General features: G+C 43.5%; 2 protein-coding genes and 1 long non-coding RNA gene across 3 annotated transcripts; all 3 read right to left on the bottom strand.

The window, feature by feature from the left end:
• Positions 1-1,193: 1,193 nt before the first annotated feature.
• On the bottom strand, positions 1,194-72,693 carry Actn2 (actinin alpha 2). The gene is made up of 21 exons (XM_027409451.2): positions 72,568-72,693; positions 44,602-44,716; positions 43,284-43,403; positions 42,390-42,476; positions 38,908-38,995; positions 37,358-37,436; positions 34,073-34,154; positions 27,792-27,877; positions 25,697-25,789; positions 22,981-23,211; positions 22,033-22,180; positions 19,869-20,019; positions 13,848-13,956; positions 12,196-12,336; positions 10,919-11,101; positions 9,767-9,901; positions 8,707-8,886; positions 7,115-7,261; positions 4,563-4,628; positions 2,818-2,976; positions 1,194-1,411 (listed from the first exon to the last, which is right to left on the bottom strand). Exons 1-21 carry the CDS (start codon positions 72,691-72,693, stop codon positions 1,253-1,255), a joined length of 2,685 nt encoding a protein of 894 aa, XP_027265252.1. The 3' UTR covers positions 1,194-1,252.
• A 12,115-nt stretch (positions 72,694-84,808) lies between these two features.
• On the bottom strand, positions 84,809-85,330 carry LOC100763697 (40S ribosomal protein S24-like). Its single transcript, XM_035441500.1, has one exon. It carries the CDS (start codon positions 85,313-85,315, stop codon positions 84,923-84,925), a length of 393 nt encoding a protein of 130 aa, XP_035297391.1. The 5' UTR covers positions 85,316-85,330; the 3' UTR covers positions 84,809-84,922.
• A 16,165-nt stretch (positions 85,331-101,495) lies between these two features.
• Positions 101,496-106,233, bottom strand: LOC118238470. Its single transcript, XR_004768899.1, has 3 exons — positions 106,041-106,233; positions 103,924-104,149; positions 101,496-101,780 (listed from the first exon to the last, which is right to left on the bottom strand). It is a non-coding gene; the product is annotated as an uncharacterized LOC118238470 (long non-coding RNA).
• Between the last annotated feature and the right edge of the window lie 11,992 nt (positions 106,234-118,225).

Below are 118,225 nucleotides of genomic sequence, written 5' to 3' on the forward strand. Positions count from 1 at the left end.
GCTAGAATCCCAAGGATAACCACATAAACATAAAAGTTATGAAGATTTATTTTAAACATCAAACCTTCACCAGACCTTCAGAGTACCAATTTGTGATTGCTTCCCTGGTCACGAATCCTGAATGTTTTGGTTTTCACACTTTCATTCACTTCTATACCTAGAGCACCCTGTTTTCATAGTATTTAAGTGATCTGGTTCACTTAAAGAAACAAACCTACCTACCCTTTCAGTTCATTTAGCTAAAAATTCAGAGAGAAACTCACAGGTAAAGTACCACTACATCACACAGCACTGAAACTGCTTCTGCCTGACGTAGGGTGGGAAGAGTAGGCTGCAAGGAGTATGTTGTGGGATATTTGTAATATATATATTTACTGTGTGAATATATATTTCTATATTGGTTTAATAAATAGCTGAGTGGCTGATAGCTAGGCAGGAGGTATAGGTAGGACTTCTGGGCAGAGAGAGGAAGTTGGAGGAGATAATTGAGGCACAGGAGAGATGCCAATGTGATATGGAGAGAATCGGACATACAGAATGAAAGAAAGGTAAAAAACCATGGTAAAATATAGATTAATAGAAATGGGTTAATTTAAGTTATAAGAGCTAGTCAGGAGCAAACCTAAGTTATAGGCTGAGCTTTCACAATTAATAGTAAGTCTCCATGTCATTATATGGGAGCTGGCTGGCAGAACAGAGAAAGATTCATTACAGAGAACCGTGTGAGCATAAGCATGATCATATATGTACAGGTGCACGTATGCATATGTTTGTGGAAGTCAGAGAAAACTTGTGGTTCTCTCCTTCCTCTGCTTGGGATCCAGGGATCCAACTCAGGTTGTTAAGACTTTGGGGCAAGTGTCTTTCCCTGCTAGGCCATCTTTTTCATATTTTAAATATAGATTCTAAGGATCAGACTCAGATTTTTATGCCTACACAGCAAGCACTTTAGAGACTGACCTTTCTTCTTAGCCCCTCCCTCACTCCAATCTCTCCTTTGTTGTTATTTGTTTTTGAGGCAGGGTCTCACTGTGTATCCCTGGCTGGCCTGAAACCGGCTAGGTAGATCAGGCCTGTCCTTGAACTCACAGAGATCTACCTGCCTCTGCCTCCCAAGTGCAGGGAGTAAAGCCGTGTGCCCCCACATCCAGATCACCACACCTCTTAATAAAATTTGTCAAGGTTTCCAGGAAACAACCTATACTTCAGCCTTTATTTCATTCTGATAGGGTCAGGGATTACAGAAACAGCATCACAGGTCGCTTTCTCCATAGAGGGCAGAGGAGAAGGCAGTGTAATCCAGGGCACCAGGAACACTGCCTGGGCCTGAGTACGGGGGCATTCTCTTGATGCAGTACTGGGCCTGATCTGGGGGCAGCTCTCGGCGAAGCTCCTCAGCCAAGATGTAGGGCTGGAAAAAAACACACAACGGGTGCAAATTAAATGCAGAAAACACCAGAATATAAGGCATCTTAATATTTACACAGTTTTTACATTGGCAAGGCTTACAGGTAGGTATTTACTACCCACTGTGTCAATTAATGAACAAAAGCTGTTTTATATGGGGTGAGTCTACAAGATGGCCAGCAGGAAATTCAGTGTGCTTCTTAAAAACACGTGGAGAATTACTGCCAATATTTCTCAAATTGAGTCAAATGTGAGTGATAAAGGTTCTGATCTAAATTCCCCACCTCACACGCAGAGTTGGTTTATATCATACTCTGAAAAGAAGACAGGAGGGAGTCATTTGATTCACACAACTGGCGTTTTTAGAAAAATAGAGACCCTCTCATGATCTGTCTGTTTAAAATGTGGGAAATGTTGCTGCTGGAAACAAACAAACAAACAAAACTTCTCTTAAAGAAAAAGTAAGATTACTCTCAGCCTTAGCGCCACCTTCCTTGAAACTCCTGTACCATGACAGTGAAGAAGAGGAAGAAGTGAATGCCAGGCTCAAGAGAAGAAAGATGAGCCAGCTCATGCACCCACAAAGGCTGAAAGTGCAGAAGTGAGGGATGCTGAAGACCGGGACTCTGGTACTGGTTGTTAGACACTGTGCTACTGTCGGTGTAAGTCTCAATGGACCTGGAACATCACCATCCTCTCGCAAAGACCATCTGAGAGACTTGACTTCCTTCATTACAACCAAAAGAGTCCTGCTGGCCCTCCGCCTTAGACCTATGGCATTCTAGATTAGTCCTGTTCTAACTTGTGGCCAAGTATAACTTGTGTACAATAAACCATCCTTTTCACCGTCTCAGTAAGATTGACATCTGAGGACACAGCTTTTAAAAGCATACACACATGGAAACTCTCCTTTGAGAACCCCTCACCCACCCATGTTCTGGGATGAACTTTACTCTTTCTCTGAACTTAAGTCTTACTATAAACCCCTGCCTAATTTATATTAGAAATGTACAGCTGGCGAACTGGCTCCAAGGGTAAAGGCTGCAGAAGGCTGATTGTCCTTAGAATTCATGTACAGGTGGAGGAGAACTGATCACACACACACACACACACACACACACACACAAATCTTTTTTTAAAAAACTATGTATCTATAATTATGGCATTCCTATGGTGAGATGGGAGGTGGAGACAGAAGGATCCTTGAAAACTTGCAGCAAGCTAGCCTTGCATATGAAGCAGTGAACAGGAGAGACTACATCTCAAACAAGGAGAGGGCAAGGCTGACATCTGAGGCTGTCCTCAGACCTCCACTCATGCCAAGCCCATATCTGTGTATACCTATTGCCCCCAGATACCCAAAGACAATTTTAAAAGTTTGAAAACAAAGGAAAAGTTATCTAAGCGGACCTTATCAGAAGCCAGGATTCGGAAGGAGGCGATGACCTGCTCTGCGGTGTCGGTATCTGCTGTCTCTCTAGTCATGAAGTCAATGAAGGACTGGAAGGTGACAGTGCCTTGTCCGTTGGGGTCAACCAGGGTCATAATTCGGGCAAATTCAGCTTCTCCCTAAGGCAAGGTGGCACAGAGACAGTGAGTGCCTCGGTGTTTGAAAACTTAAATGATTTAAATAATTCTCCACATGATTCTCTTCCCTCTCTAGAAAGGGCTTCCCTGGTGGGTGACATAGGTTCATTTCCATCAGTTTTTTGTTGTTGTTGTTTTTTTGTTTTTTTGAGAAATAGTGATCTACATATAAGCAGGGTGCATACCTGTAGTTCTGGCATTTAGGAAGTTGAGTTGAGGCAGAAGGATGGCAAGCTTGAGACCATCCTGGAGTACACAGTAAGTTCCAAGCTGTCATCACCTGGGCTACACAAGAGGGTTTCTCTGTGGCTTTGGAGGCTGTCCTGGAACTAGCTCTTGTAGACCAGGATGGTCTCGAACTCACAGTGATTCACCTGCCTCTGCTTCCCAAGTGCTGGAATTAAAGGTGTCCGCCACCACCGCCCGGCTCATTCCATCAGTTTTAAAAGTTGCTATAGCATTGAGCCAGAAGCCCCTGCACATCAGAAGTTTGTCCATTCTGTAGCCCATGTTGCCCTTCTGAGTTACATACACATAACTAGGAATAGTAATTCAGCCAGAGTTGGAAAGTGGAATTATTAAGTAAAATGGTGCTTGTTCCTTAGTTTAAATTATGGGAGGAATCAAAGTAGGTCGTGTTTAAAATACTCATTAGAGACAGGAGTACAGCTAGTGTCAGAACTTTGACTGGTGTGTTCCCAGCACTGCCAAAAAAAAAAAAAAAGTGCTCTACATATAAGCAGGGTGCATACCTGTAGTTCTGGCATTTAGGAAGTTGAGGCAGAAGGATGGCAAGCTTGAGACCATCCTGGAGTACACAGCAAGTTTCAAACTGTCATCACCTGGACTACACAACAAGATACCCCAAGTGCTGGGACTATAGGCATATGTCACCCACCTGGTTTTCTGGCTTCTTTTACAAATTTATATATTTAGTTTATTCTCGAAGTGTTGGGAATTTAACCCCCAGGTTAGAGGTAGAGGCAGAAGGATCTCAGCAAGTTCAAGGCCATCCTGGGCTATCTAACAAGATACTGTTTCAAAATAGATATAAATAAGTAGCTCCTCAAAGAATAATTGAGTATATTATGATTGTCACAGATCACAGCAAGTATGTTCTTCTTAGCTGATGCCTGGAACTCAAAGAGATCTGCTTGCCTTTGGCCCCCAAGAGGTGGGATTAAAGGCATACACCATCCTGCCCAGCCCTTAAGAACCTCTCTTCTAACTTACAAATATTAAAGGAAAACACACTTTAAAACTTAGGGCACTGGATGCCATTAAACACTTTAAGTGGTTTCAGTGAAGTATGCAATTATATTAATAAAGCTTTTAAAAATCACCAGGAAAACCCACATCCTTGATGTTTCACCATAAGGAAACCTTGCTGGTTACTAAATAAACATGAATCTTTAACTCTGTAGCATTATTTTTATAGGTATATCTTCAAAAACCATTGTCCTGTGATATGAAAATGAACCAATTCGGAAGTTATAACATTATTTATTTCCCACGATCTAGACTCGATAAGATATCAGACCTTGATAGAATTTCAGCTAGTGTCTTACCAAGTCATAGCCCATGGAAATGAGGCAGGCTCTGAAATCCTCATGATCCATCAGGCCGTTCTTCCTCTGTGCAAATGCAAAGAACAGAGAGAGGGCAGTTAAGGATGAGATGAGCAGCTCTGCTTGACCCAGCACCCAGTGAGCAAGATGGTAGGGAAAGGGTGACCTGCGGCTCAGCCAAGAGCAGAGGTCACCCCTGACTTACTGGAGGACAAAGCCACCAGTACAAGAACACTATAAAATAGCTCTTTAGCAGGGAATAGGAGACTAGGCTGTAACTCAGTGGAAGAGCGCTTGCCTAGCACACATGAGGTCCCAGGTTTGATCCTCAGCACTGCAGAATAAAAGGACAGGAAAGGAAAAGGGGACAGGTGCTCGAAAGACCAATTAAAAATGAAGAAAACCTGCAATAAAGGCAGCAAAAGGAGCCAGTCAGGAGCTCACCACTGCCACCTATAGATAGCAGCACATCCTGCAAACATTTCTAGAGCTGAAACTGGAAACTTAGGGCTCAACCAGTCTTGGGACCTAGTGTCCAGATACAGTGCTGGGAATGGAACCTAGGGCCAGGTATAGTGTCTCACCTTCTCCCCCAAAGAAGCAGGTATGCAAAATCCTGGGTGGTTTGGAAAATGTTCCTTCGTACATGCCTCAGGGTTGTGAGGGGGAAAGCTAACATTCAAACACCAATATGACTTTATTGGTAATTCCGTTGATTTTGTTCACTCAGGAAATGACCAGTTTGGAAAGCTACTGGTAGAAGTTCTGTCTTCTGTGGCTGGAACCTGTGTCAGCTCTCAGACCTGTGTGTCTACCCTCCCCAGGTCAGCCACTCTGCAGTTCTCTGCTCCTCCCTGCCTTATCACTCTTCTGCCCACTTCCCTTGGTGCCCTGCTCTGGCTCTTGCACCTGCTTTAGAGCATTAACTCTGGAGGTGGGAACCTGTCTCTCTTTCTCTGGTCCCTTGCTGGAGAAGATCATTATGCGCAGACTCACTGGCTTTGTTCCTAAACTGGCCTCCCACTGCTAGGGTAGGAGGGTGGGCACATGAGCACTCCTTCTCTCTTGCCCTCAGGGTTTGGAATGACTAAGTTACTTATCACTTTCCCCTCTCACACAACCTTCCATTCAGATCTTGCCATTGAGCTCTGCAGACTTCTGCTCTACTTCAGACCTTCACTCCAACACACCACACAGACACACACACACACACACACACACACACTCCCATCTGGCATCTTGATGAGCTCTGGTCATGCCACTCCTGTCCTCTAGAACATTGAGCAATTCAGATGTCCACTGGGGAAGCTCTGCATCCACACCCTCCATGGCCCCACCATCCTATTGGACTGTTTTCTCTTTTTCTCTTCTCTTTTTATATTTCTTGAGACAGGGTCTTACTATGTAGCCCTGGCTGTGCTGTAACTTACTATGTAGACCAGGCTGGCCTGGAATTCAGAGATCATCCTGCCTCTATTCTCTCATGCTGAGATTCAAGAAGGTGTGTCCTATCTTGCTGTCTAGTGAGAACATGAAGTAATCTAAACATCTTATCTCTTACCCCAACACACCCCAGAAAACTTTGTTTCTTCCTTTCCAATGTTTAATGTAAATAAACCTTTTCTACATTAAAGAAATTATATTTATTTAGTTACTAAATGTCTATGTTTGTGTGCTTGAGTGTACCACATGTATGCATGGGCCCTCAAAGGCAGAAGCCTGAGTTACAGGTGCTTGTGAGCCACTATGTGAGTGCTAGGAACTGAATCCAGGTCCTCTGCAAGAACAGGAGACCTTCACCACCAAGCCATGTCTCCAGCCCAAGCAGATGCTTTCACTAAGAATAACTAAGTTTTAGCCGGACGTTGGTGGCGCACACCTTTAATCCCAGCACTCGGGAGGCAGAGGCAGGTGGATCTCGGTGAGTTCGAGACCAGCCTGGTCTACAAGAGCTAGTTCCAGGACAGCCTCCAAAGCCACAGAGAAACCCTGTCTCGAAAAACCAAAAAAAAAAAAAAAAAAAAAAAAGCTAAGTTTTGATATTAACTATAGTGTCCCAATTTGTGGGAAACAAAGCAAGCTACACTGTTGTTTTGGTTCATTTGTTTGTTTTATCTTTTTTTTTTCTTTCTCCCAAGCTGAGAACTGAACCCACGGCCTTGTGCTTGCTATGTAAGCACTCTACCACTGAACTAAATCCCCAACCCCAGGAAACAAAGCAAAAGCCTCATTGCAAAGTCAGCTGGCATGGCATCAGGACTTAGCACTGTTTGTTTGATAGCTAGTTCCCTTAGTATCACTCAGTTTCCTTGTGCATTTTTTTGAGCAGCAAGCCTTGAAGCAACTAGCCAGGCACAATGGCACACTCCTGCCACCATCTCAGTACTTGGGAAGTGGAGGCAGGAGGACCAGGAGTTCAAGGTTATCCTCATCTAGAGAGAGAGCTCAAAGCCAGCCTTGGATACATGAGACTTAAAGGACTCAAAGTGACAGTATGCATGTCATTCCAGATGTAACTAACTGCCTCTCAAACAACTAGAGATAGAGCATACCCTGTCGAAGTGGTTGAAGGAGGCTCTGAACTCATTCATCTGCTCCTGGGTGATGCCCTTTGCATCTCTTGTCAGGATCTGGGTCTCCACCTCATTGATGGTTCTGGCGATGGTTGTCAGCAGCAACTCCCATCCAACGCGGATATGCTGCCAAGGAGAAGAAGCAACAATCAGCTAGGTTGTTACAAAAGGAGGAGACTCAAATGAGCAGGAAGTAAGCAGGGCTTGGTATATGTTGAATATACTTATTTTTATTATTAATTATTCAGTGTAGGTGAGGGTGCATGTGCAGAGATCATGGGAAAATTTGGAGTCAGCTCGCTCCTTCCACCTTTACATGGGTTCCTGGACTTAACTCAGATTGTCAGGCTTTATGGCAAATGCCTTTACCTGCTGAGCCATCTCACCAGTCTGACTTTCCTATACCTAAAAAAAATATTTCCACTGTTTCAATTTTTGCAAGATTCTGTAGTATGGGAAATGTTTAGAAGTGAGACCAGAGTTCTACAAATGACGATCTACAAAGTGGCCCTTTGCATATTAATACATATTTATTTATAGTACAATATTTGGAAGTAGGGGTTAAAGCTAGAACCTTGCACGTGCTAGGCAAGTGCTCTACAAGTAAATTGTAGCTCCAGCCCACACTTTGTAGATTAAATATTCAACATATGGTCTATTTGTCACTAAAGACATCTTCCCACTAACCAAATAGGTAGATGGGTGCTGGGTTATATCCAATGGCTCCAGGAAGATCAAACTGAACCAGACTGGCAGAAATGGGGACAGTCTTGGTTTTATATGCTAATTTTTAAATAACTAATAAAAATGGGCATGGTAGCACATGCCAGTAATCACAGCATATAGGATGTGGAGGCAGCAGATCAGAAGTTCAAGGTAATTCTCAGTTACATAGTCAGATCCAGGAGCATTTGGGGAATACAAGACCATGTCTCACAAACAGTAGCAACAACAACAACAACAACAACAAAACCTAACCAAAAAACAATGGGAAGAAATGAGGACAATTTAAATTCTGATAACCTTGACAAAGAAGTGTAATGACTTCACTGTGGCAATAATAATAAGGTTGACTTTTTTTTTTTTTTTTCAAGACAGGGTTTCTCTGGGTAACGGCTATGGCTGTTCTGGAACTTTTGCTGTAGACCAGATTGGCCTTGAACTCAGAGATCTGCCTGCCTCTGCCTCCCTAGTGCTGGGATTAAAGGTCTGTCTGTCCCTTTCTGAATGGAGGCAGGGGGGGGTGGAAGGGGAGGGGGGTAGATGGGAAGTGGTGGGGAGGTCAGGAGAAGAGGAGGGAGGGGAAACTGTGGTTGGTATATAAAATAAATGAAAAAAGTGTATTTAAATAAAATAAAATTTTTAAAAAGAAAGAAACAAAAATAGTAAGGTTGACAATTAACGATTGTTTGGTGCTTGTAGCAGTTCACAGTGCTTTTCCAAACACTCTAAGCAGAAAGACTTCAGTATCTCTAGTGTTCACACACACAGGATTTACCAGAAACAGAGAGGGAGATGTGTATGAAGAAACAAGCTGAGGAGGTGTCAAGGCGGGTGTCTGCCCTTCATACCTCCATGGTGTAGTTGGTGTGCTTGTTGTCAAAGACCAGGGCCTCCTGGATGAGCTGGTGGTCACCCTCCAGCTTGTCGATGTTGTTCTTGTAGTTGATGATGTTGTGCTCATACTGCTTCAGCTGGTTCATCTGGTCCTCCAGGGCCCCTGTGATCTGAATGGAGCTTCGTGCGATCTCCTATGTGTGGGGTATGAGGAGCACTCAGTGAGTGAGGCAGTCTCCCGGGGGGGGGGGGGCGGCAAGTAGGAGACAAGTAGCAGAAATCAAGGGGGCACTCTTGGTGGTGGGGGGTGGGGGTGAGGGTGGGGGAGACAGGGAGTGGGCCTCTGGCTTTGCGCCAGTGACCATATACACCAAGGCACTGGATCTTCCCAGACAGATTGGTGACAAGACCACAGGATGAAATAAGGTGGAGTTCGTGTCTGTCTAGAGAATGGGGAAAGAAAGGCAACCACCACGATCCAAAGCAGGGACAAGGAAAACCCTACTGGCCTTGGAAGGGTAGAGACATGTCCTGAGCACAGCTATTCTGCCCTGGTGCCGGGGGCACTATGACTGACAGACACTAGCAGAGCTGTCAGACATATATCAGACCACTGGGGAGAATTTCTTATAGTTTTAGGTGTTTCTACCTCTAAAACTTAACATTTTATCCCAAAGGGGAAACAGAAAATGTCTCCTAGCTATTGTTGAGAAGTTATAAAATGAAGCCAGACCCTCAGAGCCATTCCAACGCCATTGTTCCTTGAATGTTCTAGAAACACAAAGTATGTGTGAGTCTTCACCTGCCCTCTTAGGGATGGCCGGTTTAAAAATCTAGCTCCTGGTGAGACTAAACCTGAGAAAGGGCTTTGTCACTGATGACAGATGGCAGCAGGAATGGCCCCCTCTTTCAGTATGACTCTCCCTACAATCTAACCTCTCCAGCAGGCCTTGGCATGGAGACAGAAAGGTCACAGATAATGTGGGGCAGACAGAAAACAAGGCAGGGATGTGCTGTTCTGAAGCTCAGTACCAATTCCAGATTCCAGAAGGCCCCAGGAAGGGAGCCACCTACCTCCATCTTGTTCTGGATCCAGGGCCCAATGGCATTGGCCTGGGCAGCAAACTGGCGCCGCAGGCGCTCATTAGCATGTTGGCGAGCCAGTTCCTCCTGCAGGGACTGATCCCGGACGGGCACCAGCTGCTTCACCTGTCAGAGCCCAAGGACAGCAGGGTGAGAGGCCAGCTCTGGTCTCATGGAATGACCACAGGATGAACTCACCATCAGATATTAGAACACTAGGGTTTGCCGAGGGAGGATGGGGCAAGAGGGAAGAAGAGGAAAAGAGGCTTAGGGTACAGAGGGGAAAGAAGTCCCTGCTCAACGGACTTGCTCTGACTGTCACACCAAGGGACTACTGAAAGAAGAGCTTAGTCAAGGGTATTTAAGAGTCTGTCCAAGGACAAGGGCCGGTCCTCTATTAGGTGTTCTCTCCCTGCAGCATCAAGCCCATGGGGGCTGGGACCACAGTACAGAACCATAAACTTGAATGTGGGGAAGACTGACATTTTTATTTTCACTTTCCCTGATTGAAAGTTAGCATTTCCTTTATCTATGAGAGTGGGTGCACACAGGATTCTGTAAAACCGGTGATGGTGACTGCCACAACAGTGTGTGTGCATGTGCAAGTGAGTATGTGAGCATGCATGCACGTATTCCATATATAGACATGCCACAGCACACATGTGCGAGTCAGAGGACATTATGGTGTAGGTTCTCTCCTACCTTTAAGTGGGTTCTAGGGATTGGGTCCCCAGGCTTGCACAGCAAATGCCTTTACCCACTGAGCCATCTCAGGCCAGGGTTTTAAAATGTTTCCCTGACAGTATTAATATCACAACCAACATTGACCTTGCCAAAATTTATAGTATTTTCTTTAAGGAAAATAACTTCTTTCTTTCCCTACAAATCACAGAAGTTGTTAAATAACAGGACAACTTAACACATCTATAAAACCTGGAAGAAAGGAAGGAAGGGAAGGAGGGAGGGAGGGAGGAAGGAAGGAAGGAAGGGAGGTCAGTCTGAGGGTGATGCTCAGTTAGGTCTTCCTTCTTTCCCAACCTTTCTCACATCACACAGGCCATCTATGGCCAGCTGTCCAGGTAATCCTCCCTCACCCCACCCCTGGCCCCACCCTCAGCCCACCCCCAGCCCGCAGCTGCCCACCTTGTCCCACTTGTTGCGCAGCTCGTCCATGGTGACAGTACTGTAGGGGTTGCTGGAGCTAATCCGGATGCTATAGCTCTGGATCACCTTCTCCACCTCATTCTGGATGGCCAGGATGGATTGCCGCTCCCCATCAGCCTCCGGCAGTGTAGCCTTGAACTGCTCATGTGCTGTGATCAGACTCTATGCCAGGGAACAGTACAGAGAGCCAATCTGAAGGGAGTGCCAACTGTATATTTACTTGTTTTTAGGCAAGGTCTCATGTAGCCAGACTGGCTTTGACTTGCTATGCAGTCATGTAGGACCCTGAACTCCTGGATCTCCTCGACTCTCAGCTTCTGGGATTACAGGCATGTACCACCACACCCAGACTTTTTTGTTTTGTTTTTTGAGATAGGGTTTCTCTGTATTGCTTTGGAGGTTGTCCTGGAACTCGCTCTGTAGACCAGGCTGGCCTCGAACTCACAGAGATCCACCTTATTTATAGACTTAATTGAGTGCTTTGAAGAAATATAAAAGTAAGACACTTGGTTCAGGTTGGCAGGAACCGCTTTGAAGGTTCTTTTGTATGTGTGCATATGTGGGCGTGCTCATATGTGGTTACACATATGTTTGTGTGCTCATGGGAACCAGAGGTCAACATCAAGTGTCTTCCTCAATCTGTTACCTTATTATTTTCCTTTTTGGTTCTTTTTATTTTGTTTTGGTTTTCGAGGAGGGTTTCTCTATGTAGCCCTGGCTGTCCTGGAACTTCTTCTGCAGACCAGACTGGCTTTGAATTCAGAGATCTGCCTGCGTCTGCATCCCGAGTGCTGGGATTAAAGGTGCACCACTATTGTTCGACTTTTATTTTCCATTTTTACAGATTATTTTACGTATGTTTGAGTGTGAACATGGGTTCATGCATGATGTAGAATGTATATGGAAGTCAGAGGACACTTGTGGGAGTCAGTTCTTTCCTTCCACCATGCAAATTCTGCTGATTGTTTCAGACTGTCAGGACTGGAGGCAAGTGCCTTTGCCAACTGAGCTATCTTACCAGCCCAGAACCTAGGTAATACGTAATAATACATATTAAGGCACATACATACACATATACATGTGACATGAAAACAGAAGAGGGACTATTTGAGCAAAGGAAAGAGACTAGCAGAAGTGGGGATGGGGGGGTAATGCAGAATAAAGACCTGGGGACAGGAAATACTTGTAACAAAACACATCACTTTATACAACAAATCCACACTAATTGAAAGAGTACTGAGTTCGAATCCCCTCACCTGGATCTCCTCAATGCTGTGGACAATAAACATGTCCTGCAGATCCTCCATGGCGCCCTCCATCCAGTTGTTGAAGGGTGCAGCTCTCTTGGCAAACTCCAGGTGCAACTGGTCAATTGTTTCTAGCAATTTCTCAGTTCTCTGAAGATTAAACAGAAGCAAGTGTTATTGTGGATTAAATACATTTCCTAGAGCCCTGAGGTATGCAAACATATGTAAATATGTATCTAGATCAATGAAGTATATCCTGATGTTTATTCTAGCTGCTGCTGGAATGATGGGATGGCAAGCCCTGACAGTCTCTGAGAGGCCTTCTCTGTTTAGTTTTGGTGCTGGGGACTGAACCCATAGCCTTGGCTATGCTGGGCAAGAGCTCCACCACTGAGTTTATTCCCTGGGAGCCTAGTGAGTTAAAGAAGAATTTAGTACCATCCAGAGCAGCTTCACATTTAAAGTATCTTGAAGCACTCCCCCTTGAAAATTCACAGATATACAACTTCTGTCAGCTAAAGCAATTATTTATTTATTTATTGAAATTAAGCTTGCTTAAATTTCTCTCTCTTTCTCTCTCTCTCTCTCTCTCTCTCTCTCTCTCTCTCTATCCCTTCCTTTCTTTGTCCTTCCTTCCTTTCTTTCTTTCTTTCTTTCTTTCTTTCTTTCTTTCTTTCTTTCTTTCTTTCTGTGTTCGTTTTTGTTTTGTTTTTTGAGACACGGTCCCATTTTGTAGCTTTGGCTGTCCTGGAACTCACTATGGAGACCAGGCTGGTTTTGAACTCTTCGGGATCTGCCTGTCTCTGCCTCCTGAGTGCACATTGAAGGCTTGTGCCACTATATCCATCTTTACCTTGAACTTTCTATACAGCTAAGAGTAACCTTGGACTCTGATTCTTCTACATCTACCTCCTGAGTTTTGATTAGTCACTGATGACCAGGACACAGTTTTATGGGATGCTGGGAAGTGAACCCAGGCCCTTGTGTGTACAAAGCAAGCACTTTACCAAATGAGCTACATCCCCTGGCTTATTTTCCAGCATTTTTTCCTTCCTGATCTGTTGCCAATTTCCCGAAACACATCTCAAGATGGGCCTGATATCCTGAGTAGGTTGTTGGCACAGCAGAAGTTTGGTGAAGTGGAGAGATGGTTCAGTGCTTAAGAGCTCATACTGCTATTCCAGAGGACCTGAGTTTAAATCCTGGCACTCACATGATGGCTCACAACCATCTGTAACGACTAGTCCAGGAGATATGATGCCCTCTTATGGTCTTTAAAGGTGCCAGGCATGCATGTAGGTAAAATGCTCATGCACAGATATTAAAAAATGATATATAAGTCTTTAAAAACTTTCACAAGAACTTTGGGAAGTTTGGAGTGCTTGCTACTTAACAAACAAGGCTTCGACCATAATCCCCCCCTCAAACATTTTAAAATTGAAAAGTATGTTTTGCTGCTGACTTGATACATCCCAGCACAAAGCTACCAGCCTCCCTTGGTCCTCAGACTCCCATTTTCCACATTCTTCTTAGGACTCCATTTACTGGATAAGTTAGTTTGTCTCCACAGGAGTCCATGGAGAAACACAATTAACACCATGAATTTCATTATGGAGCCTCTAGTAGGAGTTTGCAAGTGAACAGAGCTTCAAGCTTTTCACCTCCAAGGCCTCCCTCCTCTTCTGGGTGAGCGTCCCCAGTCTGTCCCACTGGTCACAAATTTTCTGGCACCGATCATTGACATTCACAGCATCATGATAGTCCAGTTCACTATGAAAAGCAAGAAATAAAGATTAATGATGTGAAGAAAATGGTACGAGTTGGAAATAAACAGGGAAGGGGTGTGTGTGTGTGTGTGTGTGTGTGTGTGTGTGTGTGTGTGTGTGTGTGTACACCTATGGAGGCCAGAAGAGGGTGATGGATCCCCTGGAGCTGGGGTTATAGGCAGTTGTGAGCTGCCAGACATGGGTTCTGGGTACTGAACTTGTGTCCTCTGCAAGCACTCAGCCACTGAGTCATCTCTCCAGCCCCTGGGCCAGGCTTTTGAACATGGGTTCTGTGTGATCAAACTGAGGTCCTCATGCTTACACAGCATGCACTTCACTGACAGTCATCTCCCATTGTCTTACCCCACCCCCACACCTTTAAAAAACACCTAATAGAAAACTGGTAAGGAGGATCAACTGCTAAAGGCACCTGCTACCAAGGTTGACAATCTGACTTTAATGCCTGTGCTGTCCCCTGATCTCCACAAATATGCTACTCTAATTACTACTTGACACAGACAAGGGAATCCCTGGGGCTCACTGGGCAGCTGGCATAGCTGAATCATGTAAACCCTTTGCCTGTTACAAAATCCTATGAAAACATCTGAGACTGACTTCTCCACATCACTCCCAGGGAACCCCTACTCCCACCCCCACCCCACATACACGTATGCAAAATACAAATGTAATAGAAAACTGGTAGGGAATTTTGGGGTTTTGTGAACTGCCCCTGTTGGAAGTATTATCACTTGGAACAAATTGTAAGAAATACTAAAAAATCATGCTAGTCAACAGTTTTTAAAACAGACAATACTGTCTTCTTAATGCCTCTGGCTAGATTTCTTTTCTTGTGTCCTCTCTGAGGCCTCCAGAGAGCATGATTCTTAAGTGGAAACTACAAGGAAAGCCAACTATCTGACCCAGGTCGGTCCAGAAAACCAGCTGCAGCCACGGTAACTGGAACTTTAAAATGAGTCACAGGGAAGGAGGAGGTGTCTGCTTGCAGGGTTGTGTGTCCTTGGCACCTCTAGAAGGGCACTCAGCCTGCTGCCAATTGAGTAACCAGTTGGGGAGGGTGTGGTGACACCACTGAGCACAGAGAGACTGTCCATTTAGGGACAATGACTCTTTGGACTGTTGGATGCCTCCAACATGGTAGAAAGAACAAAACAAAACAAAAAGCTTTCGTGAAAGTTAACCTCATCTCAGGGGTAAACTTCTGAGTCCTGCATAAAACCCACCATCCTATTAGGATAAGAAGAGAACAGGAACAGTGGAGATCAGATGTATATGCAGGAGGCTTTTTTAAAAACAGCCTGAAAAGAGGGCGGCTCCCCTGTAAACCACTCCCCTGAGGCTCCAGTTTGTTCCTTTGCTTATTCAACATTGAGTTAAGGCTCTAAAAATTTTTATTGCATATTTATTCATTGATAAATAAATGTGTAGGTGTACATACACACATGACACAGCAAGTGCATGGAGGTCAGGGGCCAACTTGCAAGTGACAGTTCTCTCCTTGTGCCTTGTGGGTCCTGGGGAATTCAACTCAGGTCATCAGGACTGGCCGCAAGCACTTTTACCTCTCTCTCAGTTCATGTTTATTGATTTTACTGTTTGTGTTGCTAAACGGAGGAAATGCATATAATTGTTATCTGAGTGTTCTTCCAGAACATTCTAGTGGACAGAAGCTCCCTGTCATTTCATTAAAGCTTGTCCAGTTCTTAAGAGCAACCACCAGCTATCTAAAAACACACACTTTGTGTGACCAAGTTTGACTAAGATTCTTGTGTCGACAGGCGTTGGTGGCACACGCCTTTGATCCCAGCATTCGGGAGGCAGAGGCAGGCAGATCTCTTTGAGTTCAAGGCCACCCTGGTTTCCAGAGTGAGTGCCAGGATAGGCTCTAAAGCTTCACAGAGAAACCCTGTCTTGAAAAGCCAAAAAAAAAAAAAAAAAAAAATTAAAAAAAAGATTCTCGTGTCTACTTTGGTTATAAACCAAAAGATGAATCTAGCAAATGCCCCGAGCAGCTCTAAAACAGAAAGGCAGTAGAAGGATCGCTAGAGAGTAAACATTAAAGAGATAAGTCTTTCCCAGAAGTTTCTGAATATTTCAATCTGAAATGTCCCTTATGGTTTCATGTTTTGAACGCTTAGTCCCTCCTGGCTAGTCCATGAATTTGAAGAAGGTGGAGTCTGGTGGCATGAGTGAGTCACCAAGGGTGGGCCGTCAAAGGTCATACTCATCTCTGGCTCCACTCCAGATGTGCTGGCTAGTTTCATGTCAACTTGATGAGAGCTAGAGTAATCTGAGAGGTGGTGGGATGGGTGGCTGGGGGACAACCTAATTGAATAAATGGCTCCATTAGACTGGCCTGTGGGCAAGCTTGGAGAGCATTTTCCCAATCAGTAATTGTCCCGCGCGCTCTGTATTTCTCGCCAGCAAGAAATACACGCAGGACACTCGGATCCTTCTGCAGACAAGCTTTAATGCATCTTGAGAGTGAAAGAGCATAAGCTTCCCAGAGCGGAGACTGAGCGGAGACACTAAACCAAGAAAACCATCCCTTATAAAGGCTGGCCAGCCGCCTGGGACGTGTTACCCTATGAATGGCTTCAGCTCCTCAGGCCAAAATGAGCCACGGGATAGGCAGAGATCAAAGGAATGGAAATTACCCAGCGCCTGTGAAGTAATTTACATCTTGGTGTCTTCAGGCACCTATTATTGTAATGGATAATGCAGGAACCGGCTTCCTACATATCCCCCTTTTTTTATTAATTAATGAAAAGGCTTTATATTATTACAAGCAAATAGGTCACCCATATGTTGAGGGATAGAGGTAGAGGTTGTACCTTCCCAAAATCAAACATTAAGACTGTGTACGGGAGTCGCGACTAGGCTGTTAGCTTGACCCGAAGCACTCTCGACCTGTCCTCTGCCGTTTTTTTGGGAAAGGGAGTCTCAGGGCAGGTAACCCTTATGCAGGTCAACATACCTCCCAGAGAAGCCTGTATAATAGGCAACTCTGTGCGATGCCTTTGCTCAGCATCCCTCATTGGGCTGCCCAGACCAGACACTCTACCCTGTGCAATGAGCCTAGGCTCCGGGTGTGCAAGAGCTGTTTGGCCGGCGGCCTATTGCTTAAGCATAGTTAGCCAAAATATAAGCACTTGGGCGATCTCTTGGTTTGAGCCCTGGAGCTTACATGCCAGCCAAGATCAAAGGAATAAAAATTACCCAGCGCCTGTGAAGTAATTTACATCTTGGTGTCTTCAGGCACCTATTATTGTAATGGATAATGCAGGAACCGGCTTCCTACAAGTAATTGATGTGGGAGGGCCAGGCCCATTGTGACTGGCTGTTCTGGGGTACATAAAAAATGAGGGGCTGGAGAGATGGCTCACTGGTCAAGAGCACTTGCTGCTCTTACAAAGGACCTGGGTTCGAATCCCAGAATCCATATGGTGGTTTTATAACCATTCCTAACTCCAGTTTCCAGGGGTCTAATGCCCTCTTCTAACCTTCATGGTCACCAAGCATGCAAGTAGTACACATACATATACACAGACTAAATGCTCAAACATAAAATGAAAGATAAATCTAATAAAAAGAATTTTTTTTTAAAAAAAGAAAGAAAACAAATTGAGCAGGCCAGGAAGAGCAGGACAGTAAGCAGCACTCCCTCATGGTCTCTGCACCCATTCCTGTCTCCAGGTTCCTGCCCTGTTTGAATTTCTGCCCTGATTTTGCTTCATGATGGCCTATGATTTCAAGACATGTTATCAGGACATGTAAGCTGTTTTCTTTCCAACTTGTTTTTTGTTTTTAATTTATTGTATATACAGTGTTCTATCTGCATGTATGCCTGCATGCCAGAAGAGGTTGTGATCCATAACAGATCCCATTACAGATGGTTGTGAGCCACTATGTGGATGCTGGGAATTGAACTCGGGACTTCAGTGCTCTTAACCTCTGAGCCATCTCTCCAGCCCCTTCCAAGTTGCTTTTGGACCTGATGTTTCATCACAGCAATAGAAATCCTAAAACACTAGATCTCCCTGTTTCCTGGTCTTCTCTGTCATGATTGACTGAAATCCTTATGAAACTGTGAGCAAAAATAAACTTTTTTCCTTCAAGTTGTTTCTGTCAGGCATTTTGGCAACATAAATGAAAAAGTAACTAAGCAGTCTGGGGAGATGACCCCCCAAGTAAGTCTGACAACCCAAGTTGAATCCACAGAACCCACATAAAAAGCTTAATGGCACATGCCTGCAATCCCAGAACTCTTATAGCATAATGGGCGGGCCAGACAGGAGAAAAATTAGAAGCCTGAAGTACACAGCACAGCAGCAGAAACAAGAAAGCCCCTACCTCAGCAAGGTGAGCAGCAAGAACCCCCCCCCATCTACACACACACACACACACACACACACACACACACACACACATTCTCAGACTGCTATTTTTAAAAATTATTATTAAGAGAGAGTATCTCAGCACTCATAATATAGAGGCAGAGGGATCTCTGTGAGTTTGAGGCCAGCCTGGTCTACACAGAAAGTTCAGGACGGCTGGACTACATAGAGAGACCCTGTCTCAGAAAGAGTGAATACTGCAACAACTTTCTGCTAAATCACAATGGAAGCACCAATGCTGCCCCTCTGAGATTATTTCTAAGATCTCCCTATTTTCCCTGATTCTTATACAATGGCTCCATGTGCACCTGCATGTGGGGAGTTAGGGCTCATAATGACTGTTTTTATGTACTTTTGAGAACTGCATAAAGTCTCTGACTTATTTTTAGGATGGGCAGGAAGGAAAAGCATGTCATTAACAGTCAGATGAGCACAGCCTAAACCTCATGCCTGGTTTCACCTCAGCTGTGTGGAGCAAACAGCACCAAAGATGCCAGCAATAACAGTCATAACAATATAAGGTTATTGCTTAAAGTTTACGGGCAACACTTAAGACTGCTTCAATTACTCACGGGAGCCATTACAGTACACTAAATAATTTGAGCCCTTTTCAAGCCCTCATTTTATTGCTGAGTGGCTGTTAATTAGCAAAGAGCCAACATTCAAGAAGCATAAAACCATGATGGAAGGTACAGATATAATGTGAGGCTGAAAAAGACTAAGGATTTATAGGGGCCAACCTGAGATGTGGTGTATTATGAAGCCCTACCTGTTAATTAAAGAGTTCATGCTCTTCAAAAGTGAGGAACCAGGGAGCCACGTACTGAAGTACATTTTAATTACTTTGCTTTTATTGTGAAATAAGAGGCAATAAAAACTCTGTAGATGTGGAGCCAGAGAGATGGTTCAGCTTTGGTTACTCTTGCAGAGGACCTGGGTTCATTACCCAGAACCCAGAGTCTCACAACCATCTGAACTCCAGTTGCAGGGGATCTGACACCCTCTTCTGCCCTCCGTATACACTGTACACATTCCAGGAATCACAGGTGTAAAGTAGAGACAGAAAACATCTGTGCAATGATTGGTTGCAGCACCATGACACCTGTCCCCACAGAACAAAACTCAAAAAAGTGAGGCAGCCTGCTTCTTCATGGCTGAGGTAGTGATTTCTCTTTGGCCTTTCTCACTGCATGAGCCATGGTTCCTGCCTCCTGACCCAGTGTGAGCCAGGCTGCTAGGCCATGGCCTCCACACTGACATCTCATTTCTTTGAAAGCTGAATAACTAATGTGGAGTCAGGTGTGGGGAATGGGAAGACCCAAGGACCCTGGCATGTCACAGTCAGCCTGGACCTGTTTTAACATTTCTAGATACCAAAATCATCATCACTGGGGCCCCCAGCCTGACCCTTTGAACTTAGCGGGGAAGAGTGCCGGCTCTCTGGAGACCCTGCATAGTGCCCATAGCCCACTATGCCTTCACCCAGGGTACCAGCACATACTTAAGCTCCTGTGCAATGGCAGCGATCTGTTCAACACGGTCCTGGTGTGCAGCCAGGTCACTCTCGAAGGCCTCATGCTTCCGAAGGAGGGCCCGAACTTCCGTCAGGGATGCTGACTCATAATCCTTCTGAAGCAAGATCTGTTCTTTGCCTGCAAAGGGAACAGCAAGAAGTGTGAAGCCAGGTATGTTATACCAACTACTCTGGAGGCTGAGGCAGCAGGATTGCAAGTTCAGGGCCAGCCTGGGCAACTCTGTAAGACTTTATCTCAAAATAAAAGAGAAAGAAGACTGTAGCTCAGTGGCGGGGGGGGTATGGGTGGGGATGGGGGGAGGCTTGCCTAGGGTTTGCAAAGGTCATGAATTCAAGTTCCAGCATTGCCTAAATAAATTAATCAGTTAATTTAAGCATGAAAACCCAAAGTCACACAGCAGCTTCCTCACACCAGAATGTGCTAAGAGAATACTGAGATTTCAAGGAAGGATAGGGACCGGCATGCAAGCAACAGCCAGCCCCTCACAGGGGAGGTGCCCAGCAAAAAAGTTGATAGTGGGAGAAGCATGCATTTCACAAAGTATATACCACATCATTCTAAGTCACAATTATCTTATTTCCCACCATGACACGCAGTTCAGTTGGGAATTATTCCCACCCATGAGCCACATGGGATAGCTGAGTAAAATCCCCTGTTAGCTGGGCATGGTGGTACATAGCTGTAATCCAGCACCCAGGAGGCTGAGACAAGAGCACTGTGAATTCAAGTTGAGTATAAGAGACATACTGTCTCAAAAAAAATGGCTGCCAGTGGGTTTTTATTGCCCCAGGCTTTGTATTTAAAAGTTATATTCTGGGGTGAAATGTGGCCACTTTGCCTGTTCTAATTCTAAACATTAGAAATTTTCTTCTTGGAATCTCCACTAATTCCTCCATAAGAATTTCTTTATTATTGTTTGTTTGGACAAGGGGTCTCTAGTGCAGGTTGGCCTTGATTTCAGTATTTAGCCAAGGATGACCTTGAACTTTTGATCTTTTTGCCTCTACATCCTTGATGCTGGGATTATAGGCATGTACCACCATGCCCAATTTGTGTGTTACTGGGGATCAAGCCCAGAGCTTTTTTGATGTGTGCTAAGCCAGAATCCCACCAACTGAGGCATATTTCCAGCCCTCTCTAGAAGTATTTCTTAAATCTAGATACTGCTATGACCTACAACAACTTAATTCCATAAAGCTGGAAATGGAAAGCAAATGTCCACATGTCAAACAAAGACACCATTGCAGTTAAGAAGTGTTAGACACCGACTGAAATATTTATCATATGAATTCACTGATGCTTCATGGAAGCCTTACAAGGGAAACAGTTTCAGTATATCCATTTTTTTGTTGTTTGTTTTTAAATTTATTTATTTATTTAGGTTTTCAAAACAGGGTTTCTCTGTGTGTAGCTTTGGTTGTCCTAGAACTCACTCTGTAGCCCGGACTGACCTCAGATTCAGAGATCTACCTGCCTCTGCCTCCCGAGTGCTGGGACTAAAGGCATGCGCCACCAACTCCCAGCTCATTTTTCTTCTTAATTATGTGTTCAGGCATGTATGTGTTTCTGTGTGGGTGTGTGCCTGTAAGTGCAGGAAAGGTCACCAGATGCCCTACAGCTGGAGTGACAAGAGTTATGAGCTCCCTCATGTGGGTGCCGCAGGAGAAGAGCACAGCTGTAATTGCTAAACCATCTCTCCAATCCCCTGGTTGTCATTTTGAAACAAGACCTCATTCTAGAGCCCTGTCTAGCTTTGAACTCAGTGTGTAGTCCAGGCTGAGCTGGAACTCTCGAGGATCCTGACTCAGTCTCCTAAGTGCTGGAATTATAGGAATACACACCACCAAGTCTAGCAAAACTCAGATGTTTTACATTTACTTATTTATATGTATGGTGTGTGTGTGTGTGTGCGTGTGTGTGTGTGTGTGTGTGTGTGTGTGTGTGTGTGTGTGTGTATATGTGTGTGTGTAGGGGTATGCATATACATGCCACTGTGTATATGGAGGATGGTGGACAATTGCAGGAATTTGTTCTAACCCAGGGTGTCAGGCTTGGCAGCAAGCCTCTATCCACTGAGCCATCTCACTGGCCCAACACTAAGATGCTGTAACTGGTTTCTCGTGCCCTTACCATAAGCCCATGTCTCATGCGTGGAAGCCTTCTGCCTGAACTTCTCAGCCAGGTGCTCCAAGCGCTCCAGTCTCCGAATCTCATTCAACAGCCACTCCTCATAGCCCTTCTCAGCCTGTTCCAACCTCTGCCAGGCACCAGCAATGTCCTGAGGAATGGAAAACATTTGAGGCCACAGGCATCACATGTGGGCTTCTAGGGCTCCCACGAATCCACCTACATGTGTCTGACAGTGGTGTCCCTGGTTTCATCTTTCCTTGCCTCTTCTGCACAACTGACTATCCCACTGGTTTGGTCCAAGTATCTAAATCACCACAGTGGCCTTTTAAATTAGCACAGCTATACCTAGTAGCCACACAGACATTCCTCCAGATGTGAACCAAGTCCCACAGGGTGGAGAGGGTAGGTGGTCACAGCTGGAAGGGGAGTGCACAGGGAAGAGCTAGACGATGTAAATTATAGAGAAACCTAGGCAGGGGCAAGGCCACAAGTCTGAGAGGAGGGAAAGAGGCAGAGCCTTTGCTGAAAGCTTGTTGGATGCCATCTCATGACACCAAGAACTGCATCATGGAAGGAAGCAGAGTATCAGTAATGAAAGCCAGGTTTGGTGGCATACATTGATAATACCAACTACTCAGGAGGCCAAGGCAGGAGGGATGCAAGTTTGAGTTCAGCCTGGGCAACTTAATGAGTTCAAGGTCAGCCTGGCAACTTAGTAAGACCATTTCTCAAAAGAATAATATGAAAAGGGCTGGGGAGGCAGTTGAGTGGTGGTATGTTTGCCTCATATGTGCAAAGGGTTGGGGTCCAGCCCCAGTAATCTCTCAACCCACAAAAATTGAGTGGTCACGGGGTCATTCATCATTACATTCACTAACAGTCACACTCAGGAAGTAAAGGCTTCCTCAGTAGATCAAGGGCAATGCGGGACGGACTGCAGCCACTCACCGACACCATCTTGCCCTCAGAGGGCATGAAAGCAGGCCGGTTGCTGATCCGAAGCTTGGTTTGCAGTGTGTTGAAGTTGATCTCTAGCTGGCACTTCTCCTGCACCTTGGGGGGTTTGTGCTTACGACGGTAGTCCCGGAAGTCCTCCAGCTTCTTCTGCATGGCCTGCATGGTCTTCTCAGGTGTCCTGTTCTCTAGCCAGGGGATTGTGCGCCGAATCCATTCTAAGAGCTGTTTCCAAAGACAAAAGTGGGGCTGAAAATACTAGCAAACTGTTCCCAGTTTGAAAATAAAGGGGCCTGATAACTGGAACCAGTTCCCCTAAGGCTCCCAAATGACTGAGCATGGTTAGTTACAACTGCACTGACTTCAAGAGGGGACAATGGCTCTGCGCACGGTGAAATGAATGGCAGTGTCTACCCAGGGCCACAGTGACCACCCCAATGAGACCACACACAGGTTTAACTTGAACTTCAGGTCAGCACGCAGAGTCGTGTTTGACAAAAATGTGACATTTACAAGAAACATAGCAACCAGACATTAGCAGACAAATGCTGGATGGAGCCTTCAAATTCTAAAAGGAAAAACAAAATAAAACAAAGAATGCAGTTGATACACTCAGCAAGGAACTGGGTTGAATGTCAAAGGTTTCGTTGAAAAAAACAAGTTCAGCTCTCATGAGTCCACTCACTAGAGTGTGTGCTATAAGAACAAGACTGATGCTGGGCTGGAATAGGATTTATCATCTCATTTTTATGAAAATCCACAAGCAATGAGTGAAAAGGGTGGTAAATTCCCCAAAACTACAATCTGCCCTTCTCCTCAGTCACCAGTCAGGACTCAGAGATGACCTGCTAGACACCTAGTCACTTATTTTCTCTTCTATTGTTTAATTTGAGATTTTTATTATTTTTACTTTATGTGTATGAGTGTTTTGCCTGCATGTGTATCTGTGCATCACATGCATGAAGTGCCTTCAAAGGTCAGAAGAGGGTTTGGGTCCCCCTGGAACTGGAGTTACAGACAGTTCAAACTGCATTCAAACCCAGAGCCTTCGGAAGGGCAACCAGGTTTAACTGCGGAACCATCTCCCCTTTCACTCAATTTATTTATTTAATTATTTAATTTACTCGTATGTGTACTGATCCCTTGTCAGCAGACTGGAATAAAAACTAGTTACAATGATGATGCCACCATAGTCAGCATCTTGGAAGAATAAATGAAGAACTGGGGCAGATTGAATGTGAGTGTCCCTCACAGGCGCATGTGTCTGAACACTTGCTCCCCAGCAGGTGGCGCTGTCTGGGAAGGTTTTAGGAGGAAGCAGCTCACTGGAAGGAGTGAGTGGCTGGAAACAGGCCCTATGGTTTTCATAGTCCAGCCCTCCTTCCTGTTCCCTCTCTGTTTGTTGATTGTGAAAGCAATGTGACCAACTTGCCTTAGGATTCTTTGCCATTGCCTCCTCTTCCAAGGGGACTATTTCCAGTTCCCTTGGAACTTTGAGTCAGAATAAACCATTTCTCCCTTAAGTTATACCTTATATTTTTATAAGGTATAAGGTTGGTTTTTTGTTTTTAGATTTGTTTTTGGTTTTTTTGTTTGTTTGTTTGTTTTTTTCGAGACAGGATTTCTCTGTATTGCTTTGGAGGTTTTTTGATTTTTTAATCACAGCAATGAAAGGGAAACTAAATTCATGACAAGTAAGAAAATTTCTGACAATTAGCCATCTTTCTGTGCTGAAGATACTTCACTCTTGAAATTTAAGACTGGCCTTACTGCCAACAAATTTGATTTTTTTTTCACAGAAATAATTACAAAAGAAAAAAGTGGTGGGAATCAAACAACTAGAATTTCTTCATATCAGCAGCATGGAGGTATGCATTTAGTTTACTTTGATTGAATCATCAAGTACCTATTTGGGAAGATTCACCTTACTTATGTTGATAATTTTCATAGCACAGACCAAGTATCAGGTAAATCAAGTTAAGGCAAAAATTATTTAGTCTTGTATTTATTTTCATTTCCTTTTTTAACCTTTAAAATATTTTAAAAATATAGTCTAAGTTATCTGGTCTTGAGTTCCATCTCAGAGGACACAGCCCTGGCTTTGTAACACAGGAGCAGCAACAAAGATGTCTTGGTAACCTCTATGCTACAATAAGGACAAAAAAATGAACTGTAAAAGCATTGCTCAAATCAAGAATCTGGATGAAGAGCTACAGAAGTGCATCCCTGAGGCTCCAAGGTTTTGGAAGGGGAGTCCAGATCCCACTGGGCCTGTGTGCACACAGATACATCACACCTCCTCCTCCCAAAGGTTATTCCTTTCACATGGGGTCACAGTGCTGAACAGGGCTCTTGACACAAAGAGCACCCTACATGATGCCAGTAGCCCACGAGCCAGGGGAAGAAACGGTGCATGATGCCGCCTTGAGGGTCTGACCTTGCAGGGGCAGAGCTAAGACTAGAATCCCCTTCCTACCACTTCGGAACATGCAGACTAAGGTTAAGCTTTGCAGTCTTTGCAAAGACCATGGGGGATGGGGGGTGGTGACTTGGCACCAGACATGTTGCTACAGGATAAGCAACCTCTGAGACCAGGTGTGTTTTCTGCTTTCACTCTCTCTGGGATGAAAAGTACAAAAATCAACATGGACAATCTCTGCCTCACCCCTGGCTGCAGGTGGACAGAGCTGGGGCCACCCATTTCCTTTACCTCACTCGCTAGCCTCTCATATTCTTCCATCAGCCTCTCATTCTCTTGATTCACAGCAAGAACCTTACATATCCTGTTAGCTGCTGTCTCGGCCTGCAAAACACAATAGGTAAACAGGATGGCTGGTCGACAAGGGTATGCGTGCAAACACACATAAAGCAAGACATGGTCGGGCAAGGCAGGCTGAAGGAGATGGTGTGTTGAAAATGGTGCAGTCTGGGTCGGGGTTGGGTAAGATAGAGGGGATGAATCAGTTCACACCTTTTTTTTTTAGTTTTCACACAGACTTACACGGCAGGCTGAATATACTGTAGGGAATAACGGGGAGATATCATTAGTCTAAAGCACAAGCTTTATAAAACATTGAGCAAGTTAGTAACAGAAATATGTGGGTCAAAGGAAACCAAGATCTCAGGTCCCTGACTGTCCACCTAAATGCTTCTGAATACTGACCCTACCGCTATGGGGTGGAATGACACTGGCCTTCAGAAATCAAAGCTGAAGTGATCGGGTGACCTTGAATCCATGGGAAGTGACCTTAAATCCATGGGAAGACCTCAGCTCTTTTCATGAACATGTAGAATCTAGATTGGCTACTGGAAATGAGCTTGCCTTAAGATGTTGGTTTTTTAATCCATTGTTTAATTATCAAAGCAATAAATAAGGGAACTTGGGTTGCATGTCTCATAGCATGCTCCTCTAATGGAGCAAGAAGAGATAGCAACTGTCCTAAAGTAGGTGTGTCCAACTCATGGCCCATGTGCCACATGTAATCAGGAAGCAATGAATACATCCCAACATCAAGTTGTAAATTCCTCGGATTTTTTGTTTTCAGACAGTTTTACTATGTAGCTGCCCTGGAACTCAGTATATAGATCAGGTTGGCCTCAAACTTAGAGAAATCTGCCTGCCTCTACCTCCCAAGTGATTGAGATTAAAGGAGTGCATCCCTACAGCTCCATTTATTTGTAGTTGTTTTAGCATTTTAATTATTGTGTATGTGTATGAGTGTGTGCATGTACAGAGAGTGTGTGCAAGTAAGTACAGATATATGTGTACCAAGGCACATATGTGGATATCAGAGGACAACTTGTAGTGTCTTCTCTCTTTCTGCCATGTGGGTCCCAGGGATTAAACTCATGTTGTCAGGTTTGGCAGCAATTACCTTTCCCACTGAGTCACCTCATCAATCCACTTGAAAAAATTTGTGTGTGTGTGTGTGTGTGTGTGTGTGTGTGTGTGTGTGACTCAATAGCATGGTTGTTGATGTGGATTTTGTAGGTGACAATAGCATGTTGCAATGGAAATATATGCAAAGGAAATATATGCATGCTTTTGCAACCTTTCGGCTATAGGTTGGACACTCCTGTACCACCCAAGACAATCCATCTTTGTCCAACATGGCCCAGAGAAGCTAACCAAGGGACAGCTGGCTTCTAAAACCCTGATTCTCCTGCCCACACTGACTCCAATTACCATCACCTCTCAGTGGTAGCCTTTACAAAAGGGGCAGAAACAAGACACACATTGCCCATCTAGTGCTTAAGGGCTTCCCATGTAACGGGGACAGGTGAATCTGCAGAAGGTGATGACTGGTTGCTCCCAGTGCCCTCCTACTGTTCTGAGCTATGGGAATGCTTGTAAGGTTGGAATTCTTTTGTCCCTTTGACTAAAAATACAATTAGTCTTGAATGATGCAGCAAACCATTAAATAGAGGTCATTTCCAGGCAAATGAGAACAAACATGGGAGAAGCATTCATGTCTCCTAGTTGCCTCCCTTTGCCACTCAATGCATGCAGGGCACTCTTCAAGGCTCTCTGCTCCCCAGAATGCACAAATGTTTCTAACAGTTTTCTAACGAAATAGGAGAATTATCTTCGAAGGGGAAAGAGTAACGAGAGACACTTTGGTTATTGCCTAAAGTTCAAGAAAAATGACTTGCAGTTTGGAACTTGCTGTGTTAGGTTGTATGAAACACTGAGATTCCGAGGTCAGATGTGAAGCACACGGACACACACCCAGAAACACACACACACACGCCAGCGCACACACAGAAGAGCAGCGCAGCCCGCTGCGTGCACAAGGGAGGAGTACCTGCTCCGCTCCCGCGAAAGCATGGTAGAAGCAGGAAACGTAAGTCATGATGGCTCTTTCATCGGGTTTGGGAGTGTTGACAATGTCTGAGGGGGAAAAATAACACGGGACACAGACACACACAGGCGGAGAGGAGAAACCACGGTGAACGGAGGGAGGAACAAATCAGCTTACACCGACCACTTTGTTTCTCATTTCCTGGGCCCACGACCCGGAACCTCGGGGCAGCTGGACAGCATTGAAATGGTCCCGGGATAGGAATTTGGGGATTTCATTTTTTATCCATTTATTCAGTATATAAATGTGTATGTGTGTGTGTCCACACATGTTCTATGGAATGTGTGTCCCACACACATATTCTATGGAACACATATTGAGGTCAGAAGACAACTCTTGAGAGTCAGTTCTCTCCTTCCACTAGGTGGAGCTCAGGGGTCAAACTAAGATCATCGGGCTTGTTGGTGAGTGCCTTTATCTGCTCCACCATTTTGGTAGTCCTAGAAATAGGATATTTTAATGGTCCAATTGAGGGCTTGTGCCATGCATCCTTCTATGGGCTTTTAAAAGTATGTATAGCATGTTAACATGGAAATTTGTACAGTATGTATCAGGATCATTACCCCATTTTGTTAGTTTGTTAGTCTTGTTTGTTGTGACTCTCACAACCTTGGCTCTGAGGAAGACCCGTTACTTTGAAAGATGCTAGAGATATAGCAGGGCTGTCCTCCTACTTCCCAGCCCCACCCTCAACATGCATGGGAGCTCTCTGCTCTGGAAACCACCCTCTGGAAACTTACTATTCGTGTGTGGGGGGTGGGGGAGGTTGTTTTTAACACCTTAGCAACATACTTACCTTCCCACCAAAAGTAACAAAACATCTAAAGAAAGGGGCAAACATGGCTGTGCTTATTGTTCGCACTTGTATTAGCTGCTACAAGACCAATTAGAAGAGAAACTGAACCTGATGACCACACATGCTTTTCTCCTATTTTTGGCGAGTGCTTTTTTTTTTTTTTTAACCTGCCCTTGGTCTAGTTTGGGTCAATGGACAAAGGAAGATAAAGTGATACCCTGTCATTCTTTACAGTGAAACTTCACTTTGGATTTGCTGAAGCTATGAATGTAAAGAATGTGGGCTCCTGTAAGCATATGGAACCTTCTGGAAAACAACAGGAACAGCATGAGAGCAGAAAGTTTCAGAGAAAACTAGACTAAAAAAAGACCGAGGGCTGCTTCCTCAGAACCAGACGGTCTCCCTATTGAGGAGAAGAGGCAGGAAAGGAGAGTGAATGATAGAAAACAAAGTGAGATACGAGAGCGAAGGGCGAGTGGTGACTTGTATTCCACATCCTCCCCTCTGTGCACCAGAAAAAGCATGATAGTAACAGGACACGTGAGTTACTGCGGCTCTTTCATCGGCGAAGGTCTGCCAGTATGTACTAAACCTGTGTGGAGAAAAGAGGGCTAAGTGCTTGGATGCTCCAACAGCCGGCTTCTGATAAGCACTTCCTCTGAGAGAGCCTGCCCCACCATGTAGTTGCTGTCTGAGTCTGATTCAATCACAGAAGTCACACTCACAGTCTCTGTTCTGAGCGATTGTGATAACGGCCAATAGAAAGAGAAAGATTGCAGAGAGAGGGTATGGCTGGTCCAGAAATGCCTAAATTACTAGAAAGCACACGAGGCTCCTAGAGTTCTAGCACATTCACAGGGCTTTCTGTGACCTGGAGGGCTGAGGTCAACAAGATCCCTTCTACAAGTCCACAAGAAGCATGTGTGCCCACAGACTAAACTCTGGGCTCTCCTCCAAACAGGTTCAAGGTGAATACAATTTCTACCTGTTGAAAGTATAATAGCCAGGATGAGAAGAATGCTTCTATTCCATTGCCAGGGAAGCTCATGGCTAAGGAGGTCAGTTAGACTCATGATAGCCCATACCTGGATTCAGAGACCAAGGCAAGTATCACAGTATGAGAGCAACAATAGCAGGTGGGAAGACAGGGATCTGCCAAGGGTCGTGGCTAAGTGGACAGCAGGAGATGTGGTCTTGTCAGCACAGTGAATGCACAGAAGAAAGGCTACTGGAATGCTGTGGTGAGGACTGAGAGGAGATCACAAAAACACCTGCAGAAATACATGATGATCTGCAGTGGTTACATGCTAGCATGCTCTGCACCCAAGACCATCACAATCTTAACAGTTAAACAATTCCTGCACAAGACTCTCCTACAGCTGTGATTAACACACTGTATAAACATTATGGATCATTAAAAGGGGAAGACAAAAGGAATAGTCACGCAGAGCAGCACAGGCCTGTAAACCCAATGGGAGTGGCACTATTAGGAGTTGTGGCTTTGTTGGAGGAAATATGTTACTGTTGGGTTAGGTGGGCTTTGAGTTCTATTCTCAAGCTACTCCCAGTGTCATGGTGGACTTCCTGTTGCCTTCTGATAAAGATGTAGCCAGCACCATACCTGCCTGCATGCCACCATGCTTGCCACCATGATGATAATGGACTAAATTGTAAACTACTACCTCAGTTAAATGCCTTCCTGTATAAGAGTTGCTGTGGTGTCTCTTCACAGCAATAGAAACCCCAATTAAGACACCTCAACTCTTGGGAAGCTAAGGCAGGGTTGTTGCCCCTCATTCTGGGTCGGCCTCGGTTATACTGTGGGTTCAAGGTCAATTTGGAATGTATAGAAAGACCTTGCTCAGTAGCCAGAACCTGGAAACAACCTAGATGCCTCTCAACCAAAAAATGAATAAGGAAAATGTGGTCCGTTTACACAATAGAGTATTACTCAGCTGTAAAAACAAAACAAAACAAACAACAACAACAACAAAAAAAAACCCAAAAAACAATGACCTCATGAAATTTGCAGGCAAATGGATGGAACTAGAAAAAAAATCATTTTGATTTCCACAGCTGCAGAGAGACTACATAACAAAGAGGGCCCAAAGAGTGATGCATGGATTTCCCTGGGAAGGGAAAATAGAAGAGATCTCCTGGGGTGGGGGTGGGAGAGATGTCTTGATGTGGGGGCGGTATTTCCGGGTTAGTGAGAAACTTGGTGCCAGGGAAACTCCCAGGAATCCACAGGGACGACCCCAGCTAAGACTCCTAGCAATAGTGGATAGGATGCCTGAACTGGTCATCTACTGTAGTAAGATTGATGACTACCCTAACTGTCATCAAGAGTGTTTACCCAGTAACTGATGGAAGCAGATGCAGAGATCCACAGCCAAGCACTGGGCCTACCTCCGGGAGTCCTGCTGAAGAAAGGGAGGAGGGATTGTGGGGGAATCAAGGTCATAATGGAGGAGCCTGTAGAGACATCTGACCTGAGCTCATGGGAGCTCATGGACTCTGGACCAACAGTTAGGGAGCCTGCATGGGACTGACACAGGCCCTCTGCATGTGTGTGACAGTTGTGTAGCTTGGTCTGTTTGTAAGGCTCCTAGCAGTGAGATCAGGACCTGTCCCTGGCACTTAGCTGGCTTTTGGGAACCTGTTCCCCATGCTAGATTACCTTGCCCAGCCTTTATGCAGGGGGAGAAGCTTGGTCCTACCTCAACATGATGTGCCATACTTTGTTAAGCCCATGGGAGGTCTGTCCCTTTCTGAATGGAGAAGAGGAAGAATGGATGGGCCGGGGGGGGGGGGGATAGATGGGAGGGTGTGTGTGTGTGTGGGGGGGAACAGGAGAAGAGGGGACACTGTGGTCGGTATGTAAAATAAATGAAAAAACGTTAATAAAATAAAATAAAATTAATAAAAAAGAAAGACCTTGCTCAGAGAACTGGAAGTAAGGGAAGGGAGGGAGCCAGGAAAAGGAGGAAAGAAGAGAAGGAAGAGAGTAGGGGGAGAAAGGGAGAAGGGAATGACTTAGTGCTAAAGCATGCCTTCAGCCAGAAGGATAAAGTGAAGGATAGCTCCATACCCAGCCCAGGACCCAGACACTATAGACAAACCCAAGAATGGAGGAGAATGTGAGTAGTACCAGGGCAGTGATGGTGGTGATCCCACTAACAACCATGAATGCCTCTGAAAGCAACCCTGGCTTTCCACTTGGGACAGGCATTCAAGAGGCATTAATGAACACAGAGATGAACCTATTAATCCACACTGGATATTAATTCAAGAGCTCTGGTTGGTTAATTCCCACATGGAAAGGTCCATGGAGAGACTACATGAGTACAAATTGAGTTTGGAGAGGACAGATGGAAGGGGGCATTTCTATGGTCCTTTCTGGCATTCTCCTGCAAGAGAGCCTGGGAGAAGGCACCAGAGGATTCCCTCTGTCTCTGTTCTGAGTGCTTTTGAGAACCACCAAGGAGAATTAGCACCCACACTGGGCTTGGATTGGTAAATGAGTGCATTGCCAACTGAAAAGCTGCTGCCATGGGCTAAATGGCTGAGGTGCTCATCTCCAACAGCTGTGACTGGACCTTATGCAGAAGAATCGTCCCAAAGGGGAGGAAGGGAAGATGAACCCACACTGGAGTATACAGATCCCTTAGCCCAGCAGGTGTCTTTGTACAACTAGAACACTGGACACATGGTGTTCCAAGAAGAGGCTGTACTGCATCAATGCTGCCACAGGGTGAGGAATGTCTGGAGCTTTCAAGTCCCAAAACACAGAGGAGGAACTTCTCTCTCTGTCTCTGATCTAACAAACGCCCTGAGTCCAGAGTTAGAGCTGTGGAGAGAAAGGGCTCTGTGCTTTCAGTCGCCCAGCCTGTAGCTGTTTAGACAGACCTAAGAGAACTGACCGAAGACTAATTAGAACTCCCATTAGGGAATAATGACACCACCAACCACAAAGCAAAAAACAAAGTCTAATCCACAGAGGCAGGCATTTACACAGTTCCGGATCCCCACAGTTCCCAGCAGAAAGGAATTTGCTCACATGAAGTATTCAGTAAATGTCTGCTAAGGGGTAACTGCTCATGGACAGATGAAATGAATGCACCCACTCCAAATGCTGGTGTTTTATATTTTTGGTTGTGAGCCTAGCCTTTAACAGCTGACCCATCTCTCCAGTCCAAATGCCAGTGTTTTAAACAGTGGGTCACAGGTACAACCTGCAAGAATTAACCACTCCAAAGGACCACAAGAAGTATTGGAAACAAGTCGCCAGAAAGGGAACTGGCAAAGCACAAACTATACAAAAGTCCCCTCGGATCTGTCAACATTAAATTTCATTTAGATAAATTCCAAACAATACGTGAAAGTTTGGTTAGTACACTGAGGACCAAATGTTCCATATTTTAAATTCTGTTCCACAGCTTCTAGCCTGAAAGACTTGTTTTCTCTTAAGTGGTGGATCTCACAAAGGAATTTATCTGCTAAATTTATCTCTACATAGGGAAGAGAAAAGCATCTGCTATTGAAAACAAAACAAAACACAGAAAGTCTTTTTAAAAAACAGCAAACCAACAAAGCCTGCTGTGCAGATTTGCAATCTCAGTTACTGGAGAGGCTGAGGTAGGAAGATCAAAAGTTCTAGACCTGGCTGGATTATGGGATGAGTTCAAGGACAGCCTGGGTAAACTAATGGGACTTGAGACTCTGTCTTAAAAAGAGAAAGTAAAAAGAGGGCTGGGGATACAGCTCAGTAGGAGAGTGTTTGCATAGATGTGCAGGACCCTGAAGTCAATCTCTAGTACTGTAGTACTGTCTATGCAATGTGTGTAAGTATGTAGTATGTACACACTTGGGACATGTATGCATATTTCTGAGAGTGTGTATATGTATGTATCTCAGTACACACACACACACACACACACACACACACACACACACACACACCTAACTAGATCTCAATCTATTTACCAAACATTCTGTTTTTGTTTTTTCCAGACACGATTTCTCTGTGTAACAACACTGCTGTCCTGCAAATCACTCTGTACACCAGGGTGGCCTTGAACTCATAGAGATCTACTTCCTCTGCCTCCCAAGTGCTGGGATTAAAGGTATACACCACCATGCCGGGCTTACATTCTGCTTCTTAGCTAAAGCTGAAATTTTTGTCAAATCCTGTTTCTACAGTTCTGCTGCCCCTCCCTTTTTTTTTTTAGCAAAATCATGTATTAGGTACAAAACTAATACTCATGGGTTGAGGTACAGGGGTACAGAGCTTTGTCAGAATCATACGTACTTCAGATGTAACACGGCTGTAGTTTTACAAAGCTCCAATCACAGCCACAACTTTTACAACTATAGGTTTTGGTTTTGGTTTTTTTCTATAACCTGGTAGGCACACTTTTCATCTCACCTTCAGCATCCAACATTTTAGGAATATCCAAATGCTTCTCTGCTATTTCCATGGCCAGGTTAATGTTTCCTATGGGGTCATCCTGTGTGGAAAACAAGACAGTCAGGTTTTTAAAATGCCAAAGCAATGAACAAGACACATGCCTTGCTTCAGGAAGGACACCTTCCCCCTCACACAGGACAAGAATTACACAACGTTCCTTCTTATGAGACATGGAGAGAAACACCAGAAGTCACAGAAACCACAGAACCCATGCAGCTTTGCCTCACAAGATGTAAGCAAAGGGGTTAAGAGGGCAAGTGCTAGATTAAGAGGTGATTAGTCAGATATTTTGTCACTGGAAAGAAAGGACACCCTGATATGCATTAGGGCTATGGAAAAACTCTCAATCTTTCTAAATCATGAAAGCCATTTTCCAGATGTGGAAGGTGATCTTGGAGATGTTTACCCCAATTATACTGTGACGTTTGACACATCTCACAAAGTCCTACCTTGAACTGACCCTCCTGTTTTCTACCCCCAAGTGCCAGGATTACAGGTGTGCACCACCACACTCAGCTTAATATATTGGTTCAGAATATAAGCAAGCTTGGGGCGGGGAGGGGTGGGAGGATGAAGGGCAGGTGATTCTGGGTGAACTGCTTAGCTCACTGGAGAGGTTACAAAGTGGCTATGAAGAGCAGACATGATGCTTCTCTTATGTTAAAGGTGAGAAAATGACTATTAAAAATCTCAAGTGAATTCACTATGGTCATTTATTTTTTACAGGAAATTATGTTTCCACCCTGTGAAATTGGTTTAACATGTATAACAAGGTTAACTAGAGATGTGTAGCTGAAATTTCAAAAACTAAAGACGTAACAAAAACTTTTAATCTCTTAAAGAGATGAACTAAGATGAATCTGAAACAGATGGAGGTAATAGAGAAAAAATCCAAATGAACAACAGTGCTAGTTCAGGGACAGCTTCAATCTACTTTCAGTGCAATGTCATTTAAATATTTTAAATTTCTTTAAATTTCTTATTGGGGTGTGTGTGTGTGTGTGTGTGTGTGTGTGTGTGTGTGTGTGTGTGTGTGCAGGCACATGTGTATCACAAAGCATGTGTGCAGGTCAGAGGACAACTTCCAGGGGTTGGTGCTCTCCTTTCTCCATAAGCCTATGGGTTGAACTCAGGTTGTTTGGCTTGGCCTGCTGAGCCATCTCGTCTACCCATTTGAACATCTTAGAAACTGCAATGCTTTGCAGTGTTAACAGTTCCTTTACTACAAAAGACTAACTGAAAGCCTCAGACTGCAAAAGCACATTCCAGATTTATCAGGCAAAGTGGGTTTTTAACTAAATATTGTTTTAATAAAATATATAGTTGTTTGATTAATCTTCTTAAGCAAATCTACTTGCCTGTTTTATGGCTTTGCTTATGAATCTTACTAGTTAGATTAAAAAAAATTAAAAAAATATGTAAGAAAGATTCCAGTGCCCAAAATGGAGTGATAATTCTGAGACTTTGTGACACCATTTGTTTTATATTGTCATTTAAAGAGATGAAATGTGGCAATTCAGTACTTCCTAGCACAGATAGGGAGTCATATGACCCTGGGCAAGCCCTGGCTCTCCCACTGTTTAGGTCTACAAAACTGGAATAGTAAGTACTGAAGCCAGGTGTGGTGGCTCATGCCTATAATCCAAGCACTCTAGGGGCTGAGACAGGAGAATTGCCATGAGTTTAATAGTAGTCTGGGCTACACAGCCAGACCCTGTGTCAGACAAACTAACAAAAACTAAAGCACTGACTTCAGTGTGAAACTTCAATGAATATGTATGCATAATTTTACACACATGTTTACATATGTTACGAATATATGTATACACATTTATTCATAATGTGAATATGAATTCATTCTGATATAGTAGGAATGTAAAACACTGCTTTTTACTATATACTACTAATTTTCTATCCACTATAGATGACCAATTCCACAAGTCTATTCACTTTCAAAACAAAAACTGATCACTACATTGGTAGTGAAACAGTCTATTTAGAACAAGTTCTAGCAGCGGGCCAGTAGCGCAATGGATAATGAGTATGACTATGGATCAGAAGATTCTAGAACAAGTTTTTCATGTTACGAAGGAAGTAAATATTCATGGAGGAAATGTATACATGCTTATGTGCAATGGCTAGCCTGAAAAGCACTTTCTACTGTGTTACCTTCATCCTCATCTTTGGGGAACAAATCAACCTTCACATGCTCTGAATCGATGAAGACAGGCTGGGGTGGGGGGGGAATGGGGGTTGGTAAGTGATAACTAACAAGATTGAGGGAAGCCAGAGGGCACTTGCCCCACAATTGTACATGCCACACACGTGAGGGCAGCATGCAGAAGAGCCAGTTTCCAACCCAAAATACACGGCACACAGTGAACGGCCAGCTCAGCACACCAGCAGGAAGTCTGTGGCTACAACCCAAGGCAAGCATGCTTCAGACTGCCAGACTTTCAGCCTTAAATCGCCCTGCGTCATTATTTCTGAAGCATGGCAATTCCAGAGGAGGGCCTGATTTCTCTTTGTTTCACAATCTATATTTTAAAATGACCTTGACTCTTAAGTCCAGGCTGGTTGCCTTTAAACTCACCACTCTGCTGCCTCACCCTCCCAAGTGCTGGGCACCACACCTGATTCTAGAACTACTTTTTAAGGTGGAATTGTACTTAAGATGGTACTTAAAGATGTAGAGGCAGAAAGATCAAGAGGCCAAAGCCAGCCTCATCCACAAGAGCCCCTGTTTCCACACTACTCCCCTGAACCCCAACCTCATCTGAGATCTAGTACATTGACTTGTTTTCTAAGGTTAATCCCCATGCCCCACAACCTCCAAAGCTTCTTTTCTAAGACTAATAACAAAGTCCTGCCATCAGCAATGACATAGTTGTGATAATCCTGTGTGAGAAATGAATTAATCAATTCTCAACAGATACCTAAGAATCCTTCAGAAAGGTAAAGGGAATTTAAGGGCAAGGAACATGGCTCAATAGTAAGCTCTCACCTAGCATATATAATCTCCTGATGTCACATTAAAAAGAGGGAGAACAATTGAACCATTCTTATTCCCCAAACCCTAGGCCCTGTCCATCTTCATAATCCAGGCTGGTAAAACCTTTAACATATGTAAAGCCTTCTGGGCAGCCCACATCCATGCTAGTCGGTGCTGATGTGCTCATTCTCAGGGTGACATGCTGAGCATGATGGGTGGGGGGACACTGAAAGCCACCCCAAATAAATGACCTTGTTAAGCTTTGAGTAGTCAATGAGGTCGGGCCGGTGTCTATGGATGAGGGCACAGAGTCCAAGGCCATCTTTCCAGCTTCACAGCACAGAGGAGAAGAACGTGGGTTAATGGAGAGACCAGAGTGTCTCCTGGGTGAGACACCAGCTGTTCCTGTCTGATGTCACGTACCAAAGGGACCTTGCTCCTCCCCAATGAGTGATACCAATGGCCCTAGGTGGTTCCGCCTTGTACTTTGCAAGTACACTTCCATTTCCTTTCCCCCCTCCTTTCCATTTTGAGCAGGGCCAGCCTTGCTAAGGACTCTGCCTCTGTCCACTCTGTGCTGGCACAGAAAGCAATAGGAGATAAGTCTACCACTGTTCCTACCCTTCTAGTCCTGGGGTTTCCTACTCACTTTTTACTCAGTCTCCATTTTGGTCCTTACCTGATACTACCCTTAATCCCCTTCACCAAGGACACTGGCCCCAGGTGAGAGCTGCACCCTATGAAAGTTCTTATGGGACTTTCAAAGCCAAGACCAGCTCCCAGTGACTCTGTCTGTCCTAGGGGGGTTGTAGGGAGAAACCCTGATTATAGGTATCACTGATCATGCCCGTTTGGGCATGTTCACAGTTTGTAACAAGGGTTTAAGAAGGAGGGAGGCGAGTACGAGGCTCTCTCTTGCTTGGCTGAGCTGACTGGGAAGCATTTCTGGATCCTTCCTGCTCAGATGCAAACCTGATCACTGGTTCCCTTGTGTGAGTATTTTCCCTTAATAAACTACCGGTTATTAACCTATCTCTGATTCAACTTTGTAATCATCAGTAGTGGATTGCTTTTATTGGTTTATCTATTTATTTTGAGACAGGGTGCTTCAGCATGGCTCAGGCTGGACTCCAGCCTCAGCCTTCTAGGTACTGGTATTACAGATGGGTGGTACCATGCTGAGCCTACTTTTATTTCTTAAAAGGCCAAAGCTTGTAGGTGAGAAGGTCACAGGGCAAACTTGGATGTCAACCGGGGCAAAAACACCACTATTAATGATCCCTTGGATGCTCAGCTTTGAGTATACTGCCTACAGCAGAGCCAGTGACAGCAGGCATGGGAGATGTCCCTCAAAGAGTTGGGAATGGAAGAAGACCCTGGGGGAAACATCACTTGGAAGCACATAGGTCCATCTTGGCCCAGTGTGAGAAGGGGAGAGAGGTAAGTACAGACAAACACAGGAGCCTGACTTTCACCCTGGCCAGCCAGTTCAGTCCTCCATGGCTTCTTTGGGACAAGGTGGAGGAGTGCTCAGAGTGGTTGCAGAGTCTGCTGGGGTCCCTCTGACACTGATGAGTCTACCACTCCTGTCATAAGGAGGCCCCAGATCAGACTAGGAAGGACTCTGGCACAGCACAGCCTCCACTTACAAACATGCCCCTGTGTTTGCAAACTCTAATGGACTTCTCCTGTGGAAACTACCCCCTGGGCAGGAGAGACACTAGTATAAGCCGGGTGGTCCTCCTGGCCTCCCTGGGCTCTAGGGGACAGACAGAGATTGACGGTCCCGGCCAGCACCTACCTGGTATGGAAATTCTGGATGTTCACATTTCTGTATGGAGCCGTCTTCCTCTGACACCACAGCAGCAGACCTTCTTTGGCAGATGTTTCTGTAATGACATCAAGAAAAGGTGTCTAGAAGGAAAAACACTCAGGGAACAGATATTTTATATTGGACATACAAAAAAAATAATTTAGAGGAAACTCAGACATGTCATTTTCAAAGCTACACCTGAAAAATTTAAATTTCAAATTTGCTTTATCACTAATTACAAAATTGTAACCAAGGCTATGGGATGTAGCTCAGGAGTAGAATACCCTCGTGGTTAGGGTTTCCATGGTCCTGAATGCAATATCCAGCAACCAAAACCCAAACAACAACAAGAATACAAAGAAGAAAACCCAAAGCAACCAGTCAGCAAAAAAAAAACAAACCAAATCCAAAAAAACCAACAAAAAAACAAATAAAAACCCTTTATTCCTGTAATGCTGACTGGAGAAGAAATTGCTGCCTCCCCCGCCCCTTAATTCCATATTCAGGAGATGACAGGGGGAGTTCTAGGTCAACCCCAACTCTAAAAGGAGCATTCATGTCTATCAGCTCATGCCAGGCTGATGTGCTTGCTACCTCTCTCCTTCCCTGACTTTGTACATCATTGTTGCTGCTCTCTTTTTTGTTGTTGTTGTTCACTTTTAACAAAATGTATTAATGTACCTTTTAGCCTAACAGCTGTTTGAGCACTATAATTAAATCTTTTTCTTAAATGTTTATTTCTTTAAATTTTTAAAAAATTAAACTTTGTGTGTGTGGACACATGTGCCATGGTGCACATGTAGAAGCCAGAGGGCAATTTTCAAGAATTGGTATTCTTTCAGTCTACCACAAGATCCAGCAATTCCACTCCTAGGCATATACCCAAAAGAAGCACATTCATACAACAAGGACATCTGTTCAACCATGTTCATAGCAACACTATTTGTAATAGCCTGAAACTGGAAGCAGCCTAGATGCCCTTCTACCGAAGAATGGATAGAGAAAATGTGGTGCATTTACACAATGGAGTACTACTCAGCAGAAAAAAAAACAATGGAATCTTGAAATTTGCAGGAAAATGGATGGAACTCGAAGAAACCATTCTGAGCGAGGTAACCCAATCACAAAAAGACAAATATGATATGTACTCACTCATATGTGGATTTTAGACATAGAGTAAGGGATTACCATCCTACAATCCACACTGCCAGAGATACTAGTAAACAAGGAGGACCCTAAAAGAGACAAACTTTGTCCCCTGGAGAAAGGGAAAGGGTCACGATCCCCTGAGCAAAGTGAGAAAATGGGAAGAGGGGGGAGGGAGCTATGAGAATGAGAAGGGAAGAAGAGGAAGAATGCAGAGGTCATGAGGGAGCAGAAAGGTTGAGTCAGGTGTAGATTAGAAGAAAGGATATGCAATAGGTAGGGTTTTAGTTGGAGGGATGGTAGGGGAGGAAGAGAGGGAGAAGCGAACTGGGATTGTCATGTAATTCAATCTTGTTTGTAATTCAAATAAAAAAATTAAAAATTAAAAAAAAAGAGTTGGCATTCTTTCTCCACTTTGTGGGTTCTAGCAATCAAAACATCAAGTCTCACATTTTCAGGCTTGGACTGCCTGCTAAGTCATCTCATCAGCACCTCTTGTAATTAAGTCTGAATTCAGTGCTGGTGACAAATGTCAACTTGACATTCTGAAAATTAGAACTGCCTATTTAACTCTCAAGGTACAGCGTGTGTACCTGCAGAACAGGTGCAAGGGCAAGCTGGACTGCGAATTAGTCAGCCTCCCTTAGCTTGGTAACTAACAGCTAACCAAGTCTGAGTGGCAAGAGGTGGTGTGTTCTTCCCAGGCTAGAAGAGGCTCTGATGTTAGTCTTCCTGGTGCTTTTAGTGACTCATCAGCCAGCAATCATTAAAAACCACCCACTGGGGCTGGAGAAAAGGCTCAGTGGTCAAGAGCTCACACTGCTCTTCCAAAGGACCTGAGTTCAGTTCTTAGCGCCCATGCTGAGCAGCTCATACCTACTTACAATTCCAGCTCCTGGGAATCTATCTGACTTGCCTTCTGGCCTCCAAGACACCTGTATGCGCGCACACACATACACACACACCACTCCCCACATACATATATGTAATTAACACTAAAATAAATGTTTAAAAGAATCCACTTGCCTTTTTTTTTTTTTGTACTAGGGGACAAAAAGTCTGCAGTATGTGTCCTTAGAGAACTTCTAATTCACTTGTGATTCCCTTTTTAGAACCCCAAACCCATTTATGTCATCTAAAACATCAAACTAAGATACAACGACATTCAAACCTCAGTTCAGGCGCAGAAATGACAGCCAGTTTGAAGAACACAGTCTGCATTTGAAAACTCCTGCACAATGTGGGTCTATAAAAGTGCATTTCTTTATGCTGATGAAAATAACAAGATGCTTCCTAAAGGCTCCCACTTTATTTAAAAAACAGTAATTTGTCATAACTGTGTCAGTTTTTATACACTAAACTTAAATACTTAAACAGTTAATCCCACTTTACCGAGTAGATACTGTTTTGAAGACTGATTCACACTACTGCATTAGCTGAGCTAGGAGCATCTCCTGTGTTTTCTTTTTCTTCTTTATTTGGGGGAATGAAGAGAATGTTTTGGGGTGAGACAATGCCTCATTAGGTAGCTCTGGCTGGCCTGGCATGATGAAGCCTAAAGTGTTTTCAAACTTGTGATCCTCCTGTCTTACTTTCCTCAGTGCTAGGTTTATTAGTGTCAACCACTATGCCCAACTTTTTTTTTTTTTCAAGACAAGGTTTCTCTTGTATAGCCTTGGCTGTCCTGCAACTCACTCTGTAGACCAGGCTGGCCTTGAATTCACAGAGATCTGCCTGCCTCTGCCTCCTGAGGGCTGGGATTAAAGGTGTGAGCCACTACAGCCCAGGAATGCCCAATTTTAATTATCATTATCATTATTATTATTATGCTTATTAGTAAGGCATTCTAGCTGTAAGCCTGAAGAACTTTGCCCTAGGGGTTGGGGTGATGGCTCTGTGGTGAAACATATAACTAGCGTGTACGAGGCTCCAGTTTCAATCCCTAGTGAAGGGAGACAGAGAAAATTAGGAATAGAGAAGAAGGATAAGGGAGGGAAGGATAGAGAAAAAAAAAGAAGAAAGGAAAACTCTCTGTCTATTTCGTTAGTAATTTGTGATTTTCCTAGTGCAATATGCAGCAAAGAAACCCATGTTAAAAATAACGTCTGTTCTGAACATGTGCTCATCTTTTGCAAAGTGATTCCACCCCAAGAATAGAACAGCACCACCAGGGTCTTTTCCCACATAAATATGAAATTTCTGAAAACTCAATTTAGATGCCTCTCATTTGATAATGACTGTTCAATGTCACAATATCCTACTCAAGTTTTAATTTACACGCACAGTTTCCAAAGTAGACAACCGGATCACCATTCAAGACTTACCTTCCACTGAGATGTCCTGAATGGCAAAGCGGAGGATGATGGTCCAGATCATACCCAGGGTCATTTTCACATTGCCATCGACTATTTCTGTGGGAAGAAAAACAAGTTAATGGACAGATGACACATCCGGTACACAAATTGTTGGCAAGGATACACAAGAGAGGACCCGTCTGTTTAAACAAGTAGTGCAGAGTGTCTGGTTGTGTGGCATTTATAAGCAAATGGCTCCAGTTTAATTGAATTCTGAGCTAGTAATTAACACTAATCTTGTATATGCTTTGTCACTGCAGACCACCTGGGAGTTCTAGGACCCTTTAGAGAGAAGGCATTCTACTCCAGTCTCTGCCCTGGCCCCTCTTGCAGTCTTCCCTAAATGGCAGCTAGCTACAGGACTCAGCATGCACAGTGACGTGAAGCTAGTCCAGCTCCTGGCTTCCCCTGGTGCCGTCTTCCACAGACAATGAAAAGGCTGCTCCCTTCCTAGAAATTAGGAGTTTTATTCAATTTTGCTTCTGTGACAGGGTCTTACTATGCAGCCAGGGCTGGCCTTGAACTCCCTACGTAGCCAGACTGGACTCAAACTAACAGTGGACCTTAGCCTCTCAGGTTGTGAAATGACAGGCATATCTCTGTACCACACCTGGCTTTAGAGTCCTTCAGACATGAATCTTCTTTCTCATTTCAGTAGCAGGTCTGAAGAAGACAAGGTGTGACACTTGATGCTGTTATTTACCAGTAAGTCTAGAACCTGGCATCCATTCCTGGTTCTCAAGTCTACAGGCAGTGTCTAGAAGGAGGTGTGGTGTGATACAGGCAGGCATGGAGCATGGTAGGAGGGAGAGGAAAACAGAAGGCACAGGCTACATCTTGCTTATGAGGTCACCTGTCACTTACCTTCCGCCCCAATAGACACTAGTTTCACCCCCTTGCTGGCTATGTAATCCAAAGCCTTGTTGACATTCGCAATCTTGTGGAACCGCATTTTACCCCGGTCAGGTTTGGGCAGCCTTTCCCCTGAAGGAAGAAGAGAATCATGTAGAGTAGTGCCTTGGTTCTGAATCCAGAGGTTCAGTGCTAGAGTCTAGGCTTTTCTGAAGCGGGAAATGATCACCCCATTGCTTCTGACATGTTTCTCGTTTCCCTAAATGACAAAGAGGGACACTTTCAAGGCCAATGTGACCAAGAGAAATATAGCATTAAGGCCATTGCACCCTTTGCAGACATATCAGTAATAGGGTCTGGTCATGAACCAGGTTTCACATTCATAAGCAGAGAAGCCAGTTTGTGGCCCTGAAGCATTCAGAGATGCTGGTTAGCTGTTAGAAGAGGTCGGGTAGCCTAATGCAAGTCACGGAAGTGGTTGCCAGACCTTCCTAGACATCTGGTTATGAGGCTATCTGGACCAGAGTGGGCTCACCATTCTCCTTCTCATCTCAAGTCACATCTTAAGGACCACCTACCCATCATGCCCAGTCTATACCTGATGACAAGCCTAGGGTGATCTTCACACAAGTTCAGTCATGTGAAACACGTATACTGGCCTGGACCAGGGGCTATTTATTTCTGTAATCCATACCAGGTGGACTAAAGATGAAGCAGATAGTGGGGCTGAGAGCATCTAAAAAGTGTCCATTTTTTTCTCTCTCTTGTTTTGAGATGTGTAGTATACTGTTTTGTTGTTGTTTTGGTTTTGTTTTCTTTTGTATTTTGAGACTCTATCTCATCATGTACATGTACCCTAGGCTGGCCTGCAACTCCCTATGTATTCCAGGCTGGCTTCAAACTCATGGTGATCCTTTTGATTCGGACTGGAATTATAGAGATGCACTGTCATATCCAGCCCTAAACATTTTTAAAGTCCATTCTATACAGAGCCCATTCTTCATTTAGAACAGGGGAAAATCAACAACAAAACAAAACAAACAAAAAAACAACCCAGGCATATTTCTCTTTGAAAAAGTTTTTTCTTGGCTTTGGCCTTGTTCTTTGAGACAGGGTCTTACTGTGTAGCCCTGGCTTGCCTGGACCTTTCTGTGTACATCAAGCTGGCCTGGAACTCACAATAAATCCATCCGTCTCTGCCTCCCCAGCCGGATTAACTGCACCCGGCTTTTTATCATAGTGTAGTCAGCCAACCTTAAAGAGTATGTTCATCTTTACAGATACTGCCCTGCAGGTCACATGTTAGACAGTCTAGAACCTGCACACCCACCTGAGATGACTTCCAGAAGCAGCATGAGCTTGAGGCCATTCCTGAAATCCTCCTCGATGTTCTCAATCTGGGTCCCGGCTTTTCGTAGGTGCGAGTTGCACCAGGCAGTGAAGGTCTGCAAGGAAAACCAGACTCGGTGAGCACAGGCCAGATCTCTTCTTTATGGACAGCATCTGGCACCTTCAAAAACAGAGGTTCTTAACCTGTGGGTCATGACCCCTTAGGGGTCAAACCACTCTTTCGCAGTGGTCGAATATCAGATATCCTGCATGTTGAATATTTATATTACGAGAATATTTGCATTACCATACCTAACAGTAACAACATTACAGTTATAAAGTAGCATTGAAGTAATTTTATGGTGGGGGGTCACTATAACATGAGGAGCTGTGTTAGTGTCTCAGCATTAGGAAGGTTGAGAACCACTGAAAGGGTCTATCAAAGGCTGGGGTTACCTGGGCCTTCTACAGGAAGCAGAATTCAATGTAGAGAGGAATTGGAGACATAAAGGTGAGCACTTAGGAAAACTCCTTAGGGACAAAAATTCATTTGTTTGTAACTACAACTTGAGGAATTTTTAAAATGTTTACCTTTATTTACTATTTGTTCATTTATTTTGGGGGCGGGGAGAGAGGTACATGAGTGGCAGGATCCACAAGTGGAACCAGAGGACAGCCTATAGAAGTCCGTTCTTTCCTTCCACCATGTCACCTCAGGGTTGTCAGGCTTGGCAACAGGTGCTGCTACCTGCTGGGCCCTCTCTCAGCTCTTGAGTTTTTAACCATCAGTGAGAAGTGGCTCCACACTGACACCCAATACTTGTGCCTTTGAAGAATTCTTACTTTGAAGGGAAGGGACTAAATAAGAACATGCTTTTTACTCCTTGAATTCAGCAAAAGTAAGCTTGCCTGCTGAATAGATACATACATAATGCTGAAGGAATGCTGCAACTGCTTTCTGTAGGAGTGGCTGACACTGTGTATGTAGCACAGAGAAGGGAGGGACCCATAACCACTAATTATTGGTTTATCTTGAAAGAACAACAATGTAAGTTCTTAGCGTAATCAATTAAAACAAATTTGTAGTATATTATTTAAAAAATAAAAATAGTAATAACCTCCTAGGAGCCTATTCTATGCCTTGAGCTAGATTCTTTATTTTGAAAGGTTTATTTTATTTTTAAGTTGTGTGTGTGTGTGTGTGTGTGTGTGTGTGTGTGTGTGTGTAAGACAGACAGAGAGAGAGAGAGAGAGAGAGAGAGAGAGAGAGAGAGAGAGAGAGTGTTGGAGTTGGTTGTGAGCCACCTGATGGGGTGTTGGAAACTGAACTTGGGTCCCTTAGAAGAGTAGTTCGAAGTCATGGCCCTAAGTCATGTCTGCAGCACCTAGACTCTAGATTTTAAACTTGACTAAACACTGCCCCACCCAGAATGCCTCTAGGTCCCAGCACATTAACAAGTTACTAGTACAATTCGCAGAGGAAAACTGGACTGACTGCATATTAGTGCTGCCCTAAGTTACTCTTATTTTTCAAGCCTCTTTTAACTTGGCTTTCACTAGTGTGCTATTTCCTGCCAAAACCAGATTAGAAATGCTTCAGGCAGCTGCTGGCTAAGAATGCAAACTGTCCCTTTGTCACAACAGCTGCTGGGCTCAGGAACAAAGTGCTTAGCACTACAAATGGGGGGGCGGGGCAGGCAGGAGATACACAACGAGGGTCTGTACTCATGATGAGAAAAATCAACCTCTCCCAAACAGAGTGCTTCCAAGCAGGTCAGGAAAAAAGCCCAGTGCCCATAAAAACCTATTTCCTCAGGTAATAAAGGGGACTTTTGAATTTTTCAGTCATTTGCTTCAAGAATTACATGAAACTGATACAAATTCAATGGCAAGATGTGTAAGCATTTCCTCAGATTTACAGAAATCATATTTCCCCCAAGAGTCTAAATGAATAATTACTTCTCCTAAACACACTTGCACTTTAGGTACCAATGTGGAAGCCCCTATAGATCTAGAACCTACCGATTGATAGTCTCTAGTTCCAAGTGGCTGTTGAAACTTATGTAGTCTCTAAGTTGCACCAGTCATTGGTCAAGAGCTCAGTGTGAGGTGATGCAGTCACAGAGCATTCCCAGCATCACCCCAGATAGTAAGACTTGCTATCTAAAGGCAAGATGACTCCTAGAATTACTTAAATGCACTCCATATTAATTATATGTACTCAGGGGCTAGGAGTGTACCTCAACTGGTAGAGTACTTGCATGGCATGCATTAGGCCTGGGTTTGGTCTCTAGTATCAAATAAAAAAAGGGTTTAATCCCATCACTTGGGAGGTAGAAGCAGGAGGAGTTCAAGGTCATTCCTGGCTATATACCGAGTTCGAGGTCAGCAATGTGGCTTAGCCTGATGACTTAAATAGATTTCTGGGATCCATGTAATGGAAGGAGAGAATCAACTCCTGAAAGATGTACACACACACACACACACACACACACACACACACACACACACACACACACACACATTTTCACTACCTGAAAGGTGCTCGTGTTTAATTGACAACATCAAGATTGATTACATATGTATGTGATACTGCAGGAAAGACACAGAATACCAGATTGCCTAAAAATCGCCAGAGAGGAGAATATAACAATGTAAAAACATTTATAGAGGTTGCTTTTATTTAAGCTCTACTTAAAATAGGACAAGCTGTGGTGTTTGGTATCTTATCGTTTACATCCTTTCAAAGTCAGGGTATCAGAAACACTTCTGTACATAGCCCCAAAGCTGCTCATGACATCAGCACAGACTTCTAATCCCCCGTGGAATGTGTGACTATCACTCTGATACTGTCTTTTCTTGGGCATAACTACAGTGGAGGTTTTCTATCACACATACTACAAGGCTGTGCAAGTCCAGAGAATGAGTGTAATCTAAATGGTTGTTTAGCAGGGTGCAGCCCTAAGAAGCATTCTATCTTCAAATGAGCTCTCCAAAGCACCAACAGAGGGGGTGGCTGAGGACCATGAGAAGGGGGTTCAGATGGCTCCATGATAATTGCTGGCAAAGAGGCCAGTGCATACTGAAATGGAATCATAAGGCTTCTTAGAATGTTTAACTTTCATTCTATTTATAGTTTTAATTGTCATAGCCAAGGAACACTGTTCCTATACCTTTGCCATCACAGAGACTTCTGGGGAAAGTATTTGTGTCTTAGGATACACAAGACCGCAACAAAACTCTACAACCTTCTGAAGCTTTCTTTGTAGGTGTTCTTGCTTAGTGATACATAAATAAACAGCAACATATATATTTAAGGTCCCTGGAAACTGAACCTTGAAGAACTCAAATAATGTGGTCCTATTCACAGAGGTAGGACCACATTGCTCCAGGAAGCACCTCAGATTTAGATCTCCTAGTCAGATGCCCCATCTTAAAGGAAAATGGCACTCTGAGAACTGAAGATAGGCCGTGGAGGAAAGACGTAAAAGTCTCCCACCCCACAGCTCACCCTAGAACCTGCCTGGCCAATTTGAGATCCTCCACTATCTTCCTTCCAACCCAGACCCTCTTCTACCTCACTATTCCCATTCCTCCATGTCCAGTGATAAGTCCAAGTGTTCTAGATAGCTAGGAATAGGTACATAGCTAAGCACAGTGGCTTGTGAATGTAATCCCAGTCACTCGTAAGACTGAGGCAGGAGGATCATGAGTTCAAGGTCAACCTGGGCTACATACCAAGGACTAGTGTCAAAAAAAAAGGGAGTGAGGCAGACATAAAAACATGTAGAGGGAGGGTTTGACGAGATGACTCAGGGAATAAAGGCAGCTGCATACACACTCTGTGGCATGTATGCAAATACACACACAAATAAATAAAGGTAGTAAAAATATTAAAACAAAACAAAACAAAAAACAAATGAAAAAAGAATTCAGAGTCCCATAAAGAGAGTCATGATGGGAAACACCAAGACATCTACTCCCTAGAAAGAAAGACAAATGAATCTACTCTTTACTTGCTCCAAACAAACAAAAATTGAAGTCCCAGAGATAAAAGATAGAAATGCAGTGACAGACACTGCTGCTCTGGGTGTGAAGATTAACTGTCAACTTGACTGGATTTGAAACCACCTAGGAGACACTGCTGGGCATGTCTGATCTGGGCTTCTGTCAGGTACCTTGTCACAGCAAAAGAAAAGAGATGCTATATGTGGTCCATAGACAACTGGAATTAAGTACAGAAGAATCCCTTCCCCAAACACAGAATCACAACCCCCAAGGTGCTTTGTGAGCCCTCTACAGGCACAAGCTGGCTTCCCCTTCCATTGGTGCTCATCCCTGGACTCAGACAGGAACTCTCCAAGCCCAGGGAGCAGCAGAGTGGGACCAAGATTCTGGTCCTGTTCTGGTAACTTGTCAGTCATTTGCTTTTATTTGGTAAGATTGCAGGACACTCAAACCATCAACAGTCTCTACTTCTTCCATGGTCCTGAAGCTCAAGGGGAAAACCTCCTCAAAGTCCGAAGCCAAGGACCAGCTGAAGAGGTTTTCCAGAAGCATGTGTGATAGACAGTGGTTCACTTAGCAGGAAAGGTCATTGCATCTTTCACAAACAGCCTAAATCCACTGCTTTTCCCACAGTAAAATTATAACACAGAGCAACGTGTGTGCTTGATGGTGCTCAATGAATTGAGGAGAGGAATATGCACCGTTCAGTGGTTCTGCTTGGTACTTGGCTTCACGTTTTAGTCAATTACACCTAATAACATTCCTTTCATTCATAAAATATTTTATTAATTTTTTTTCATGAGGGATGTTTAATGAAAAGTAGTTGCATTTGTATTTTTAAAAATTTGCATTTTGTGTATATGGATGTTTTGCCTGCAGGCATATCTGTGTACCATGTGCATGCATTGTGCTCATAGAGGTCAGAGGAAGTATTCAGGTCTCCTGGAACTAGAGTGGCATTCAGTTGTGAGCCAACATGTGAGTCCTCAAGTGAATTTAACTTAGGTCCTCTCAAAGAGCAGCCAGTGTTCTTAACCATCGAGTCATCTCTCCAGCCCCATGTAATTTCTTTTTGCTTGTTTTCTTTTATTGTGCAATTATTTTTTATTATTCCTCTTTGGCCACATGTGTACCTTAAGACATTGTTGCTGGGGACACAAAGACTAATCATGAACCTAGAAGGATATGTTTCATCTCCTCCTCCTGTTCTTTCTCTTCCCCCTTTTCGCCTTCCTCTCCCCCTCCCCCACCTTTGCTGTGGCACTTGGGACTGAATGTAGGATTTCATAAATGCTAGGCAGGTGCTCTACCACTGAGCTACCTTCTCAGTAAAAATAGGGTCTAAGTTACCCAAGCTGACCTTGACTCAGGCAAGTCTTGAATTTGTGATTCTCCTGCCTCAGACTTCTAGGCAGCTGGGATTATAGATCTGTGTCACCAGGCCTGGCTATGTTATTCTCGGTAAGACGGTTCCAAGTCTTCTCCAGCTCTTTCATTCATCCTGCCTGTTCTCCACATACAATTTTAGGCCATATACTAATACATTTATTTTCTACTCCTTTGCTCACCTTTTCTGTCAGTGACTACTACAAATAACACACATTTCAGACACATTCTCTAAAATGGAAACCCCTTAGGGTTTTTCTGAAAGCAACGGTTTGGGCTCTATAGAATGCAGATCAGGGGAGGTTGGTCTTGGGAATTCACCAGTGACAAGACCATAGAGGTGTATGGCCAGGAACCATGAAAGCATGCCATGACTCTCAAGTTACTTGTCACTACCTTTCCTCAGGGAGACAAGAAGCACACACTGTGTCTTTTAAGTCTGCCCTGAACACTTGCCCTGGCCTGAAACCTTCAGGTGGGACAGCCAAAATTTCCCAAGAAGGAGCAGGGAGGATGGGCAGGGAGCTGAATCCAGCCTGAAATCATGGCTCAGAATTCACTTTCTATTTCTGACTGTGACACTGTGCAATTATTTGTCCTTCACATCCTGATGGTTGCCCAGCTATAAAATTGGTACAGTCACTGCCATGATCAGCATTATGAAGTAATTCAAATGGTTATTAGGAGGAGAAATGCAGGAGAGGGGTGGCTGCTGTTACCTGGAGAGATGATTCTGAACACACACTAACAAAAGCTAACCAAAAAAAGGAGAGAAAATTAATTTAAACATATATACTAAAAATGCAATTTTGTTTTAAGTTAATTTTTAAATGCTCCATTTACCATTCTATTTATAACAATTGCTTTAACAGTGTCTTCTTTTCTACTTCATAAATTCCTAATTTACCAAAATCACTGATCCTCTTCCTGGTTCTTGATCTCTATTGCAGAAGGAAAGGACATTCTAGAGAGCTGCCCATGCGCACAGCATCTTTGGTGAAGGCAGAAGAAGGAGGACAGAGCTCATTCTCTAAAGGATATATTTTCTCAGCATTGCCACTGAGAAGGAACATTCTGCCCTTCAGAGAGTAGGTGGCCTAACCCTAAGGGTGGAAACCCCTGCCACTCATCCATGTGGCTGCCTCACTATGACTCTTCTTGACCTCCTGATAGAAAAGCCTTGATAGTGTATATACCATACAAGGAGTGACACTGTGCAGTCCATATGAATACTACAGTGCCAACCCCAGCCAATAAGTACTCGGAAGCCATATCATAAGCCAACAGTGCTTGAAGGATAATTTAGCTGGTGGAGAGCTTGCCTTGCAAGCCTGAGGGCTTGAGTTCAGTCACCCAAAACCCATATAAAAACCATGTAAACCCTCCAGAAACCATGTTTAAAAAAATGCTAGGCATGGTGGCACATGCTTGCAATCCTAGAGAGGAGGAGGTAGAGACAAGAAGATTCTTGGGGCACACTGGCCTAGGTCACTTAAGAGTTGCAGGTCAGTGAGAGAGCTTTCAAAAAAACAAGGTGGGAGGCTTCTGAAGAGATATCTGAGATTGACTCTGACCCCTAGACACGCATGCATGCATAGAAGTATAGCAACACACACACACACACACACACACATACACACACACACACACACACACACACATACACACACACTCACACACACACACTCACACTAACACACACACACATACACACACACATTTACAACCTCAATGTTCTCATAATTTACATGGCCAGGCATCAATCAAGCTACACAGTAGGCAGTTAGCCCATTCTCTGCCAACAAACCTCTGCTTAATTTCCAAGATCATGCTAGACACTGTGACATGGGGAAGCACCCCTGACTACAGGGTGAGTTCATGGCCAGCCTAAGCTACAGTGAGACCCTATCATATAAAATAGAAAGAGAGGGAGGAAAAGAAATCAGAGAGGGATGGGGAAATGGAGGGAGAAAAGAAAGGGAGAGGAGGAAGGGGGAAGAAAGGAGAGACAGGACAAATGGATGGATGGATTTGAATCAAGCTACTTTGGAGTCTCAGTCCCATAATTAGCATATATTTAAAATTACACTTGTTTATTGTTTGTGTCTGTGTGTGTTCCTGTATGTCTAGCTGTTTGTATGCCATGGTGTGTATATGGTGATCAGAAGACAACTTGTGGGAGTTGGTTCTCTCCTTCTGCCATGTGGGTCCTGGGAATCAAACTCAGGTTGTCAGGCTTAGTGGCAAGAGCCTTTACCAATTTTCTGGCCAACATTAGCATATCTTAACTTTATCTAATAAAAAGTATTCAGATCATTAGTTTTGCTGATAAAAGGAGTCTTTGCCTATATAATTAAAAAATAACCTTACTGGTAAGGGACAATGAAAATAATAATGTTACACTTAAATCAGGACATGGTTCATAGTACACTGGATACACCTCCAGTGCTGCCTTTTTCATAGCACCCAAAGGACCAGAGTCTGTCCATCCCACTTCAGAATTCCTATGTCCACAATCTCTGTCATAAATACATTGTATCTCATTAGCAAACACGGCTGCCTTTAAGTGAAATGGTGGGAAGATGATGCAAGAGGGAAAAGAGAAGACCTTTGTGGATTCACTCGGGCACACCCTACCTGGTGGGACTCAGGGTACTTTCTATCTAAAGCCTTGGGACCCTTAGGTTTTCAGGGAGGAATGCCAACAAACATCTCAAGGGCTTCCAGAAGCCCTGCCCACCATCTTCACTGAACATTTAGGAGATGCTGGAGAAACCAACAATGCAGAAAAAGCAGGGTTCTCTGATCTCCGTTGGAGGCAGTCCTTGGAGTACAGTGGCATGTCATAACCATTTCTTGTTTGGGGTTTGTCTGTGACAGGGTCTCATGTGTCTCAGGCTAGCCTCAAACTCCCTAAGTAGTCCAAACCAAACTCCTGCTCCTACTGCCTCCACCTCCTGAGTGAGTGCTGGAATTGTAGTAAATCCAATATATGAAGTTCTGGGTGTAGAGCCCAGGGCTTTGTACATCCTAAGCAAGCACTCTACCACCTGGGTGAGATACATCTGTAGCCCATGGTTTTTTCTTTGAGATTGGATTTCATTCTGTAGCTCATTTGTAATCCTCCTGTCCCAGCGTTCCAGAATCACAAGCATGAGCTACCACCATGCCTGGAAATGTGTTGCTGAGTATGATCTTACTCATCAAGCTTTCAAAGTGTAACCAGGTTTTTGTTTTTTTTTAAATGCTAAGAACATGCAAGTTCTACATTTTAAAAAAATCATCTGCCAGACTTAACTGTAGAATTCTCAAACATGAAGAAAGACTCTGTAAGCTGAGAGAGAAGGGAGGGGGGCAAAAATAACAGACAACTGTACTGGAGAGGATGTATAAAAATAGAATCCACTCAGGGGTGATCAAGTGGGTAGGCTAACCACGGCTCCTCCGGCACTTAGAAAGGCAGTCTTATCCAGACCTAGCCTTACTCAGAAATTCTGAACTGGGAACCTCAGGCTTCAACTGCCATACTCACGAGTCTGCCTTCTGTCTAACCCACGGGCTGCTCAAAATTCAGAAAAACAAGTACTAAGAAGTTGTGTAGCGAGAAATAACGATTTCTGGGTTTTTCAACGAAGCTGAATCTAGCCTGGATGAACCGGGGTTTGAGGAATGATCTCTGTGATATGTGGGGATCTTCCTCAAAACATCCAGAAAAAGGGAGCAGGGAGATGGTTCAGCAGTTGAAGTACTTCCTATACATGCGTGAGGACCTGCGCATGTGTCCCCGGCACCCACCTCTGGGGGCTTGTTGGCCAGCCAAAATAAAAATGGTGAGCTCAGGTTCAGTAAGACTCCACCTCAGAAACTACACTGGAGAGCCACAGGGAAGACCTATGATGATGTCCTCTGACTTACACACACACACACACACACACACACACACACACACACACACACACACACACATCCCACTCACCTCCAACACATGCACTAATGTAAATAAATTAAATAACGCCCAGAAAGCATGGAAGAAATTATAGCTATGGAACATAGAGGTGGGATATGGCTGCCAACGTGGAGTTCCACAGGGAGAGCTGGGCTCCAGTGCATTCCTAAGCCCACTGTAAGCTCATCTGTGGTCTACAGTCATACACATGACATCAGTAAAACTCACCTATCTAAGCTGGGTATAGTGATTCACAAGAACTTTAAGAGGCTGAGGCAGGGAACTGCCACTAGCTTAAGGCCAATGAACATCTTTAACATGGAGTCACCCTTATATGGTTTTATTAATCAATAGAGTCATTCTTCTAAAGATGTACAGACAGGCTAAACACCACTCCAATCTAAAGTGTAACCATTTGTTTTGTTTGTTGTTTGTTTTTCAAGACGGGGGTTCTCTGTGCAATAGCTCTGGCTTTCCTGGAACCAAGCTGGCCTCAAACCCAGAAATTCACCTGCCTCTGCCTCCCAAGTGCTGGGATTAAAGACGTGCACCACCACCACCCCGTTAAAGATTTATTTTATTATTTGATTGTGCGTCTGTTTCTGAGTGTGGGTATATGCATGTGGAACTGGAATGGCGGGTAGTGTGAGCCAGCCAACGTGGGTGCTGGGAACTCAACTTAGTTCTCTGCAAGAGCAACCGTGCTCTTTACCACTAATACCCACACTCCCGAGTCTTGTTTTTCAGATGTGAGTATTCATCTCCACTTGACATCCTTACCTTTTGTCTAACGAGAAGAAACACATTAAAACTCAAGAATCCTAAGGCTAGCAGATAATGCAAACTTACTCAAGGAACATTGTTCAAATTCTCAAAACAATTTTCAAAACTTTCATTTATTTATTTTTATTTATATGTGCATGGGTGTTTGGCCTGTGTGTATGTCTTGCACCATGTATGTGCCTGATGCCCATGGAGATCAGAAGAGGGAGTTACAAGTAGCTGTGAGCTACTATACGGATGCTGGGAATCGAACGTGGGTCTTCTAGAAGAGCATCTGATGATCTGAACAGCTAAGTCACATCTCCAGCCTCTCAAAACAAAATTCTGTTTGTTTTTGGTTTTTAGACAGGGTCTCATTATGCAGCCCTTGCTGGCCTGGGACTCACAGAGATCCTGCTGCCCATGTGCTACCACACCTGGCTTTAAAGCAAATTTTTAATAAAAAACAGAAAACCCTGAGGCTGGTGACATAGCTTATCGGGCAAAAGGGCTGGCCACCAATCCTGACAACCAGAGTTTGACACCCAGGATCCACATGATAGAAGGAAAGAAGTGACTGCTGAAAGTTTTCCTCTGACCTCTTACAAGCATGCCTTGGTACAAGTGCACCTGCTTACAAGTTTGTACACATGTATGCGCGCACACACACACACAATGAATAAGTAAACAGAAAAAAGCTTAAAGTTGATATATATGACCTCTTCTGCTATTTTTTTTTTTTCAGTTTTGGGAGTGTATGGAACCACACCCCAGTCCCATGCATCCTTTCTTCTAAAGAAGGGTCACAGCTGATCTTGGGGAAGCCCTTCCTTTTAAGTGTCAAATCCAACACTGAAGACAAGAACGACATGATTCTTTGTTACACATATGTTAAACTAAGCAAGCATCTTCACAGCGAAAATCTAATCCATTTTGTCTGTAGAAGATGAAGGGGGTGGAGTAAACACTCGGGATCACATGAAAGCTACTGAAGCCTGATCACGCAAGCTCTAATGTTTTGCTAGGCCAACAGCCCAACTCAGCCACTAGCCTGGTGTTCTGTGGGGTCACACCTGCCTCCCAACTCTGGCATGAGATGGGTGGAGAATTCCTCCAAGGACTTACTGGTGAGCAGCCACATTAAGGCTCCATCTGATCGATCCTGAGCTATACTTCCCAAAATAACTTGTTCCCTGGGAGCCAGGGGACCATGCATGACACGCAGCTCCTAGGCAGGGTATGCCCAACTGTTGCTCAGTTTATTATACTTTGCTCATTCTCTTCCTGAGGGTGAGTTCAAAGCTTAAAGAAAAGCACACTGATGCCCACCCCCTCCCCCAGCCCATCCAGCAACTAGGGAAGCAGCTTGTATCACACAGACAGCAAATAGTCTTTAATTTGAGTTCACCATACTGCTACTATTTTGGGGGACCCAAATAAATGGCTGCCTACACAGAGGGATGAAAGCCTTCATTTGGGAGGAAGCAGCTTTTGGAATACACCATACTGTCTGCATTGCTGCCCCAGACCTCCGTTAGGTACAGGCACAGCTTTCCTTACATATGCGGGGGAGTGCTTACCATATGGCAAAAACACAGGAAAGTTGGGCATTTCCAGCATCCTGCTGACTGCACACAGCAGGTAGCCAGGCTGGGATTTCTTCATTAGGAAGGTTCCCTAAAGACTGCAGAGATGGCTCAAAGAGTAAGAGCACTGACTGCTTACTCTTCCTGGTGACCAAGGTTCAATTCCTAGCACTCCCAACATTTGCTCTAGTTCCAGACACCTTGATGCTGTCTTCTGCCCTTCACAAGCCCCAGGTGTGCACTTGGTGCACAGGCCTACATGTAGGCAAAACAGCCATATACAGCAAATGTTCTGGTTTTTAATTTTAAAGAAAGCGTCTTAGAAATGTTCACAAAGGTGCAGAATAAAATCTTTGATTTTTACCATTTCAGACAATTCCATGCTGTGGTTTAAAACAGAGAAGCACATGCTTCTACACCACGGCCACAGCTGTTTAGGAGGCACCAACACAGAATGTTTTCAGCTTTTCTCTGACGTATGCCTTTTAACTTTTCCTCACCTTTGTATTTCACAATGAACACACATCACTTATGCAATTACTTTGAAAGAAAGCTTAGAGAAGTGATTTGGAGGGCCAGCAAGTCACTGGGTTCAGTAGGTAAAGGTGCTTACTTACCCCAGGCCTAATGACCTGAGTTCCTTGGAATTCAGATGGTGAGGAGAACAGACCCCTGTAAGTTTCCCTTTGACCTCCACAGCACATGGGTGTGCACATGCACACAAATACAAAAACAAATGCAAAAAGTTGTTTTGTTTTGTTTTGTTTTTTAATTTAAGTAATTTGGAGTGCTGGGATATAGCTCAAGGGTACAGCACTTGTCGTGAATGTATCAGGCTCTGGATTGGTTCAAAGCCAGCACCATATGGGAAATAAAACAGAGTTGGAACAAACAAAAATTTTGAGGGTCTCTTCTCTCCCAGGCTGGCCTTAAATTCCCTGTGTAGCTGGGGCTGGCCTTGAACCACTCTCGGATCCTTTTACTTATTCTCCCAGAGCAGGGTTACAGGCATTTACCTCCAAGTTTTGTTTTATGAGGTGTGAAGATGGAACCCAGGGCTTCACGTACAACCTGCAAATGTTCTACCAACTGAGCTTTAACTCTAACCCCCAAATTATATGAAATTTGTTAGTGTAGGTTTACAATTTTTTCTTTTCCCTGTTTATCTGCAATTATACTAATTCATTTTATGGTACTAATCTTCCATATGCCCAAACTACTGAGAATCCAGGAAACTTATTTTTCTGAAGTGTACCTTTTCTTTTTTTCTTATCTTTCTGAGAGTCTTACATAGCCCAGGCTGGCCTTGGACTTGATAATATGTAGCAGAGGATGACCTCGAGCTCCTGATCCTACAGACATGTACCACCAGGCCAGATAAAGTTCATTTCTTACTAAGGTGCTAATTAAAGATTTTTTTCCGTATTCATGTGAAAACCCCTATATTTCAACACCACATGCTACCAAAGGACGAAGGTACACCCTGTCCTGGCTTTGGTACTAAGGAAGATAAATCCTTTGGAATCCTGCAGATCCAGTTACCAGATGCCAGCACCAGCAATAGAGGCCACTGTCACACACCAGGCATCTCTGACACGCTTTTTCCTGCTTCCTGACCAAGTCCTTAAAGGGCTCAAACAGTGACACACACCTGTTTCTTGTGAGGGAATTAAGGGGAAATGCCTCCTTCAGCATGATTTTAGAACATAGAACATAGATATTTATCTCCACTTTATCCCTAAATTTTCAAGCACCCAAACTTAGAAACAAATTCTTATAATTCTGAGAAAAGTCTTAAACTATTAGAAAAACAAAGCAAGATATCTGACTTTGCTATTGATTCAGATATTTAAAGATTTGGAGTGTGTGTGTGTGTGTGTGTGTGTGTGTGTGTGTGTGTGTGTGTGTGTGTGTGTGTGTGTGCCTAAGAATATCAGAAGAGGGCATCTGATCCCTGCAGCTGAAATTAAAGATAATTGAAAGCCACCCAAAAATGGGTATTCAGCATTGAACTCAGATCCTCAAGAGGGACAGCAATGTGCCCTTAACCACCGAATCTTCTCTCCAGCTTCCTGGTTCATGTATTTAATTAACATTTAACTTTTAGCTCTTCAAATGTACAAGTAAGCATCCTTAATGCCTGGAACAGACTAATAACAAATTGTATTTAGTATGAGAATAAATGCTTATGAAACTAGGTACACTGCCCATAACATAAACAAAAGGTAATAAAGACACACAGAGTTGAGCTGGCCTCCAGCAGGAGAGATGCTCAGTCATCAAGAGCACTGGATGCTCCTGTAGAGAACCCAGGTTCAATTCCCAGCATCCACATGGCAGTTCCTAATGGTCTGTAACTCCAGTTCCAGGAGATCCAACTCCCTATTTTGGCCTCCATGGGTACCAGGCACCCACATAGTGCACAGGCATGCATGTATGCAAAACATCTATATATAAAAATAATAATCTTTAAAAATAAAATAAAATACTGGTTATCCCAGAAAGGTAGGTCTCAGGAACCTTTCTTTTTTTAATGATTAAAATATCATGTCAAGAGAGTAGGATGTTGGTGTTGCACACCTTTAATCCCAGCACTCAGGAGGCAGAGGTAGGAGGATCTCTGTAACAAGAGCTAGTTCTAGAACAGGCTCCAAAGCTAAACAAGGAAACCTTGTCTTGAAAAACCAATCATATATATATATCAAGAGCATCAGAGATTAGAATTTGGGTGTTGGGTTATGGGGTACAGATGGAGCACAGAGGAAGCCCAGCAGGGAGAATAGGACCTTGGGGAGGAGGGAGGACTTCCAAACCAGGAGAAGCAGCAGGATCTAGTGACACATGCCTGTCATCTCATCTACTTGGGAAACTGAGACAGGAAAATCATCACTTTAAGGCTAGCCTAAAGTACAGAGTGAGTTCCAGCCCAGCCTGGACAATTTATTGAGACCCTGTGTTAAAATATAAAGTAAAAGGGGGGCTGGGGATGTAGCTCAGTGGGTGAAGCTCTTGATTCAATTCCTAGACTGGAAAAAAGACAAAGTAAAACAAAAATGAACAGTAAATACTGGGAAAGCCCCCAGTGCCCATTACCTAGTGTCCAGTTGCTTTCCTACAGAGTGCTTGTAACTACAACTATCTCTTTTCCTTTTAAAAATTGAACAGCCCCTACTTGTAAAACTTGGTTCTTCCCCATGATGAGAGGGAGGGTGGATTTTATTTTCTGTTTCTGCACAGTTTTGAAAATTCTCATAACAAGAAGTCAAATAAATAAAAGCAAAATTTACTTAAACATAATGTGATTCCCTGCACTATCATTTTCCAACACTTTAGGCTGAATCTCCAGGGAGCTCTGACCTTGGAATGTGTTCCTGCAGACAAACAGACAGACATCTGTGGGAGGACAGCTCTAACCTCAACTCTCGGCTTTGAACACACCATATTTTGCTTCCCTGAAGGAGGCAACTCCACTTGGGGCTTTTGTGTTCTTGTTCAAGGCCCTTGAAGACATCAGACAATAGTTGCAGTCTCTCACTGAGTTAGAAGCCAGGCATGGAGGAACTACTAGTCTTTAACCTTGGCACTTGAGAGACTGAGATGGGAGAAGTTTTAGTTCAAAACTAGCCTGGGTGCACAGCAAGAGGCTGTCACAAAAAGTAGGGTGAAGGCCGAAGATAGCTCAGTTGTCAGAGTGCTTACCTCAATCTGTCTGTCTGTCTGTCTGTCTCTCTCTCTCTCTCTCTCTCTCTCTCTCTCTCTCTCTCTCTGTCTTTCTCTCTCTCAAACACACACACAAACACACACACACACACAATGTAGTTTGAAGAGTCAGCATTAAGAATTTCATGTTTTAATTTTTTTCTATTACATATATTATTTTGTGTTGTGGGGGGGATGGGTATGGCTGTACACATACCACAATTCAACTATGGAAGTCACAGGACAACATTCGGGAGTCAGTCCTCTCCTTCCACCATTTGGGTTCCCAGGATTAAACTCAAGTGCAAGCACCTTTACCCCCTGAGCCATCTTGCTGGACCTGAATTTCATATGGTTTCACCTGATGCATGCGCATGCTCAAATACTTAGGCCCCTGGCTTCTGCTTGTTCAGGAACTAAGTCAAACACACAAGCAGTTAACCCCACACATGAGCTGTGTGTGGGATGTCCTTGGAAACCGTGAGAGAGGCAGGTTGCCTTTTCCTGGGGTCCCTTCCTCCTACAGTGGCATTTCTGTTAGACGAAGCAACCACTAGAACTCTGCCTGAAAACAGCTTTAGCGTGACAGTGTACTCCAGAGCTTAAAATGAAGAATTTCCATTCTCATCAGGTGTTCCTAGTTAGTAAGGTTTGAAATTAAAAACTCACAGACGCACAGGCATTCCCACAGAGGTATGAGGTTTCAGATGAGTGAAAAACCAGATGTACTGAATTCTAGACTTTTTTGACTGGGTGTCATGTACCTCAGGCTGGCCTTGAACTCTCTATGTAGCTGAGGATGACTTTGAACTTTCGATTCTCCTGCCTTCACCTGCTGAGTGCTGGGATTAGAGGGGCTATCACAGTGGGTTTGTACAGTGGTTGAGCTCCATGCATAGCCCCAGATAAATAAAATTCTACACTTTTGTTCTGGGTTGTTGGTTATAGATCTGAACAGACAGCACCAAAAACAGAACTAGTTGAATTTTTTTTCACTTTTATTTATTTGTATGGGTATCTTGCATGCATGTCTGATGCCTAGTACCCACAGAGACCAGAAAGGGGGTTCAAGTTCCCTGAAACTGGAGTTACAGATGGGTGTAACCTGCCATGTGGGTGCTAGGAACCAAACCTGGGTGTTTTATAAGAGCAGCCAGTGCTCTTAAGTCATCTCTTTAGGCAACCGCCCCCCCTTTTTTTAACCTACCCTTTTTTAACCTAACCTACCATTAAGGTTCTTACCTTAATGGTAAGAACCTTGGATCTGAAATATAATTTTTCCACTTACAGCCCAAAAATATGCAATAAAATAACTGGCAACTCTATTCTTTCACAAAATTTCAATTGTAAGATAAAATGCATCTTTTTCACTCAGACAAAATTCTATGTGCATTTTCTAGCTACCATTTTCCCATCTTCAGTAGCCATCCAGCAGGCAACTCAACATCTCTGAGTAAAAACCAAAGATGACACATTTGCATCAAGTCTTGCACGATTTTTGTGAAATCGAGCAATGATATACATATGGTTAAAATGATGTCTATAAATTCTCCAAACGGTTGTGCCTCTGCCTCATACAGTGAAGAGTTTAGGGTACCAGGAATGAGGTGCCAAAATCCCTTCCTACACACACCTTTTAAAACCCCACTGGTGAAAAGAAAAGACAATCCATGAATTAAAATATCACTTTTACTGTCTGCTTGGGTTTTGCTTTTAATTTGGGAATTAGTGTTATATTGAAAGAAAAGAAAAGGTCCTTCTCCAAAAATCTAACATACACGGTCAAAATATTCAAAAGAATCATCAACCACCTCAAATTGCATAAAACTGAAATAGTAGAACGGAAGAGTCAGTGTGTAAAATGTAAACCCACAGCTTATGTCTTTCCGATTCACCAGTCTCTCATAAGTATATGTTTCCTTTTAAAAACAATTCTAAAATTACATTTACCTATTTATATGTATGTATGTGTGCATATAAGTGGGAGTCAGAGGACAACTTTCGGGAGTTGGGTCTCTCCTATCATGCAGGTCCCGGGAATCAAACTCAAGCTGTCACTCTTAGTGGAGAGTGTCTTTACCCTGAGCCATCTTGCTGACTCAATGTGTTTCAAACAAACAAACAAAAATATTCTCTACAGGTGAATCTCTGAGCTGAGAAAATTCTGTGTGTCATTTACCATTTTCATGACTGAAATTATCCAATATGCAAAATAGTTGTGTTTTTTAATCTTAAGATAAAATACCTATGGAAGGACAATTCATCTCCTTAATTTTTTAAATGATGAAATAGGGAGTTTGAAGTGGTGAGTCATGTATGTAATTCCAGCACTTGGAAGACATGGCAGGAAGGAGCAAGAGTTCAAGACTACCACAAACTGAAACTGCTTCAGAAAGAAGGGGAAAAATGTGTGTGTGTATAAATTAATGTTGACGTGGCAGGGTGTTGGTGGCACACGCCTTTAATCCCAGCACTCGGGAGGCAGAGGCAGGCGGATCTCTGTGAGTTCAAGGCCAGCCTGGTCTCAGAGCGAGTGCCAGGATAGGCTCCAAAGCTACACAGAGAAACCCTATCTCGAAAAACCAAAAAAAAAAAAAAAAAAAAAAAAAAAAAAAAATTAATGTTGACGTTTAATTCTACACCTGGTATGTTAAGATGAAACAAAAATCTATTTTCTTCAGTGATCCTTACACATTTCTAATGCTGTCACCCTCAGTAAAGCCTACCAGTGGCCATACTTGGGGCAGGAAGGGTTATGCCACAGACTTGAGCACATACCCTCAAACAATCCCTCACCGCTTTAGTTTGCCTTGAAGGTGTAAACTGTCTCATGAAGTAAGAGATATTCCATTCCATGGTAGCAGAGTTCAAGCTTCTGCTCCAGGAAGGAGATCTGGGATCACTGCTGAAATTCTATCAGGGTACCAGGTGCAATTTCTCCAGAAGGAAAAATCAAAGGCAGCCTGACAAATTTACATAGTTCCAAGCTATGTGATCCATGCATGTTTTCAAGCAGAAAAGCATGGCTTCCACACTCATTGTTGTCACCTCATCCTCTGGAGTCCTCTATTCTTAGTTCATTCTACAGCCTTCCCTGTCCCCCTCCCTTCTCTCCACCTCTGTCTGAACTCTAGCCTTGATCTTTCCTCAAGCCACACGCCACCGTTTAATTTCCCCCAAACCTCCAACAATTCTTTCCCTCCCTGAAATGCACATTAAAGCCACTGGAGATCAAGGCAGAGTGGTCACAGCTAAGTTCCACAGCCTGGCTATTTCGTGGTCCTGGTAGTGAACTTTAAATATATAGTCGGAGTCTGACAATATGGGGAAAGTGGCTTCATGGTGTTGAGCAACAAGTAATCACAGTTTTGGGAAGTCAAAATCATCAGCTCTGCCACCAATACATATGCAGTGTCTCGTGAGAAAAACAAGATCTCCCCTCCCCCAGCAATTACTGTAGTCACATCTTGCCTCACTATTACAAAGTCCCTCAAAAACTCCTTTTGTTGCTGTTCTCAGACAGCATCTCCCAGTACCCTGGCCTGGCCTTGAATGCAGTGAGGAGCTTAGTGTGACTTTGGAGTCCATCCTCCTTCCTCTACCTCCCTAGTCTGAAGATTACTTGTGACTTTCAAAGATGAGGTGTCTTGTACACCCCTGTGGTCTCAGTTACAATTATGTGCCCAGAACTCAACCGTTGCCTCTTTCCACATGCTGTTCCCACTTGCCCAAAGCAACTTCACACTCCTGCCTCCACTGAACCATGTGCTTTAACAATCACTGAGAGTCTGTTCCAAGCTACATGCTCGTCACCTTCCACCATTCTACACACATACTACTGTACTGGACACCGCAAATAATCTATTTTCAAAGCCAATTTGTACAGATATGAAGAACAAATTTATTTTCCCTCAACGCAAAAATGAATCATGACGACTCACTCATGTTAACTTCATGACCTAAAACATGATATACACTAATGCCACATGGGCCACTGTGGCTCCAGGGTCTCACTTATTATGTGGCATCACTTAGAACTATTCTTCGTTTTCTTTTATAGAAAAATACATTTCTCATTCTTTTTATTAGCATATATCAATTATTCAATAATGGGTTCCATGATGACGTATTCACATACAAATACTTTAAAGATATTTTTAATTTCATGCATATAAGTACTTTGCCTGCATGCATTCTATGCACCATGTGTACGCAATGCCCACAGAGACCAGAAAAAAACTGTTGAATCCCTTGAATTGGAGGTATAGACAGCTGTGAGTCACCATGTGGGTGCTGGGATTCAAACCTGGGACCTCTTCAAGAACAAGTGCTCTTAATGGCTGAGCCATCTCTCCAGCCTTATGTATGTCGATCATACTCACCATCTATCACCTCTTCATTACCATTCCCATTCTTGCTGATCCCATTTCTCATCCCAACAAGTTCCCTTCTCCCCCCCCCAGTGTGTGTGTGTGTGTGTGTGTGTGTGTGTGTGTGTGTGTGTGTGTGTGTGATGTATCTGTGAATATGTGCTGTGTGTCACAAGTGGAGGTCAGAGAACAACTTTACAGAGTGAAGTTCTCTCTTTTCACCTATGTGGATTCTGGTGATCAAACTCCGGTCATCAGGCTTGTACAGGAAGTGCTTTTATCCACTGAGTCATTTTACCAGCCCCGTTTTATAGTTTCAAAAGCACTACAGAACAAGGTTAATTGGAATTCAAAGAGTTATAAAACTAAAAACAAACAAACAACAAAGCAGGAGCAGGGAGGGCTGGAAACATTTCACAACCACCTGAAACTTCAGCTCCAAGGGATCGGATGCCTTCTGGCATCAAAGAAAAATTGTACATGTATACATATGCCACCCCTACATACATATAACTTTCTAAAAACTATTAAAACTCTGTTAAAATTAAATTTTTAATTAAAAAGCTAATTATATTCACTATTTTCAGAAAGATGATTCATAATCTGTTCATTCACTAAATGTGAGCAAACTCTCTGCAAGCCCGGGAAGAGGACTGTGTCTGCAGAGGAGATGCTTTGGAGCCCTGGTCAGGAGACAGGTGTCAAGACACTCCTATCCCTGCAGAAAGGCCTCCCAGAGTGAGGATGCTAGGATGGGAGATGAGGGGAGGATGACTCTTAGAAGTGAAGGGAGGAGGGAAGAGGGAGGGATGTATACAAGATAAAGGAGCAGGTGAAACACGATGAGGGGCAACAAACGGTGGCGGGAGGTGGCGGGAGGTGGCGGGAGGTGGAGGCTTTAAGAACCGTGGGGAGGTCTGGGGCCATAGCGCTGTGGTGGAGGCCTTTCCTGGGATGCATAAGGCCTTGAGTTCAGTTCCCAATACTGTCAAAAGAAAGAGGAGGAGGACAGAGCGAGGAGGTAGAGGGAAGGAGAGGGAGGTGGTGGTGGTGGTGGCAGCAGTCATGGGCACCTCGACTAGACTCATGGCTTTCCAAGATCATTCTTGCCAGAGCCATGGGGGAAGCTGGTAACAAGCCAGAGCACAGGGAAAGAAGTGTACACAAAGTCACCACCTGTTGCTAGGGCAGGGAATATGGAGAACTTAGAAATGGGACAAGAAGAAGGGGAAGGTCTAGAAGACTTCAGGAGGTGACACCATGGGAACCAGGAACTGATGGACCACACATGTAGGAGACAATGGTATCTTGATACAGTAATCAGCGATTGTGGGAAGAGAATGACAGAACGACATCCACGTTGTGTTCATTCATCATCTCCTCACCACCAGGCCCATTCCTGCCACTTTCTAGTTTAGAATACTGGGGGGAAAGTGTGTGTTTATGCCTGGGTGAGCCTGTGCTCAGATGTGTGTTTGTGCAGAACACAACAAAAAACTACTCTAAAACTTTCCTGGGACTTCTATGGAAGGACCACATATAGGGATGGCAAGAGGGCTCAGTCAGTAAAGAGCCTGCTGCTTAAACATGAGGATCTGAGTTCAGATCCCCAGCATATATATTAAAAAGTCAGTTGCAGAGACATGTATCTGTAAAACCAGTGCTGGGGCGGCCGAGACAGGAGATTCTCTGGTGAAAGCCAGGCAATCTAGCTGAATCAGAAGCTTTGGGTCTGATGAAAGAATACAGCACTTAATATCTACCTCTATACCCCCTCCCCACGCATACACCCAAGTGCACGTGCACACACTGAACACACAGGAGACCACATTCCTGCACTTAAGAGTCCCCTTCCTTTGAAATCGGCAGAGGGAAGCATTTAAGCTTACCTCCCCATCATTTGCTTTCTCTTCCTTCTGTAAGAACTAGTCCCGTTCCCAGGGAAACGGAGGCAGAGTTCTGACTGTCCTCCAACGAATTCCATACCAACTCCTCTGCACGGCTCCCCGCCCACTCCAGCCTGCGCCTTTTCCATGGGTGTCTCCTAGCTGCAGCAACCAACTGCGGGGCTTTTTGACAGCTCTCTGACACTGCGTTAATTAAGGTTCCCAGTTAAGACTTCTCTTCCTCCTCCCACATGCATAGAAAATCGTATTTTGGTCTCACGTTTCCTACTTGGTGAATCTGCCTGAAAGGACAGGGCACATCCTATTTCCAATGACAAAAGACAAAAACAGTGATTTGGGGGCATCTTAGAACCTCTCAGGGAAACTAAGCATGTATCTGTAACAAGTGTTTCCTTGGGTGGGATGTGTGGGCTTCCTAAATCTCACATAAGAGTCTGTCCTCATCTCTTCCTTAACTTACCACTCCCAAAAGCTTTCTCCAGCCCTGTAAGGCTATCTAGAGCTCCAGTCTCTCCTCCCTAGACACGGGGACTAGCCACTTTGGACACAGCCATTCATGTCCCTGTAGAATGATGATTCAGTCTGTAAGTAGCTTCTCATCTAGACAATCTTCTTGATGATAAAGAGATGCTACTCATTAGACACGGCTATCGTCAGTACCTCTGTCTCTAGTCTTAGGTGCAGGGACACTCAGTGGGAAGATCACATCTGCTCAATTGGATTGGTCCAATAGCCTACCATGGTTCAGGTGGTTATGTGGTCCTCATCTCTCTCTAGTGGATGCCTTCCTGGACAATACATCCATTACTGTTTCTTCTAACGGTCATCACTCTATCCCTGTGGCCTCATAGCAGGTTTCTACCTCAGATCCTCCAAACCTGAATCAACCCTGAAACAATAAACATCCATAAGCAAGGCTCTTCCTAGCTCAGACCTCAGAAGCTCTGTTGCTTGGAGAATGAAGTCCACATCTGCCTGCCTACAAGGCCTACTGTCATCCACTTGACCACACTTTCTCTCCAACCTTTTCTCTATATTTGTCTTGGCATCTTCAGTTTTGGTGAAGTTGTCTGACTTCACACTTCCTCACACAGTAAGCTAAAGAATATAGAGCTAGACTCAGATCATAAGGTTGGTGAGGTACCTTGTTTACTTCACCTCTCTGCATGTTTGCCTCTGAAATTGTCCCCCACTGATCAAAGAAGGGGCAAAAGAAGGGGCTCCCCATAAAGTACCAGAGAGAAGCTGTCTTGCTGGTGCTAAAGGGCTGGGTAGAAATCAGTTACATTCCAGCGATTACCCTTTCCTATCTCCCCGCAAACCTTGCAACAGGGTTTCACACAATTTCTCTACTCAAGAAGGCTGTTTCTCTCCACTCAGCTAACAATCATTTCAGTTCAAGCCCAGCTCAACTTCTACCCTTTTGTAAATTCTCTCATTATTCTCCACCCACATTGATTCTCCTTATTCCACCTCCCAGAAGTTTTAAGCTTTAGATGAGCATCCCACACTTGATATTAAACAATTTTTATGCTCTAAATATTTACACATGCAAATCTTTGGGGTTTTTGTTGTTGTTTTTTTGTTTGTTTGTTTGTTTGTTTTGGCTTTTCGAGACAGGGTTTCTCTGTGGAGCTTTGTAGATCAGGTTGGCCTTGAACTCACAGAGATCCACCTGCCTCTGCTTCCACCACCTGGCCTTCACACATGCAAATCTTATCTTTAAAAGAACACTAGAGAAGGAGGCATGGGAAGCAAGCACAGAAAGGGGAAGAGTTTCTGGATGGGATGATAGAAACGATTGAACAATTAATAGTACATGTGAATGTACATAATATCTTTGAAGTGTGCCCTTAAAATAGTTAAAGTTGGGAGCCAGTGAGTAAGATGGTTCAATGGGTGAAAGTGCTTGTCTCCAAGCCTGATAACCAGATTTGGATCCTCATAATCTATATCATCTAACATCCATGGCATGCATAGCCACGGCATTCATGCACCTATACACATACAAATAAATGCTAACATTTTTAAAAATAAATAGCTAAAGTGGTATGTTTTAAATAAATAAATGCTAAAATAAAGTGGTATACTTTTATTATGTATATTTTATTCTGGGTTTGTGTGCCTGTACATGTGTGTGTGTGTGTGTGTGTTTGTGTGTGGGGTGTCTGTGGTACTGTATGGAATCTAAAGCTTTGTTCATACTAAGCAAGTGTTCTACCACCAAGTTACATGCTCAGCTCATGCTGTATATATTTTACTACTGTCAAAAACAGTACATCTCAATCACCAAGGATTGAATCTTATACCTCATTCTCCCTCCCAAGTCCAAGGATAGTGCTGATGACTGTTGGACCAATTGGTCGAATTAACACATATTGCCTTATAAGGCTGACAGTAGTACTTAATACATATGGGCCACTTCACAGGATATAAGGCCCCTTCAAAACACCTGACCCAGGCACAATCTGATGATGTATGAGAGAATTTTATCTTTTTTTCATAAATGAACAAACTGAGGCTTGAAAGATGCATGGACTCACCTGCAGTTCAACAGAAAGAACCAAGCAGACTGAGAACCATCAGGGTCTCATGAGTTGGAGAAATTCCACAAGTTTGCTCATTTGTCCAATTGGTTCCTTTTCTCCTGAGAACAACCTCATGAAAGAGTTCGTGTCACAGCTGGGGGTGTGGCTTAGTGGTAGAGCACTTGCCTAGTAAGTATGAAGCCACAGGTTCAATCCGAAATATTGAGGGCCTGGACTTCATGCCTTAGCCCATACAGAACACAGAAGGGGCAGTCCAAAAGAGCCTGATCTCTCAGTCTAATTCCCACCCTGCAGCCAGCTGCTCCCACACACCTTATCATTCCAGGCTGCCTGATCCAACATGGCCACATGTTACTGGGGTGGCCAGGCTGACAGGAGACAGCTCCATGGAGAATGGGGCCATCTAAACTGGAAAGAATGCAGCAAAACTAGAATGTCTGCAGGTTAGAAAAGTCGTAATCATGGAATCAGATACTGATTAAGGACAGAAGAACCCTTTAGGTATAGATACAGTTAAGTCTTCTCTTTAAAGACTTGCTCTTACCTCCCATGAGGTTAGAGAGCAGTCCTGTATTTTCAGGGACAGTGCACATTCAAGATTACTGCTGTGACAGGTTTCCATCCTCCTAGGCTTGCCTGGAGGTTAAGGCTGAGCATACTGCTTGATCCAGAGGAAGCTCGTTTCTAGACTCCCACGTGTGTGGGAGAACATTAGTGTTAAAGGTTTTGACAAGCCCTGGAGGCAGCCTAACTTACCTGGAAATGAAAGTCCCTAAACTGTCCTGTAAGACAGTTTCTCTCTAACTCCAGATATAACCTGATACTTTCTGCTGCCACTCCTATTTCCTGTTTTGGTTTGATTTGGTTTGGTTTGGTTTTTCGAGACAGGGTTCTCTGTGGCTTTGAAGGCTGTCCTGGAACTAGCTCTTATAGATCAGGCTGATCTCAAACTAGCTGAGATCTGCCTGCCTCTGCCTCCCAAGTGCCGGTATCAAAGGCGTGCACCACCACCTGTTTTGTTTTTAAAGACAGAATCTCATACATTCCAGGTTGGCCTCAAATCCACTAAGTAGCTGAGGATGATCTTGAACTTCTGATCCTCTTCTCTCTACCTCCCATGTGCTAGGGTTATAGACAGACACCACCACAGCTTGTTTATGTGGCACGGGGGATTGGACCTAGGACCCACTGGGTGCTTGACAAAAACTACCAATTGAGCTACATTCCTAGTCTTCTTTATATCTTAAGTGTTCCATCTTAACACTACAGGAGCTGTTTTCCTTTTCTTGAGTTTCACAATCTTCCTTATAGACCTTGTAGAATCTACCTCATGGACCCAATACCCCCTCACAGATAAGGTGGGTATGCCAGCACACACATCTTAAATTCAACAACTCTTGAGTGACCTTTAAAAAAAGCACTCTACTGTTCCTGAGGCCTTCTGCGGCAATGCATTCCACAGGGGGGGTGGGGGGAGGGACAGGGATTACCACAGTCCCAAGCCTCTGAACTGTGGGTATAATTAGGCACCACATCCATTAGTGTGCCACCAACGTCATCTAGAGCCACCAGCATCTGTTGACAGATCACATACCCGGCATATCACTGAAATGGCAAGTGCAGAGACGGTGGCCCACAATAGAAACAATGGCATCTTGTCCACTCCTGGTTCCAACAGTGGCTCATAGGACAAATATAGAGGCCATTTCTCTGGCTGCACTGAGCTCATGGTCCCACAGAGTTTCACTGACTGCAGCAGGTTCTCTACCAAAAGTGGAAAAGTCTGTGTGCACATCGGTTCAGGTCTGTGTTCTGAACAAGTCAGGGCTTTGCTTTCCCTAGCATTCCCAACACCTAAGCTATCTTTTTTTTTCTCTTTTCCTTTTTTTCCAGTGTATTCCAGGCTAGCCTCCAACTTGCAGCAATCCTCCTGGCTCAATCCCTTGTGTGCTGGGATTATGGGCATGTGACACCACATTTAGCTCCATATATCTTAAGGGCGAATATGATGATTGTTTTATACTTTTTGTAATTGTTTTGAAGTGGGTCAGGTAATATTTCAGCTTTTGAATAACATATTTCAAGTGATATTACAATTGTAATAACAGGCCACACAGGAATCCTAAAACTAAAACCAAAATTTTGGACAATAACACTCATACAAAAATATCATAAATACATTTTTAAATTAAATATGTCAAAAGCATTAAGTATATGGCCTCAGAAAATGGCAATGCACTGCATTTTCCTAGAATCAACAAAAACTTATGGAATCAGACTCCAGCTTTCAGAAATGATGGGTAGTCTCCTTGTTCCATCACTAAGCTGTGTCATTTATTGTTCCTCATAAGAAATGACCAATCTTCAAAACAAAAACATAGAAGCTGGGTTCTTTTTTAAGCAATGAAAAATGTAATCAAGCTTGCTGAGAAAATTAAAAAAGGAAATGAGATGTTCATTGCTAGAATTAAAGCCACTTTTCAACTTCTTACCAAATGATCACACACCAACACATCCAGATGGCACAAGTATAACCCTCAAGGCCATGAGCCTCCCTCTCAGGAGCTCTTTAACTAGACTCAATTTCTAGATGTATGGGTCTCAATCCCTTGTTTCCAAGAAAGGGAGCGATGACAGATACCTCAGGAAATGAGGTGGGGGTGGAAAGGCAGCATCGTCGGTGCTTTAAAGCAATAGTGTGAACAGAATTGTTACTGGGAATTTAAGAGAGAAATAGACAAGAAAAGAGAAATACTTATGTTAAAGTCGTGCTTGGTTATTTGATAATTACCCAAGCATGAGGCCTTGTCCCATCTTTCTCACACCACTGGGAGAAATGGCACAGAGATTTCCAACACTAAACACTCACTTTGCACATTGTCACACTAAGTATCTACTTCAAAGTAGGCTCATAGGAGGGAAATCCACTTTCCTCATGCCCAGAAAAAAAAATAAGAAGAGTAGGCATGAGGCACTGTCTTGGGAAACTGACTTTTGTCACAATGCTGGGTTATTCTGTTGTCTTGCCTAACTATCCATGCGCTGTGCTTAGCCAGATCAAGGTGGAACTTAGTCTCCTGGTGAGTGTCCCCTATTTATTTTAGCCAAGAGGATCAAGAAGAAACCCTGAAGTAGTAGAATGTTCTATTAGGCCCCAGGGAGCACTAACCAGGATGGAGAGGAAGCTCTTAGAAGCTGGCTACCTCCTTCTTCCCTGTGTGCTTACCTCAATGAACTATAAATAGAGTGTGAAATGATCATTACTTTGTGGGTGAATGTCTAGGGTTCTACAGTATCCCTCTATAAGGAGCCCAACATGTTTAATAAATGAGTCTACAACCACTCTTTGGGCCAGACCAATGGAACTTTGGAAAGAGTGGGTTTTCATTTTGTGTCTTAGTGGGGAGACAGGCTTGGGACAAATGATGACAGCAGGGCCTGTCACAGAACAACTTTAGGCCAAGGTCATAGATGAGAGCAGACCTGAGAATCTCAGATTCTAGTCTAACAAAAGCTTTTGAACATCATTTGTTTTCTGACTTATGTTAACTTACACACACACACACACACACACACACACACCGGGTGTCCTGCCTGCCCCTGGATGTGCTGTCCTTTCTGATGGGGCGGGTTGGGGTGGGGGGCTGGGAGAACCACAGCACCTCCACCAGGGGGCCTCTTCTAGTGGCCACAGCCGGCGACACCCCCACCCCATGGGACTGGGACACAGACACGCGTGGGGGACCCTGCTGACCTTCCTCTGCTGTTTTTCCCAGGCCGGGTCGAGGAGCAGGTCTCGGTCCCACTCCTCCTCCTGGATCATGTACTCATCCTCGTCGTAGACGTAGTTGTACTGCACTCCGGGCTCTATCTGGTTCATGGCGCTGGGCGGCTGGGAAGCGAGAGCTGCGAGAGGGATGGACAGACAGACGGAAGATGGATGGCTGAGTAGTTGGATGGATGGATGATGGATGGAGAGGCGGCGGGCTGTAGTGACCTTCGCGCAGTTCCTGGGGCGGCACGCCTGGGCGCAGAGTCTCCGGCAAAGCACCAGCACGCCGGCAAGCAGCGCCCGGCGGATTAATAGCCCACTGAGAGTCACGTGCAATAGGCCCCGCCCACTCCCCCGCTTCCAGCACGTGCGGTTGGCTGGCAGGATAGCCCCGCTCCGGGTCCCGCCGCCTTGACTCCGCCCACCCCTGTTCCCTGTTGGCTCCCAGAGACGACCTAGAGGCACCTCGGACAGCAACCTGGAGTGAGAGAGAGAGAGAGAGAGGGGCGGGGGAAAGAGAACTGGGGAGATGACACCTGTGGACCTAGTCCCACCTCGTGCAGCACACCCGCGGGTTCCAGAGACCCGCCGCAAAGTCATGTTTTCCGTGTCTACACGAGTTAGCTGAAAAATCTCCCTCCTCCTTCCTCCTCTTCATCCCCCTTCCCCTTCCCTCCTCTCTCTCTCTTCTCTGTGTATGTCTCTCTGTACACATCTCTCTCTCCCATCCCCTCCCCTCCATTACTTCTGCCCACTCCTCCCTTTCCTCCCCCTCTGTTCGTGTCTCTCCCTTCTTCTCTTTCCCTCTGATTTAGTTCTTTCTGCCTCTCCTTCACTCCCTGTTCCCCCTCTTCCTCTTCCTCCAAAGCTCCCTGTTCCTTTCTTCTTTCTCCTTTCTCTATTCATCTTTCCCTTTGCTAACCCTCAGTCCTCTCTCCCCCATTTCCATCCTTTCTTCCCTCCTTTAAAGGCTCCTGAATACCCTGTTTCTTGCCTTCCCACCTTCATCTGCAGGACTCAAAGCAAAAAACTTGAACCAACTATATCAGAATGTCAGGAACCAAGCCAAAGCAGGAAGTGTCCAGCACTCACCTGCCAGCCATCAATTAAGAGAACTGACAATGACCGACTGGTGTAAGTTTCTCCTTACATTTCCATTTCTCCCTGCCGTGCTGCACTTGTGCCCTCTCATCTACAAGTCCTGCTTAGCTGTTCCCCATGAATTATGCCACCCAAGGAAGCAAAGCCAAGAGCCATGGGACAGGAAGGCTGAAACTTCACATCAATCATGTATTAACCACCTGCTATATAGAAGCTGAATACAGCTTAGGTCTGCCCAGTAATACAGACTATCTGAGAGGGTAGGTGCCTCTAGTCAAGTTTACATCCTGATTTAGTAAGCGTTGCCAGCAGATGCTACAGGATTGTTAGTGACTGAAGTCTACAAATTTGCTGCCATGTTGCAAGAGGAAGTGTGTTTACCTGGAATTGCCAAGTTCTTTAGAAGTCCGACATCTACCTTTTTGCAGAAAAACTTAAGCAATCAGCAAATGCATTGCATTAGTGTTTTAAAAACCACTCTCACCCGAGACAAGCTTGGATTTTGCCTGTTGTTGGTTGCTCTCTTCAGTAATGTCATCACATGTGGCACAGACTGGTCTCGAACTGGCTGTGTAGCCAAGAATGGTGTTGAACTCTTGAATACTGATATCACCGACATGTACCACCACATCTGGTATATGTGAGGCTGGGGATCAAATCTAGGGCTTTGTATACACTAACCAAGTGCTGCTCTACAAATTGAGATATCTCTCCAGTCCCTACTTTTACATTTTAAAGATTGCTTTAGATTAAAACCAACTCTCTGAACAGGCTTCTCAAGATACTACAGTGCTTGCCTTTGAAAATTAACCAGAGACTTCAGATTCCAGATCAAGAGAAATACACAGCACCAAACTTGAAAAAGCTGACACCTGGATGAAAAATGAGGGGAAGCAGAGGTGGTGCTCAAGGTAAGGAACTACAGTAATCACCAAAAATCAGGAAATAAATAATAAATAAAAGCAGTGATGGCCTAAGCTTCCTGCCTGGGGAAAGTTTTCAAGGGAACACAGGCAGAGCTCAGTGCTTTCCCTAAAGGAGGAGGGCTGGCAATTGGAGTATAGAAGGTTACTAGGAATTTTTAGACCAATTACAGAGAGGGAGTTGGGGAGACAGAAATTCTGGGGATTTACAGAGTTCCCTAGAGTTCAATCAGTGACCACATGGGAGGAAAATATCTGCGACCAAGGCAAGAAATCCCCAGAAAGGGCCAGAAGGAATGAGTACTGGAGTTCACAAAAAGCCTATGGTAACAGTTTCTGCTTTACTTACCCAGAGTGGAAAATCTCACATCACAGAGCATCAGAGAACTCAGAAGTGGGAATAAATCGGTTCTTGATTAAACATACTGGCCTGCCTGAAAAACCTGAAAGAAAGAAAAAAATAGTAAAGAACAAAATGGTTTCTAGGGGGTTAACCATATCCCCAAGCAAAACACACACACACAAAATCTATAGCTTTTCTTTCTTTTTTTGTTTTTCAAGAAAATGTTTCTCTGTGTAACCCTGGCTGTTTTGGAACATGCTCTGTAGAGCAGGCCGGCCTCGAACTCACAGAGATCTGCCATCCTCTGCCTCCCAGGTGTTGGGATTAAAGGTGTATAGCACCACCACCCGGCTAAAAATATCTCTAGTATTTAAATACAATTGGGATTCATCAAGGTGAGGTGGGACTGGTGAGTAGAGGCCAGTGGACACTCTGCTAGCAAGCCCAAGGTTCAGTCCCCAGGACCATAAAAACTAATTTAAAAAGAACCCACTTGTATTACAGACTGAATACAACCAGAAAACTGAAGAAGAGGGAGTGTTTTCCGAGTTGCTCTGTAAGGTATCCAATGAAGCATAAGAAAAGAAAACTCCAGATCTGAAGAATACTTATGTGTTGGTGGTGGAAATGTAAAACTTCAGCTACGATGGAAATCAGTATGGAGGTTTCTCAGAAAAATGAAAAATAGATCTACCATATGACCCAACTATCCCACTTCTGGGTGTACATTTGAAAAACTCCACGTCAACATGTTACAGAGACATTTGAACATCAGAAAGGCACATTGCATGATTTCTCTACTTTGTGGATCCCAGATTGCACATAAATCCATAAAACCATGTGTACATATAGGCAGTGAAACTGCCTAGGGGAATGATGGGGACTAGTGAGAGGGGAACAAGGCAAAGGGGAGACTAGGGAATTATGGGGTGAATAAGCTCAAAGTACAATATATACTTGCATGAAAATGCCCTTATATAACCCAGCACTGAATATAATGCACATGCATGTCCCTATATAGCTCAATACTGTATATAATGCAAATATATACCCTTGTATAACTTAGTATTGTATATAGTACATATATATGTCCAAGGTTCTTCAGGAAAATCAGTTGCAAAAAATTTTAACAGAGTTTTTGTAAATTGGATCCATGATCATCAAATGGATTTGTTTCATAAAAGTATGAGTTTAATATCTTAAAAATCAATAAATGTCTACAGCCATACCACCCTGAACATTCTGATCTTGTGTGATCTCAGAAACTAAGCAGGATTGGGCCTGGTTAGTATTTGGATGGGAGACAGCCTGGGCATACCAGTGCTGTAGGCTTGAAAAAAACCAACAAATTTAATCTGCTATACAGGATAATCAAGAAAAAGCATATGACCATCTCTATAGATAGAAAAAATGAGCAAAAGAAAAACACAACTCCTAGGAAACTAGGAATAAAGTTTCTACTTTCTGAGCACAACAAAGAGACTCTTACCAAGAATAACAACAACAAACCCTTAACACTAACAGGCCTACCTGTTGCCAGCTTCTAGTCAACCTTACACTGGAGGCTCTAGACAACCAGGCAGAAGAAAAAGCAGTCATTTACAGTGGAAAGGAACAATAAAACTGTGATACTGTGGTCTTTTATGTAGAACAGCTGGTGGACTCTCCAAAGAATCTACTGGAACTAACTAAGCTGACTTCTCAGAGGTATAAGATGCAAACAAGCTCAATACACAAAAAATCAATTGTATTGCATCTCTAGCTCAGATGCTTCGCCAGCAAAACCCACCAAACAATTAAAATAAAAACAAAACAAAAAACCTATAATCTTATACAATTTCTTCCAGACAACAGCTTTCCAACTCATTCTGGAGACCAGCATCACCTTTGCACCTAAACCAAGAACAGTCTCAAGAAAGAGGTCCATAGACCAAGTACCCTCATCAACAGACATGAAGAAATCTACAAAGAGATGTGAGCAAACTGAACCCAGTAATGTGCAAAGAGAATTTTAAATCTTGCAAATCTTATTTCCAACAGAAGACTTGTATCCAACATATAGCTGGCACAGGCACACGTTTGTGATGCAGCACTTAGGAGGCAGAGGCAGGGGGATTGGCTGTAAATCTGAGGCCAAGCTATCTACCAAATGAGGCCTGGAGCAGCCAGAGCTATATGAAGAGTGGGAAAAACCAAATATGTAAGAAATCCTCGAAATGCAACAGTAGAGAAACAATAGGTCTAATATACGGGCCTAGAAAAGACAGCGCTCTAACATTCTAACAGGGACTCAGTGGCAGCAGTAATCAAATGCAAATTCTCACACACTGTGGTGGGAGTTTAAAATGATACAACAGGGTCATGAAATGGCTCAGCACATAAGAGCACTTGCCACCCAAGCCTGATGGCCCAAGTCCAAGTCCAAAAATAACCACATGAGAAGCAAGATACAGTAGTGTCCACCTGTAGTCCCAGCAGTCCTACAGTGAGATGGAGACAGAATCAGCTGGAAGTTCAGCTATGCATCTCAGCAGAAACAAGAGAGACCCTTCGCCCAAAATAGTGAAAGAAGAGAACTCCTGAAAATGTGTCTTACCTCTTCATGTGGGCACACACGCACACACACACACACACACACACACACACACACACACACACACACACACACACACACAAATAAATAAATAAATAAATAAATGTAATAAAAGTTTTTAAAGAAAACGTTTGGGAGTGGCAGATGTGTTCATCATCTTGTTATACTGATGGTTTCACGGGTGCATATGTATGTCAAAATTTAACAGATCGTACATTTTAGTTATGCAGAGTTCATTTTGCACTGATTATATCTCAACAAAGCTGCTGAAAAACTCTCTGTTTCTCTGTTACCCTAACAATTAGGATGGGCTCAGCACTCACAGATGGTGGTTCTTTCAGTATGCCTTACAAATTCCAATGTTTAATATTCTGTCCGTGGTTAAAGCTTCTAGAGCCTTCTCTAATATGACTCCAAACGATGTCACTCACCTCCATACTCCAAAAGCATTTGATATCTGTAATCAGAGCTCTTAGAGCAAAAGCCTGGACTCCAGCTTGCCACCCCAAACCAGGTGTGGGCCAAAGGCATTGGATCTCCTGGAGCTGGAGTCACAGGCAGTTGCAAACCACCTACAGTGGGTGCTGGGACTGAACTCAGGGAGTTCTTGAAGAGCAGCAAGTGCTCTGAACTGTCAGGCCATCCCTCCAGTCTCAGGACACAGTGTTGTTTGTTTGTTTTTAACTAATAAGTATAGTTGACACATATTGAACACTAATTTTGTGCCATGTGCTCCTGGGAATGTTTTGGATGTTAACTAATTTAATTTTAATTTCACAATAGCCTTCTATTTGCAATAGGATAATCACCTCCAGTTACACAGGAGAGATATCAAACAGAAATTAAGCGATTTACCCACCATTGTCCCAACTAGTAGTTGGGATATTTAATCTTGGTTATCAACTTGACCAGATGCCTAGACAATCTGGAAAGCCCACTTCTGCTATGTGAACAGATTAGCATGCGGCCCCAAAAGTGGGTGGGGAGGCTGCATCATCCAATAGTCTAGGACCAGAATGGAAGGGAAAAGGACAAGATTAGGGGTGTCTATGCATGTGCACACTTGATCCTTGAGCTGCTTTGTTTTCTTTTTCTTTTTTGTTTTTTGAGATTGTCACATGTGGGTGTCAGACTCCAGGTTCTCCAACCTTGGAACATGGACTCACATCAGTGGCTCTCTAGGGGCTTCCAGAACTTAGCCTCTGACTAGGACTGCACCATTGGTCTCTCTAGGTGAGTTCCTTCAGTTGAGCTGCTGCCTTCCCCCGCCCATAATCCTGCAAGCAGCCATTCAGTCTCTGGCCATATGGACCTCTCTCACAGTGGTTGATATTTTATTGACTCTGTTTCTATGGAGAATCCTAACTGATACAGTTGATAAACCTAGAACTTGACCCCAAGGCTGTTGTTAGTCACTGCTAAGGAGCCTTGTGACAGAGAAATGGAAGTCACATCTGCATTTCCATAGGTATACCTATAAGGATTCAGGCATTCTGCTGGCCTGCCCCCGTCACCTGGCAGAATGCACTCAAGCAGTACCCTGGTCAGCCCAGGGTTCCATGGAGTCTGCACGCAGGTGCAAAGGACTCCTTTAAAAGAAAGACCCGGCCCACTTAACTGTCTTTTTGTCTGCTCATCTCTTTCTGCTCTCTTCTCTTTCCTGCTCTCCTCTCTTTCCTGCTGTTCCCCTGGGGAAGACTGGACTTTTCCTTTCTCCCTCTTCTCTCCTGTCCTCTCTCTGTGTCTCTGTGTCTCTTCACCTCTTTTCTCTTCCCTTCCCCCTTCCATCTCTGTTCCCAGTTGGCCAACACCTACCCCTCCCTTCGCTCCCTTTCCCAATAAACTCCATGTGAGTTTGTTGAGTTTTGTGGTTCGTGCTTCATCAGCCAAAGCAACAGAAAAACAATAACATCTCCAAGCCATTTTTTTATTTAGGTCAACTGCCAAGCCAACTCCTAGGGTGGTGAAAAAAAATCCCATGATTGGGTTGGCAAAATGGCTCTGAGGCAAAGGCATCTGGTGCCAAGCCTGATGACTTATGTTTGATACCCAGGATCCCCATGATAAAAGGAGAACCAACTTTTGCAGGTTGTCTTTTGACCTCAACATATGTGTGCACACACAGAGAGAAAAGAAATAAATAAAAATTTAATTAAAAATTTAATTCCATGATTGAAGAATTGCAATGTCTCCTTACTCCTCTGAAATACCCCTTAATGTGTGCACAAATCTTAATTTCAGCCTCTTCTTCCACTATCTCTAGCCCCACTCTTGTCTCTCCTGGGTCCTCCCAGCCCCCTTTCTCGATTTTCTCTGCATTGCCCTTTGCAGTTCTCTTTCCTAAGAGAAACTTTAGGAGCCACTGACTTATTCTTTCTTCTTTAGGATGCACATATTTAGGACATGTTGTAACAGCTTTCAGATGCAGGGAAATTGAGGAATTGAAGAGTTGTTGGAGGCTATCAATATACACACATTTCTCTCTTCTAGCTGTGACACAATAATGTAAGCAGCTTCATCAAGCTCCTGCTGTCTTGACTCCCTCTGCCCTCCATGAAGGACTGTACCTCGAACTGTGTGCTTCCTTAAAACAAACAAAAAACAGATTGACTGGGTCTGGTGAGATGGTTCAGTGGTTAAGAACACTTACCTTTCATCTCTAGGACCTGAGTTCAGTTCCCAGCACCCCTATCAGATAACTATAACTCTAGGTCCATGCAATCCAACAGCTCCTGTGGGCATTTGCATGTATTTCTGCGTGCACGCAGGCACACACATACATACACACACACAACCTTTAAGGTAGGGTTAGGGATATGCTCAGAACTTAAGAGCACTTGTTGCTCTTTGCAGAGGACCTGAATTCAATTCCCAGTTTTCACATGGTGGCTCCTTATGGGTTGAACACTAGAGTAAGAAGGATATATGGGTTACCTCATTTAACACCTGCTGCCACCTCAGAGGAAGGAGCTATGGCTCCTAGTTTATAAAGACAGTAAACTGACACTGGGAGGAGTTTTGGACATGACATGCCCCAAATCACTCTGATCAAACATGAAATAGATTATTATAAACCCCACATCCACAGTCAAGAGCCATGGCATATTACTGTCTTATTTTTTTCAAGACACATTTCCTGTGTATACAGTTTTGTTTTGGTTTTCTTTTCTTTTCTTTTTGATTTTTCAAGACAGGGTTTCTCTCTGTAACAGCACTGACTGTCCCGGATCTTGCTCTGTAGACACAGAGCTCTTTTGCTCTCAAACAGAGATCCACCTGTCCCTGCCTCCTAAGTACTGGGATTAAAGGTGTGCAGGTACAAAACCAGTACCTGGCTGAGTGAGTTTTTTTTTGGGGGGGGGGCTTATTTTTCTATAATGTGGTTCTACACAATTTTTTAAATTTTAAACGTAATTTTTATTGATTCTTCGGGAATTTCACACCATGCACACTAGTCCCACTCATTTCCAAGTCCCTCCATATCTACCCTTCACCCTATAGCATCCCCCTCAAAGGAAAACTTAAAAAATAAATTTTAAAAAATACAAATAAGAGTATTAATTAAACAAAAAAGACCCAAAGACAAACAAGCAAACAAAAAAACACTTTGCTCCATCCTTCCTGCCTCGCCATCACCTCTTCATTCATCTTAGTGGCACTGGGAGGTGAGGTGTGTCACACAGTAGACCCTTTTGTCCAAACGACTTTACTTCAAATGTTCATTGTGTAGTGTGTTGTTGGTCAGGTTCAAGGCCTCTGGTACACCATCAATACTGGACCCTCACCAAAATTCCTCTCAGATATTTTGCTGTTGCCCCAAGTCATGGAGATCCTGCAGCTATGGTTCCACAGAACCAGGCCCTTCACATGCTCCAGCAGGTCATAGATGGGGTAGATGTTGGGATGTACCCTGGATGTGTGCCTGAGTGGTAGCTAAGTTGGTCAGTCTGGGCTGCTGAGACCACCCCCCACCTCAGGTGAGGCTCAGAGACTACTCTTCCACACCTGTGGTGAGTGGTGGGGCCAGCTTTCCCAAGTGTGGGGGCCAGCTCTCCTATGAGAGGGGTGGGGCCAGCAGCTCTCCTTGGGCCAGTGAAGGGTGGGGTCAGCTCAGCACAGTCCTCACGCTTCAACATATGGCTCAACACGTGGTTCCAAAGGGCTCCTGTGGTGACATGGGCAACAGACATCAACACAGACTGTGGTTGTGGCAGGGCCACAGACCCAGACATGGCCCTTGGCAGCAGCCCTTGCCCAGACATCACCATGGCCCTAGCTTGGCAAGAAGGCCTCCCACATTATTCTGCTTCTTATAGCCCTAAGCTCTTCAGATCTGCCTCTCTCCACAGAACATGAACCATCCTGCCTCTCTCTCTTTCTCCCATGCTCCACCATATATTGACTCACCATAATGGTGCTGTAGATTTTCTTCCCCACCCAAGGCAAGTGACCCCAGAGGCAGGTGGGTGAGTGGCCTTTATCTGCCAGGTCCTCCCATATAATTTTTGTAAAGGATACTTTTACTACCCTCTCCAAATTTCAATGGTCTCCTTTGGCTCAAAAACTCCAGGAAATCTTAAACCAACCCCCCAAAAATATAGCAAATGTTCATGTGTAAGGGGTCAATTAAGGAATCTATAGAAAATCTCTAAACTTAGACATCAATGACTTAGAAATAAAAAGCCAATTACAAAACTTATTTTGTGTGTATGGTCACACATGAACATATGTATCACTCATATAATCACTTGATTAGATCCATCAAGTCTGGCATATTAGCTCATGTCTGTAAAGGAAGCACTTGGAAGGCTGGTGCTGGAGGACTGCCATTATTCAAGATCAACCTAGTCTGCATAGTGAGTTCTAGGCCAGCCTGAGCCACAGAATGAGACCTTGTCTTAAAAAAGAAAGATAAAGAAGGGGGAAGCTAAAATGAAGTAAAGAAGAGGAGGAGGGAGAAAAAGAGGGAGTAACGAAAGAAGGGAGAGGTAATAAAATTTTATCCGACTATAAAAAGTCTGTATTTCTGTATTTGGAAGAAAACATTCCAAACTCATCAACAAACCATGGGGAGTAAGTGGGAGTGGATATGGGGTGGATAGATTCCGGGCTTTTGCCATTGATTTCAAACAGTCTTTACTATTGTTTTTTTTGTTTTTTGTTTTTTTTTCTGTTTCTAACACAGGTTGCATTTATACTAAATGGCAACATCTCTTCCTCCATCTGTGTCACTGCCAGCTCCGAGAACAATGCTTTATCAAGAACTGAACACAGCATCTATCTGAGTAGTTCAAGTTTGCATTTGATGTTTCATCCACCCACAGAGGCTTCTATTGAACTTGCAGTCGCTTAAGACACCTGGGTCCTTTTCCCAAAGCCAGAAAGAGCGTGGGTAAAGTAACAAAAGATAAAACCAATCCAATTGTTATTACTTACTGCTGAGAACAACCTTAAAACAACAGGAAATCCTTGACATTTCCGTAGCCTTTGCTATGTCAACCCACCTTCTCTTTTCTGTTGCTGATGTTTATAATTTTCTTGAGTTGCTTTTGGGTTCACAGCCCCCCTTTAAAAGGTGAGAAAACATAGGCGGGTGGAGTGCAGACCTGATTTTAATTGCTCTTTGGAGATGCTTTAATTTGTTTTTTTTTTCTATAATTGTATACATAGATGGAATACTTGCCCCATCTTACAAGTATTCAATGTTAACAGAGACTTATGACTGCTTCTGGAATTTTTCTATAAATATTCAGGCATAAATATTATTTTTGTAAAACTTAAATGTGGTTAAATAATAGTCACTATTATGCAATTTTCTTTTGGGATATGACTGTGTATTGGATATCATTCTATGTCATCCCATATGGGTCATTAGGGTTTGTGAAATGCGCCACATGGGCTTACGTGCTTGAACAATTGGTCCCCAGCTGATGCCATTTGCAGAAAACTTAGGCGGTAGAGTCTCACTAGAGGAGGTGAGTCACTTGAAGGCTATAGCACATCCCCACTTCCAGCCCTGTGGCTCTGCTGCCAGCAAGCCAGATTCCAAGCTATTGTCACAATGCCTTCCCCACCAAGATAGACTGCTATTCCAAGAGCCCACAGAGCAGAATAAATCCTTTCTCCCTTTAGTTGCTTCTGTCGGGTACTTTATCACCAAGATGGGAAGAGCAGCTAAAACGCAAGTCACTCTTTCTATAAGCAATACTGTTTCAGTACTGTTGACATTTTCTGTGCCCATTGGCCTTTGTGTGGATAGAGAAAGGGATAAGAACAGTGGTGACAGAGAAGAGAAAAGAAGGAATTACAGTTTCTCCTGAAGTTTCACAAGATAGGGAGTTTCCAAAGTCCATCTGATCAAAAGGTGTGTTCCGAAGTCTCTATCCTTGTTTGCTCTTCTGTTGCTGTGTTAAGCTCACAACCAGAAGAAACTCAGGAAAAAGGGGTTTATTTGGTGTACACTTCTGATCACAGTCCATCACTGAAGGAAGCCAGACCAGGAACTACGGAGGAATGCTACTTAGTGACTCCTTCCCTGGCTCATGTTATACAGCTCAGGCCTATCTGCCTAGGAATGGCACCACCCACAGTGGGCTGGGCCCTCCTGCATCAATTTGCAATCAAGAAAATGCCCCACAGACCTGCCTACAGAGCTTCTCTCTTCCCAAATTGTGTCAACTTAACAAAGGTTAGCCATCAGAGTCTCCTATGCCTAGATAGCCATTTGAACCAAGAGATTTTATACAAAGGATGTTGCCATTGTTTCTGCAGATGACCTTAGCACATGAGCAAGGCCCTATGCCAGATACTCCCAGGCAGAAGTCTCCTCCATTTGCTCAGTCCATCCAGGTACTAGTTCCATGTCCTGGGCTCCTACATTTCTTGTATTCTCCAACTACTTCCACCAAAGCTTTTGGACTCTTCATCTCTATCTGACTCTGTTCCCTTGGTTTTCCATTTTGGCAAACTTAAATATCTGTAGAGGAGTCTTTGTCCTTGCTGTAGTTGCCCAAGATCCCCCCTGACCAGGTAGCTAGAAGAGTAGCTTGTTCCTCTAGGCTTGGGGCTAGATGGCATGCACCATTAAATTACCCATTCAAAAAGATCTGTATTCATTACTGTCCTATTGCCATGATAAATACCACAACCAAGGCAACTTATCAACCAAGGCAACTTATTTAGGAATGTGGTTCCAGAGGGATAAGAGTCCATTATGGCAGCAAGCAGTAGGCATGGCAGCAGGAACAAAGCTGAGTTCACATCTTTTTTTTTTTTTTTTCACATGGACATTTGGTTTATTTGTCCTCTCAGAAATCTGCACACCACAGCAGATCAAGTTACCGTAGATCTACTCCTTTGGCTGTATCCAATCTCCACTCACTTTTTGCCAGCACCAACATTGGCCTTTGCAGTCCCCCTGACCTTCTTCATTCTGTTCTTGCGTTCCTTTCGTTGTTTTCGTGATGTCTTTTTCTTCTCATAAAGGCCATGCCTTGCATGTCTGTGCTTGGGCTCGTTCTTCTTTGCATAATCTAGAGAATCATAGATCATGCCGAAGCCAGTTGTTTTGACGCCACCAAAGTGGGTTCTGAATCTGAACACAAAGATGACATCTGGTGTGGTTTTGCACACTTTGGCTAGCTTTTCCTGAATGTGTGTCTTTAGTACTGTTGTATTCCCAGGGTGAAGGACATCAATGACTATCTGTTTCCTCTGAAGCAGAAGGTTAGTCATGAACTTCCCGGTCCGGATCGTTACTGTGTCATTCATGGTGGCTACGGTGCCTGAGCTGCAAAGGAGGAGAGAGTTCACATCTTGAATTGCAAATGCAAAGCTGAAAGCAAACTAGTAATGGCATGAGAGGCTTTTAATCTCATAGCCTGCTCTTAGTGACATACTTTCTGTAGCAGGACTGTACCTCCTAAACCTTTCCCAATGATACCACCAACTTACCAAGTTTTCAAATTCCTGAGACTATGGGAATTACCTCTCATTGAAGCCACCACACCATCCATTTGTGCCAATTGCTTTATTTGAACAATGTCTGAGATAGACATGGTGGGTAATTTGCTTGTCTGTTTAGCTGTTAGATAATGGGATTTTGTTTAGGTTTTTATAAAGTGAAAAATATAGGTTGGTGAAATGCAGGAAGTCAGAAGGTAAAGAACTGAGCATAATGCCATAAAAAGAGGAAGCAAGGGAAGAGGTCAAAGCCCTGTACCTAGCCTCACAAGATGTTTAAGAGGGGAGTTTCTGAGAAAAGCATCTGCATGTAACTTCTGTGGATGCCATAGGGTACTCTACAGAAGCCCAGATGACCAAGGTCAATTGCTCAGCAGGCTTTTTTTTTTGTGCAGTCAAAAGACCCAGTGAACATAATACATATGAATCTGCTTCTATGCAACATGGCGTACTGTTTCACAGTGAACCATTTTTTCTGTAAGTGAAAGTACACTCTAAAATAGCAAACAAAATTCATGGAGTAAGAAATACATAAACCAGGAACATTGTCACTTATTATCAAGTGTAATATTTAGTATGTAATTGTATGTTCTACTCTTAACATTATTGATAACACAGTTACATTATTTATAACAGTATTTACAACAATATCACTATAACAATGTGTTAGGCTAAGATCCTACAATGGCTATTATATTACTAGGCTATATTAATTTTTTTAGCTCTGTTATGATCTCATTGGGCCACCATAGGATATATGATCCATTGTTGGCTGGACTATCATTAAGTGGTACATACCTGTATTTTGTAAGTTTGACTAGAACATGGGTAGTAACTAGAATAATTCAAAACATCGTTGGAGGATGGTGAAGAGGGTAGAGGGAAGGAAGTGGGCCTGAGTGACATTTGGAAGGCAGAAGAAATGGATGTTTTGATTGATTCTATGCAGGTGTAGGAAAAAAAGAAAGGTCTCTAGGCTTCCTTCTAAATTCCTGACATGTCCAGTGGGTGGATGCATAATTCCCTGAGATGATGAGGGGGGAAGGAGCTCACACAGAGGTATGCAGAAGGGTTGGGGGAGTCAGAGAATGGTGATTGTAGACATCTTCAACTGTTGCACGCTATGTTAAGAAGCCTGCTCCTTTTCAGTGTGCAAGCACACAGAGGGAGTATTTTCTCATCAGGGACACAAAACCTGAGAAAAACAACTTAAGGGGAAAGGGGCTTATTAGGACTCATGATTTAAAAGAGAATTTCATCATAGGAAAGGCATGACAGTGTGACTCATGTTTGTAGCAGCAGGAACATGAAGCTACCTGTCTACACCTTAGCAGACCTGAAAGCAGAAAGCAGAAGCATAGCTGAGCCTATAAACCTCAATGTCCACCGCCTACAAATCCACTTCCTCCTGGTAGGCCTAACCTACTAAAGATTCTATAATCTCCCAAAACAAGCACCACCATCCAAGGACCATATGATCAAACATGAACCTCTGGGGATATTTCACATCCAAGCTGTGGCCAATCCAGTTTTAACCAGGAAAGCAATTGGGCTAGAAGGAAGGATTGATTCGGGGAGTATCTGACCTGGTGGATGAGATTGATCATTGAGTACAGGCTGCTTAGGCATGCTCACATACCTAAACTGCATGCACAGGCCACACTTGTCACTGGTGGATATTAGAAACTGCCATTACTTGCTCTAAGTATAAACAGAATATATGGACCTACTGAAGGCTAGCTGTTTCTCTCTCTCTCTTTTTTTTAAAGATTTTTATTTATTTATTATGTATACAGTCCTGTGCCTACATGCCAGCAGAGGGCACCAGATCTCATTCAAGGTGGTTGTGAGCCAACATGTAGTTGCTGGGAATTGAAATCAGGACCTCTGGAAGAACAGCCAGTGCTCTTAACCGCTGAGCCATTTCTCCAGCCCCTAGCTGTTTCTCTTAGTAGGAGGTCTGAAATTTTACTTTTCTGTGTGAGTGACTGCATGTATGTATGTATGTATGTATGTATGTATGTATGTATGTATGTGTATATGTATGTATATATGCTACACATGTGCCTAGTGTTCTCACAGATAGGAAGGGGGTTTTAGATTCCTTCAAACTGGAGTTACAGATGGTTGGGTGCTGAGAACCGAACCCAGGTCCTCTGCAAAAGCAGCAAGTGCTCTTAACTACTTGAGCCATCTCTCCAGCCCCCGTTTCTGGTTTGTTGTCATTGCTTGACAGAGGATCTTAGATATACAAAACTAGCTTCAAAATACATGTGCAGCTGAGTGCTGGTATTACAGGCATTGTGTCACCACATCCAGTTCAGAAGTGTTGGGGATCAAGCCCAAGGCTTCCTGCATGCCAGGCAAGCACTGTACTACTCCCTGAGCCCTCTCCTTAGTCTTTTTGTCTATCTTTTTTTTTTAACTGTGGTATTGAGTAATAGATTTTCATTATTCTTATTACATTTGTATACAGATATGCTGGCTCTCTGGGAAATGATAAAACTGTTAGCAACTTTTATTTCCTTTTTCCAAGAGAGATCCTCAAACACATCTTTCAAATACCAGTTACACTGTGTGTTGCTTTCTGAGTCTCTTCTTAAGAACCTGAGATTTTAAATGGAAAGAAGCTGGGCAGTAAAGGAAGTCTGGAGAACACTGAAGGGCTAATAAAGGTCCCTCTGGGGAGATCTGGCAATAATAAACAGATAGATAAGATGATTCGGGTTTGTAGTGGTTGTCCTAGTGACAGAAAGCCATGTTCTAAGTCCCCCTATTGTTTAATCCTTAAGATAGTTCAGCTGAAAATATGACAAGCACTCAGAACTAAAAGGTTTGATAGAATCTGAGGACCCTTCTAGCAGCAGACAGGTACATTCCCATTTGAAATCTAACTTTATTTTTAAGTATAAAATTATACATTTTATGCATAGCAATATAATTTGTGTATTAAATAATGCTATAATAGGATGATAGAATATATCTTAAAACAGAAGAAAAAAAGAAAAATGCAGGTTACAAAACTCCCCCTCTAATAACAGATTTTTTTTAAATCACTGTTTCTAAGTGGGTCAAAGTGACAAATATATCCAGTGACTAGTCATGTCTAATTCCTGTTGCATTAACAGCTGGTGGAATTAAAAAGAACACCCAACTCTCATAGTCACTGCTTCAAAGGATAACACTTGTTGCGCTCTTTCGGAAACTCTAAAATGGTTCTAACTACTTCAATACACAGAAAGTTGAGTTCATATCCCCAGAATAGGGAGAGGGAGGGGGAGGAAGCAACGACAGAGTCAAAACTAGAAAAATGCTCACCCAATGTCTTTTCCCAAGACCCATGTGTACTTTTCCCTGTACCCTGCCCTTCCCCGTCACCTACTATCACCCTCCCGCAGAGTCCTCTGTAAATTGTACTTTATCCACATCTACAGTGTTTTATACAGCATAGGCTAGGATCCACATGTGCGGGAGAACATGCAGTCCTCTTTTTTCTGAGTTTGGGTCACCTCATTGAATATTATATTTTGCACTTTGTGCTTGGGTTAACTGCCTTAGGTCCAAAGTTCTCCAAGAGCCAAGCAGCCTATTTTTGCCATCCACTAACTTTCAGTGTTAGAAAGCAAAATATTTGCTACTTTTCCTATCTTTGGGATAAAACAGCTAACAGAAACAATTTAGGGAAAAGGTTTATTTTAGTTCATAGCTTCAAAGCAAGGAAGATGTAGCTGCACTCATGGCAGGAGTGGCTCAGGAGGTATGGCACAGGACCCCCAGGCTGCTAGCCCCTCGCAGGGGACCAGGAAGAAGAGAAAGATCCTGCTGTAACTGGGACCAAGCAGCCTCCCAAAAGAGCACTACAATCTAAGGGCCAAGTGAGCCTGTGTAGGATGTTTCACATTGCAAACACAGCCGAGCTATAACTTTTAGATTATATCCGGAATCTTCGGACACATCCAGCTCTGTCACTGTGAAGATAAAGATCCTGAGGTTGAGTACTTAAGGTGTCTCCTCAGCTCTAGCCATTACCAGGGTTGGGGAGAGGCAGGATTTGGTGGTAGAAGAGAACTGACATCAGAGCCAGGCTGGTTCGGGCTCTGGTCCTTCTGGTGGTGAGATTTCAGACAGCTTTTGGTACCACCCTGGGCTAGACCTGCAGAAAATGTAAATCCAGGCTTGGAAAATCTCTTGATTTCCAAAATGCTACTTGAAGCTCCAGCATCCTGCAAGCATTTTGTGAGGATTAATGTTATCTGACCTTTTCTAAAAATAATCCATTCATTCATTTTGTGTGTGTGTGTTGGGGAGACAGAGAGAGAGGCAGAGAGAACACATGCAGATGTCAGAGGAAATTTTCTGGGGATTGGTTCTCTCCTTCCATTGTATGGGTTCTGGGGATCAAAGTAAGGTTGTCAAGCTTGACTGTGAGTGCCTTTACTCACTGAGTGACTCACCAGTCCAAGTGGAGGCCAGAGGTCAATTGTGTAAATAGATTCTCTCTTCCTATCGTGTGGGTCCTGGGAATCAGGTCCATCTGGCTTGGCAAGTGTCTTTACAGGCTGAACCATCAGCACAGCCCCCACCTACTTTTGAGATTCACACTTTGCAAATATTTTTCCTATTTGCTGGCTTAGCTTCTCTGTGCCTTTTACAGAACAAAGGTGCTTAAATTTTAATGAAGCCCAACTTATTTTTTTCTTCAGTTGTTTACAATTGTGATGATCTATCTAAAAAGCCAATATAACCTAGATTTTCTCCTACTGTATCTTCTAGAAGTTTTACAGTTTAATGTTTTATTCTTAAATATTTGCTATATTTCATTTTTGTTAACATTCAGCAGGATTTCCCATATTAATTTCTTTTTAGCATTTTATACTCTGTGTTACTCTCTGGAAATCAGGCTTTTTATCTCATGTTGAGTCTGGCATGATTTTTCATTACTTTCCTGTAGCTCTTTCTTTGGTAGCAAACTACTATAGCATCTGCATTGTTGGCTGCTACTGGTGGTGACTTCTCCAGTCATTAGCATATTATGCAATTAGTAAGTGATTACACTTTCCTCATTTACAAATGGGAAGAGCTCAGGCCCTGAGATATATACACACACTCACTCAGTGTGTGTCTGACTCCAGGAAGCCAGCACAGCTGAGAAGCTGTGAAGACTCATCCAGGGTCCCTGGGATGCAGCCCTCAAAGAAAGCACAGTGTTCCCAGAGAGTTTGCGCTGGTCTTATGCTATTAATGAAGCTGCCCTCAGCCTTTTTCAGACTAACACATATGGTGACAGGTGGAGGGCCTACAAATAGCCTTGGCCTGAGAATGGAAAAAATGATAAGCCATGGCCAAGCCTTCAAAGTGACTTCATGACAGGAATGCAAGAGGCAGCAGACACAGGGCTGCAGAGCAGTAGGCGTCCTGTGGAGCAGAGAGTTCTCTGGGCTGCACCTACCCTCAAGCCTTCCCATCACTGAGATAGACAATCCCAAGATGTGAGTTATGGGGTGTTGAGTCCAGTGTGTCTTATGAATATACTTCTTCAAAGTAACACGTTCCTAAGTCCCTGTGGTGCCACCAAAATTGGTCACTCTCTTCCTTCCTTCCTTTCTTTTGGGGGGGGATTATCAAGACAGGGTTTCTCTGTGTAGCTTTGGAGCCTGTCCTGGAACTAGCTCTTGTAGACCAGGCTGGTCTTGAACTCACAGAGATTCGTCTGCCTCTGCCTCCCGAGTGCTGGGATTAAAGACGTGCACCACCAACACCTGGCTCTTTCTTTCTTTTTCTTTTTTGAAACAGTGTTTTACTGTTAGAGTTCACATATTAGGCTAGACTGACAGGCTGGTGAGACCTGGGGAGCCATCTATCCTTTCCTCCTCAGCTCTGGGATTATAAGTACAGACCACCACGCTCAGGTAGCTTTTTGTTTTGTTTTGTCCATTTATTTATTTATTTATTTTATTTACTTATTTATTTGCTTGTGTGTGTGTGTGTGTGTGTGTGTGTGTGTGTGTGTGTGTGTGTGTTTTCTGGGGATCAAACTCAAGGAGGTCAGGCTTGGTGACAAGTGTCTTTCCCACTGAGTTATTCTTCCAGTTCCACCAAGATTTTGAACGTGGGTTGTGGGGGTAGAACTCGGGTCCTCATACTTGCAAGACAAGTACTAAACCTACTGTGTCCCCTCCCCATCCCCAAATGAAACACTTTGAACAGGATATTTCCTGGGATAACCAGCCTGGCTGCTTTAGAGCTGGGATCTGAGGCTACAGGCCCTGGAGGAGAACAACTTGGTCCACCTGTTAGCCTGCTCATGTTACCTGAAGGCTGGGTGAGGGGAAGGGAAAGGGGATTTAGGAGCCCTGGGTTTAAATCCTAGCTCCACTTTTCGACTCATTGAACACTTCTGGCATTTGGATTTCCTCATTTTTAAAATTGGGATATGATCTGGCTTTACAGGCAAGGTGACTGTGAGTGATTAACCAATGAAAACAAAACATCTGGCACTGTCTCCTCAGCAGGAAGAAGAGCTGAATACAAGCCCCACCCCTCCTCCTGCTTAGCCTTGCTCTAGTGTCCTCACAACTAAGTCTGTCTTTATGTGATTAGACCACATGATACCAAAGCCCGATTCTCTTCTGAAGTCCATCACATTAGTCGTTGTCTGTGGCAAAGTTTGTCAAACCTGAGCATAAGGTAGAATCGCCTGGAAAAGAGGAAGCAAGTTTGTTAAATCATATGTGGAGATCTTCCTGCGTGTGCCCGAATATGTGTAAGGGCCCACACATGTGAGTGGGTACACATGCGTGGCAGTGCACACACATGTGGAGGCCAGAGGTCAATCTCTTGTTCTTCAGGAGCAGTCTACAGTTTTGCTATTTATTTATTTTTATTAGTGTTTGTGGGTATGATGTGGGCATTTAAAGGTCAGAGGAAACTTTGTAAAGTTGGTTCTCTCCTTCCACCTTTGTGTGGGTTCCTGGCATTGAACTTAGGCCATCAGGCTTGCACAGTATACCCCACCGAGTCATCTTGCTGGCCATGTCCACACCTGGCTTTTATATGTGTGGAGGCTGGAGAGTCCAACTTGGGTCCTTCTGTTTGTATGGCAAACACTTTACCAACTGAACCATCATCCAGCCCCAAATTGAGCACTTGTGTCAAGTTTCCAATATGGTCCATACTCCTGTCTTGGAATCTGCCTTGGGAGCCAGTAGATTTGGGGAGAAAACTAATCAAAGGAGGATGGCTTTGGGTACTTACTGCTGTTCCAGGCATCCTTTGTGTGCAACTGGTGGAAGACTACAGCTCCTTCCCTCCGTCCCAGTGACACAGGATGCGCTGCTTTGATAACCAACAACCTCAAGTCTCCCTTCCACACCCAGGGCCTTACTCTATGGCCAGGCTTCTCTGGAACTCACTTTATATCCCCGGCTATACCTTCCTGCCTTCCTGTCCTGAATGCACCCTTCCCCATCTCACCCTTAAAACCCTTAGTCATTAAATCCTTAAAGTAAGACATTCTTTATTTTTATTTTGCACTGAGTTCTGGCAATTAGGTAGCTGGTCCTATTGGTAGCTTTAGCTGTTAAAACAAAACAAACAACAGCAAAACAACCCTTAAGGTAAATGAGAAAATGTTATTTTCAAAAGGATCCTTAAACATGACTAAGAACCTTCAAGTTACTTCTGCACCCAAAGAAACCCACTTCCTTAGAAATTTTTTTTTTAGTCACCAGAGTCTTAGCTATCTGCTAATCAACTAGACCAAGGCCTGGATGAAAACAGGACAGAGTATGATCTAGTTTCTCTCTCTCTCTCTCTCTCTCTCTCTCTCTCTCTCTCTCTCTCTCTCTCTCCACCTTAAATCCTGGGCCCATCTTCCTTCAGGTCCTCAGCCAACAATGCCTGAGCAGGCTTTTCTCAGGATTTCTAGCAGAGATGTCTGCATTTTAAAACAGAATACCCCCAAGAAGGAAGCAACAGTATTACACTTGAAGGTGGAGGGCTTTGCCCCCTAACTCACTAAATATAAAACACTCTTCACCCAGCTGCTCTCTTGCCCTGCTCCAATCCTGTCCTTAAGAGGTTAGAGCCTCAGTGCTTAACCTGGAAACACACCAAGGAAGACTCTCGCAGCACAGCTATGCTGACGTGAGTAGTCAAGATTGGAGACTCTTACCAACAATCTGAAGACATCCATATCTTTTTTTAGGATGGGTTTTCCTACTCTGGCACACCTCTCTGGTTTGTTTTCCCTTCAGTCAGAGCTGATAATAGCACTTGGTTTCATATAGCCCTGGGGTTGTGAGTGTCGACAGCATAGGGAAATATGAAGCCCAAATGCATTTGTATTTCTTCATCCCAGTCGTTGGCATTTCACATATGGAAACAGGCAACCTAGACAAGTTTTACCAAAAGGATATAAGGGACAGGAAATGCATGAGCTATTACTGGTAAGATTCATTAGATGGAACAAAGAAGAATCCAATATGATAGGCAAGGGTCACCAGGACACACTCACTGAGAGCTAGTGAGTCTGCTAGTGTGGGGGATCCTGGTTCTAGTCAAGACTGCCAGAATGATGGGTGTCAGCACACTGGAGAGAAAAAAAATGTTAGCTTTCACCCACCATGGAGAAACCACTACAAAAGTAACAAGTGATGGAACCCTCTTTCTCCACAGTTCCACAGTTTGCCTACAGGAGACAGTAACTGGAGTAGGAGACCCCCTTCCCTGGGATGCTTCACAGCCACAAGCCAGAAAGTTGTCATCATCCTTCTGTAAAGTCCTTGAAGTAAATAGTGTTCCTTGGGGCTGGGCAGCCCTAAAGATAGGCTGTGGTCCCTAAGGACCTGAAGCAAATAGTGTGCCCTGGGGCTGTGTAGTCCTAAAGAGAGTCTGCAGTCCCTAAGGACCTACAGTTGGAGGATCTTAGGCAGATCTGTCATGGAGCTTCTGTCTCCTTTCTAAAAGCTGCTACAGGTCATTGCCAAGAATTAACACATGTTGGAGCTGGAGAGATGGCTCAGCTGTTAAGACCACTTGTTACTCTTCCAGAGGACCTGGGTTTAATTCCCAGTAACCACATGGTGACTCACAACCATCTGTAACTTACCTATTCTGGCCTCTGTGGGCAACATGCATGAAAGTGCTCTCTCTCTCTCTCTCTCTCTCTCTCTCTCTCTCTCTTTCTCTCTCTCTCCACACACACACACACACACACACACACACACACACACACACACACATATTGCATGATCATCTTGGCAAGACTATGGAAGGACTCCATGAGCCAAGAACTAACATGGCAGCAGGAGCACAGAGTGGCCCCATAGTCAGGAAGCAGAGAGATAAAATAGCTTGTTTTCTCTTTTCTTCCCTTTTTATTCAGTCCAGGACTCCAGCTCATGGGCTAATGCTGCCCATGTTCGAGATAGGTCTTCCTTCCTCAGTTAAATATCTCTGGAAATGCTTTCGCATACACATACAAAGAGGTGTGTCTCCTAGGTGACGTCAAACCCAGTCAAGTTCACAATGAAAATTAACTATCATGAAGAACAAAAATTATCTTGGCTGACTTTAGTTCCCTTAGTAGTCACTTACTGTCAGCCTCAGCCACTAAACTAATGTTTTTATGACTGTGCAGAAACACCTTTGGAATGTACCACTTAGCAGAACACTAACTTCCACCATTTTTTTTTTTTTTTTTTTTTTTTTTTGCTTTGAGTCAGGGTCTCACTATGTAGCTCTGTCTGACCTGGAACTCACTGTGTAGACCAGGCTGTTCTCGAAATCACAGAATCTGCTGCTTCCCAAGTACTGGGATTAAAGGCTTGCACCACTACATCAATGTAACTTTCACCAATCTTAAAGCTAAGAATTCAACCAGATAGCATCTGAAATCTATGGGAGTAACTGGGGAGAGGAAGGTGTCACAAGCTTACAGCTGACAACTGAAGAGAACCACAGGCTTGTGGGACTAAGCACTTAAGCATCGGGTCTGTGCTAACTTTGGTTGGCATCTGAACAGCATGGGCTTATGGGGCAATATAGTCTTTGCTTTTCTTATTGCTGTGACAAAGCACTTGACAAAAGCAACTTCAGAAAGAAGAGCTTATTTTTAACTCACGCAGACCATCACAGTAAGGAAGTCATGGTGCCAGAGCCTGAGGCAGCTGGTCACATTGCTCCTACAGCCAGGAACCATACAGAGAGGGATGCTGGTGCTCCACCTGCTTTCTTCTTTTTGTCTTTAGTCCAGACCCAGGCCAATGGGAAGGTGCCACTCACAGCTATGAGGGGTCTTCCCACCTGGTTAACCTCACTTAGATAATTTTTCATGGCCTTTCTTAGAGACTTGTCTCCCAAGTATGTCTAGATTCTGTTGAGTTTACCATCAAAATTAACTATCACTAGCAGCCAACTGCTATGAACAAGGTCTTGGAGAATTGTTTGAGTATAGGGTGTCAACCCCCCATGTGTTGGGTAGCAAAAGTGTTTTATGTAATAGCAAGGGGTAGGAGTGTTTGTCTATAGATGCTCAAGTTGAGGCAGGTGCCAAGGTCAAAGCCCCAGGTTCTGTACATGAGGAGAATAATATGGCTTATATTAAGCTAAAATGAGAATTCTTACAAACTCTGCTCTTTCCAAAAATGATCATGCTTGGCTTAGAATAAAGTGATATCAACTATTTTCAAAATAATTGAAACAAAACCACAAACCCTGAAAAACACATTGCTTTGCTAGGTCACACTTAATGGGCTACAAGGATTAAATATATAATTTCTTAATTCTTTGCCACCAATGGCAATTGATATCTGAAGATAGGCATTCATCAGGAGGTTGTAGTGGTTTGAATGAAAAAAGTTCCACATAGCTCATGTATTTGAACATTGGGTTCCCAGACAGTTGTGCTGTTTGTGAGGGGGTAGAAACTTGCTGGAGGAAGCACATCACTGAAAATCCGGTTCTGATATTTTATTGCTGACCCTACTTCCTGTTCTCTCTCTACACTTCCTGTGTGTGGGTGAACTCTTTACTATTCAAACATTCTAGAAACCTGGAGCTGGTTTCTTCACAAGAACAGAAGAGTGGCTGTTACTGCTGCATCTTGAAATGTCTCCAGCAGACTTGTGTTTGAGTACTTGGTCCCCAGTGGTGACGCTGTTTTGGAAAGTTGTGGAACCTTTCGGAGATGTCGCTAGACTGAGCCTCTGAGATTATACCGGCCTCTAGTTCTGTTCTAGTTTTAAGCTATCTGATCTGCCAAGGTGTGAAGTTCTTCCACCTCATACTCCAGCTGCCATGAACTCCTCCGTGCCTTCCCCACCATTGTGGGGAAACCAGGGGCTGAACAAAATCATTCTTCTCTTGTCGTTTTTTTTTTTTTTTTTTTTTTTTTGTCAATTGTTTGTCACAGTGATAAGTAAAGTAACATATGAGGAAAGGCAAATATATCCTAGTATTTATACCAAGATAGTTCAGAAGGGCTGTAGCTGTAGCTCAATTGTTTATCCAGCATACAGGAGGCCCTGGGTTCCATCTTCGGCAGTGTACAAAATGGTGTGGTGACATCTACCTTTAATCCCTATACTTCAGAAGTAGAAACAAGAAGATTAGAAATACAAGGTCATCCTTGACTACATAGTCAAGGCTAGCTTGAATACATGAAACATTCACTCAGAAAAGATAGATAGATAGATAGATGATAGATAGATAGATAGATAGATAGATAGATAGATAGATAGATAGTTCAGGCCTGGGATCCATATAGTGGAAGAAGTGGACTCCCTCAAGTTGTCCTTTTATAGCCACACTCTCACCATGTATCCTGTTCTTTCTCCTTCTCTCTCTGTCTCCCCCCACCTCTCTTCTCTCTCTCTCTCTCTCTCTCTCTCTCACACACACACACACACACACACACACACAAACACACACACACACATACACACACACACACACACACCCTTCATCCAGCCAGCCATTGATCGATTAAATGTAATAAAAAGAAAAGAGTACCTGCTATGTTCCCACTTCCACTTTTGGGTTTGACTCTGTATTTATGTAACTAAATAGCCACATGAAATGTTGGTCTCATAACTAAGAAATTTCTTCCTGGCAGTTCTGTCCTTCTCTGTGAGGAATTTTTCCTTCTCTGCTTTAAGAGTTCAAAGGTCATGGCTCAAACAAATGTCTGCATTTTGTGCTTTACCTTCTCTTCAAGTCTTTATCCCAACCTCACAGGTTAAGGGAGGGATGGAGCTGAGATGTGGGTGGTGGGAGGATGCTTCTACTTCTGCTCTCAAGTTTTGCTCCAAGCTCCATGTTTTTAAAAAATTGTTATTTTTCATTTTATTTTTGTGTGTATAGTGTTTGTGTGCATACATACGTATGTGTTTGAGCGCACAGATGTGTATCCATGTGCATATGGAGGCCAAGGTTGACATCCATTATCTTCCTTGATTGCTCTCTATGTTTTGGGTTTTTGTTTGTTTGTTTGCTTGCTTGCTTGTTTAGTTTTGCTTTTCTGAGACAGGGTTTCTCTCTATAACAGTCCTGACTGTCGTGGAACTCACTCTGTAGACCAGGCTGGCCTCAAACTCAAGAGATGCACCTGTCTCTGCCTCAGGCATGCACCACCACCACCTGGCTCTATGTTATTTTTTGAGACAGGGTTTCTCTCTGAACCTGGAGCTCCCCAATTTGCTAGAATGGCTGGCCAATGGCTCCAGGGATCCACCCTCTCCACAGCTAGGGTTACAGATGTGTAACATGTCCAACTTTATGTGGGTTGGAGAGATTGAACTCAGGACTTTGTGCTTGTAAGGCAGACACTATACTGAGCCATGTCCTCAGCACCCCCACTGTCTTTCATCTGCTTAGCCATCTCTGTTCTGATGACATGGTTGATGACATCCAAGTTTCCCCTCTAAGTCTTCACTAGCCTCAAGGCTCAGTCAGCCCTGAAGTTCTCGGCAGGACTGTTGTCAGCATTTAATTATGTCCACATCACTCACCTCTACTCTCAGCCCTCTAGTTGCTTTCTGCTAACTGTGAGAAAGTTCACAGGGGCAGCAATGACCCCATTGGCCAAGAATTTGTGCCACCTCACAATCTAGTTTTCCCTGAGAGCTTCTAGACTCGTCTCAAAACATCAGAGACACTGTGATCACATGAGCAAAGTGTCCTTTGGGATCTGGAGGTACCAAATCTCCCAGTGGTTGCTTCCTCCAAACCCCTAGAGCTACATTTCTCTCCACCACCCCCCCCCCCGCTGCTGGAAAATCTCTGATCCCTGTTGTTAGGAAAGAGGGCAATGAAATTTAAATTTAGCATGTGAGGCTGTGGATCACCCTATCTCTGTTTCTGAGAAACAACTGTTTACTATTCTAACACTCCAGAAACCTGGCAACGGCTCCTGGCTGGCAAGGGTAAGCTCCCCAGCTCAAGAGCAGCTGTGCTTGCAAGCGACCCCTGCCCCATGGGCCCTCCCCACCACACCAGTGGCATGTCTGAGTTAGGAGGGATCCAGACCTAGAACTTTTACAGGGCCACAGAAGGCAGACAGACCCTATTTTTGATGATCTGTGGATTATTGAGAAAGGAAATTCCAAACAGTCCATGGGGCTCTGAAGACGCTCTCTGTCGCCTGCCTTCTCTTCTTGTCTCTCTGATTCTATTTCTGTATTTCCCTCTGAGGGGACATTTATGCAGCTGAAACTGAAAAGTCATGAAATGGAAGTGGTGGTCCTAAAGAGATGTTCCTAGGTGGGAAAGTGGGGATTTCCAGGCCTGCTTCCACCATGCAGACAGTGGGAACTCCAGACCACAGGGACTCCTAATGCTTGGAAATTGAGTGTTTAAGTACTATTGTCACTTGCTGCACGGAAACTGGGATGTGGGCTACAGTCATATGGGGACTGATGCCAAATTTGTCACTAAGTACCAAGAAACTGCCTTGTTTGCATTTTCTATTGGCTACGTGAACCCCAAACAAAGCCCTTTGCTTACATCCTCCTCTTAAGTCACACACATAGCACGTGATACTAGGTGCTAGAGCAGGGTCATTAGACAGTAGGGGCAAGCAGTAATGTTATCTCTACAAGTGACATTCTGGCCACTCCATGCCTCGTGATCCCTGAGGCTAAAATGAGACTCCAGCAGTGGGAGGGAATGGAAAGTGGTGACGTGAGCCACCTGAGTGACACTGTAACCTCAGATGATGCTGGTGGCCAGGGCTATATAAGCTGAAGAGAACAGAGCTGAATGCATTTGATGATGTCATGAGCTGAGGATGCTAGTGTGATTCTCTGTCTTGGGTGTCCTTCCTGGCGAGCCTACTCATCACGGAGAAAGTGAAGTAAGGCTTGTATCAACACTTGATGTTGGAAATATGCTCTGGAAGAAAATGCTTACGCATTTAGAGGGTGAATTTGTTTTGGCAAAGTTTGTCCAGCACAGCACAGCTGCCTATGTACTCATTTTGAACATTTGCACACAGCCGACCAGCCAACATATGCCTATTGTCATACTTACTATGATGAAGGCACTGAAATAGGATCAGACAAGTACATAATACAAAAACAGACCTGGAACTTTTCCAAAGACAATTCATAAGCGAGTGAGAGGACCAGCATGTGGAGAGTCATTTCATGCAGACACATACGTGAATATTTGCAGGCTTATCTTGCAGAAGAGGGAACTCATTAAGGGATACCCATAGAAACTGTTCTTACGGAAGATGTATGATAGCATTCTACTAGCACCATTCCCCCCCCCCGCCCCCCGAATTCTGCAAACCAAGGCAGGATTCTAGCACCTTCTTTTTTATTCATTCATTTGGTTTTTTAAGACAGGGTTTCTCTGAGTAGAAGCTATGGCTGTCCTGGAACTTGCTCTGTGGACTAGGCTCACCTCAAACTCAGAGATCCGCTTGCCTCTGCCTCATGAGTGCTGGGGCCATGGTACATAGGTCAGAGGATAATTGCGGTAGTCATTTCTCTCCTTCCACCATGTGGGTCCAGTTCTGGGATTGAATTCAGGCTGTCGAGCTTGGCAACAAACATCTGTTTTCACTGAGCCATCTCCCATGCCCATGACTGATACATTAAAAAAAAATTAAAACTTAAATTTATTTATTTATTTAGTGTGGGTATGTGTACCACTTGTGGAGATCAGAAGACAACTTGTAAGAGACCCAGGATGGGGTCCCTGAAATCAAACAACTTTACCCAATGAGCCATCTACCCTGGCCATGAATGATATTTTTTCAGGTATTTGCATAAGGTCAGCAGGCAATACTGTCTTGTCTCACAATGAATTCCCCAGGGATAATAAAGAAAAGAAAGCTGCCCTTTAAGAATTAATCATTTGAAAAAAAAAAGAATTAACAATTTGTGACTCTTTGCCCCTTCCTCTCCAGGTCTAACTGGGTCCAGGCAGGGAAGCTAAATGCAAATCATATACAGCCAAAGTACAGTGCAGAACTGATTCTAGCTACTAAAGGACAAAATGGTTTGCCATGAGAACATCATTGAAGGAAAAGAAGAGTGTGTTGGTAACTCTTTGTTTCACTAAGACCAAACACCTGACAGAGGCAACTTAGGGGAAGGACTCATGCAGTGAATGCATGCCGCTGCTCAGCTTCTTTCTCCATCTGTACGATCCAGGTTTTCAGCCAGGGAATGGTGCCACCCAGAGGGGGCAGATCCCTTCATCTCAGTTAATATGATCAGGGACACCCAGAGGTCCATCTTCCAGGTGATTTTAGATCAATTCTGTCAAGTTGACAACATTAGTCGTCCTACATAACATGTCAAGCCAACTCCAAATCTAACACAGCAACTACTTATTGTTTCTTATGCTTCTGTGAGTTGAATGGACAATTCTCTATAAGATGTTAGCTAACGTGGGGCGCAAATAATGCGGACTTCAAAGGAATCAGACCGAGTTTGGGACGAACAGATGCTTTAATAGGAAAGTACTCACACGACGAGTCACCAGGCGAACCCTGGAACAGAGGTAGCCTCCTGCATGGGACCCTCATATTTAAGGTCTTGCTACGTCACTCTGACCACGCCCTAGTGTGCGTGCGTGGTCTGCGTCACCTGTGCCAGCCCCCGAGAGGGCGTGGCTAAATTTCCCCTATAGTTATCCAGGACTTGTCTGGGTTGTGATGGCCACTGACATGCTGAGGGTCTTGGCTCTTCTCATCTTCTGTAGCTTCTATGTGTGGTCTCTCTTTCCAGGAGGGGATCCTGCACTTCCTTACAGCTGCCAGCTGGGCTCCAAAGAAGCAAAGCAAAAATGGCAAGGAAGAACACCATGGTTGTTTTTTGTTGTTGTTGTTGTTTTGATATAGAGCAATTTCTTTTTTTTTTTTTAATTTAAAAGCTTGTTTTACATGTCAATCCCAGTTCCCTCTCCCTCCCCTCCTCCCCTGCTCCCCATCAACCCCCTATCCCATCCCCTTACTGCTCCCCAGGGAGGGTGAGACCTTCCATGGGGGAATCTTTAAAGTCTGTCATCATTTGGAGCACGGCCTAGACCCTCCCCGTGTGTCTAGGCTGAGACAGTAACCCTCTATGTGGAGTGGGCTCCCATACAGGGCCAGTGCTGCCTCAAGAGGGAAAATGGAGTGACTAGGGGGAGTTGCAGAGATGATTCAGTGGTTAAGATCACTTTTTGTCCTTGCAGAAGACCAGAGTTTGAATTCCAGTATCAAGAGAGTACTTCATAAACACCCCTAACTACAGTTCCAGGGTATCTAAAACCCTCTTCTACATACATACACATACACAGAGATAAAACACACACACACACACACACACACACACACACACACACACACACACACACAAATAGATATATAATAAAATTAATTAATTTGAAACAGACTTCATTGCACCCAATGGAAGAAGTGTGCCAGGACAAAAGAAACTATCATGTGTCATATTTATGGACAAAATATCCTACCAGGTCCCACTCCCTCTCTTTCCTCATCCTCTCCCCATCTTGATCCTTGCAGAGTCTACGTTCCAAACTTGGAGCATCATAGGCCCAGGATTCAGAAACATGTCTGAGTCTCTCTCAATGTGTCTTCAGCTTTACCCTTGACTTCTGTTCTGTGTTTGTGGGTTTCCACGTTGTTTGTGGAACCTAAACTTGACCTCTTGTCTCTCCTGAAGTAAAGTAACCATTACCATAGCTAATACTTATCAAACTCATTCTCCATATCAGACAAATCTTGGGAGCTCTGTATTATTTCTATTTTGTAACCATGGTAACCAAGATCCAGATGTGCCACTGGGAGGCAGGGGCAGCAGTAGATGGCAGCTTTACAACTTGAGCTGGTTGTCTGTGCTAAAGCAGTCTGTGTAGCTCTGCTCGAGCAACTTCATTCTTTTTTTTTTTAACCTTGAATGTTTTTTCTTTTTTTAATTTAAATTCTTTAATTACTACTCATATTTACATATCCCTCCCCATTTCCTCACCCTCCCACCCTCCCATGTTCATTCTTCCTGGCTGTGGTACTGTGTAACTCTCATTGTTCACCTTTGCCTGGGGCTACTTTGCATTCCTGGGTCTTTTGCCTGGCATCTGAGTGTAGCATGAAAAATAAAAACCCAGAACCAGATATTGGGGTTCAAGCTTCAAGCTGAAGATCAGAGAAGCAAAGCAGCCAAGCCAGTAGGTCTTACCTCTACCAAGCTGAAAAGGCAATCCTGTCTCCAAAGGTCCTCAAAGGCAAAAGATCTCAGTTCCTATCTCCTCCTCCTTATATTCTTTTCTCTGCCCCACTGTATCACTCCTGTCTCCAACTCCCCAGTGCTGGGATTAAAGGCGTGAGCTCTGTTACTCTTCACTCTTGTGTAGGCCAGGGTGGCCTTGAACTAACAGAGATCCATCTGCCTGTCTCCTGAGTCCTGGGATTAAAGGTGTGTGCCAACACTGTCTGGCTAGCTAGTATGACTGCTGGGATTAAAGGTGTGTATCACCATTGCCTGACCTCTATGGCTTGTGGCTGGCTTTGCTTTGTGTACCCTCGGGCAAGCTTTAATAAATCATAAATAATATATTACCACATCTGGGTCTTGCTACATACTAAGTGCTGCCTAAGGCTGGCTCTGTCTTTTTTCTCTTTAAAATAAAATTTTAAAAAGCATTCTATTAGTATGCACCTTGTATATAGAAACATAAAATGCATAGCTTGAAGATTTTTTTCCTCACAAAATGAGCACATTTTATCACCCAAATCCAGAAAGAGACCATCACAGGGATCCCAGAAACCCCTCACCCTGCCCATTAACTTCCTAGCCCTGGTGCACAGGTTAGTTCTTTAAGGGCACTAGCAACCTTTGACTTTATCGAATGTTTACAATTATGTCATGTGCTTTCTTCTGTGTCTGATGCCTGTTACTCACCAGGGTGCTCTTGGAAGCCAAATTACCTGCACAGCAATGGAGTGTTGGTTCACTGCTGAGCAGGATTCTAATGTGTGGCATTCCAAGAACATGTGTCGATTCTTCTGCTGGACATCTGGCTTGGCTCTGGGTCAAGATGATATAAATGATGCTTTTGTGGGTCTTCTTAGGCATACCTTCTGGTCATCTACATCCATATTTCTGCTCTGAACAGCACACCTGAGAGCTTAAGTAATTGTGAAACAATAATTTAACAAAGTATCTGTACCAATGTGCATTTGTACCAGCAGTGTATTAGTTTTTTTTTCTGAGATAGGGCCTCACTATCTCATCCTGGCTGACCTGGAACTCTCTATGTAGATCAGACTGGCCTGAGACTCAGAGATCTACCTGCCTCTATCTCCTGAGTGTTATGATTAGAAGTGTGAGCCATCATGCCCAGCTCCTATATGTTAGTCTGTTTGTCTCTCTCTCTTCTGCCTCTCTCTATCTCTTCTCTTCTTTCTTTTTTTCCCCTTGGGGATGAAATCTGGGGCTTCATGCATGCTGGAAAATCACAGAGTTTCAATCCCAGACCCTGAAAATCTCTCTTATATCAGCCATGCTCATCAGGTATAGTGAAACCCCACTGTGGCTTTGATTGATGGGCTACACCTAATGTGGAGAACATTATTGTTGTTTTAATGACTGTTTAGGTATCTTGCTCATTTTTCTACTGGAGTGTGTGTGTGTGTGTGTGTGTGTGTGTGTGTGTGTGTGTGTGTATGTATGTGTGTTTGGCTAGGCCTCGGGAAATGCAAATATCTAGAAATGTACTCAAGATGGACTATACAAGGATTTCTTGTGGTTAAAGAAAAGCCACCGGGCTGGAGAGATGACTCAGGGGTTAAGAGCACTGACTGTTCTTCCAGAGGTTCTGAGTTCAATTCCCAGCAACCACATGGTGGCTCACAACCATCTGTAATGTGATCTGGTGCCCTCTTCTGGCATGCCCTGTATACAAGATAAATAAATAAATAAATAAATAAATAAATAAGAAATGCCACCATTCCTTAGGAACTTGTTTTCTGTCTGAAAAAAGGAGTCATTTCCCTTGCCCCTGGCAGAAGAAATAGATGGTTCATATACCTGTGGCGCCTATCAGCATATCAAAGTCCATGCTAGCCTCCAGGTTCCCATAGTCCTTATTCACAAGTATGTATTATACATTTCTAATCCATGCTAGCATCCTGGCATCTCTCACCCACCCCCACTTCTACCATAAACTCCTAGGCCTGCTCCAGCTCACAAGCTTCCCTCCCCCTAGCTATTCATCCTCCTTATAACCTGCATGATTTTTCCACTTTCCTGGCACTGGCCATGTCTGGTCTGTTTCTGTTTGTTTGTTTGTTTGTTTATTCTCTCTGCTCTGGACATTTCCAGAAGCCTCTGGATATTTTCTCTCTCTTACGCACAATAAAGCCTTTCCCCCTAATAATGGAGCAGCCATTTCAGTAGTTTCTTTACTGCATCCCCTTGCATGCACACATACATATATGTACATACACAAACACTCACACATACACATATGAATATTTGGAACAATTTCTTGAATATTCTCATCATGAGTCATTTGTTAGGTATATGAATTACAATGATTTTCCATATCCTGTAGCTCACCCTCATATACTTTTGTTCTTGCTCTTTTGTTTTTTGGGGGGTTTTGTATGTTTATAAAAATAGGGTCTCATGTATCACAAGCTGGCCTTAAACTCACTATGTAGCCAAAAAGATGTTCTTGAACTTCGAATCCTCTTGCCTTTACCTCCCAAGTGCTAGATTTTAGGCATGCACTACCATGCTGGTTTACAGAGGGATGGGGATTGAACCCAGAGTCTCATGCATGCTAAGCAAACACCCTACCAACTGTGCTAATCCTCAGCACCCCTGTATATGTTTTCTTGGTGTCTTGGACAAACATATCTTCTAAGTATCATCACTCTTAGATTGTGGGTTGTTGATGTCTACTTCCCAACAGAATTATGCCACTTCCTTTGGGCCCTCTATAATGTTCCCTGATGCCCCTGTCTTCAGGACAACATCTCAAATGTACCAAATGCCCTTGGCATTCAATGTACCTGTTCCAGAGCCAGCCTTTCCCAAGAGGGCAGATCTGGTTTCAGGTTCTGGCACCTTGCAATCTTCTCAGGCTTCTCTGAAGTTGCCCCCTTGTGCCAAATAGTGTTCTGAAAGTAAGTTTAAGAGGTCCAATCAACTGACTTCTAAATGAACTTTTGGAATCTTTGACTAGGCAATGGATCTTACTGTGTGTTCTAGCTCTTTCTGTCTTACTCATCCAGCATCAAGAACTTCTAACCAAAAAGGGGTAAAACATTAAAGCAGAATTGTGAGTCACCCTGCAATTTAATATCATCTTGTCAATCTGGGCAGGAGATCTGAGATTGTATGGAAAAAATGAACTGCTTTTGTCAAATTGATAAGAAATTCAAAGAATAATTATTGAGTACCTGATATATGTCAATCAGTGTTCCAGACACTGTAAAAGTAACACAAGGAAAAGGCAGACACTGATCTTTGCATGCACGGTACTTACAGTTCAGATCGAAAGACAGATGGTAAACAAGCCAGAAAAATACACTTGGCATAATGAGCTATACCTGCTAAAGGAAAGGAGAACAAGTGCTATGATAGTGCTGATGGCTTTGAGCTTTTCGTGAAATCTTCAGGTAAGGGCTCACCAAAAAACGGGTGGGGTACTCAAAGAAAGACCTACAGAGACGCCAGCCTAGTTTCCTTTCTGCTGCAGTCTAAAGTCATCTGGCCAAAAGCCAGTTGGGGTTTATTTGGTTTACACTGCCAGGTCACAGTCTATCACTGAGTGATATCAAGGAGTTAACTAAAGGTAGGAACCTGAAGGCAAGCCTGTTTGGTGTTCTACATGGCATGATCTCCTACCAAGGAACTCACTTCATAGCTGAAGAAGTACAGCAGGAGCTATAGAGAATTCTGCTTTCTGGGTAGCAGGCAGACTCAACCAACTTTCTCATACAGTTCAGAACCACTTCTCTAGGGAATGATGCCACCCATATAGTAGTCTGGGCCCTCCTTTATCAATTAGCAATCAAGAGAATCCCCCTAGAAACATGCCTACCGGCAATTTTTCTATTGAGGCTCCCTTCCCAGATAATTATAGGTTGTGTCAAGTTGACAACACTAACCAGGACAGGGACAATACTTATGGAGCTAAGAGAAGAGGACAATAACTGCAAAGGTCTTGAAGTGGAAGTATATTTTGTGTTTAGAATGGCTCACATTGAGGGATGAAGGCAGGAGAAATGCAAAAGAGGTCAAAGATGCACCAAGGGTCATTGACCCTACATTCGGTGTGATGTAAGGCTACATTAATTCAGTCTAGTAATACCCAGAGGCCAAGTTCACCTTATGTATATATGAGGAAGATGGATATAACTTAGGAGCTGTTGAGAACAGCATACTGAAAAATATCGATTTGGATATTTTTGTTGCAATTTTTATACATAAATGATGTCTCAATAAAGGTTTCCTTTTTGGTGGTAGTGGTGGTACATGCCTGATCCTAGTACTTGGGTGTCTGATGCAGGAGGATCATGAGTTCAAGGACAGTCTAGGCTACACAGTGAGTTTAAGGCCAGCCTAGGATACAAAATAACGACACTGTCACTAAACAGCAACAAGAAGTAAAATCATCATTAAGCCAAACAAAGAAACAAAGGACAGGATGCCATATCTGAAAGAAAAGCACAACACAGCCATGGGAAGAGTGGGCTGCAGTCACACTCCTAGGCCAAGGGTGTGGCAATGAGGCAAGAGCTCTGAGACACTGGATATACAGACAAAAGAAGATTCAAGGAGCTGGGCAGTGGTGGTGCACGCCTTTAATTCCAGCACTCAGGAAGCAGAGGCAGGCAGATCTCAGTGAGTTTGAGGCAAGCCTGGTCTACAGAGTGAGTTCCAGGACAGCCAGGACTGTTACACAGAGAAACCCTGCTTTGAAAAACCAAAACCAAAACCAAACCAAACCAAGGATTCTAGCAATGGGCTAGGGTGTGGGAAGAGTTAAAAATAAACTAATGCAAATACCCAGACCTGCGCTTGTAGTGCCAATACTTAGGAGACAGTGAAAGGAAGGTCAGGAATTCAAGACCAGTGTCAGCTGCACAGTGAGTTTGAAGAAAGGAACTGGTTGGGTTGGGGGAAGGGACTTGGAGGAGGACAGTAGGAGAGGGAATAAATTAGAACAAAGAATTGATGATATATATGTGTGTGAAAAAAATAGGAAAATGAACTTTGTATGTTAATCTAAAAATCAATTTAAAGAAAGAAAATAATTATTCCTTCCTTGCTGTGTATTATAAAGCAGAGATGTGCCTCAGCATCTCATACAAGAGATGTGGCTTTGCAAAATACAGCCTTGTCAATGACTTGGTAATAAATGTTAGTGAGTATTCCCACGAAGCCATCTCTTCCAGCCAAGGTCTTGATATATCGGCCCAGTGCTGATGCAGATCAGACTTCCAGTTAGCCTTAAAGGAAAAGAAAAGATTATGACACCATGATGGAAAACCGACCAGGAGAAGATGATTTTGATTGATGGGCCCTGCTGGCATTAGCCTCTGTTCTTCCATTTAGACTTACAGGTCTGTTGATTGACACCATGGAAGCCTTCTCCTCCAAGCACATGCAGTAGAGATCGACCTCTGTAACTCATGGAGGTTTGTGTTAGACTTCCCAGCAGTTTTTGTTTTGTGTTCTCTCTTCTGGCATCTTTTTAGTACTCATAAAAATCTTGACATAGCTGTAAAATCTTTAAATTCTCCTTTTAAAAAAGAAGTATTTGAAAGGTTCAGGCATTATGCTGGCCTGCCCGTTACCTGGTGGAATCCACTCAGGCAATACCCTGGTCAGCCCAAGGTTCCATGGGAAAGAAGTCTGCACGCAGGTGCAGAGGACCCCTTTAAAAGATAGGCTCTCTGCCCCTTTACTCTCTCTCTCTCTCTCTCTCTCTCTCTCTCTCTCTCTTTCTCTCTCTCTCTGTCTCTCTCTCTCTCCCCCTCTCTCCCCTGTCTCTCTCTGTGTGTGCTCTCCCGTCTGTTTCCCGCTCTCTCTCTCTCTATGGCGACCGGCCATGGCGGTCAGCCATTACCCTGTTCCTCTTCTTAGTCTCCCCATTCTGCCTTCATAATAAACTTATAGTCTTATCAGCAATTTCTCTTTTCTTCTTTTTAAACAAAACAATAACAGTATTGACTTAACTTTTTTTTTTTTTTTTTTTGAGACAGAATCTCATCATGTAGCCTTGAACTCACAAAAATGTCTGCCTCTGCCTCTTGTGGGCTGGGATTAAAGTCACGTGCCACCCCATCCAGTTTAAGTGGCATATACAAAAAAAAAAGTCACCCAAGGGCTAGAGATAGCTCAGAGGTTATGAGATATAAGAAAGCATTGCTCTTGCAGAGGAGTTGAGTTCAATTCCCAGCACTGACATGGAGCTGCTTTGTCTGTAACTCCAGCTCCCTGAGTGTAGGGTCTGCTGTCTCTGATTTTGGGCACCAGAACTCACACTCATGTAAGCATGCACAGACCTACCACATTCGTACACATAATTAAATAATGGGGACTAGAAAGATGGCTCAGCAGTTAAGAACACTGGTTGGTCTTCCAAAAGACCCAGGTTCAAATCCCAGCATCCCCATGGCAACTCACAACTGCAATCCCTAACAGAGGGATCTGATGCCCTCCTCTGGCCTCTGAGGTCACTAGGTACCTTACATGATATATGTATATACACACAGGCAAAACACCCATACATACAAAATAAATAAAGAAAACCAAACTTGGGCAGTGATGGCATACACCTTTAATCACAGCACTTGGAAGGCAGAGGCAGAAGGATCTCTGTGAGTTCGAGGCCAGTCTGCTCTACTGAGCAAGTTTAGAGAAACCCTGTCTCAAAAAAACCAAACCAAAAAAACAAAACAAAACAAACTTAAAATTTTTCCTGTACAATACTTTTTTTTCAGGAAGCTCCTTTGGGATACTGAATGCAAAATTCCCCAGTGTTTTACACCCCCCCCCCCCCCCCCCACACACACACCCCTAACCCCATTGCTTTGCACATACATACTAGGCAGGCATTCTGCTGCTGTAGTTTACACCCCCAGCCCTCCTGCTCCCCACCCCCACACTGTCTTTAACAGGACTGTATTCATTCCCTGGCTCCTTTTCTCTAGAAAACTGACCCCCAGCACTAAAGCCTTCTTTAGAGGGTGCAATTGTTCTCCATCTGAAGAAATGCTCTTGAAATAGTGTGAGCCAAATCATGCACTATTGAAGTCCTAGTATATTGTCTCTACTAAGTTATTTGCATAGAGTTATTTATGGGAAAAAACTATGCATACTAAGCTTTAAAACCTTAGAGGTTGATTCAAGACGAAAAATGACACTATACAAAAAGTTATTGATATGCAAGGATAAGAAAAATATCTTTGGTTACTTTAGTTTAAAGTTATCAAACTAAGTTTTTGAAGACTATATCTAAATAAATATTTGCATGTTGGCACATACCTTTAATCCCAGCACTAGGGAAGGCAGAGGCAGGTGGGTCTCTCTGAGTTCAAGGCCTGCCTGATCTACATAGTAAGTTCCAGGACAGCCAGGGCTACATAGAGAGACTAGTCTCAAAAACAAACAAACAAACAAACAAAAGATTATGTATGTCTATTAACTGTATTTATATTTAACAACATATAACTAAATTTTATAATTATATTATATTTTTATTTCATTTTATGTATATAAGCTTTTTGCCTACATATATGTCTGTGTACCACTTGTATATCTGGTACCTCAAAAGGCCAGACGAGGGTGTTGGGTTCCCCGAGACTGAGCTACAGAAGGTTGTGAGCTGACACATGAATGCTGGGAAACAAACCCTGGTTCTGGGAAAAGGCCACCAGTGCTCTCAAACCATTGAGCCCTGGCTGCCACTATAATTTAAAAAAATCTGACATCCCACACAATAGGATGATAATGGTCTGTTCCTGGCTCTGGAATGTTGGCTTATTAAAGACTTCCAGAAATAGAATTAGTGCATTAATTGGAATGCACATATGTCAAGTTCCAGACACATGTTCCTAAATTGCTTCCTAAAGGGTAGTAATGACTTGCCATAGTATTGGTAATGTGTTAAAATATATCTTTGTCAGGAACAAGTAATACTACTTTGAATAATATTATTAAATATTGAATGGTTATGAATTAATAAATATTATAATTAATTAAATGATTACAATTAGTAAGTATTTCTCTCTATTTTTTACTTCTACTTTTCCTTTTCTCCTTTTCTTCTTTTTCTGATTTTTCAAGACAGTGTTTCTCTGTGTAGTCCTGGCTGTCCTGGAACTCACTCTGAGACCAGGCTGGCCTCAAATCTAGAGATCCACATGCCTCTGCCTCCTGAGTGGTGGAATTAAAGGCCAGAGGAAGATGCTAGGTGTCCTTTGTCACTCTGTCACTCTGTCTTATTCTCTTTAGACAGGGTCTCTCATTGAATCTGGAGCTAGGCTGGCAGCCAGCAAGTCCCAGTGATCCCCCTGTTTCCACTGACTCTGTCCTGTGGTAACAGGCATGTAAGACCATACCCACTTTTTTTTTTCCACACAGGTCCTGGGATTTTAGACTCAAATCCTCATGTATGCACAGCAAGCCCCTGTATTCAGCTTTTTTGTTGTTGTTGTTTCTTTGTCTTTTGAGAGACAGGGTTTCTCTCTGTAACATCCCTGGCTGTCCTGGAACTTACTGTATAGACCAGGCTGGCCTTGAACCCAGAGATCTGCCTGCTTCTGCCTCCTGAGTGCTGAGATTAAAGGTATGGGTTGCCATGCCCAGCCTGTATTTAACTTTTTAAAGATATGGAACATATATAATAAGCCATTTATTATCCTTAGCTGCCAGTTCTAAAATCTATGTTAGTTCTGGTCTTTCTCAATTAATCAATAATAAATATTTGTTGTGGCACATATTCAACAAAAGTTAACATAGAATGAGACAGAGATAAGAGAAGAAAGGGATTAGGGCTACCCACACCTATAATTTAATGGGTTTATTAAGCAGATGACTGAATGATTCTCACTAAGAACAGCTAAATGTTTTTAAGTTCTGTAGCTCCCTAAATGGCATTTGAGCACTGTTTTATTGAATTTTACATGTGCAGGGTTAATGAATCAATATTTAGACAACAGTACATACATTTCTAATTTGAAAGAGGCTGCTTTCTTTTTTAATTAATTTTTATTTAAATTTAAAACAATCTTATTTTACATACCAATCCCAGTTCTCTCTCCCTCCTCTCCTCCAATCCCCCTCCCCAACCATCTCCCATCCCACCCCAATCCACCAGGGAAGGTGAGACATCCCATGGGGGATCATCAAAGTCTGTCACATCATTTGGGGCAGGACCTAGGCGTTCCCCTGTGTATCTAGGCTGAGAGAGTATCCCTCCATAGGGAATTGGCTCCCAAAGTCCATTCGTGCACTAGGGATAAATACTGATCCACTGCCAGAGTCCCAAATGACACCCAAGTTCAGGGGGCCTTGTTCGGTGTTATGCATGCTCCCCAGCTGTCAGTCTGGAGTCTGTGAGCTCCCACTTGTTCAGGTCAGCTGTTTTTGTGGGTTTCCCAGCATGGTCTTGACTTCTTTGATCATCACTCCTCCCTCTCTACAATTGGATTCAATAAGGTGTCTGGGGAGTCTACTGACCACCCAGAGGTCCGGGAAAGGTGCTTTAGTGCCATCTACTGGTCTCCAGAGGTATAACTGGTGCTTCTTGTCATTGTGTATTTCCAAATCTTTTTCTTAAAAAACAAACAACAAAGTCAAAACTTAAAATATTTATCTTAAAAGTAAAATATTATGTGGATGTTGTGGAAAATCTCAGAGCTTTTGAATGGAGGTAGAAGGATCAGGAATACAAAGCCAGCCTGGGCTACATAAGACTTGAACTTTTTGTTTAAGTAAAATATTCTGAAAGTTGGGAAAGGATTTGCTATGGTGCTTTCATTTTCAATTTATTTTATTGATATTAGGAAGGTCCCACAATAATAAATTGTTTTATTATTATTATTTTATTAGTTCTAGTTAGGGAACAAGCTTATTTCAAGTCCCTTCTCCCTCTCCCTCCCCTCACCCCCAACCCTCCTCCCCCACCCCCAGTCTACCCCCCACCCCATCCACCCACCACTCCCCAGGCAGGGTAGGGCCCTCAACTGGGGCTCTGCAAAGTCCACCAAGTCTTCCTATGCTGGTCCTGGGCCCTTCCCCATGTGTCCAGGGCCAGAGTGTAACCCTTCACGTGGGATGGGCTCTCAAAGTCCCTTCTTGCACCAGGGAAAAATACTAATCCACCCCCAGAGGCTCCCTGGAGTGCAGAGGACTCCTTATTGACATCCATGTTCAGGGTTCTGGATCAGTCTTGTACAGGCCTCCTGGACAGCATCTGGGGTCGATGTGCTCTCCCTTGTTCAGGTCAACTGTTCCTGTTGACCAGAGCTATTAAAACTTATACTGCTGGGGTTTATCTATTGCTTCTAGTACTATTATATTTTTAAATATGAGCCATTATATTATTTTTTTTCCATTTTAAAGTATTGTTTTCAATTTCTAGTTCTCTGGCAGCTTGTTTCAAAACAGTCTAAAAAGCAATTTTCAGTGACAAGACTATATAGGTGCTCAAATTCATAGTAACATAAAAACTTCTCAATCTTGTAGTTATATATATATATTTAGCACTTAGCCAAAATGTAGACTTTACATTTTGAGTTTACTTTGCTAATGATATTCCTCCTTCTCTTTCTCTGTCCTCCTTTCTTCTCTCCCCTTCTTTTTCCTTCTCTCCCCCCTCTTCCCTTCTCTTTTCCTCCCCTCCCTTCCCTTCTATCTCCTTTCCTTTCTTCTCAAAAACAGTCTCATGCAACCCAAGGTGCCCTTAAACCTGCTGTGCAGCCAAGGATGAGCTTGAACTCCTGATCCCTCAGCCTCCACTTCTTTGATTACCAGCATGTGTCACTGGGCCCAGCTAATCTCATTTCCTTTTTCAGTAACAGATAAACTTGGGTAGGAAATAAACAAACAAATAAACAAATAAATAAATATGTGTCTGAGGCCAAGCCTAACAGCCTGAGTTCTGTCTCCTTAACTCTTGCAAATACTGGCATATTTCCCCCCAGATGTGCACACATGTAACAGGGCCCCATACCAGACTTTAGCACAACTGACTCCTTGATGGAAGTGGCATTCAGGCTGTAAAACTCATCATGTAGACAGCACCACCTGCCAAAACTAAATCAAAGGTCTAATCCACCAAAGTCCACAGTTCTGAGAAACTCTCTAATGTACTAAGCTTGCTTTTTAGCTTCTGTAGTTCCACTTCTGGCTAACTGTTCTTCTTAACTGAGGTGTCTCAACCTAGAACATGGTTTTTGTAGTTAGAAGCTCACCCTGAGAAAGTCTCAGTGCTACACTGGGTATTCAGGATCCCAGTGTAGCAGCCAGGTAGCTAATAAAGATTTTCTATTGCCTTAAGCCTATGTCTAAGAAGTCTTCTCTGGTTATACCCCACAACAATACACACACACACACACACACACACACACACACACACACACACACACACTCATATATGCTTAAATAAAAGTTTAAAAACAAATGTCTATATGTTTAACTTTCTTGGAAGCAGCTATTTTCCTGTCCTCACAAATGAAGACAGGTTGGATGCTCCTAGGCTTTGTTTTTCTGGACATGGTTTTGGGATGCAGGGGCCTTAATAAGTATCTTTTAGTGAGAAGGAGGGCCTGGGGAACTAGTCACCCTTCCTTTCATAATGTAACAGAGTCTGGAATAGTAGAAATTATTTCCAAGAAGTCTCAAATACCCAGCTTCCAATCTCCCTATGTATTTCCAACTTATGGTTGTGGATGTACTCAAACATTAGAGTAGCATTCCCAGCAATGGAATGCGGCAGCTAAAAAACATTTAGCAACATTACACAATTAGAATGACTCAACATTAAATAACAAAATTGTAATTTATCATTGTGATATGTTTCCTAAGATATTATTTATCAAGGACTAAAACTTTAGGTTCACTTAGGCAATTTTATTGAAATTTTTGTCACTATCATCTGTATTTGACTTCTTAGAAGAAAGAGATCTTGAAATCTTTTATTTCAATTGTGTGAATACACACGAGTACAGGTGTCTTGGAGGCCAGAGCAGGGTGCTAGATGCACTGGAGCTGGTGGGTAGAAGCCCCATAAGGTGGGTGCTGGATACTGAACTCAGGTCCTCTGCAAAAGCAGTAATGCTCTGAATCCTTGAGCTGTCTCTCCAGTAGGAAGAAAGGTAACATTGTGAATAAGTGAAAAATAGATTTAATTTTATATATACATTCAAATTTACGATACTCTGAATATAAATAATCCTTTGATCACGATTATAGGTAGACATAGTTACATGAAGATTGGGGTGGGGCTGGTGCAGGGGGATCAAACCTGGAGGCTCACCTAGGTATGGTTTAAAAGAAAACTATGATTCCTAGGGTACTATGAAGATCTTCTCTTATAGCCTTCCTTCCTCACCCTATCCCTTTGTCTGATCCAAAGCATGTCTCCCTGGAAACTGGCTTGCCATGCCAGGGAATCAGGAATGCAAATTAATGCAAGAGCACCATGATCAAATAGGTTCATCCCAAAGATGCAGGGATGGATATAGGATGGATATATATATATATATATATATAATATATATATATTATATATATGAAATCCAATATAATAAAGGCAGGTTTACAGCAAGCCCATAGCCAATATCAACTTAAATGGAGAGAAATTCAAATCAGGAACAAGGCAAGGTTGCCCACTCTCTCCATGCCTATTCAACACAGTACTTGGAATCTTAGCTAGAGCAATAAGACAATTGAAGGAGATCAAGGGAACACAAATAGGAAAGGAAGATGTCAAAATATCTTTATTTGCAGATGATATGATAGTATACATAAATTACCCTTAAAGATCCCAGCAGGAAACTCCTACAGCTAATAAATATTTTCAGCAAAGGAGGATACAAAATTAATACACAATAATCAGTAGCTTTCCTATATACAAATGACAAATGAACTAAGAAAGAAATGAGGGAAACAATACCTTTCACAATAATCTCAAAAACATAAAATATCTTGGAGTAACTCTAACCAATTAAGTGAAAGACTTGTATAATAAAAACTTTAAGACACTGAAGTAAAGAAATTGAAGAAGATATCAGAAGATGGAAAGATCTCCCATGCTCATGGGTTGGTAGGATTAACAAAATAAAAAAAAATGGCCATCCTACCAAAAGCAATCTATAGATTCAATGCAATCTCCATTAAAATTCCAACACAATTCTTCACAGAACTTCAAAGGGCAATTTTCAGCTTCATGTGGAAAAACAAAACACCCTGGGCAGCTAAAATACTCCAGAATAAGAAAAAAAACTGCTGGAGGTCTCACCATCCCTAACCTCAAATTGTACTACAGAACCATAGTAATAAAAAGAGTATGGATGGGGGGGGGGGCTGGAGAGATGGCTCAGAGGTTAAGAGCACTGACTGCTCTTCCAGAGTCCTGAGTTCAATTCCCAGCAACCACATGGTGGCTCACAACCATCCATTATGAGATCTGGTGCCTTCTGGTGTGCAGATATACATGGAAGCAGAATGTTGTATACATAGTAAATAAATAAAATCTTTAAAAAAAATAGTATGGATGGCTGGGAATTGGTGGCGCATGACTTTAATCCCAGCACTTGGGAGGCAGAGGCAGGCGGATCTCTGAGTTCGAGGCCAGCCTAGAGCAAGTTCCAGGATAGCCTCCAAAGCCACAGAGAAACCCTGTATTGAAAAAAACCGAAAGCAAAACAAAACAAAAATAGTATGGATGGTATTGGCACAAAAACAGATGCATTGATCTATGGAGTCGAATTGATGACCCAGATATAAATCCACACACCTATGGACATCTGATTTCTGGTAAAGAAGCCAGAAATACACACTGAGGGAAAAAAGAGCATCTTCAACAAATGGTGCTTGTCAAACTGGATAGCTGCATGTAGAAGAATGCAAATAGACATTTTTATCACCTGGTGCAAAACTCAATCCTAATGGATTGTAGACCACAACATAAATCCAGATACACTGAATCTGATAGAAGAGAAGATAGGGAATAGTCTTGAACTCATTGGAAAAGACTTTCTGAACACAACACCGATAGCACAGGCACTAAGAAAAACAATGAGACCTCATGAAGCTCAAAAGCTTCTGTATGCCAATCAAAGTGGGAAGATACAGAATGCGAAAAGATTTTTACCAACTACACATCTGATAGAGCACTAATATCTAAAATACATAAAGAACTGAAAACTCTGAACATCAAGAAAACAACTCAAAAAAAAAAAAAAAAGGAATACAGAGCTGGGCGGTGGTGGTGCACACCTGTAATCCCAGCAATTGGGAGGCAGAGGTAGGTGGATCTCTGAGTTCGAGGCCAACATGGACTACAGAATGAGTTCCAGGATAGCCAAAGCTACACGAAGAAACTCCGTCTCCAACAAAAACAAAAACAAAAACTGGAATACAGATCTAAAGAGAGAATTCTCCTAAGTGGAAACATAAGTGGCTGAGAAGCACTTAAAGACATCTTCAAAACCTTAGCCACCAGGGAAATGCAAATCTAAACTACTGTGAGATTTCATCTCACATCAGTCAGAAAGTCCCAGATCAACTACAGTTCATGATGGTAAGGATATGGAGTAAGGGGGACATTCATGTATTGCTGGCGGGAGTGCAAACTTGTACAGTCACCATGGAAATCAGTGTGACAGTTCTCCAGAAAGCTGGGAATAGATCTACCTCAAAATCCAACTATACCACGTGTGGTGGTTTGAATAGAAATGGCTCCCACAGGCTTATAGGAGTGGAACTATTAGGAAGTGTGGCCTTGGTGGAGTAGGTGTGGCCTTGGTGGAGGAAGTGGTCTCTGAGGGTAGGCTTTGGGGGTCCCCGATGCTCAAGCTACACCCAGTGTGTCACTGTCATTTTCGGCTCCCTGTGGATCCAGATGTGGAACTCTCAGTTACTTCTCTGGCACCATGTCTGCATGCACACTGCCATACTTCCTGCTATGATGATAATGGACTACACCTCTGGGCTGTAAGTCAACCCCAATTAAATG

This window comes from Cricetulus griseus, chromosome 3 (genome assembly GCF_003668045.3).
Source record: "Cricetulus griseus strain 17A/GY chromosome 3, alternate assembly CriGri-PICRH-1.0, whole genome shotgun sequence".
In the NCBI taxonomy this organism is placed as follows: Eukaryota; Metazoa; Chordata; class Mammalia; order Rodentia; family Cricetidae; genus Cricetulus; species Cricetulus griseus.

Coding starts and splice junctions, on each gene's coding strand:
- Actn2 (XM_027409451.2), bottom strand. CDS start 72,693: ATGAACCAGATAGAGCCCGGAGTGCAGTACAACTACGTCTACGACGAG. Junction 43,404..44,601: donor GCTTCTGGAAGTCATCTCAG/GTGGGTGTGCAG, acceptor TTCTTCCTTCAG/GGGAAAGGCTGCCCAAACCT. Junction 13,957..19,868: donor GCCATTGCACAGGAGCTTAA/GTATGTGCTGGT, acceptor TGCTTTTCATAG/TGAACTGGACTATCATGATG.
- LOC100763697 (XM_035441500.1), bottom strand. CDS start 85,315: ATGAATGACACAGTAACGATCCGGACCGGGAAGTTCATGACTAACCTT.